The 137,627-nt window shown below is 55.8% G+C and overlaps 8 protein-coding genes and 1 pseudogene across 21 annotated transcripts; 6 read left to right on the forward strand and 3 right to left on the reverse strand.

Annotated features, from left to right (window-relative positions):
• The first annotated feature begins 17,860 nt into the window (after window positions 1–17,860).
• Window positions 17,861–33,721, forward strand: LOC103016395 (uncharacterized; annotated as a pseudogene).
• SPRN (shadow of prion protein) lies at window positions 33,297–34,917 on the forward strand. Its single transcript, XM_057531125.1, has 2 exons — window positions 33,297–33,548; window positions 34,368–34,917. The coding sequence occupies exon 2, from the start codon at window positions 34,384–34,386 to the stop codon at window positions 34,828–34,830; it is 447 nt and encodes a 148-aa protein (XP_057387108.1). The 5' UTR covers window positions 33,297–33,548; window positions 34,368–34,383; the 3' UTR covers window positions 34,831–34,917.
• A 2,614-nt stretch (window positions 34,918–37,531) lies between these two features.
• On the reverse strand, window positions 37,532–62,033 carry MTG1 (mitochondrial ribosome associated GTPase 1). 5 transcript variants are annotated; one of them, XM_057530722.1, is made up of 15 exons: window positions 61,730–62,025; window positions 60,738–61,224; window positions 59,819–60,018; window positions 57,973–58,225; window positions 57,139–57,254; window positions 50,058–50,124; window positions 47,496–47,598; window positions 45,482–45,562; window positions 44,890–44,946; window positions 44,615–44,705; window positions 43,301–43,362; window positions 42,820–42,916; window positions 42,419–42,500; window positions 38,289–38,379; window positions 37,532–38,021 (listed from the first exon to the last, which is right to left on the reverse strand). In XM_057530722.1, exons 1-15 carry the CDS (start codon window positions 61,911–61,913, stop codon window positions 37,935–37,937), a joined length of 2,058 nt encoding a protein of 685 aa, XP_057386705.1. In that variant the 5' UTR covers window positions 61,914–62,025; the 3' UTR covers window positions 37,532–37,934. The 5 variants fall into 5 exon arrangements, with proteins under 5 accessions (XP_057386705.1, XP_057386704.1, XP_057386703.1 ...); XM_057530721.1 differs by having other exon boundaries at window positions 38,267–38,379; window positions 57,139–57,251; window positions 61,730–62,022; XM_057530720.1 differs by having other exon boundaries at window positions 38,267–38,379; window positions 61,730–62,021.
• Window positions 62,034–62,149: 116 nt separating this feature from the next.
• Window positions 62,150–69,791, forward strand: LOC130705025 (uncharacterized). 8 transcript variants are annotated; one of them, XM_057530726.1, is made up of 6 exons: window positions 62,150–62,540; window positions 63,699–63,812; window positions 64,670–64,785; window positions 65,689–65,777; window positions 66,173–66,382; window positions 69,401–69,791. In XM_057530726.1, exons 1-5 carry the CDS (start codon window positions 62,271–62,273, stop codon window positions 66,232–66,234), a joined length of 651 nt encoding a protein of 216 aa, XP_057386709.1. In that variant the 5' UTR covers window positions 62,150–62,270; the 3' UTR covers window positions 66,235–66,382; window positions 69,401–69,791. The 8 variants fall into 8 exon arrangements, 5 of the variants coding, with proteins under 5 accessions (XP_057386709.1, XP_057386710.1, XP_057386708.1 ...); XM_057530727.1 differs by having other exon boundaries at window positions 65,689–65,750; XM_057530725.1 differs by having other exon boundaries at window positions 65,689–65,750; window positions 66,178–66,382.
• A 2,248-nt stretch (window positions 69,792–72,039) lies between these two features.
• Window positions 72,040–80,290, forward strand: ECHS1 (enoyl-CoA hydratase, short chain 1). Of its 2 annotated transcripts, XM_057531196.1 has the most exons (9): window positions 72,055–72,188; window positions 72,579–72,668; window positions 73,363–73,560; window positions 74,024–74,151; window positions 74,997–75,096; window positions 76,360–76,464; window positions 76,933–77,052; window positions 78,179–78,246; window positions 79,239–80,290. In XM_057531196.1, exons 1-9 carry the CDS (start codon window positions 72,101–72,103, stop codon window positions 79,302–79,304), a joined length of 963 nt encoding a protein of 320 aa, XP_057387179.1. In that variant the 5' UTR covers window positions 72,055–72,100; the 3' UTR covers window positions 79,305–80,290. The 2 variants fall into 2 exon arrangements, with proteins under 2 accessions (XP_007173388.2, XP_057387179.1); XM_007173326.2 differs by lacking the exon at window positions 72,579–72,668 and having other exon boundaries at window positions 72,040–72,188.
• Window positions 80,291–86,078: 5,788 nt separating this feature from the next.
• FUOM (fucose mutarotase) lies at window positions 86,079–93,898 on the forward strand. Its single transcript, XM_057530476.1, is given in 7 exon segments — window positions 86,079–86,119; window positions 86,121–86,158; window positions 86,759–86,827; window positions 88,227–88,297; window positions 88,496–88,594; window positions 89,183–89,256; window positions 89,535–93,898. Coding segments are annotated over 7 exon segments (468 nt in total). The 3' UTR covers window positions 89,611–93,898.
• On the reverse strand, window positions 93,786–98,442 carry PRAP1 (proline rich acidic protein 1). The gene is made up of 5 exons (XM_007173324.2): window positions 98,325–98,442; window positions 95,540–95,606; window positions 94,820–94,869; window positions 94,164–94,267; window positions 93,786–94,055 (listed from the first exon to the last, which is right to left on the reverse strand). The coding sequence occupies exons 1-5, from the start codon at window positions 98,330–98,332 to the stop codon at window positions 93,832–93,834; spliced, it is 453 nt and encodes a 150-aa protein (XP_007173386.1). The 5' UTR covers window positions 98,333–98,442; the 3' UTR covers window positions 93,786–93,831.
• Window positions 98,443–108,672: 10,230 nt separating this feature from the next.
• On the forward strand, window positions 108,673–117,910 carry CALY (calcyon neuron specific vesicular protein). Of its 2 annotated transcripts, XM_057530468.1 has the most exons (7): window positions 108,673–108,908; window positions 113,114–113,215; window positions 113,923–114,065; window positions 114,997–115,113; window positions 115,750–115,863; window positions 116,885–117,250; window positions 117,599–117,910. In XM_057530468.1, exons 3-6 carry the CDS (start codon window positions 113,943–113,945, stop codon window positions 117,215–117,217), a joined length of 687 nt encoding a protein of 228 aa, XP_057386451.1. In that variant the 5' UTR covers window positions 108,673–108,908; window positions 113,114–113,215; window positions 113,923–113,942; the 3' UTR covers window positions 117,218–117,250; window positions 117,599–117,910. The 2 variants fall into 2 exon arrangements, with proteins under 2 accessions (XP_057386451.1, XP_057386452.1); XM_057530469.1 differs by lacking the exon at window positions 113,114–113,215 and having other exon boundaries at window positions 108,820–108,908.
• Window positions 117,911–122,434: 4,524 nt separating this feature from the next.
• Window positions 122,435–126,718, reverse strand: LOC130705067 (uncharacterized). The gene is made up of 4 exons (XM_057531368.1): window positions 126,680–126,718; window positions 126,238–126,358; window positions 125,934–126,054; window positions 122,435–124,504 (listed from the first exon to the last, which is right to left on the reverse strand). The coding sequence occupies exons 1-4, from the start codon at window positions 126,716–126,718 to the stop codon at window positions 123,280–123,282; spliced, it is 1,506 nt and encodes a 501-aa protein (XP_057387351.1). The 3' UTR covers window positions 122,435–123,279.
• Window positions 126,719–137,627: the final 10,909 nt, after the last annotated feature.

A 137,627-nucleotide genomic window follows, 5' to 3' on the forward strand; every position in this document is an offset into this window, starting at 1 on the left:
ATATAAAAACACAACATATCAAAAATTGTGGGATTCTCCTAAAGCAGTACCTAGAGGGAAATTCAAAGCATCAAACACCTATGTTGGAAAAGAAGAAAGACCTTAAATCAATGATATCAGCTTCCATATTAAGAAACTAGAAATATAATAATAAACTAAGCACAAAAATAAGCAGAATAAAGGAAATAATAAAGATCAGAGCAGAAATCAGTGAACTAGAACACAGGAAAAAAAGAGAGAAAATCAATGAAACCAAAAGCTGGTTCTTTGAGAGTATCAATAAAATTGATGATACGGGGATTTGCCACTTGAACAGACACTCAGGATCGACTGGCACAGACCTTAAAGGAGATTCCTGAGATTCCTGAGGGGGCTCTCTTCTGCCCCGCCAGCTCTGGCTGCTGTGCTTCTCCCCTGGTCCTGATCAAGAGCACCTGTGTGGACCTGGAGAGGTGCTGTTGGTCTCAGGTTACTCTCAGCGAAGACCTGCTAAAGCAGACACATGAACACCTTTCAGGTAACTGCTGATTCTAAAAATATTTTCAATCTTAGAGCCCACCATTCTTTCCTTCACCACCTATGTTTGTTTTCTACGCTGAGCAACAAATCACCACAAACTTAGTGGCTCAAAACAACACACATTTGTTATCTCATGGTCTCTGTGGGCCACTGGCCTAGGTACAGCTGAGCTGGGTCCTGCTCAGGGCCCCCAAGCTGCAGTCAGGTGGGCTGAGTTCTCATCTGAGGCTTGACCAGGGCCGGACACTCAGGCAGAATTTGTCTCCCTGCAGCTGTGGGACTGAGGTCCCATTTTCTTTCTGGCTGCTCTCGGTTCCGAGAGGCCACCACAGTCCCCTGCCCTGGGGCCTTCCCACAGGCCTTCTCACAATGGCAGCTTGCTTCTTCAGGACCAGCAGGGTCAAGCTCGGACAGTGTCTTACATGACGTACTGTGGTTACAGGAGGGACAGCCCCTCACCTTTGCATGTTTACTGGTTCCCATCCACTCTCAGGTGCTTTCTGTTGTCCTCAAAATATTAGCAAAAATGGCCTGGAGATGAGCTGGGTTCACTCAACACCCTAAAGCTCCTTTGCCCAGACAGCTGTTGGCCAAATTTATACCTAAGCCCTTCCTTCCACTGCTTAACCTCATAAAATTCCCTTTTCAAAAAATATTTATGGGACTTCCCTGGTGGCACAGTGGTTAAGAATCCACCTGCCAATGCAGGGGACACGGGTTTGAGCCCTGGTCCAGGAAGATCCCACATTGCCATGGAGCAACAAAGCCCGTGCGCCACAACTACTGAGCCTGTGCTCTAGGGCCCACATGCCACAACTACTGAGCCCATGCACCTAGAGCCCGTGCTCTACAACAAGAGAAGCCAATGCAATGAGAAGCCTGTGCACTGCAATGAAGAGTAGCCCCCACTCACTGCAACTAGAGAAAGCCCACATGCAGCAATGAAGACCCAATGCAGCCAAAAAGTAATTAATTAATTTTTTTTAAATCTTTATTCAAATTACAGAGGAGGGGAATGTAAGGTGAATTTTAACAAAAGTAAACCTTGTTTATTGATAATGATGAAGCTGATGTTACCAGGAAGAAATTTCATACCATATAAGTGCAGGGTGTAATGCTTTTCCTTAAAATGTCGACTTTAAAGAACGTTCCTTGCAATACAGGCAACTAAGTCCAGACTTTATTTCTGACCATGGAGTAATTCCTGAGAAGTACTTGGAGTATATGACTCAAATAGACAGGGACTGTGTCTCCTACTGCTGTATTTACACCTAGTATGGTTCACCTAGGACAGAGCCAGGCCTCATTAAACACTTGTCAACTAGCTGGACAATAAAGACCATGCTCTGGGGGGAGGGGAAGGTTCCTACCCACTCCCAGGAATTGTGCAGCACGGGAACACAAGGCCACCCCCGGCCCCATCACCACACCACTGTCTCATTCTTCAAAATTTAGGTGCAAACACACTATTGTTAGCTATAAGCACAATGTGTTCAGGAGAGCTCCAGAACTTACCTTGCATGACAGAAACTTTATACCCATTGAAACACAACTCCCCTTTCCCCTCCCCCCAGCGCCTGGCAACCTCCATCCTGCTCTGTTTCTATGAGTTTGACTCCTGTTGATGCCTCATATACGTGGAGTCATGCAGTATTTGTCCTTCTGTGCCTGGCTTATTTCACGGAGCATAATGTCTTCCAGGTTCATCCATATTGTCACATATAGCAGGATTTCCTTCTTTTTTAAGGCTGAATAATATTCCATTGTATGCACAGCAAAGAAAACTATCAACTAAATGAAAAGACAACCTAGTGAATGGGAGAAAAATATTTGCAAATGATATTAACCACTTTGGAAAACAGTATGGAGTTTCCTCAAAAATATTAAAATTAGAACTACCATATGATTCAGAAATTCCACTCCTAAGTACATAGCCAAAGAAAGTGAAAACATCAATTCTAAAAAATACACGCACCCCAATGTTCATAGCAGCTCTATTTACAATAGCCTAGACATGGAAGCAACCTAAATGTCCATCGACAGATGAATGGATAAAGAAAATGCGGTACATATATACAATGGAATATTACTCAACCATAAAAAAGAATGAAATAATGCCATTTGCAGCAACAGGGATGGACCTAGAGATTATCATACTAAGTGAAGTAAGTTAGGCAGAGAAAGACAAATATCATATGTTATCACTTATATGTAGAATCTAAAAAAATGATACAAACGAACTTATTTACAAAACAGAAATAGACTCACAGACATAGCGAATAAACTTATAGTTACCAAAGGGGAAGCGGGGCAGAGGGATAAATTAAGAGTTTGGGATTAACAGATACACACTACTATATATAAAATAGATAAACAACAAGGACCTACTGTATAGCACAGGGAACTATATTCAATATCTTGTAATAACCTATAATGGGAAAGAATCTGAAAAGGAATATATATATATAAAGGAGCTGTTACAGTGGAGGATTACTGGACTGAATGTCAATATTATGACATAGTATGAGTGTGTTTCATGTTTGGTAATTGCAATCATTGTTGCTTTTGTTGTGGTCATCCATGTACAATGCTTGGTGTCAGTCTATTTATCTCTTGTAAAAATAAAATACAGTGTGTATGTGTGAGTGCAAAAAAAAAAGAAAATGCAGAAAAGGATACATAGAATCTGCTCTAAACTCCATTAGTTTATGACTCACATAATATGAAATTGAATAAGCAAAGGAAAATGATGGAGACAATAAAAAGATCGGTGATGGCCAAGGTCGAAAGAGAGGGATGAATAGGTGGCACACAGAGGATTTTTAGAGCAGTGACAATATTCTGTGTGATACTATAATCATGGATACGTGTCATTATATATCTGTCTAAACCGTAGAATGTACACCAGCAACAGTGAACTATTAACTATGGTCTGTGGGTGATTATGAAGTATCAATGTAGGTTCATTAATTATAACAAATGTACCACCTTGGTGGGTGATGTTGATAATGGGAGAGGGTAGGTACATACGGGGGCAGGTGGCAAATGAGAAATCTCTATAGCTTCCCTTCATTTTAATGTGAACCTAAAACTCCTTTAAATATGTCTTTTTTTAATACATAGAACATATATGCAGCATTGTTCAAATCTCTGAAGTGACAAAAAGTGGAAAAAAATAGTATTCAAGAGGAACATAGAAAAAAATCATGTAAACACACACAATAAATTTGAAGTCATCTGTATTTTCTGCACACACACACACACAAAAAAAGTGCCAGAGCAGGATTTGCACTCCTGCATCAAGGAAAAGGTTACCCAAATAAGCTACTCCTGTCTCCTCCAGATCCCTACATCATTTCATTAAGGATGGCCAGACTGGAGAGACAATGAGGACTGGAGGCCGAACAAGACCTGCATTCAAGTCCCAGCTCTGCTCTTAATTCCTTAGTTACTTCTCCAGGGGGAGGGGTGATTAGGTGTGCCCAGTCCCGAACCCTAAAGGAGTCAGTCAGTCCCCTTCCCTGGCTGTCACCACACCCAGAGTTACTTTATTCCCAACCCTCCACCCTTCCACCTCCACAACACCCCCCATCCTACAAATTCACTAATGCAACTGAAGCTCACAGGCGCCACCTCGAGGCTTCAGAATAGCACAGTCACCTCCAGAATCTGATCACCGAAGAACCTGCAGCTACACACTGCCCCTGCATGTGACACCAGCAACTTTGTGAGATGTAAAGTCAGCAGACATGCAGTAGGTTATTAAGAGTTCCTTCAAAGTGTTGCTAAGCTCACTGCCAAAGAGTAAGCATTCAAGTTCCAACTTCAGACACAAACTGTCCAGAACCATCTCCTTCCCCAAGATAACTGAGGCACTGGCATGGGGCTGGGGTTCACTTTCCTAGCAAGTGCCCCTTGGGGAGATCCCGCGTGGCCTTTCTTACACTGCTCACCACTTGGAACGATTCTAATCATCAGAGATCTTTTAATAGCAGTTAACATGAAAAGGAAAAGCATCAATCCTTGATTCCAGAAGGTTCCATATACTCCCTATACAAATGTGACTACCACCATCCCTGCAAATTTTGAATACCTCATTCCAAGGGATATGGAATAGAACCTAAGTCTCATTAGCTTCAACGCCCTTGCTTTTTCCATGGAACCTCCTGGCATAAGACCACTGAGGATTTTAAATAACCACTTCAGAAAGAGGCCCCTGATAGAGACATACCCACATGGACCTAGCACTATCAAATGACACATTCAAACTATGGCCATGACCTGCACCTCAAACAGCATGAGGACATGTAAATGTACGGAAGGTTTTCAATTCTTTTAATACATAAAATGGCAAAGGAAATTATTTTTCAGAATATACACATTAAATAGAACATTTTCAAGCAAAAAAAAAAGAGTTTGGGATTAACAGATACACACTACTATATATAAAATAGATAAACAACAAGGACCTACTGTATAGCACAGGGAACTATATTCAATATCTTGTAATAACCTATAATGGGAAAGAATCTGAAAAGGAATATATATATGTATGTATATGTATGTATAACTGAATCACTTTATTGTACACCTGAAACACAAATCAACTATACTTCACCTGAAAGAAAGCACAGCATGGTCCCCCCATTGTGGTGCCCCCTCCACCACAGGGACTTTGCATCCTGCCCGCGGCCTCACAGCGGCCAGGCTGAGTCCTTTCATTCGCGTGTGAGGAGGTGGACAGAGGTTCAGACTCTGGGTCTGCAGTGTGCTCGCCATGTGTCCATGAGCCTCTTCGGCCAAGTGGGTTCTACCCCTGCTTTGTGCTGCCAAGAGAGCACAAGTCCCCACGGCGCTACGGGGTGGGCGTGGTGGTCACACCCACTGTGCGGATGGGGACTGAGCACAGGATCTCAGAGCCACCGGGAGGAAGAGGCAGATGCCACCCCAGCTTTTGGCAAAGGCAGTGTTGCCTCAAGTGGTCCCGCTGAGCAGTGCCTGCCCAGTGGCATAAGGCACAAGCAGCTCACGGCAGCACGGCAGCCCCACCCGACATATCTTCTGCTTTGAGAGGATGTTAGCCAACCACATGCATTTCAAATGGAAAGGCTGGGGGAGCGTGTTGGAGACACGCCTTGTCCACCATCTCCAAGGTGACACTGAGCCCCGGGCAACGCTGAGCATCGGCAGGACCATCCGAGGGCCATCCGAGGGCCACTGGGAATAAACGGGTGGCCACAGAAGCTGTATTCTGCTCTCCTGCATCCCAGATCAAGGGAGATTTGACTTATATCTCAATGGCAAACAAGCAAGAAGAAATGCCCACTTCCTTAGTCATCAGGAAGACGCAAGTTGAAGCCACAATGTGACACATACCCTCTGGATGGCCAAAATGAAGACAGACAGCACTAAGTGCTGGAGAGCCCGACAGACACGCCTACACTCCTGAAGGGACAGGACAGGGCGGCACTCACTGGGGAAGACTGTTATCTGTAAAGACGGACACACAACAACCTGGAGCCCAGAAATGCCACTGCTGGATACATACCCAACAGAATTTCCCAAAATCAGTATGAGAATTATTGGAGCAGCATAATTTATAATAACCAAAATACGGAGACAACCCTCAGTGGTTGAGTGGATGAGCCGTGGTCTATTCATGCAGTGGAGGACGACCAGCAGTGAGGGTCAGTGAACACGACCACACGCAGCGCCATGGCAGAACCTCACACACGTGACGTCGAGGGAAAATGCCACGCACAAAAGAGCACATTCTGCGTGATTCCATTTATACAAAAATAAAAAACAGGTAAAGTGAATCTGCTAAGTAGTCAAGATCGTGGCCGCCCTCGGGGACCCGCAGGGGGAGGAGGCGTTGGGATCTGGGGCTCCAGCCACGTCGGGTTCTTGGTCAGGTGCATGCAGTTTATGAAACTTCATCAAATTATACACCTAAGATTTGGCCACTTTTCTATGTGTATTTTACACTTTGATAAGAAGTTTACACACCCGATGTCATGTACAACATGGTGACTATAGTTAATAACACTGCGTTGTATATTTGGAAGTTGCTAAGAGAGTAGGTCTTAAAAGTTCTCATCACAAGAAAAACAAATTCTTCAACTCTGTGTGGTGATGGATGTTAACCGGACTTACCGTGGCGGCCACTTCACTGCATAGAAAAGTGTCACATCACTATGTGACACACGTCAAACTAATACCATGTGTTCATTATATCTCAATATCAACTGATTAATTAAAATGCGAAAGACTCCCAAAGTTTTGTGTTGTTACATATTGGCTTGTAAAAAATAGCCTACTAGAAATTTGTTGAAGTTTACGTGCCAAAAGAATAAAAGCATTTAAGCCCTTTGAAATATAGATAGTGAGAGAAAGCAGGAAAGTCAACACACTACAAATGACTTGGATGCGTTCGGGTTACAGCTGGAAGCAATGTGATTTGCACACACTGGTGTCACCGTGTCTTCATCCCGGGTGCGCCCTGGGGCAGCCCGCAGACCCGCCAGAACTCGGAGAGGCAGCAAGACTCTGCCAGAAAATTCCACAGGAACCAGGAGAGCAGGCGGCTGCCGAGGCCGGGACACTCCCCACGCCTCGGCCCCCGTGGCCTGGGAGCCCAGGAGGACGAGGAGGCCTGGTCCAGGTTTCTGCTCACCCTTCCCTCCCGCAGACACCCCACTCTCAGGAGGCGCACTTGCTTGTCTGAAAGTAATTGCCTCCTCCGAACTGGACCCTGGAGGGATGTGGTATCGTTATTAATTGGGACGGCCCTCACCATCCTCAGGGTGACACGTCGGAGCGTCGCCGGGGCCTAACGAGCCCGAACCTGCTGACCCCGGGCTCTCAGCCCCCAGCAGCCCCACCTGCCTCCCTTTTAATTATGCCCCAGGGAAGGCAGCACCTCTACACCCAGCTCTAAAGACTTCTCCCGTCAATATGGGCTGGAATTTTCATCAACTGTGAGTTGATTGGGTACCAAGGGGATTACAAAGGATTCCCCAGTTGCCTGGAGAACACAAACTTTTCTCAGAAACAGAATTCAGAATAAAGACATTCCCTCAGGTGGAGCAGGTCAGGGAAGAGGCAACGGATGAGCAGACATTCCGAGCACAGCGGCACGAGCTGCTGAGCGGGGCTGGGGACAGCCTGCCCTCGGCGCTCAGCCCTTGACTGGGACGCCGCTGCCACCCTGCTGCCCAGAGATGCCTGTGGGGACGCTCTGGACACACATCTACAGAAGCTGCGGAAGCAAGGCATGAAAATCCACCATGGGCAGAGACCCAGCCGTGGCCAGGGCCCTGCTGCCAGCAAGGGGCCGGTGCCTCCTGGCCCAGCAGGTGTCCCCTCAGCAGGTGTCCCCTCAGCAGGTGTCTCCTGGCCCAGCAGGTGTGTCCCGGCTCAGCAGGTGTGTCCTCAGCAGGTGTGTCTTGGCCAGTAACCAGCTGGGGAGAAAGCTGTAGCTGAGTTCCTGCCTGTGGGCTTGAAGCCGCTTACTCCAAATCCCTCTGAGGGTGAGCACAGGAGTTCCATGTCTGTAGATGTTTCCCCCCTGCCCCCGGCCCCAGAGGAATTACTGCAATAGTCCAAAAGTCTCAAACATCTCACCCTCAACCCAGGGTGCAGGGTGTCTGGGACGCACCACGGAGTCCTCATCCAAAGGCCACTCTCACCTGATGCAAGGTCACTCCTCTTGTTCCCAAAGCGCCAAGGCTGCCCTCGTTCCTGGGCATTTCCATCAGGCGTGATGCTGTCCTCGTAGGTTTCCCCACTGCCCCTCCAGCTTCACCACTTCCTGGCGCCTCGATGGTATCAATGTGCTCTCCCTACTCACCTTCTCACAAGCCCCAGCCCCACCACCTCACCAAAGCCACTCTGTCTCTGTCGTGTGACGTGTGACCGCCGCCCCCCCCCGCCGCCGGCCAGGCTGAGGACGGGCAGCGCCGGCCACAGCACCTCCTCCTCCTGGCCCTGCTCATCCCCTCCCTGGGGGCTGCTGCCCCCGGCCTCCTGGGCTGGTGTCGCCTCGTGATCCCAGCCTCTTAGCATCAGGTCCCAGGCCTGTCATCCAAGGTCTCTTTTCTCTCCACACCCCTCCTTTGGGGTGTCAGTCAGTCCCATGGTCTTCACTGTGACATCCTCAAATGTCCCTAAAGTCCAGAGCCGTGTCCAGCTGCTCCCTCTCCACCTCCACTCAGATCACTCAGATGTCTCCTGACCTCTTGCACTTAATATGTCCAACATGGAATTCCTGAAATACCCCCAAACCTGCTCTATCTCCAGCTGTTTCCTTCTCTATAAATGGAGCCCATCCTTCTAGTTGCTCAAAATCCACATCACCCTTGGCTCTTCTTTCTCTCTCACATCCCACAGTCGGCCCAGCAGCAGTCTTGTTGGATCTACTTTCAGAAAATATCCAGAACCTGGCGGCTTCTCCCTCCACTGCCGCCATCCTGCCCTGTCCACCATTACTGCTCAATTGGATTACTGCAACAGCCTCCACCATTCAAGTGTCTTCTCAGTGCAGCTGCCGGAGGGAGATAGATAGATAGATCACATCACCCCTCCACTCACAGCCTCCACAGTCTCCCATTCCACTCAGAGCACAGCTAAGGCCTCACCACAACCTACAGGGTCTCACATAACCTGGATCCCCTCTGACCCCATCTCCTCCCACTGGCCCCCTCAGTCCCAGACACAGGCTTCAGACACAGGCTTCACAGTTGTTTCCCAAACACCCTGGAAATACTCCTACCCTGTGTGGAGATGCAAAGGGGAGAGGGGAAGGAGTCAAAAAGAAATGGAAAAAAGAAAAGGAGGGAATGATTGGCTGGGTGGATGGATGGACAGATGGATGGATGGATAATGGGATGGATGGTGGATGGGTAGATGGATGGATGGATGATTGGGCTGGTGGGTGGGTGGATGTCAGTACTGATGGATGGGACACGGATAGGTGCCACTGACCTCTGCCCTCAAGGAGCTCATAGTCTGGGGGAATCGACAGTGACAGATAAATAGTATGGCATCTTCTTGCCAGGAAGACACACTGTGTGTTGCTGCCCACCCAATAGGTGCTTGGGATAGAGTCAGGAGTCACCCAAAATTGCTTAGGGGATGGGGGATCTTAACCACAGGCTCAGAGATGGCCATCTGGACCAGATGGTCCAAACTGAAACCAAGCCCAGACACAGCCAAGTACACAAGCCAAAGTGTCCAGTTCAAGACCTAAGTCACCAACTTGCACTTGGGGGGAGGGTGTGCCTCAAAAGCCAGTGGAGTCCGGCAGCCACAGGCTATCCACTGGAGAAGCAGCAGACAGGTCATTACCATGAGTGATGCTGAGGCTCTGTGGGGGCCTCAGGTGCCCCAGGAATGGACATGGGGCTCCTGGGAGCACAGGGTGTGGAGGCAACCCAAGAGCTGAGGTTTAAAAAAGAATGTGGAGTCAGTAGAAGAGGGAAGGGTGTTCCCGAGAGTAGGAACAGCATGCTGAGGGCACAGAGAAATGAGGAAGCACAGGCCACGAAGGGCCATGACTGGGGGCAGCTGCATCATGGTACAAGTGCATGCTGGTGTGGCCAAGGTGATGAGAGATACTCAGGGCCACCCACCAGCCCCCAGACAGCAACTAGAGAGTGTCCCCACCATCAGGTCTCCTCCCCATCTCTGCAGCCACCATCTTATCACATCCCTATCTCTTCCTACCTCATTCTACAAGGCCAGCATCACCCTAATACCAAAACCAGGCAAAGACATTACAAGAAAGGAAAACTACAAGTCAATCTCTCTTGTGAACATAGATGCAAAAATCATAAACAAAATATTAGCAAAGCAAATCCAACAATGTGTTTTTAAAAAACTGTACACCACAGCCAAATGGGATTTATTCCAGGTATGCAAGGCAGGACATCTGAAAACCAACTAATGTAATCTATCTATAAAGCCTAAAGAAGAAAAATCATATTATATCAATAGATGTAAAAAAAAAAAAAAGCATTTGACAAAATCCAACACCCATTCATGATTTACAAAACTGTCTTAGCAAACTAGGAATGGAGGGGAACCTCCTCAACTTGATAAATAACATCTACAAAAAAACCTACAGTTAATGTCATACTAATTGTGAAAAACTAAATGCCTTCCATCCTGAGACTGGAAAAAACACAAAAATGTCCCATCTTACCACTTATATTCAACATCATACAGGAAGTCTTAGCTAATGTAGTAAGACAAGAAAAGGAAATAAAAGTATATTGATTGGGAAGGAAGAAATAAAACGCTTTTGCTCAAATGAAATGATTGTGTATGTAGAAAAAAAAAATTTTTAAGACAAAAAAACTTCTGTAACTAATAATTACAGCAAGGTTGCAGGATACAAGGTTAATATACAAGATCAATTGCATTTATATATGCCTATGTAACAGCAATAAACAATTAGAATTTGAAACAAAAAACAATACCATTTACATAAGCACAAAAAATGAAATACTTAGGTATAAATATAACATTATATGTACAAGAACTACATGAGGGAAAACCAGAAAACTCTGATGAGTGAAGTCAAAGAAAATATCTAAATAAATGGAGAGATAGTCTATGCTCATGGATAGGAAGACTCAAACTGTTAAGATGTCAATTCTCTCAGTTTCATTTATAAATTCAGTGTAGTTCTAATCAAAACCTCAGCGAGTTAATTTGTAGATATCAACAAACTGATTCTAAGGTTTAGCATCATAATAGCAAAGACAACAAAGTTGGAGGACTGACACTAGCCAACTTCAAGATTAACTGTAAGGCTTCAGTAATCAAGACAGTGTGGTATTATTGGTAAAGAAGAGACAAATAGATCAATGGAACAGAATAGAGAGCCCAGAAATAGATCCACGTAAATGTAGTCAACTGCTCTTTGATACAGGGGCAAAGGAAATACAGTGGAGCAAAGATAATCTCTTCAACAAATGGTCCTGGAACAACTGGACATCCACATGCAAAAAATAAAAAATAATAAAAAAAGAATCTAGATAGTGGCCTTACACCTCTCACCAAAAAATTAATTCAGAATAGATCTCAGAACTAAATGTAAAATGCAAAACTATAAAACTTCCAGATGGTAACAAGAGAAAATCAAGGTGACCTTGGGTTTGGTGGTACCTTTCTAAGATACAACACCAAAAGCACAATCCATGAAATAAAAAGGTGATATGTCAGACTTTACTAAAACTAAAAATTTCTGCTCTGCAAAAGACACAGCTAAGAAAATGAAAAGACAAGCTACAAACTAGAAAATGTTTGCAAAACATATATCTGACAAAGGACTTGTATCCGAAATACACAAAGAACACTTAAACTTCAACAGTAAGAAAACAACTCAATTTTAAAATGGGCAAGAGATCTGAACAGACACCAAAGATGTTATATAGATGGCAAGTCAGCATATGAAAAGATGCTTATTAAGGACTGCAAATTAAATCAACCACGAGGTACCACTACACACCGAGTAGAATGCCTAAAATCCAAAACATTGTCAATGCCAAATGCTGGTGAGGATGTGGCGCAACAGGAACCCTCATTCACTGCTGGTGGGAAAGCAAAATGGTACAGGCACAAAAGACATGGACAAAACGTAAATGCATATTGCTTAGAGAAAGAAGCCAATCTGAAAAGGCTATACACTGTATGATTCCAACTATATGACGTTTTGGACAAGATAAAACTATAGACTACAAATAATAAATGCTGGAGATGAAGTGGAGAAAAGGGAACCCTCTGACACTGTTGGTGGGAATGCAAGTTGGTGCAGCCACTATGGAGAACAGTACGGAGGCTCCTTAAAAAAGTAAAAATAGAGCTACCATGTGATCCAGCAATCCCACTCCTGGGCAAATATCCAAAAAAGACGAAAATTCTAACTCGAAAAGATACATGCACCGTGATGTTCATAGCAGCACTATTTACAATAGCCAAGCCATGGAAGCAATCTAAATGTCCATCAACAGATGATTGGATAAAGAAGATGTGCTATCTATATCTATATCTATATATAGATATATACACATATATATGTATATATATATAATGGAATATTACTCAGCCATAAAAAAAGAATGAAACAATGCCATTTGCAGCAACATGGATAGACCTAGAGATTATCATTCTAAGTAAAGTAAGTCAGAAAGAGAAGGACAAATATCATATGATGTCACTTATATGTAGAATCTAAAAAAAAAAAAAACTACAAATAAACTTATTTACAAAACAGACTCACAGACATAGGAAATAAACTTATGGTTACCAAAGGGGAAAGAGGCCTCTTGTCCTTATTCTAGACTCCTTGTGGGAGGGTGTCCTTATTCTAGACTCAAGAAGCCTGGGAAAGGACAGTGTCAAGTTTTCACAAATGAAACTACGTATGGCTCGATTTTTAGCATTTTCATCCAACAGAACAGATTGAGTCCTAGTGAAGCATTCCTGCCGCTGTGCGCGGTAAAGCCCCCGCACCCGACGCAGGACGACCACCTCCGAGGCAGCCGCAGGGAGCCCTGGCCGGGCCGCTGGGAAGCCAGGCGCCCGAAACGTGGGATCGCAAACAGCTGTGTCACCAACGCCCCCTCCCGGCCGGCAGCTGGAGGTCGCTGGGTGGGCGCCGGGGCTGGGGGAGGAGGCTCGAGGGGAGCCGCGCTCAGTCCCTCGGCGCCGCCCCCCTGTCTCGGAACCCGAGGGGGGGCCTCGACCCCACGGGCACGAGGCCAGAGCCCAGAACCCGCGGCCGCGGCGAGGCAGACGCGACCGGCCGGTCAAGGGCTCCTGGTCCAGCTGCTGGACGGTGCCCGGGAGCCACGGCCCCCGAGGCGGTGTTCCGCCCGCCCCCTGCACACCTCGCACACGCACCGCCCACTCGTGGGCACAGCACACACACTCACTACCTGGGCCGGCCCTCTGCCTCTGGAGCGCTCACCCCATTCCTGACGGACCTGGGGTCCCTTGGTGTGACCATTTCACGGTGTGACGGCCCTGCTCACACCGGAGTCTGGACACAGATCAGGAAGGAGCTCAGGATTCCCGCCCAAGTCCCGTTTTGCTTTTCCGGGGCACCTTTAAAATAACCGCTCGGAGTTGAGCCGCAAGGGAGGGGCCTCCGCCCCAACGGCCTTCTAACAGGTGCCGGCTGCCTGCTCTGTCTCCTGCTCCCTGGTGACCTGGACGGAGGACGGCCTTCTCCCCGCTCACTGCCCCTCATTCTGCGGTCTGTAAGCAATAAACCCTGGGCCTCTACTTCCTTTGTGTGAGGTACTGAGGCTGCGCCTTCATCAAAAAGGCACCGGGTTTTCCCGTCCCCAGGGTGAGAGCTCGGACGCTGGGGGAGCCACCTGCCAAGCCCGTGTGCCTGTGCGTCCTCAGCCAGCAGGTCATGATCTGCACACTCTTAACACACCAGCCACGGCCTCGACACACTCGGCTGTGCCCCCGTCCCCAGCCCCACAGTGTAGCCAGGGCAGCTGTCCTTAATCAGAGCCCAACAAAATGGCCCGTGTTCCAGCCACGTCCACAGACATCTGCTCGGACCGAGAGCCACGCAGTGGGCATTTAGACAAAAGCAAACCTCCAGAGGAGAATCTGCAGCAGTGCAGAAAAGGCCAGAGCCCCTGCCAGGTCCCAGGAGTGGGCCCACCATGGGCCGAGTCCTGGCAGGACAGTGCCCCCCACCCCGGCCATGACGCTGTCTCCTGAGGGTCAGAGCGTTCCTTGCAGCCGTCCCCTGGACCCCAGGTGGGCACAGACCCCTGCAGCCCGCAGGGAGCACGGTACTGCATGCAGGGGCTGCCTGTGGTGTCGGGTCCTGACCCTGGGGAATTGGGGCTATTTTCTCCCGTTTTTCTCAGCCCTGACTCCATATAAACCTCTCGTTTAGAAAAGTGTTGAAGATGATCACTGAGAGTTTGAAAGAAAGGTAAAAGACACCTTGGCAAGCCCTGCCTTGACTGGGGCTCTAAGAATCCTGCAGCTCTGAATTTCTGAACCCGTGGACGGCTACTCCCGTGCCCTGGAGGTGATGACAGCTCGCCTGCTTCCCCACGTGTGTGCGTGTGTATGTGCGTGGGTGTGTATGTGCCTGCAAGTGTGTGGGCCCATGGTGAGGACACCCAGAGCCTGCGGAATCCTCCCTGTCTTGCAAGGGTCCCCTGAGACTCAGAAGACGGGACTAAATGGGGGTCCTACCGCGAGCCCACCATGGGGGAGGGGTGGGGGAAGCCTCCCCGCAGGTCAGCTTGTGGGGACGCAGGTGTGGGGTCACTCACCTGGGGTCTGAGCAGGCTCCAGGACACACCCCCCTTGAAGCCACCTGGAGACCAGGAGGCTGAGCGCGGGACACCGAGGACCCTCCAGGTGAGGCCACGCCCCCGGGTGGGGAGCTGCGTCTGGCCGGCTGACCCTGCCTGCCTGTGAAGGTCTCCTATTGGCTGAGCCACTTGCTTTCCGCTGCCCCCTCCTCTGGAGACATGTCAAGAGGAATAGGGGTCACGGGCTGCTCTGGGTCCCCAGGGAGCAGCCAAAACATTCATGCTCCCCTTGCACGTCCATGGCGGTGGCCAGGGGGTGGATCTCGGCTGCTGGGGAAGGTGCCCTGATCCACCACCAACACTGGATCCGAGTGCTGCCCTCGGCCCACTGCCTGGGCCCCAAATCTGCAAGACTGCTCTGCTCATGCACCCCTGACTCTGGTCACTCAGGGTGACCCGCACTGGCCCAGCCCAGTGCCGACCAGCCCCAGCCTTGAAGGAAGGAAGCCAGCGGCTCCCCGGCCGTTGTCCTGCTCCTCAGGCTGCCGTCCTCGACTCAGACTGTGGCCACAGATGCCTGTCACCCCACCTCTTCCAGGGCAACATCTCCCCTGAGCCCGGCTGGCCGTCGGCTGAAGTGCTGGCCAGGAGCCCAGACATAAGGCTGCTGGCACTCCAGCTCACAGCCCAGGCAGCAAATGCACCTGATTCAGGACCCCCGGCTGCCCACCCACCAACGGTGAGAGCAGGAGGGAGAGTCCCGAGCCCAGCCCTCTCGCACTCGGGTTACTTCTGCCCTCCATCTGGCCTCCCTGGGGCTCAGGCCTGCAAGGACCCTCTTGCCAATTATGCAGCTGGCAAGAGCCTGGCCCTGGGAGCTGGGGAGGGGCCCGAGGGTGATCCCAGGCAGCACCCAGCGCCCTGAGGGGCCTCCTGCCCTTGGGCTCCACCTGGCAGCCGCTTCTCACCCGCAGCCAACTGCGTCTGCTGCAGGACCCAGCCCCTCGCAGGGCACACTGGACACTGGGTGCTCTTGGCAGGTGCTCCGTGCCTCAGTTTCCCCTCTTTAAACGGGCGATGACACCCCACAGGTTGGTAGGCAAACCACAGACAGCTCCCACCCCCACCACTGCCCAAGCCTTCCAGGAATAACTGCTCCAGCAAGAGCCCAGCTGGCGGCTGTTTCCTGCCTGATCCCCTTAGGTGGGGATCCCTTAGGGGCTGCTCCCTTAGCTGGGGACCCCCATCCCAGAATGAACAAGAGGAAGCTGTGACCGGAAGGAGGAGCAGCTGTCAGCCAGGCGGGAGGACCCACCGTCTGGGCTCCGGAGCACACGTGTGCGGTGCACCTCGGCTACATGGCGTCGGGCGCACGGCCACCACGGACGGGGCTGCGCGCTGGTGGTCACGCGAGGCTTGGGCCTTGGTGGCAAGGATGCAGCTGCCAGGGGCAGGGGTCCTGGGAGGTGGCGGGAGTGTGCCCCCACCCCCAGCCTGTTCCGTCAGCACTTGGCAGGTGGGCATCAGCCAGAGTGGGTCCTGATGGGGCCCTGGGGACAACGGGCGCCTTGGCAGCCAGGATGTGCACTGACCACCGACCCCCACAGCCACGCTCGGCCTCAAGTGTCACACTGCCCTGGGGACTCCAGCACCACCACGGGGCCACCACCACACAGGCCCCTAATTGGGAGCTCATTAAAAGTTGGTGGCAGGGCTCCCCGGGGTGGGAGCGTGGCCCACGCAGCGCTGCCACTTGTCTGGGAAAACACGAGGGCCACTTTCTGTTTGCTTCAATAAACTCTATTTTCCCAAATCTACTAACACTCTAGGAATTTGGAAGGTGCAGAAAGAAGGCTTTTCAACGCACAGATGAGTGTGAAGATGCGGCGTGTCACGTGTGCCCACTTGTCCACTTCTAGGGCTCACGTCACAGACACACAGCTGAGTCCTTGTTTCTTTTTTTGTTAATTGAGGTATATGGTTGACAAACAGGAAAGCTGTGCATGTTTAATGTACACATCTTGATGAGTTTGAAGATACCTGTCCATCCGTGAAACCATCACCATAAACTTCTCCGCTGCCTCTAAAAGTCCCCCCTCCTCTTTGTGTGATGAGAGTGTGTGACGTAAGAGGGTGCTCTTACGTAGCGTCTTCCGCCAGGCACGGTCCACGACTTCGCAAGCTCACTGAAGTTACTTCCCTCAACTGCTCCAGGTCTAACAACTGGATCTCCCATTCCTCCTATTATAACTAAAAGCCCTTGCAAACATACGTTGAGCAAAAGCTTTTTTCTGTATTTCTGATAATTTCCTTATGATAAAGAAGGGCAGTTCAAATCCGTAATTTCCCCCTGACAAGACCACTCAGGAGGTGACAAGGCCCAGAGGGTTGTTCTCAGAAAGGCCGACCCGGATGCTGAGCTGGGTACCTGAGGTCCTCTGCAGGCCTGGCCCCCCTGTGGTCTGAGGACCAGCCCCTTCTTCTCCGTGATGGGGATCCTGGTCTCTCCCAGCCGCCCCTGCCCCGGGAGTGAACGTAGGAAGTGTGGAAGATGCGGAGGACCCATAAGCATAGGGTTTTCATTCTAGTGACCTGTAATAATGGGGGGGGGGGAGTTAAGGAAGAGAGGCCAGAGGGAGAGTGTGCAGACACTCCTTTGTGGGGGGTAGGCGCCTGCCAATACAAGAGCGGCTTTGGTGGGAGCCCTGGAGTGGGGGGCAGGGAGGGTCCCGGAGCAGCCTTGAGGTGGGGGCGGGAGGGGCAGCCGCCCGAGGCTCTGCCACCCCGCGTTCACCAGGGAAGGGAGGGGGCAGCTCCTCTGGGCTAGATGCAGCCCCCGGGGCGCCAGAACCACCCGATGACATCCTGCAGATGCAGAAGGGGTCCACAGGGGAGGCTGGGAAGACCAGGAAAGGGCCGGAGGGTCGCACCCCACTGCCAGGCCCCAAAGCAAGCACAAAGCTGGCTCCCAGGGTCCCCACCCCGCCCCACACGCCCCACTTCCCTCTGGCGCCCTGAGTTGAGGAACAGGAAATCGGATCATGCACGAGTTTCCTGTGGCTGCGGAAGAAACTACCGCCAACCTAGTGGCCTACAGCAACAAAAAGTACTTCTGTGTCATAACTGGTATTTTGCAATTCCATACTACTTCATGGTCATTAGTTCCATTTTTCAAAGTGATACATAACTATATGCTCTTTTTAGGGAATTTGAACCACACAGAAGTATATAAAGAGTGAAAGTCCCGCTATACCGCCCCCCAGAAGTTACCCTTTGGTGAGAAACTTGCTCAACATTTTCCATGGATGCGTTTTGTTTTAACACCGAGGTGCTCACATCATCCTAGGCCATGCTTCCAGCCCTGCCCACCGACTTGCCTCTGTCCACATCCCCACCCAGGGGAGCGCCCCTCCACCAGGATCCCATCGGCGGGTGTTTGGGCCGCTTCCGATTTGTCTGATTGCAAACGTGATGTTCTGTATGTGTCTCCTGTGAAGCCACGTGTGACAAGGATTCCTGGGTCAAAAATAATGATGCCACCACCTGCCCTTTGAAAGTTTCTGCAACACAGCATTTCTTTCCATTGGTGACATCTTGATAAAGTGCCTCAAGAAAACCACGTATCTGTCATTCCCATCATGCCCTCCTGTTCTCACTGTCAGATCCACAGTCCTTCTCTGAAAGGAGTAACTGCTTGGTGTGCAGCAGGAGGGCAAAGCCAGATGCAGCGGGATTGGGGCCACAGGAGAGGGTGATGGTTATATGTAATAGCTGTGCCCACGTCCTGGAAATGCTCAAGAGTAGATAAAACTGGAAAGTGGCTATTAAAAAGATGCCAGAAATATTGTGCCTATTGAACATATTCCCAGATACATGAACTTTATTTTTTTTTAATATTTCTTTATTTGGCTGTGCCAGCTCTTAGTTGTGGCATGCGGTATCGTTTAGTTGCAGCATGCGAACTTAGTTGCGGCCTGTGGGATCTAGTTCCCTGACCAGGAATCGAACCCAGGCCCCCTGCGTTGGGAGTGCAGAGTCTTAGCCACTGGACCACCACTTCCTCCATGGAAATGGAGAGTCCCTGAACATTCCCTGAAGTATGCAAAATAGGGGGAACCACATGATATAAGTTTTAAACCCAAAGGGTGCTGAAACCATATGTAACTTGTTTTTAAATGTGTCTTTTAGGTTATTAGTCATTAAGAATATTGATCACTAGAGTAACTGATATGAATCTAGTGTGAGCAAATCTATCCAGATTAGTATGTTTGTGTATGCATGTGCTTCAGCTTTGGTTTAGTTTTAGGGAAATTCATTTTAAGTGAAGTAATTTACAGTGCAGACCTGCCTGTGTGTTTATAAGACTGTCTGTCAATAACTGTGTCTCGTCCAGCCCGTCCCTGACTGTGCAGATGGTGTCCGTGTGTCATAACTGTGTTTCCACGTCTGTACTTGAGTCTTGGGGTCAGATGTGTGAGTGTTTGTATGTGACAGAGAGTGTGGTGTGCATACCTTAAAGAATCAGTTCTCCCGTGATCTGCCCTCCTCCTGGCAACCCAGGGCCCTGCCAGGAAAATCCTCTGTGGTCTGGGGGGTGACGCTGTCCAGGGTGCTGGAGGCTCTGATAGCCAGTGCAGACAGAGCACCTCCCAGCCCGCCTTCAGGGCCCCCCATATCTCCCCCAGGGCCCAGGACGGCCAGGCTTCCATCTCGCCCCAGGGCACACCTGGGCTCCTGTGGCCTGGCTCACACCTGGGAACCCAGGACCATGGTCATCCCACACCCCACTTACTCCTCAGTTTCTGAGCTTGGTTCTGGCAGAACCAAACCCTGGCCCAGCCCACCTTACTCTGCTGATCTTCTGCCTGAGAACCTCAAAGAGTCTGAACCTCACTCTGTGACCTCCAGCTGCCTGAAGCCCGACGTCTCCCTCGAGATGCTTTGTGGCTGAACGAGCAACGGCTGGAGGTGAGGAGACCGGGCTTCTTCCAGGCTGGGTGGTCCTGCGTTTCCCTTCCCCAAGCCCAGTGTCTCCCCTGCGTCTTCCAGGTAGGGACGGGGAGGAAGGGACAGCGGGAGAAGGGCAGGAGGGAGGCCCATCGCCTTTGTGAACAACGGGGAATTAAAGACAAAACCTAGGGTCAGGCAGGCTCCAGCTGGTGGAGAAGATGGTGAAGAATGTCACTGAGAAACCTGAGCCTGGAAAATCACAACTTTTACAAAGAAGTGAAAGACTCAAGACAAAAACTGATTAGAATTAGTACTAAAGATATGCCTGGGCGTAAAGGGCATCCACTTCTTAAACACTTGTTCAGAAGTACAATTTTACAATGGAACTTGGGAAACACAGTCAACCATTTAGAGAATGCTGACACAGAAGAGAAGCAGCTGAGCAGATAGCAGAGAACAGAAAGCACTGTTCAAATATTGGAAAATTGATGTGGGGTGAGTGCCTACTTCAAACTATTCACAGTAATAAACTCCAGATATAAAATTTTGTGAAAGATGGAAGTCTTTGAAAATGAAAACACAACATAGAAGAAGCAGTGTGCCTAAAGGGAAATATATAGGTATAAACACCTACAGTTTTACAAGAAGAAAAATCTCAAACCAATAAAATTAAAACACAGTAAGGAACCAGAAGAAGAAGAGCAAATCTAACTCAAAGCCAGTGGAAAGGAGAAAATAATGAAACTCGAGTAGACACGTGAAATAGAGAACAGAAAACAATAGAGAGAATCAACAAAACCAAAAGTTGGTTCTTTGAGAAGATCAACAAAGTTGACAAACCTTTAGCTACACTGACTAAGGGAAAAAGAGAGATGCAACTAACTCAACCAGAAATGAAAGTGGGGACATCACTCCTGACCTTACAGAAATAAACAAGGGAGCACTATGAACAGTGGTATGCCAGATTAGAGGACCTAGATGAGAGGAACAATTTCCTAGACACACAAGTGCAAACACTGACCCAAGAAGAAATAGAAAATCTGAACAGACCTACAATAAGTAAAGAAATTGAATCAGTAATTCAATTCCTCCCAGCAGAGAAAAGCCCAGGACCAGATAGATGGCTTCACTAATTCTACCAGACAACTAAAGAAGAATCAACATCAATCCTTCTCAAAATCTTCCAAAAAACAGAAGGGGGGACACTTCCTAATGTGTTCTATGAGGCCAGCATGACCTGATAAGAAGGTCAGACAAAAACACACCACAAGAAATACACACTAACACCTACAAATACAGATGCAAAATCCTCAACAAAATACACAAGAACAAATCCAATAGCATATTAAAAGGTTATACACCATGACCAGCAGGATTTATCCCAGAAACGCAAGGGTGATTCAACATACAAAAATCAATATTTACACCACATCAATAGAATGTAAGGACACATAATCTACTCAACACAGGAAAACCATCTGACAAAATTCACCATCTTTTCATGATAAAAAATACTCAGGAAACTAGGTATCGAAAAGAACTTCGTCAACATGATAAAGAGCACTTATGAAAAACCAACGGTTGACATCATCATTGATGGTAAAACACTGCTAAGAGCAGGGCAAGGTGAGGATGCTGGCCTTCACACTGCAGTTCAGCACTGTGCTGTAAGCTCCAGCCAGAGTAAAATGGCAAGGAAATAAAGCACCCAACTTGGAAGGAAGAACTAAAAGTACCTCTGTTCCCAGATGGCATGATCCTTTATTAGAAAACCCCAAAGAATCTATACCCAAAAACTTACTAGGATTAATAAATGAATTCAGCAAAGTTTCAGAATACAAAATCAACACACAGAATCAGCTGTGTTTCTGAAATAGCAATGAACAATTCAAAATGGAAATTAAGAAAACAATTGCATTTATGATAGTATCCAAAAGAATAAAATATCTAGAAATAAATTTAACCAAGGAGGCGAAAGAAGACTGTACACTGAAGACTACAAAACAGTGTGGAAAAAAATTAATGAAAGCGTAAATAAAAGGAAAGACATCCCATGCTCATGGATTAGATGACTTAATATTGTTAACATGGCAATACTACTCCAAATGATCTACTGACTCAATGCAATCCCTATCAAAATTCTAATGGCCTTTTTTGCAAAACCGGAAAAGCTGGTTCTCAAACTAATACGGAATAGCCCCGAATAGCCAAAACAGTCTTGAAAAAGAACAAAGTCTTGTGACTCACACTTCCTGATTTCAAACCTTACAAAGCTATAGTAGCCAAAACAGTGTGGGCTCGCATAAGGATAGATGTATAGACCAACAGAATAGACTTGATAGTCAAGAAGTAAACCCATACATCTATGGTCAGTCGATTTTTGACAAGGGTACCAAGACCATTCAATGGGAAAGAATAGTCTCTTCAACAAATGGGATCTCCATCTTCAGAAGAATGGAGTCAGACCCCCACCTCTCACAAGATATAAAAATTAACTCAAAATGGATCAACAATGAAAATATGTGTTAAAACCATAAAACTCTTAAAAGAAAACATGTGAGTAAATCTTTATGACCTTGGATTTGGCAAAGGATTCTTAGATAAAACACCAAAAGTAAGAGCAACAAAAGAAAAAAAAATAGATGAATTGGAATTCATAAAAATCAAAAACTTTTGTGCATCAAAGAACACTATCAAGAAAGTGAAAACAGTCCCTCCCATCAGGAAGCTTGCACAAGCCTCTTAGATAGCCTCATCTACCAGAGGGCAGACAGCAGAAACAACAAGAACTACAATCCTGCAGCCTGTGGAATGAAAACCACATTCACAGAAAGCTAGACAAAATGAAAAGGCAGAGGACTATGTACCAGATGAAGGAAAAAGATAAAACCCCAGAAAAATAACTAAATGAAGTGGAGATAGGCAACCTTCCAGAAAAAGAATTCAGAATAATGACAGTGAAGATGATCCAGGACCTCAGAAAAAGAATGGAGGCAAAGACCGAGAAGATGCAAGAAATGTTTAACAAAGACCTAGAGGAATTAAAGAACAAACAGAGATGAACAATACAATAATTGAAATGAAAAATACACTAGAAGGAATCAATAGCAGAATAACTGAGGCAGAAGAATGATAAGTGACTTGGTGGAATTCACTGCCGCAGAATAGAATAAAGGAAAAAGAATGAAAAGAAATGAAGACAGCCTAAGATACCTCTGGGACAACATTAAACGCACCAACATTTGCATTACAGGGGTCCAAGAAGGAGAAAAGAGAGAGAAAGGACCCAAGAAAATATTGGGAGAGATTATAGTCAAAAAATTCCCTAACATGGGAAAGGAAACAGCCACCCAAGTCCAGGAAGCACAGAGAGTCCCAGGCAGGATAAACCCAAAGAGAAACACACTGAGACACATAGTAATCAAATTGATAAAAATTAAAGACAAAGAAAAATTATTAAAAGCAACAAGGGAAAAACAACAAATAACATACAAGGGAACTCCCATAAGGTTAACAGCTGATTTCTCAGCAGACACTCTACAAGCCAGAAGGGAGTGGCATGATATATTTAAAGTGATGAAAGGGAAGAATCTACAACCAAGATTACTCTACCCGGCAAGGATCTCATTCAGATTCGACAGAGAAACCAAAAGCTTCATAGACAAGCAAAAGCTAAGAGAATTCAGCACCACCAAACCAGCTCTACAATGAATGCTAAAAAGAACTTCTCTAAGTGGGAAACACAAGAGAAGGAAAGGACCTGCAAAAACAAACCCAAAAGCAGCCACATAGCACAGGGAGATCAGCTCGGTCCTTTGTGACCACCTAGAGGGGTGGGATAGGGAGGGTGGGAGGGAGACACAAGAGGGAGGAGATATGGGGATATATGTATATGTATAGCTGATTCACTTTGTTATATAGCACTAACTAACACACCATTGTAAAGCAATTATACTCCAATAAAGATGTTTAAAAAAAAAAAAAAAAGGATGAAATACCTAGGAATAAACCTACCTAAGGAGACAAAGACCTGTACTCAGAAAACTATAAGACACTGATGAAAGAAATCAAAGATGACAGAAACAGATGGAGAGATATACCATGTTCTTGGATTGGAAGAATCAATATTGTGAAAATGACTATACTACCCAAAGCAATCTACAGATTCAATGCAATCCCTATCAAATCACCAATGGCATTTTTTACAGAACTGGAACAAAAAATCTTAAAATTTGTATGGAGACAAAAAAGACCCTGAATAGCCAAAGCAATTTTGAGGGAAAAAAATGGAGCTGGAGGAATCAGACTCCCTGACTTCAGACTATACTACAAAACTATAATAATCAAGGCAATATGGTACTGGCACAAAAACAGAAATATAGATCAATGGAACAGGATAGAAAGCCCAAAGATAAACCCATGCACCTATGGTCAACTAATCTATGACAAAGGAGACAAGGATATACAATGGAGAAAAGACAGTCTCTTCAATAAGCAGTGCTGGGAAAACTGGACAGCTACATGTAAAAGAATGAAATTAGAACACTCCCTAACACCATACACAAAAATAAACTCAAAATGGATTAAAGACCTAAATGTAAGGCCAGACACTATCAAACTCTTAGAGGAAAACATAGGCAGAACACTCTATGACATAAATCACAGCAAGATCCTTTTTGACCCACCTCCTAGAGAAATGGAAATAAAAACAAAAATAAACAAAAGCCTAAAAGCTTTTGCACAGCAAAGGAAACCATAAACAAGACCAAAAGACAACCCTCAGAATGGGAGAAAATATTTGCAAATGAAGCAACTGACAAAGGATTAATCTCCAAAATTTACAAGCAGCTCATGCAGCTCAACATCAAAAAAACAAACAACCCAATCCAAAAATGGGCAGAAGACCTAAATAGACATTTCTCCAAAGAAGATATACAGATTGCCAACAAACAGATGAAAGAATGCTCAACATCTTTAATCATTAGAGAAATGCAAATCAAAACTACAATGAGATATCACCTCACACAGGTCAGAATGGCCATCATCAAAAAATCTAGAAACAATAAATGCTGGAGAGGGTGTGGAGAAAAGGGAACATTCTTGCAGTGTTGGTGGGAATGTAAATTGATACAGCCACTATGGAGAACAGTATGGAGTTTCCTTAAAAAACTAAAAATGGAACTACCAAACAACCCAGCAATCCCACTACTGGGCATATACCCTGAGAAAACCATAATTCAAAAAGAGTCATGTACCAAAATGTTCATTGCAGCTCTATTTACAATAACCAGGACATGGAAGCAACCTAAGTGTCCATCAACAGATGAATGGATAAAGAAGATGTGGCACATATATACAGTGGAATATTACTCAGCCATAAAAAGAAACGAAATTGACTTATTTGTAGTGAGGTGGATGGACCTAGAGTCTGTCATACAGAGTGAAGTAAGTTAGAAAGAGAAAAACAAATACTGTATGCTAACACATATATATGGAATCTAAGAAAGAAAAAAAAAAAAGGTCATGAAGAACCTAGGGGCAAGACGGGAATAAAGACACAGACCTACTAGAGAATAGACTTGAGGATATGGGGGGGGGGGAAGGGTAAGCTGGGACAAAGTGAGAGAGTGGCATGGACATATATACACCACCAAACGTAAAATAGATAGCTAGTGGGAAGCAGCCGCATAGCATAGGGAGATCAGCTCGGTGCTTTGTGACCACCTAGAGGGGTGGGATAGGGAGGGTGGAAGGGAGGGAGACTCAAGAGGGAAGAGATATGGGAACATATGTATATGTATAACTGATTCACTTTGTTATAAAGCAGAAACTAACACACCATTGTAAAGCAATTATACTCCAATAAAGATGTTAAAAAAAAAAAAAAAGAATTACCATACAAGCCAGCAATCCCACTACTGGGCATATACCCAGAGAAAACCATAATTCAAAAAGACACATGTGCCCCAATGCTCATTGCAGTTTGATTTACAATAGTCAGGTCATGGAAGCAACCTAAATGTCCATCAACAGATGATTGGATAAACAAGATGTGGCACATATATACAGTGGAATATTACTCAACCATAAAAAGAAACGAAACTGAGTTATTTGTAGTGAGGTGGATGGACTTAGAGCCTGTCATACAGAGTGAAGTAAGTCAGAAAGAGAAAAACAAATACCATATGCTAACACATATATATGGAATCTAAAAAAAAAAAAATGGTTCTGAAGAACCTAGGGGCAGGACAGGAATAAAGACGCAGATGTAGAGAATAGACTTGAGGACATGGGGAGGGGGAAGGGTAAACTGGGACGAAGTGAGAGAGTGGCATGGACTTATAAATACTACCAAGTGTAAAATAAATAACTAGTGGGAAGCAGCCACATAGCACAGGGAGATCAGCTTGGTCCTTTGTGACCACCTAGAGGGGTGGGATAGTGAGGGTGGGAGGGAGACGCAAGAGGGAGGACATATGGGGATATATGTATATGTATAGCTGATTCACTTTGTTATAAAGCAGAAACTAACACACCATTGTAAAGCAATTATACTCCAATAAAGGTGTTAAAAAAAAAAAACTAAGGAAATCCAACTAAAGTATGGACTTTAGTTGATAATAATGTATCAATATTGGTTCATGAATTGTAACAAACGTACCCCACACTAATGTAAGATATTAGCATTAGGGGAAATTGGGTATGGGGTGTATGGGAACTGTCTGTACTAAATTTGCAACGTTTCTGTAAATCTAAAACTGTTCTAAAATAACTGAAAAATTAAGAACTTTTGTTCATCAAAAGACATCTTAAAGGAACTGAGAAAAGCTATAAACTGGGGAAAGATATTTGCAAAACATGGTAAAAATTTAAAAACACTAATGAAGTGAATCAAAGATGAACCAAAAAATGAAGAGATAGACCATGTTCATGGATTGGAAGATTCAATATTGTAAAGATGTTCATTCTCACCAAACTGATCTAGATTCAATGCAATTCCAGTAAAAATTACAACAGAATTTTTTTCATAGAAATCAAGTAGCTGAATCTAAAATTTATGGAAAAGCTAAGGAACTAAAAGAGTCACAAAGCTACTTTGAAGAACAAGAACAGTCAGAGCACTCACATCAGCTGGTTTCAAGCCTATAAAGCTGTCGTAATCAAGGCAGTGCGGTATCAGAGAGAGGACAAACTTAGAGACAAATGGAACAGAACAGAATCCAGAAATAGACCCATGAACACAGATCACTTACCAATACAGGCCCATATTCTAGAGCATAAAATAAATCTCAAACTCTAAAAGATTCAAAATTATGCAAAGTATGCTCTCTGATTACAATGAAATTAAAATATCTGGAGAAATATCTCCAGAAAATCTCCAAATATTTGGAAATTAAATAACACTCTTCCAGACAACCATGGTCTATCTATATAATGGAACAGGCACAGACACCCTGGACATACCTCAAAAACATGCTGACAGAAGCCAGAGACAAAAGAGGGGATATTGGGTGGTTCTGTTTCTCTTACATTCTAGAAAAAAACAGAATTAATCTATGAAGAAAAGAATCAGAACAGTGGTTGCCTCGAAGTGGGGGATTGAGGGTTAACTGGGAAGGGGCATGCTTCTGGCATGAAGGAAGTTTGTATCTTGATGAGGTGCAGGTTCCATGCATGTGTGCATTCGTCAAAACTCATCAAACTTAACACTTAAGGTCTGTGCACTTCTCTGTGTAAATTACACCTCAATAAAGAAATTTAGAAAAGGATATGAAGAGAACTCCTGCAAATCAATAAGTAAAAGGTGGCACCATGGAGAGAAACGGGCAAAAGACACACACACACACACACACACACACACACACACAGAGGCATCTCACAGAAGCAGAAACACTAACTGACATTAACCGTATCAAGAGAAGCAGGGAAAGACAATTCACAGTGAGATGCTATTTTTACCCTCTAAATTGGCAAATATTAGGAAATCCACCACACCATCTGTTGGAGAGGATGTAGTTCAATGGTAGGAGTGTAATCACTACAGCCACTTTGAGGAAAGAACTTGGCATTTTCTTGCAGTTGCGTGTGAAGTTCAGCCCCAGCACTCGCATTCGTAGGGGTAGCTGCAAGAGAAACACTGGCACCCAGCTCTCAGGAGCTGTGCACAAAGAACAAATTCACGAATCATGAGGCAGACACGATAGAATGTTACTGCACAGGTGTCAGAATGAATGCAGTACAGCTACCAAAAAGAGTAAGAATCTTAGCAACAAAAAAAGCAAGACCCAGAAGACAGCATGTAGCATGACACCCTTTGTTATGACGTTTGAATACGAGCAAAACTAAGCAGTGTGTTATCTATAATTAAAATGCTTTAGGCAGCAGGGGAACCCCTGCGAGTGGCCGCTCTGAGAGGGAAGGAGGGGTGGCAGAGGGGAGGAACTAAGGTCACTTATTAGCCACTGTGTAGGTCTTGAGTGGAGAGCAGGTTTACAAGAGTCCCTTACCTTATTTTATACAAACGAATAAATAAATGCTCTGCACGGAGAAGAAATAGAACGAATGCTCTCGGGAAGCAGCCCCTCCCCTTTGGACCTCAGGGAAGGGCCTTGGGACTGGGAGCTGGTCTCAGGCGTCACCAGGGCCAGGGAACCTGGAGGGCAGGTAACAGGCCAGGCTCTATGTGTCCCATGGGGAAGGCGGGACGCCCCCCCCCCCTTACATCATATCCCTCCTCACAGTCCCGCCATGGACCCTGAGAGTCCCCCTGCGGTGAGAATTTGCAGTTAGCGTCCTCCGGAAGACAGGGCTGGGGGGCAAGGCCTCTAATGAGCCCCGTAAAAGCCACCTCCGCCCTGAGGCAGCAGGACCCAGTGAGATGCGGCACTTCCCCTAGACTCTCCCTGGAGACCTTCTGCGAGAGGAGGGGTCGGGTGGGTTGGCAGTGACCTTGGTCTTGAGGCAAAGGGCCTGGGGCTGTTACGAGGGCAGCACCTTCTGGGTGCCCCCAACACCTGCCACCAAGTTGCACAGCATAGACAGCAGGGCATGGGCTCCTGGAACCCCCAGCCCTGATGCCCTGTGTCCAAGCTGGCCCACCAACCCCGGTTCTGCAGCCCCTTCTCAGGCCCAGCCTCTTCTGCCGCATCGCTGACGGGTCTCACATCGCCAGGGATTGGGGCACAGTCCTCAGTGCCTCTGCACCCCCCACCAGCTCTGAGCCCTCCTGCAGCCCCTCCCCATGGGGCTGGGCACCGGGCGCTATCAGTGGGGGTCTCCGAGCCCCTTCGCGGTGAGCCAGGAGCAGCCGCCAGCTCAGCCCCGGCGCAGGGAAGGTAAACGTAGGAGGAACCGGCTGAGGGTCACCCAAGAAGTACACCTGCCGGCAGGAATCGCCCTCCACCTCCAGCGCGGCCCCTGGTCCTGCTGGACAGACCCCGACCTCGCAGAGTGGGGGAGGGGCTGGAGAGGAGCTGAGGCCCCAGGAGCCCCTCGCCCACCAGTGGGGAGCACTCGCCGGCTCTGCCCCAGCCCGCCACACCTCCCTGCCGCTCGCCCATCCATCAGACACCCGACTCCTGGGCGTCCTGGCACAAAAGTCCCCAACTGCGCGGCCCTTGAAAGGCTCTGAGTGGACCAAGTCCACCATCCCCCAAAGGCCACTTTGATGTTCAGAAAACACAGGATAAAGACCTCAGGCCGCTTCAGGGAGAGTCACGTGGGGACACCAAAAGTGGGGGTGAACCCTCCCGCCCCACCCCCAGCCCTGCAAACCCCTGGCCCAGGTTTTGCTCACCCCTGGGGAGCCGCTGGCCATCTGATGGAAGTGCTGTCCTTCCGGAGGCGTGAGGGGCCCCGGCCAGAGAGCAGCGTGGAGCAGCCGTCCCTGGGGGCCCACGCGGAGGAGGCCAGGGACGAGCCCAGACGCACAGCCTAAGACGGCACACCAGGCAGGCAGAACGGGTCTTCTCTCCTGCTCTGTGCACACATACACCTGCGTGTGAGTGTGTGTGCATGTACCTGGGGGGGTGTGCAGGAGTGCACCTGTGTGTGTGTGTGTGTGTGCACGGGCACACGCACTCCCACGCCTGTCCGTGTACCTGGTGCTCACACAGGGAACAGTACGCACCTGAGAGCATCCACATGAGTGTGGAGGTAAGAGGTGTGTCTGCGCGCACTGGTGTGCAGGCGCCGAGGCCCCCTTGCCAGGTGTTGGCTCGGGGCGAGGTGCGTGCTGGGCTGAGAGGGGGTCAGCGCTGCAGCAGCTTTGAGAAGGGTTACAGTGCCCCCATGCAGCTCTCACGACCCGGCCCCCTGCCCAGCACACATCACACCTGCATCTCTCCGCTGTTCAGGGTACTCAGAAGTGACGCCCCTGCCAGGGAGGGCTATGAGAGACTCCACCAACTCCACTGAGGCTTTGGTGACAGATGTCATCCTGCTGGGCTTCCCTGAGCTGTGCCACCTTCAGGAACTGCTGCTCGGGTCATTCTTCACGATCTACATGGTGACTGTCCTGGAGAACCTGGTCATCGTGGTGACCATCAGAGCCAGCCGTCCACTGCACACACCCATGTACTACTTCCTGGCCAACCTGTCGGTGCTGGAGACCCTCTACACCTCGGTCACCATCCCCAAGCTGCTGGCTGGCCTCCTGGTCTCAGCGAGGACCATCTCCTTCTCAGGCTGCCTCACCCAGCTGTTCCTCTTCCTCTCCCTTGGCTCCTCTGAGTGCTTGCTCCTGGCCACCATGGCCTGTGACCGGTACCTGGCCATCTGTCACCTGCTGCACTAGCCGGCCATCATGGACTCGAGGCTCTGCTGAGTCTGGCCCTCAGCGCCTGGCTGGGTGGCTTCCTGGTCTCCTTTGTGTCCACGGCTCTCACCTCCTGCCTCAGGCTCTGAGGCCCCAACGTCCTCAACAACTTCTTCTGTGACATCTCACCCCTGCTGCAGCTCTGCTGCTCCAGCACCGTCACCATCGAAGTGCTGGACTTCAGTTAATGAAGAATGGCCGAAAAATCACAGCCTTTGTACCCAGTGATGGTTGTTTGAACTTTATTGAGGAAAATGATGAAGTTCTGGTTGCTGGATTTGGTCGCAAAGGTCATGCTGTTGGTGACATTCCCGGAGTCGTCTTGTAGGTCGTCAAAGTAGCCAATGTCTCTCTTTTGGCCTTAATGCAAAGGTTAGAAGAAAGGACCAAGATCGTAAGTTTTGATGGTGACGGCACGATAGTAATACATTTTCACATGCAAAAAACACCCCAAAAAACAAAAAACAAAATTAAGAAATGAAATGCTTTGTCTTCTCCTTCTGAGAAAATCGTGAGCGTTCTTCTCCCTTGGTGCAGCAGTGAGTAAAGTACGTCCACGTACTCGACAATGTTGAAACCGCCTGGACCCAAGTGGTGCTGACCTGCTTTTGATGTACTGTTGGGCTCAGTGGCTAATATTTTATTTAGATTTTTCATGTTGATATTTAAACATAAAATAGTCTAAATATTTTTCTGTGCTTCCCTTATATATTTTAAGAGAACAGGTTTAGGGTCTCATAAAAGGGTTAATTAAGCCTCAACCCGTGGCTCTTCCTACGTGGTGCCCTTGGTTCTCCTTCTCTCTCCTCCGAACAACTACCTGTCAGACTCAGAGCCCAAAACTGTGCCCTTTCTCTCATAGTTGCCATCTGTTTGCTGTTCATCCGGAGAAATTTCCTTAACTTTATAATGCAATTCTCCTGGTTGCTTTTCAGAGGTTCTTTCTTAGCCTCGGCCTCTGTCACAGCATCCTGTTCTGATATAAATAGCATCCCCCCCAGCTTTTCTGAGCCTATGAATTGGAGTATTTTTTGTTTGTTTCTTAGGTTTTCTTCTAATTCCTCAAACTTCTTGAGCCTTCTTTTTTCCCCCCATTTCTTTACCTTGGTCTTTCTCTGTTGTGTTGCAGACTTTCTGTCTTCGAATGCCTGATAAACGCTGTTTGCTGTTCATACTTTAAAACGAAGCGGCGGGAAGGCTGCCTGGAAGTTCCCTGTGTTCGGCGGACCCTTGAGAATGAGGCGGCAGGGACGGGCCATCGGGCTGGGGACCCTCTAAGTGCAGGTGACGGAAAGCACTCATCCAGAGAAGGTCCACGGCGTCAGCTGTGGCGCTGCCTGACCCGGGAGGTCGAGGGGGCACAGGGCCCGCCTCACCTGCCCTCGGGCCCCATGCGAAGGCTCCACGCGGGTGACGGGTCCTCGCATGCAACGGCTCCAGGCTCAGCCTCCCGCGGAAGGAGAGCGGCCTCTCTCAGCAGCTCAGAGCACGGCCAGGAGCCCTACACTGGGAAGCAGGCCCACGTGGCCAGGAAGAGCCACAGGGCATGCCGCATCCCCTCACCAGACCAGGGGAGGGGGCAGTCACAGTCAGACCCCCATGGGCCGAGCATAAGAGAGGGCTGGCTCCCCAGGGCACACACGTGGATGCTTTGACCGGAACAGGGAAAGGACGCTGAGAGGCCAAAGCGGCAGCTGTCCCCAGCAGGCCCCACACCGCGCCGGGGCTTCCAGGCGCTTCCTGACCCCGTCAGAGAAACGCCCTTGTTTCCTTGGGGTGAGCAACACGCTGGGGGCCGTTCTGTGCCTAGGACCGGGGGAGGGGGGGCTCGACCTGAGAATGCAAACCTTGGACGAACCCCCATTGCCGTCCCCACCCCTCCCACCATCCGTCACCACAGCAGCCCGATCCCTGAGGCTGGGCGGGAGGCTCTCTCCTCGGCCGCTGCCCCTCTGGCCCAGGTGGCATTTGAAACCCACAGGCCCTGAGATTGCCCAGGAGAACGTGTGGAGCGGCGGTGCTGAGACTCCAGGGACCACGAGGGTCTGATGGAAGCTGAGAGATCGAATCACATAACAACCCTCTGAAGTTCAGGAGGTCCCTGTGCCCACCCCCAACACCATCAAGAGGGCCTGGTGTCCCCAGGTGGAGTGGCTGGGGTGAAGGCCTAGAGTCATGGGTGGAGGGGAAGAGATTCCAGAGGACAAACCAGCCTTGGAAAGCAAGACAGCACCATTTCAGACGTGGTCCCAGAGTCCAGTCCGGCCGGGACTGGGGAGGCCCGCTGGCTTGGGCAGTCGGGTTACCGATGGCGGGGCTACCTGAGGACCCCGAACAGTGGGCACTGAAGGGCGGGAGGAGGGGGGCCCACGAGGGGGTGCTCCTCTGAGACTCGGACACCATGGGGCCCTGGAGAGCCGTCCTCCCCTCTCTGTGCACCGCGGCCAGGAGCTCAGGGTCCGACGTCGCGTTCTGTGGTCCCTGTGTCTGGGACACACCCACCCCGGGAAGGATGGAAATGAGGAACCGGAGAGGGTGGGGTGGGAGAGGTTAGGGTTTGGGGCGGGTGGGGTGGGATGGAGTGTGGGAAGGTGGCGGTGTGCGCACTGGGCGCTGAAGACAGCGGGGCAGACTGTCCTGTCGACAGACAGGACGGGGTTGCGGGGGGGGGGGGGGCGGGGGGCGGGGAGAGAGGACGGGGGCCGCTAGGACGGGGTGCTGGGCAGCGAGAGGGGCTGCGCCTCCGAGCGCCTGCCTTTATCTCCTCCCTTCCGTCTCCCGGGGGATGCGCCTCGGCGTCTGCCCACCCCCAAGTCTAGGGCGGAGGCCTCACGCAAAAGCCAGGCTCCGCGGTCGGCGCTTGGCGCTCGGCGCCCCGTGCAGTCTCCGCCGCAGCTCCTTCCTTCCCGCTCGGCAGCGGTCCCTGGAGCGGCCGCCGCGGTTCCGAGCGAGGCCCGTGGCTGGTAAGGCCGGGCGGCGGAATGTGGGCGCGCACCGGGAGGCTGGGACTGGCGCCCGCCGGGCTAGAAATGAAGACGCAGCGAGGGGCCGACAGGGCCCGGGCGGAGGGTGGAGCCGCCGGCAGGTGGTCGCGTCCCGGTGCCCCGGCCCAGCAGCTGAGCCAGGCGGTGGGTGAGGGGTGGAGCGCGAGGCAGAAGCGGGCGGGAGGCGACCCTAAGCTGGGTCCGGGCCTGCGGCGGTGGGGCGGGGTCCGCACAGTGTGACCAGCCCGCGAGGCCTGAACCGGCTCTGGCCCCGCGCAGCCCTGGAAGGGGCCGGGAGGGCCGGGCCGAGTCTCACCGTTGGTCCGTTCTCCAGACCCCGATCTGCTTCCTTGGGGGCCCTCGGTCCCTGAGACCCCAGGGTGGCCTCCGGTCCTGCCGAGCCCTGGAGGCCTGAGTCGGCCCTTCCAGAGCAGCCCAGAATACGGAGCCCCCTCCCCAGGCCTGAGCGCCCCCCGCCCACCGGAGGATGCTCACCACCGCCCATTCTTTGCCCCCACTCCACCCCCCCCCCAAGTGCAGAATAACCCGCAGGTGCAGAACCCTCTCACCCCCTCCCGCCCCTTCCCAGTTACTGAGCAAGAGCCCACGCCCTCCCCAGGCCTGAGTCCCTAATCCTCCGGCATTAAAACCCCTGTCTCTCAGCCCACGCCAGCCTGGGCGGGTAGTGCTCCAAGGTGCTGGGGCCCCATGTACCACCAAATGCTGAGCCCCTGTCCCCAGGCCCCGGGCGCCCTGGGTCTCGCGGAAGCTGAGGTCCCTTCCTCCGTCCTCCCGCAGGTTTCGCTCCACGAAGATGAACTGGACTGCCGCCGCGTGCTGGGCTCTGCTGCTAGCGGCCACCTTCCTCTGCGACAGCGGCGCGGCCAAGGGCGGCCGTGGCGGGGCTCGCGGCAGCGCCCGGGGTGGGCTGCGCGGGGGCGCGCGCGGGGCCTCGAGGGTGCGCGTGAGGCCTGCGCCCCGCTACGCCGGCTCCTCGCTGCGCGTGGCCGCAGGAGCGGCGGCAGGGGCAGCGGCGGGGGCAGCCGCAGGCCTGGCGGCGGGCTCGAGCTGGAGGAGGGCCGCGGGGCCCTGGGAGCATGGCCCGGAGGACGACGAGGACGGCGCACCCGGTGGCAACGGAACGAACCGAAGCGTCTACAGCTACCGGGCGTGGACTTCGGGTGCGGGGCCCACGGGCGACCCTCACCTCTGCCTGCTGCTGGGCGGCGCCCTGGGCGCCCTGGGGCTGCTGCGGCCCTAGGCCGGGCTGGGCTCGGGGGCCAGATTTGCCCCCAGCCCACGCCCGCCCCGCGGGCCACGGCAGAGGCTGCCCAGCACTGAGCGCCCCTTGCCTCCACTGTCCAAGGCCTCTGAGCCCAGAGGAGCTGCGTGGCCAACTCCCGACAGTCCAGCAGCCTCTCCTCCTGTGACCCAGAGGCACCTCCTGTTCCCCCTCCTGCCTGATCCCCTCCCCAGCCTCCGCACCTCCCACCCTACCAGGGGCCCAGTGGCCCACCAGCTCCAGGATGCCCTGCCTGCCCCTTGGAGGTGAGGGTCCTCCGCAGCCAGAAAGGCAGGTGTCCTGAGGCTCCTGCACCGTCCTGGCCAGCTGACCCCCACTCTACAAGCTGTTCAGGCCACTCGAGCTCCCCTGACCCCACCTGGACACTTGAGCAGTGTGGACAGTGCCGACCACCAGGCAGAGAGGTGGGCCCTCAGGCTGGGCTGGCTCTCCCACAGCCCTGAGGACGTGGTGGCCTCGCCCCCAGAAACAGCCCCAGTGGACCAAAGGCCTTGAGGATTCGGGGGAGAGGAGAGGTTTCCCTCGCAGGCTGCAGTGTGCTGCCTGCCTGTCCAGAAAGGAGGGGGGCCACATCTGTGGATTAGTGAGCCCAGACGTGGCCCCGTGGTTCTCCAGATGGCTCCCAGGATACCCTCGCCCACAGGAACTGCCCACGCCTTGCCCCTGCCCTCGGGCCCAGGGCCCATGTCCCCCTCTGGGCAGACGCTTTGCGAGACCCGCCACCAGGGGCTCCCTTAAAGCCACTTTGCTCTGACTTGAAACAAGTCACATAACTCTTCTTGGACCTATTTTGGAAGAAAAAAAAAAATCTGTTTAAACTTCAAGAGCGTTCCATTCGCTCTGAGCTCCAGGTCCACGTTCCGGGATAAGAGCCCCGCCTGCACTCGGGGACGGCAGCTGTGGCAGGCAGCCCCTCGGAAGCTGAGGGCGAGGTGGACCGGAGGAGCCGGGGCTCCAGTCAGACCCACGGCCGGCATGGCCACAAGGCAGGGCCCAGCACCCAGCAAGTACCACCAGATGTGAGGGCACCTGTCCAGCAGAAGAAAGCCCAGGAGAAGCTGAGCTTCCGCCACACCCCGAGGGCTGTCACAACGAGGCCAGAGCGGCCTCTGAAGAAACCACAGGGCGCGTCCTGACAAGGGTTTGCCGCTGGCACCCAACACCCGCGCGGAAGGCCAGCCTTTCATCTCTCAGGTGCCTTTCCCTCAAGCCGCCAGCCTGCTCCGCTGGCCATGAGCTCAGCCTGGGGCCCCAGCTCTTTCACATGTCCTCTGGCTTGGATGGCCTCTTGTCCCTCAGAAGGGCGGCTCCGGGGCCTGGCTTCCGGCTCAGGCTCTCCTGCGCTCAGCAGGAGCCTACCCGGCAGGGCTGCCTCCACAATCTGCCCTCGCCCGCCCCTGGGCTGCAGGGCCTTTGGGCTCAGCTGATGGACGCCAGTGCCAAGACCAGCATCTCCCAGGAGCCGTGCCACCTCTGCTCTCCCACAGCTGGCACTCGGCTCTGGTTACAGTGAAGGTCTCCAGATTATCCGCGGGACCTGGATCAAGCACTTTCCTCCAAAGACCCAGGCGCTCCGCTGCAGGACGCAGCTCCCTGCAGCCTCCTCTGTCCACACTGCCAGCATTCTCGGGTGCGGCGCCCAGATGCCCTCCGTCCTCCCAAACGAAGCTCGATGCTCCCAAAGACCAACAGGTCATGGCCAAGCCCTGGCCGGGGCCTCAGAGGCAGCGTGACCGTTTGAAAATCTTGAACAGGGGGACCCATCCGGGCGGCCCCTTGGTTGACTCAGTTCTCCCTGATGGGCCCGGCCAGGATGTGCTCAGCCTCCGAGACCCACCCGGACCTGGACCGTGGCAGGCCCGGACCTTCACGTGCCTCTGCAGCGTGAGCCGCCAGCGCACTCGGGACGTGATGGAAACGCCACTCTCGTCAAGCTGTTCCACACACCAGCCCGACTCCAGGGGCATCTGGCGTCTGGCACAGCCGCGAGTCTCTGAATGCTTCCCACCCCTACGGGTCAGGGTTCCGGCAGGAGGCCGGTGGGTGTCTCCGGAGACTTGGCAGGTGTGCTGGGTGTGCGGCAGCCACACGGGGCGGCAGGCCCTAGAGGGGTGCCTACGGGAAGGCGGCTGCGCCACCACTGGCGACAGAAGGGCCGCGGCTGCTGACCAGGTGCAGCCTGCCCCGCCCCCACTGCCCTGCCCCCCCCCCCCCCCCCCCCGGCCTCTCCAGAGCGCAAGCTGGTGGTCATGTTCCTGCACCCCTTCCGGTGCGATCACAACAATGCTGGGCACCGCCTCCGGGAAAAAGTCCTGCTGTCTCATTAGCTGGAAGGTGCTCGGAGGCGGTGGGGAGGCCCGGGGTCTCCACTGACCACACCGGCCTGTGTGCGGCTGGGCTGTGAGCAGAGCGGCCCCAGCCACCGAGGGGACAGGTGGTCCTTGGGTTCTGCCACGGCTACTTGGGACCTCTTGTCCGCGTGTGTGCACGTTTTAGTAGTGAAATAAACACTCTGCTGCCAATGAGACTGTTTCTTATTGCAGGACCCAGGACTCCGTGTCGGGAATCTTACACAAGAGCCTTGGGTACTAAGTGGTTCACGTTCCGCTTTTCCTTGGTGAGGGGCCCAAGGGGCTGCACAGGTGCACAACGAAAGGGCCAACCACAGAAATAGGCCTTTTAATTTTAAGATTACAGTTTACACTTTCAACTCCTTCTGAGAAAACACCAGCTTCTCCTCAAGAGAATATTTAAGAGATACTGAACATGAGTGAGTTTCCTCCCCAGGCCAGGCACCCAGGGACGTCCACTGCCCTGATGTCCACACCCAGGCTCAGTCCCCTGTAACCAGGGGCTGGGCTGTGGAGCAGCAGGAGGGCACGGCCTCCTCCCTAGAGCAGAGACCGGGGAGTATACAGTGACCAGCAAGGAGCCTGTGGCCAGGGGACTCCTGGGCATCCACCCCCTGGCCGTGGAGCCAAGGGCAGGGGCGCGAGGCCCTCCCACTGGACTAGCTCAGGGCTCCGCCGCAGGGGGGCCCTGCAGGAGGTCCTGGTCCAGCATCACGGGGCCCAGCACCCCGCTGCGGAAGGCCTGCAGGAAGTCTCGGGCGGCCGCAGGGTAGTTGGGCTGGATAACATTGACGTCACCTGGGGAAGCAGGAGGGCCCAGTAAGGATGGAGCCCCACTGGGGAGCTCTAGCCCACCCACCTCAGGCCCGTTCAGGTGGGCGCCTGCGCTGCACACTCGGGAAGCTGGAGCCTCCAGAAGCCACGGGAAGAGGGGTGGGCCGCCCCGCACACCCTGCCCTGAGCCCGGACCGAGAGCCCCTCCCCCCAGAAGCTCCGCCCCAGGCCCCGCCCCCCGGGCCCGGCCTGGGGCCACCAGGTCTCACCAGTGCCCGTCAGCACCTTCACCTTCTGGGTCTTCCTCAGCTTCACAGCCACACGCTTTAGCACACTGGCGATGCCGTCGCAGGCCTCACCCAGGCCGTAGTGCTGCACGTACCTGCACATAGGGCGACAGTCAGCAGCTCCACCAATGACCCCTCGTGGGTGCGGGTGACCGCCATGCGGACCTGGGGGCCTCACCGACACCTGCCTTCCGCGTGGCCACGACCAGCTGCCCGAGACCCGCTCCCCCACCGGGGCCCTGGGCGCGGCGGCCAGAATGGCTGCAGCTCCCAGCGGTGTCATCCCCTGGCCCTGAGCTGGCCCGGGTCCCACGATGGCAGCCCGGCCACCGGCACACAGTTTGCTGCCGAGGCTGCACTGGTGCCTCCAGGCGGCTGGCCGGAGACGGACGGCGGTTTTCCCCACTGACGCGTGCTCTGGGCCGGGGGGAAGAGCCAGCACGGGACGGGCACAGCACATCAGAGGCTGAGCGGCCGAAGGAGACCAGTGTCTTCCACGGACACGTGCCTCCCTGAGCCCCGGGGCCAGGACCCCTGGACCAGCACCTGCGCTGGCCCCTCCCCCTCACCGCCCGCTGGGCAGGCAGGGCTGGGATGTGAACTGCAGCTGCAGAGTGGGGGAGGCCGGACGGGCCTCAGGCCTCACGCCGGGACCCCACGTGAGCATCGGAGCCGGTCTCGGGGACGACAATCCTGAGGAATGCGCGTCCAAAATCAAACCTCCCGGAGCAGCAGCTGCATGGGCCCCTCTGTCCCCAAGAGACCAAAGGCAAGGAAGACTCCCACCCACACACACCCAAGACCTGCCACCCGCAGGAAGTCGGCTGTCACACTTCCCAGAAACACCGAGAACAGCGGAGGTCCAAACTGAATGCCTCGAACATCAAGCAAAACATGACATTTCAAATTCTACTTCCAGGACTTCCCTGGCGGTCCACGGGTTAAGACTCCGTGTCCAGTGCAGGGGGCACGGGTTCAATCCCAGACTGGGGAACCAAGATCCCACATGCTTAGTCACGTGCAGCCAAAAAAAACCAAAAACCAAAAAACAAAAAAAACACATATGTCAAATTCCACTTCCATGCAAATGGAAGGGACTGGGTCTACTCGCCGTCTGAAATAACAAAAAAGGAAGAAACAACCAAAAATTCACAAAACAATGGTTTTCAAGGCACCAGACATCAGGCCACGAAGAGTGTAGCTATGGGAAGGAGGAGCGCAGGGAGGGGCCCCGGAGAGCCCGGAGTGGAGAGACGGCGCTGGGGACCAGGGCAGCTGCCGGCTGCACGCGAGTCAGACAGGGCAGAGCTGCCCAGGGAGAGGACTCGGGAAACTGGCAGACAGCCACCCTCAGATGGTCAGCAGAGAAAGTTTCCCAAGGCCAGAGGCCAGGAAGAACCACCCAGGAGGGCAGGAGGGTAGCAGCCAGCCTCCTCAGAGCCAGGAACAGACGGAAACCCCAAGATCCACAGGGCCTGGGGAGGGGGCGGAGCACCCTGGGAACTGTTCCAGGCCCACCTGATAAACCATAAAAGGAAGACCCGAAAGGACCAAACTGTTTTCAAATAACGGTCCCAGAACAGGAATATACCTGTCACCAAAAAGGTCAGATTCACGTGCCTGCCCCCCATCAAAAGCTGTCAGGCACACATAGCAGGAAATCAGAGCCATTACAAGGAGAAAACCAATCACCTGAAACTGCCCCAGATGTTAGAATTCACAAAGACATTGAATCGGTTATTAGAACTGTGTTCCCTGTGGTTACAAAGTTAAGAAAACACACAGAAGACAGTCAAAAAAAATGATCCAAATCGAGTATCTAGAGGAAAGCACTATGAAACACACACTCAGGGGATTATAAAGCAGATCAGATTCTGCAGAAGAGAGGGTGAGGGAACTGGAGACCCAGCACTGCTGAGCCGGCAGCACCTGCGGCCAGTGCCTGGGTAGTGGAGCCCTGGGAGAGAAGAATGGCCAGAAATCATCCGAATGTGATACAAACTACACAACCACAGATGCAAGAACTCAAGGAACTAAAAGCACAAGAAACATGAAGAAAACTACACCAGGGCCCAGCATCATAAATTGCTCAAAAACTTGATAAAGAGAAATCTTAACAGCAGCCAGAGGGTCATGTATACAGAGAACAAAGACAAACAGACAGCAGATTTCTCATCAGAAACAACAGCCGCTCTGCGGGACTGAGGAAATCCATCCATCTAGAATTCTACACGCAGGGCAAACGCCCTTCAAAAACTAAGCGTCACAGGAAATCCTCAGACAGGAAGATGGCCCCAGAAGGAGGGCAGGTCCACGCACAGACAAGGAGCCGTGACTGGCGAGGCTCAGAGTAAACTGCCAAGATCGAGTCTTCACTTTACATCTGTGTATAGACAAAGCTCGGCAGCACGTCTGCTACATAAAAGCAAAACGTGTGACAAGACCGGCCCAGAGGTGAGGATGAGGAGAGTGGAAAGGCCCTCACACCACACTCGGCATTAACACCACCAAAAAGTGTTCTGCAAACCCTAAAGCGGCCTCCGCCAAAGTTACAGGTAACAAGCTGACAAAGGGGAATCATAAAACAGGCCAGAGAGAGAGAGGAAAAAAAGAACAAAGAATAGTTGGGACAAACGGCAAGATGACAGATGTAAACCTAACACCAGTGATCACATCAGATGTAAATGGTCTAAATGCCTAAAATAAAAGCAGAAACGGTCAGACTGGGTAAAAAGCAAGGCCCAGGGCTTCCCTGGTGGCGCAGTGGCTGAGAATCCGCCTGCCAATGCAGGGGACACGGGTTCGAGCCCTGGTCTGGGAAGATCCCACATACCGCGGAGCAACTGGGCCCGTGAGCCACAATTACTGAGCCTGCGTGTCTGGAGCCTGTGCTCCACAACAAGAGAGGCCGCGACAGTGAGAGGCCCGCGCACCGCGATGAAGAGTGGCCCCCGCTTGCCACAACTAGAGAAAGCCCTCGCACAGAAACGAAGACACAACACAGCCATAAAGAAATTAATTAATAAATTAATTAATTTAAAAAAAAAAAAAAAAAGCAAGGCCCAACTATAAGCAGCCGATAAACACATTTTACAAGTAAAGACACACAAGCTCAAAGTAAAGTGACAAGAAAGATGAGCACACAGAGACTCTCTTGAAGGATAAAGGGGGTCACGTCCTCAAATCACCAGGAGAACCCAATGACCTCCTGAAGGTTTCCGCCCCCGACAACGGAGCCTGGAAACTCATGAAGCAGCTGCTGCCAGGACAGCGGGGAAGAGAGCAGCCCAGGCGGTGGTGGGAGGGCCCGTCTTGCCACGGGCAGCACAAACAGGAAGACAGTCAGGAACATGGAAACAAGGAAGGAACAGGGACCGAACAGCAATCAACCAACAGCAATCAAGACAGAAAGAGAACATAGAAAGTCAATGAAACCAAAAGCTGGTTCTTTGGGGAAGTCAATAACCTGTGACCGATGTCCTCAAGGCGATAAAGCAGCAGTCACCAACCTTTCTGGCACCAAGGACCGGTTTCGAGGAAGACAGTTTTTCCACGGACGGGGAAGGGGGGAGATGGGATGGCTCAGGCGGTAACGCAAGCGATGTGGAGCGGTGGGGAGCGGCAGATGAAGCTTCACTCGCCGCCCCCCTCCCGCTGTGTGGCCCGGTTCCTAACAGGCCACAGACCGGTACCGGGTCCCCTGGGGGTTGGGGACCCCTGTGATAAAGGACAGCTCTGGGGCCCCACGGGACACCGGCGCTCACACCGTCCTCAGCGGTGAGAACAAACCGACCAGATGTCTGCACAATGAAACCTCCTGGTGGTGACCAGTGTTAGAACACGGGCGAATCCCGAGACGACGGGGCTGAGCGGGGAGTCCGCACCATGCGGCTCCACTCGTGAGATTCTAGAAGGGGGACGGGAAGCAGATGGGGCAGGAGGGGGCGGGGAGGAGGGGCGACAAAGCAGCATACGAATTGGGGGGGTTTCTGGACTCTGGAACGGTTTCACACGTCTATCAAACTGTACACTTTAAATGACTGCAGACTGTCTGTCTACAGTACTTTAACGGTGCTGTTTTTTCAGTCACGTTTGGCTGGGATGGGAGAGGAAGGGCCGCCTTCCCACACTCACCCCAAGAGCTGGCGCCTGTTGAGGGTGTAGAGAAGGTAGTCAGCCAAGGTCTCCTCGCCCACCAGGTGGTCCAGCACGGTGCCTGGGAACAGGCAGCAAGGGTGAGCGCACACACGTGCCGCTGAGGAGGCCAAGCCGTGGCCTGACCTGCCCCCACCAGCCCCGCCCCGCCTGTCAAGCGGGAGGAGGGCGCCCCCTCCAGGGCAGGCCAGGAGGGCTGGTGGGGTCAGAGGGTGCGGAGTGTGCCACCTGTGAGCCAGGACCACACACGCTGCCCGAGACGTCCTTCACCACAGCTCTGGACATCTCTGCGGCAGCCAGGCCAAGGCTGGCACAAGGCGCCCAGCCTGGGGGCCTGGGGGCCTGGGGGTCTGGGGGCCACTTGCGGGGGGCTGGCTCACCACACAAGGCCAGCTTCAGGCCCGTCTCCACGCTCTGGATCCGAGGAGCCAGCACCCCGGGGGTGTCCAGCAGGAACATCAGTGGCCGCTCACACACCTGTGGGCACAGAGGGTGGTCGGCCCGCCGCTCGAGAAGCCTCAAACAGTCCCTCCCGCCAGGCCCTCTGCTGGGTCCCAGAGGCTTGAGGAGGCCCCAGAACCTGCCCGCCAGTGTCGTCACTGCCACCAGCTCTCAGCTACCCCACAGGATGCCACTCCCGTGTGACGTGGAGAACGAGTAAGAGCAGGAGCCCGGCAGCTGCCTTCCTCCCAGGAGGACGCGCTCCGCCCTGACCCTGTGTGCCCTCGGGCAGCTTTCCTCATCTGTGAGATGCGGTGGCACCTGTGCCCTCCCCCAGGCTTGGTGTGAGGACCCGGGCAGCGCTTGGCGGACAGAGCAGAGGGAAGGGGCGGTGGAGGCCCGGCGGCCGAGGGCCCCCACCTGAATCCTGGACATCACAGCTCTGGTGATCCCAGGCTCGCCGCCCACCCTGGTGGCTTTTCCTGCAGAATAAAAGAGGGTGTCAGTGTCTGTTAAACACACAGGCAGGTAAGCTACAGAATGAGCAACGACACACGTGGAGACCTGGAGGGCCCCTAACACCAGGAGAGAACTGCCTCCCGGCCCTGGGAGTGGCCCAGCACCTGCTGAGCGACGGCCGTGACATCTGGACCGGAGCTGCCCGCCGCCATCACCCTCCCCCCGCAAGACCGGGTCCCAAGCATCTGCCCCCGCACCGCCCAGCACAGCCTGTCGGTGGGGCCACTCCTGACCAAGAGGCCGCCTGTGCTCTGAACACTGGCTGCCCTGGGGCCCAGCTCAGGGTGTGTCCCAAGCAGACTCTGCACCCTCTGCTGAATCAACACAAGAGCAAAGGGACACGTGCATCCGTCGGCACACGGATGGATAAACGAAATGCAGTCCGTCCACACCACAGAGTATTATTCAGCCCGAAAAAGGAAGGAAATTATGAATCACACTACAACATGGATGGACCCTGTAGAGTTAGGCTCCGTGAAATAAGCCTGACACAGGTCAAATCCTGTGATACCAGTTATGTGGCACCGGAGCCGTCAAATCCACACGACAGAAAGTAGAACAGAGGTTCCCAGGAGCTCAGGAGGGCGGTTACCATTAATGTCTAGAGTTTCCGCTTGAGATGATGGAAAAATCTGGAAATAGATGGTGTGATGGTTGCACAGCACTTAATGTACTTAATGCCAATGATGTTTTTTAAAGCCACAACTAAAGAAAAATAAACAAAACAACAGCTGACTATAACAGCTCTCCAGTTGGCAGCGAAACAGCCTGAGATGACAGTCTAGCACTGTTCGGTCTTTGGGGTGGTTCCCGAAGGACATGCTCGTGCAGACTTGGTCTCAAAAGTTAAGAGGCATGGGACAAGGACACAGGCCTGGGGCTCCTCCTCCCCAGGTCCCGGCCTGACGTCTCACCCCACGTATCCTACCCACCTTGAGCACAGTGGGTCAGAGACAGATAAATAAAAGGACACGATCACCAACGTTTAGAAAAGTCATCGCATATATTAAACACTATAATCAAGCATTTAATTTTGAAGAAAGAAAGCGAATGAAGTATAAAATGTATAAGGGAATGACTGTGTCTCACCAGCTGACTGCATGCCAGGCTGTCAGCTGGGTCCTCCCGGTGGAAAAAGACCCCCTGATGAGCTGGGGTCTCAGGCTCTGAAGTGTCGTCCCAGCACGAGAACCAGCGCCTGCCCCGGGGAACTACCTTTCCTGAGGTGCTGCCTCCGCAGGGAGTTGATGAGCGACGACTTGCCCACGTTGGGGACCCCAATCACCATGATGCAGTACTCCAGGTTCTGCAGGCGCAAGAGCAGGGATCAGGGGCCCACCCAGACCCCCCAGACCCACACACGCCCAGGCCAGCTTAACAGGAAGGACAGTCGCTGCACCGGCCCTGCCCACCCACCTGCTGAGACCCGGAGGACAGGGGGCTCCCCAGCAGGAGGGACACCCCACAGCTGGCATTGGCCCACCACCAACCTCTCCTCGGTGATAGCGGTAGCTGCTCCTAACCAACTCCGTGACCATCGGGACTATCTGCAAGGAACAGACCACAGGCACTTTCCTGGGGGAACTGGCCACCCTTAGCTTCTGGAGGTGGACACTCCAGCGTCCAGCACCGGACAGCTTGGGTCCGAACACGTCAAGGTTCAGGCTGCGCTACAGCGGGCGGGGGTGGGGGTCGCCTGTGCCCCACCTCGTCCCTCCACCAGGAACCAGCAGGACAGACCCCGTGGGGTGACGGCTGTGACTGCCAGCACCTGCTAACAAGATGCACATCAGCCGGTGAAATTCTCAAATACAACTGGGAAAACAGGCACTAGACCCTCCACGGGCTCTTCCACCTTATGACCCCGGAACGTGTCTCGCAGCCTGACTCTGCTCCTTCCCACCGTCAGCCCGTCCAGGCCCACGCTGCCCTCGGCAGCGGGAGACGAGCGGACCCAGAACCCGAGCAATTACGGGTCATCTCCAACACTCTGCTTCTTACGGAAGCACAAAATTATTCGTGGCATTTCTTTAACGTATTTAAGCAGAAGCATTAGAGCACAAAACAGAAAAATAAACCCACCTGCTTGATATTTTCATCCTTCACACAGTTGGTAAAAATGACATTTTTTAGGCCTTCTCCTTCTAAGTGTTGTATAATTTTCTGAAAGAGACGAGACGTTTCCATTTTAAACACCAAATGAAGACATGGGCGGTGTCATACGCTGAAGTCCAAGATCTGCTCGCCAGCCCAGAGCCATGGCGGCCGGGGACTCAGGGAGGAGGCTGGCCCACCGGGCAGCACGCGGGGCAACGCAGCACCAGGGACAGGCTGCCTGACGAGACGTCCAAGGAGGGCAGCCTGGCCCCGGGGTGGCCCTGGGCGGCTGGCTCCATGTGAGGACACAGGGAGAGGAGGCCAAGCCAGGTTACCCCAAGTCGCTCCCAGCACTGGAATTGTCACACTGGAATTGCTGGTTTAGTCACGCCTCCACTCCCGCTCCTCCTAACGAGCTTCCGCACTACGAGCTCCACTTAAACTAAGGTTTGAACCCAATCCGATTACAAAGTACAAGGAATACTTTAAAAGCCCCAAAGTAAACTAAGGTTAATATGAACTTACTGGCCATAACATGAAGCAAAATCAGCGTATGACTCATATTTTTAAAACCAGTATTGCACTGTTTGATCAGCTACTGATTTACTTAAAGGAACAAAGAAATCATTCAATAATTCAGTTAGTTTTACTCATTTATTTTATTTGTTATGAGGACGCAGATTAAGGTCAGGCCATCACAAAGACACATGTGAAGCTGCGCTTCAAGTGTACAAATTTGCACGGGACACTGCCACCCACTCCACAGAGGCAGACACGGAGGGGCCACCCTGGGGGCTTCTCCTCTCCTCTCCTCCCCAAGTCCTTGGCCGCAGCACCTGAGAGGAGGGGCAAACACTCCAGCCGCCTCCTGCAGGTGAGACCCCACCCCCACCCCCGTGTCCCCTTGTCAGGCCACCTAATGTGCCCATCACTCCACAAAAATTAGCATTTTGGAGCAGGAGCAATTGATGGATGGTAAGACCCAAGTCTCAACTAAGAAAAGCAATTGAAAACTTGTGATCACAAGTAACTACAACTGCCCGTGCAGTGAAACCCGTGGGGTTCTGTTGTCAGAGCGCTCGGTGGGAGGGACTTCAGTGAGCAGATGCGCAGCCTGCACGGCAGGGGCAGGGTCCTGATGCGCAATGTCTCCCACTCGGGTTCTCAATGGACGAAGAACCCTGTGGCTTCAGCACCTGCATTTCCCTGGAAACCGGGTGCTACAGGCCTGTGGCAGGGGTTTAAATAACTCAAGGTACCACAGCCAACTAAGAAACCGGGAACATGTTCTTGCTGCTGCGAAAGGAAAAGCTCCACAAAAGAAAAAAACTGGCTTGATTTCAAGATTCTGACACCTACTCTTCACAAAGGATTTGATAACAGCAAGAAAACAGAGAAGAACACTTCACAAGTAACATTTCCTGAATCTTCACGTTTCTCTCACTCAGGGACAAGGGGAAACATCCCCCGGCCCGGTCACTGTATCCCCGTCCGGCAGGGCTCAGGGAAACCCCCTAGCTGCTCTGGGCCTCCCGCCTTCCAGCTTCCAGATCACTCGGTGGGCAGCAGGCAGCCCACAGGTCAGCCAGGGGTCTGGGGGGCCGTGGGGCTGGCCAGCGAGGACACCAGGGGCAAACGCAGCCACCAGGAGGCCTCCAGGCCAGCGCTGTCCAGGGGACGGACGGCCACTCACCTCATGAGGCAACAGAAACGTTAGCGAATGAAAGTGAAATAAAACGTGGACATCGGCCTCACAGCAGCAACCACGACCCACGTGCTCCCAGCCTCGCGGGGCCAGCGGCCACCACGTGGGGCGCTCGGCTCCGCCCGCTCCTCCCGGCCACCTGCTATAGGAGGCGCACGCTTCGATCACTTGGGTCATGAATTAGACAAAGGGTAGTTTGCTAAAGCCGGCGGGCCCGGGCGGACCGACACCGTGTCCACCAGTGATCCGGTCCGACTCAGGGGCCCTCACACCGAAGGCCCTGCAGGGCATTACCTGCTGCTCCTTCAGATCCGCCAGGTCCATCTTGTTGAGGACGAGCAAGTGAGGCTTAAGCCCAAGGGTCTCCTGAAACAGAGGGTTTCGGCCTGAAAGTGGGATGTGGCAAAATTAAGGCAAAATTCCTTCAAAGCTTTACCAGCCAATTAATGTACTTTGCCTTGTCTTGTTACGCAGACTGGACCCACCTTCGAAAGGAAACCTTCAGAAGGGACAGAGCGGAGGAAGCCCGGTCTGGGAGCAAGCGAGCTCGGGCCAGCCCAGCCTCCCAGCCTCCCAGCCTCCCGCCGAGACCAACCCCCAGTCTTGCCTGCCCCGCCAGTGCCACAGAGCCACTGCAGGCCCCTCGCCACTTCCTGTGGACAAGAGCCGGAGCACAGACAGGGCGGTGGCTCTCACGTGGCTTCTCAAACAGGAACAACGGTGGCAAAAACAAAAACCAAAGCTCACTGGAAGGTTTTACGACTAGACCATTGTTCAGTTGCCAAAATGATCTGATGGCTCAAAAAAAGTACCTCCCACAGAGTCCTAACTAGTATATGTCAGACCACCGCCGCCACCCACTGCCGCCACCCTCTGGAGTTCCCACAGAGACCTCCAGTGAACCTGCCTCCTTACTGCCAGGGGCAGGCCCTTCTTCCCTCAGCCAGGGGCCCTCGGCGCTCACTGTCAAGTGCCACCTCCTGTGACACGGACCCAGCAGGAGGGAGGTCTGTCTGTGTCTTCATCTCGTGAGCACTCGGCCTCTACCTGGTGCTTGTCTACTACGAGGCCAAGGCCTCAACGTGTCCTGGGTCTAGGCACCCAGTCCAGTGCTGTGTCCTCACCCACACAACAAAGGGACTTTCCGTAAACAGCCCTCTTCCCTCAGAGGTTAACCAAGCCTGGGCTAGTTCACAACGCTGAAAGCCTCCAGACTCCCTCACGGTGCCGACCCGGAGGAGAAATCAGAACGTCTAGAGACTGAAAGGAGCAGAGGTGGCCGCTCATCACAGCACGCGGAGCAGTAAGGGCAGGTTTCGTTGTTTTTCAGTAATCAGACATATAATTGCCAGTAAGCCCTTCTGACTGGCATGAGGTATTGTACGAACTGGTACATTTAGCCTACAGTAGAGAAATTCCCACAGGCCTTTGCAACAGAGAAAACAGTCCCTCGCCCTCCACCCTAGATATGGAATGATTCTCAAGCCAACACCTTCGCTGCACAAGGAGAATCTAAACACAGCTCAAATAAGTACAACAAAAGCAGGCTCTGAAAAGTATACTCATCACTGAGCAAGATGGTTACATCTTGCCAATCCACGCCTCAAGTATAGCAAGAAAAGTCTGGTTGGCAGGAACGTTTTAATGGAGGTTTCATATCCCACCTGGACTGGGTTGGAAGGCCTGGGCGTGCCAGGCAGAGGTCTGAGAGAAACGATGCCACCTGCATATCAAAGGGGAGCTTTCCAGGCCCCACACTAGAGATTCTGATTCACTGGCCTGGAAAGGGGCTCAGATATGGGTATTTTCAAAAGCCTCCTGGGGGAATTCTCGTGCGTAACGAGGATTGAGAACCACTGCTTCAAATGCCAATAACTATGACAGGTGACGCTGCTGACCACCGTGGTGCTGACTGGGCCAGAGGAGGTGACGGAAACAAGGTAACAAGCCAGGAGTGCTTCCTGCTGTCGTGAGCACTGCCTGACTCAGGAGGGTCTCCCCCGCACTACAGTTCTGCACCCAATGCCAGTGGGGTTGGGGGGCGTCCCTCACCACCAAGCAATTCTCCACCACCACCAGCTGGGTGTCCTACTATTCAACTCAATTCTGCCACTGTCTACCTGGAGATGACATCAGACCCCACAGGTTAAGGGCTCAGGACTGCTACCACCCCCCACTGATTCAGACACCAATTGCAAGTCGAGGTTGTCACCTGGTGACAACCAACAGGCTGTCTGACCAACGGGCTATGGAAGGAGGGTTCCCACGACCCCCTCCTTGGGTTCTAGCAATATGAGTCTGCTAGACTGGCTCAAGGAATTAAGAGAAACATTTTACTTACTAGATCAGACTTATTATAAGAAGACATAACTCTGGAATAGCCAAATGGAAGACATGTATAGGGCGAGGGATGGGGAAGGGACCCAGAGCTTCCATTCCCTCTATATGCCACTATGCCTGCATCTCCACACACTCACCAACCCAGAAGCTGTCCCCAGCCCACCCCTCAACCGTTTGGGTTTTTACAGCAGCTTCATTACACAGGCAGGACAGAATGAACCATTGGCCTTGGGTGACTGAACTCAATCTCCAGCCCCTCTCCTTTCCGTAAGGTCAGAGGTAGGACTGAAAGTTCTAAGGCTCCCATGTCAAGGTTGGTTCCCCCAGCAACCCGCTCCCCACCTTAGGTGACTTAGGGTCTTTTCCAAAATCACCTCATTAACATAACAAAAGACACCTTAACAAGCACCTCACTTAGGAAATTCCAAGACTTTCAGGAGCTCTGTGCCAGAACCAGGACAAAGACCAAATATGTATTGCTTATTATAAGTCACAATGTCACAACCACCAAAGGATATCCGGGCATCATGGACCTCGATGATACAGTCCACCAGCTTTAGGCTGCTCTGCATCTTCTTCAGCCCTGGAAAACAGAAGAAGGACGCTTAAGGGAAGAAAGGGGTCCATGGCCGTTTAAGAGAGGTAGAAGATTTAAGTTGAACTGTCAAGAATGACACACCATCATAAACAACCTAAAATGAATACATCTGAGTGCAGTCCTCTATTAAACAATAGCTGTGTCTCCTTCAAATTCAACCCTGGTGGCTAAGGAGAGAAAAGCTCAGGTCCCTGCCTGAGGGACACCTGCACATCATAGGGTGAGGTCAGAGCCCATCCGTCTACACCACTTCCACAAGTGGGCGACTCTAGGTGGAATATTTAACCTCTATGGGTATTGATCTATAAAGCAGAGAAACACTGACTAACTGACTCATGGGGCCCTCAATACTGTGTGATGACGATGGTGTAGGTACCAACCTCAGCCACTCACCCTGGACGACGCACACACAAGGCACTGAACTCACCCCGAACTAGGAACACCACACACAACAAAAGCAACAATGCTCCTCTTCCTGCAGCTCAGCAGTGACACCGCCCCTCAGCCTCCCCTCCCACAGCCAAGCCCTGTCATTTACGCACATCCTCAGACATCTCACCTCACCCCACATGCCGCCCCCCGCGGGCGCCCCGTCCCTCCTGAGCACCGACGCGCGGAGCACCCGTCACCGAGCCCGGCAGAGCAGGCGCCCAAGGGGGCGGGAGCAGGGGGAGCGTGGCAATCCGTCACACGGGGAAGGGCTGGACCCGTCCTACATGTCTTCTTGGGGCCAAACTTTGACAAATAAACAGTAAGAAACTCCCAGAGAGGTTTAGGCAGAAGACAGCAAACTCGATCTACGTCTCAAAGGTTTTGAGGTGACTGAATAGCTGAATACAACTTGGAAAGTGCTTTCCTACCCCTACTTCATCTAGTCTCCAAAGTAACGTCAGGAATTTATCTTTTCCAAAGCAGATGCATAAACTGAGGCTTCGGGAGCCGAGTGGCAGAAGGGCCTTGCGACCCCCGCCCTCCCCGCTCGCGGGGGACCCGCGAAGAGCCGGGTAAACAGCGCGGCCCCGTCGCGTCCCGCCGGACCTCACCCTTGGCCATGTGGCCCGGGAACCAGCGCGCCACGTCGCGACCGTCTAGGGGGAAGCTCTCCCGCCAGGCGGCCCGGGCGGCGCCGCACAGCGCGCGCGCAGTGAGCCTCATGGCGCCGCGTCCCGAGCGCCGCGCAGCGCCGCGGACCGCTCCATCAACGGACTTCTCCGCCGGGCCCGCGACCCGCACAAGGGTTCCGCCACTCCAAGCTTCCGCAGCGCGGCCCGCGCGTGCGCGCACGACTCTGCCTCTGGCGGCGGACCCCGAGAGGGGGCGGGGGGCTCGAGGGCGGGGCTGTGGGCGGGGCTATGAACCAGGGGCGTGGCTCCGAGGCAGGGGCGGACCCACGCAGTCCCGGGAGTTATCGGGGTCCAGAGTTTAGTAATTCATTAAATTAAAAAATCCTGGTTCTTCCTAAGCGTATCCTGAGCATAAGTAACAAAATCTAGCAGTTCGCTTTCAGTTTGGTGCCTTTTTACAAACTTGGTCAAAATTTTTCAGATATTTAAAATTTAACTTACAAGTGTAACATCCTTTTCTAAGTACTCTGCATTTTAATGTAACAAACCAACCCTTTGCAAAAACTGACTGCAGTTCTGCTAAATTAAACCTATTAGTACAAAGAGCCTCAAAATTCCCTTCACTGTTCCAATACTCTGTATAAATGTAGTCAGATTTTAACTTTTTTTTTTTTTTTTGGCCGCGCCACATGTCTTGCAGGATCTGAGTTGTGCAACCAGGGGTTGAACCTGGGTCATGGCAGTGGAAGCCCAGAGTCCTAACCACTAGGCCACCAGATTTTAACTTTATATCGCAAGTCTGAGCAACTACTCACTGCACTTCGAGTTACAAGAGTATGACGCTAATGGAATTTTTTTTTTTTTTTTCTGCGTTGGGTCTTCGTTGCTGCACGTGGGCTTGCTCTAGTTGCGGCTAGCGGGGGCTACTCTTCATTGTGGTGCACGGGCCTCTCATTGCAGTGGCTTCTCTTGTTGTGGAGCACGGGCTCTAGGCATGTGGGCTTCAGTAGTTGTGGCACATGGGCTTCAGTAGTTGTGGCTCGCGGGCTCTAGAGCGCAGGCTCAATAGTTGTGGCACACAGGCTCAGCTGCTCTGTGGCATGTGGGATCTTCCCGGACCAGGGCTCAAACCCGCGTCCCCAGCATTGGCAGGCAGATTCTTAACCACTGCGCCACCAGGGAAGCCCTAATGGAATTTTTTAAACAAGCTCCTAAAACTCCAAAGATGCTCAGATTCTCAGCACAAAGATATCATTACTGTCATCTTGATGGCCTTAAACCTCCTAATACTCAGGGCTAATGGTTCCTGGGGCTGAGACAAGCCCTCCAGGTGGCTGACTGAGACCACCTGGGCCTCCTGACAGGCCTCCCAGCACCCCTCCTGAGCCAGCCCAGACAGCCTGAGTCCTGCACCCAGACTCATGAAACCTGAGACGTCAACAACACAGAACTCTGTGCCTGATGCACGCTGTGTTCTTCCATGGCCCTAGGACCAAAGAACGAAAATAAAAACCTTCCTGAAGCCCAGATTTCTCTCACAGCTGTCTGACAGGCAGGTGCCCCAAGTGAGACAACTCCAGGGACACAAAGCATTGGACACACAGACAGACCTCTGGGGGCAGAGGGAAGGTCCCTGGGAGGGCGATTTGACCCAAGGTGAGAAGTCGATGAGAAGCTGCCAGGCTGGAGGGCGGAGGGCCACTTGGGGCTGAAGAGAAGCCCAGAGGCAGCTCTCCAGGCACGCATATGCTTCTCCAGGGAGCCAGGGCCCCAACCCGAAGCAGGACACACCCTGCAGCCCAAGGTCTGAGGAGGGTCAGCAGCCACTGACCTCGAGCTGGGCGCCAGGCCGGTGGGCCCCATGCCTGCCACGTGGAGTCCCGGCCTCTGCAGCTCCTGCGCCTCCCTCCCTCCACAGGCTAGCCTCCAGCTGCACCGCCTCCCCGGGACGGTCCTGGAAAGATGCCCAAGCTCTGCCGTGGCAGCCGTGAGACTGGCCATTGCCACCCTCACCTGAGGCTTCTATCCTTTCCTCAGCTGTGAGATGGGGGCCGTGCAGCCCATTCCCTGGGACTCTGAGGATGCAGCGAGGGAAGATGGGAGAAGCTGAGCACAGCACCCAGGCCCCCTACACGCTCCCCACATTTATCCCATCACTGCCCAGGATACCCTGACATGCTCACCCCAGCGCCGCCCAGGGCACCCTCACACGCTCACCGCAATGCCGCCCAGGGCACCCACTCCTCTGCACCCTTCAGGCCTCACTGTACACCTCCTCCAGAAAGCCCTGGGCCCTCGGGTCAGAACAGGGCACCCCCTCCCCCGCGCCCTCCTTTCTCACACTCGCTGGCCCTCGCCCAGACCGTAGGGCAGCCAGTGCCTGAACAATGGGGAGGTCCACTGGCTCTGCTGCCACCAGCAACGAGAATTCAGGGACCCGTGAACACACCCAGGGTCCAGGGTGGCCGGGGTAGGCGGGCCACGTGCTGGGGGCACAGGGCCCTGCAGTGACCGGAGCCCGGGGCACGACGAGGACAGAGCAACCCACGCCACAGCTCCGAGGCGTAAGGACGACTCTGGACAAAGGACGCTTTTACACACTTTATGTTCTTCCAACCGCATCAGCGGCATCCTGCATCTCCCTTCTCCAGGAAGACTTCGCGCTCAGCTCAAGCTCAGCCCTGGCCGGACTCCGGCCACTTGGGAAAGGAGGGAGCTGACCCCAGTGACATTAACATCCCAAATCCCAAGCCCGACTGAACCTTGCCCATCAAAGGAAAGGGTGGGGCCAGCCTCCTGGGGACCCGGGAACCCGGGGAGCAGAGCCGAGCTCAGAGCCGGGCTCAGGCCGCTGTGCCTGCGAATCCCACAGAGCAATGAGCCGGTCAGCCTCCCTCCAGCCGGACAGCAGAGCCCCGTGCGTGGTGGAGTAAAACGTCCGGTGTGTGGCTTCCCCTGCAAACAGGACCTGGAGCTGCAAAGAAGGCTGGGCTTAGGGTAGGTGCCAGGGGTCAGCCACAAGCCCCACACGCTCCTCCCCAAACACAGAGCGGAAAAACCAAAAAGACGGAAATCAGCAGGAAAAAGATAAGAAAATTCAAGGGCCAACTCAGAAGCCCACCATCCAACCAGAAATCCAGAAAAAGAAAAAGGAAAAAAAAAAACATGATGAGATAATTGAAGAGCATCCCAGACGAGTGAATATGCGCCAGAGGGCAGCGCCGCTGGGCTCCGAGTGGGCCCGTGAGGGTGGGGCTTCTTGCTCGTTCAGGCTTCCTCAGAGATTTGAAAACCAGGTGACACAGGGAAGAAAGGCATCAGAACGGCCTCAGGCTTCCAGCAGCAACACTGGAGAACGTCTTCAAAACCCTAAGGGACGTGGCTCTCCAAATGGCATTTACACCCAACGTGAGGCTTTCACACGGCTGTGAATCCTTGGACGCTCCTCCTGTAGGAAGTGCGGTCTGTGCCCCGCCCCTTGAGTCTGGGCGGGCTCCTGACCACTTTGTCCAGCAGGTGTGGCAGGAGTGGTGCTTCCTGGCTTCCCAGCTCGGTCACTGGAGCAATGCAGCTGCCCCTCCCCGGAAGGCCTGCGCTGGAGCCCCAGGCGGCCACAAGGCAGCGTGACAGCCACCGCTCTGTGAGGAAGCCCAAGCCCCATGGAGAGGCCTGGGGCGGGTGCTCCAGTCAGCGTCCCAGCCATGCTCAGGGCAGACGTGAGAGAAGCAGCCTCAGATGACCCCAGCCCCAGCCCTGAGTCACCCCAAGCCCGTCATCTTCCCAGCTGAGACCCCAGATGTCATGGGGCAGAAACAACCGTCCCACGGTGCCCACCTACAGAACCCATCGGCCCAGAGAAGTGGTTGTTTCCACCGCTGGAAAAGAAACCAAGGTACCCTCGCCAGCTCAGGTGTGGAGAGTGCCCACGGCAAACAGGATGTGTGAACAGTGAGTAGCAGTCTTAGCAAAATTACTGCATCACACCTTGGAGGGTGGGGAGAGGTCTGAGGGCTGGGTGGGCAGATGAGTGCAAGAAAGCTAAAACTTTATGTGCCATGGTCAGAATTCAATCAGTAATTCTTAAAACTGAAAAATCAAAGAGCGCTTAGAGGGACTTCCCTGGCGGTCCGGTGGTTAAGACTCCGCGCTTCCAGTGCAGGCGGCGCAGGTTCGATCCCTGGTCGGGGAACTAAGATCCCACGTGCCTCGAGGCGTGGCCAAAGAAAAAAAAGGCACTTAGAAAACTGAACACAGAATGTTGGATGATGTGGAGCAATTATTGTGAATTTTTAAGTGTGATAACAGTGCTGTGTCCTTGATCTTTTAGAGACGCAACACTAAAATATCTGCAAATAAAAGGACATCACCTGTGGGACATGCCTAGTAACAGGCATGGGTGAGGCCGGGGCAGTGAGACACCAGGAACAGACAGCTGTGAAGCTGGAGACAGGAACCCAAAGGTTCTGCCAACCTTTGTAACATTTAAAGTTTTACACAATTAGATGTTTTGTAAACAGTGGTAGCACTATAATGGAAAAGAACCTGAGAAAAAAATACGTGTGTGTGTGTGTGTGTGTGTGTGTATCTGACTCACTTTGCTGTACACCTGAAACTAACACAACATTGTAAATCAACTATACTTCGATTTTATAAAATGGCTTTAAAACAGTGGTAGCATAAGCCTGTTATTTAGAGATCAGAATCAGCCTGAAGAACAGTCTGGGAAGGGGCAACGGCATGCCCCCAACCAGAGTGCTGTATTTTGTTTTTATTTTAATTTGTTAGCCAGCACCATAGAATCCTCTGACGCTTTAAGCCACATGTATGTATAATTCTGATCAAAATAACACATTTTTAAATTACTGTTAGTTTCAAAAAGAAAATGGACTCTGAGTCTCGGGGTCCCAGCCCCCCACTTGATCGCATCCAGCAGCCCTGGCCTTCGTGGGGCCTGTCCCGGGCCCTGGGCCTTCAGTGGGACCCCGGTGCCCTCACCAGGCAGCTGCGTCCTACCTGGGCACCCCTGCCGTCCGCAGGGAGGGGCTGGGCCAGCAGGTCCAGGTCGTCCCCGGAGCTGCCCACGGCCACGTAGCTGTAGGAGCCCCGGGTGTACGGGGCACTGTGCCAGCGGGACCTCAGCACACTCCTGGGCGCGGGGAGCCGGGGGTTCCCTAGACCAAGAGACACTCGCATTAACAAGGAGCCTCTGGGACTTCACTGGTGGCGCAGTGGTTAAGAATCCGCCTGCCAATGCAGGGGACACGGGTTCGAGCCCTGGTCCAGGAAGATCCCACATGCCGCGAGCAACTAAGCCCGTGCGCCACAACTACTGAGCCTGAGCTCTAGAGCCCACGAGCCACAACTACTGAAGCCCACGTGCCTAGAGCCCGTGCTCCGCATCAAGAGAAGCCACTGCAATGAGAAGCCCGCACACCGCAATGAAGAGTAGTCCCAGCTCGCTGCAACTAGAGAAAGCCCGTGCAGCAACGAAGACCCAACGCAGCCAAAAGTAAATTAATTGATTAATTAAAAAAAAAAAAAAAAAAACCAAGGAGCCTCTCACCTTCAGGACTTAGCAGCTGAAAGTGAGAGACGCCGCCCGGGAGAAAACCAAGGCCCAGAGGGTGTTAGTAAGGGGCTGCCCTCAGGAGGCCCTGGAAGCAGAGCCCCCGACAGGCACCGCCGCCTTTCCCAAGCCTCAGCGTCTTGTCTGTGAAGCTCTGATTAGGGACAACTGCGTTCATCTTGGTGGCAGATTTTAGAAAAGAGAAGTGGGAAGTGTCCCTCAGAGACAAGAGCTCTTAGTGACGCACTAACAGGAAGGACGGTCCCCGGACACTCAGGGCTGAACCCAGTTCCTCTCTGGTGAGAGGCTTGGTTCCTGTCAGAGACCAGCCACCAGGGCAGGAGGCAGCATGGCCCCTGCAGTCAGTACCTGTCACCCTGCGGAGCACCTGTGTCAGAGACAGGAGCACGTCCTCGTCCGACAGCGTCTCCATGAACTCAGACTCGAGCCCCGCAATGAAGCCGCAGAGCACCTGGCTGGCCCTGCTGGAGAGAAGCAGCGCTGGGACCGGACCCGCGACACCCAGACGGCCTCCACCAGGGCCAGTGGCTCCGCCAGTGTGGCCGCGAACTCCCAGGGCCCCTCGACACGGGGTCTGCAAGGTCAGAGCTCTCGGGGCACTAAGACGGTTCCTTCTGTCTCCACCACTGAGCGCCGGTGGGGACGGCCACCCCCAGCACAGTCGGGGACTCAACAGAACCTATGAGCAGAGCCGGTGGCTTCCCTGCCGCCCACACGCACTGGGAAACGCCCCACCACTGCAGTGTCCCGTGAGGCAGCGAGTCACTAACTGTATCAAGTCCTGACCCTCGGGTGCGTGTCTTTCTAGCACCCCGTGTGACGGGCCGGAGGGGGCGGGGCACGCCACGCGGACCCTGGCTCGGCTGCCGGGGCGCTCGGGCCTGGGTGTCGGGCAGACACTTTCTCGTAAATGAGCAAAGTGTGTCTCTTACGAGGAAAACAACTTCTCGTATTTATGGCACGTTCCAGGTCCCAAGAGATGCTGGCAAGCGGCACCCAGCGGGTCTCCATCTGTCCCTGCAAGGGGTGGGCCCAGGGTGTCTGTCTCACCATTTTAGGTGCCCTCGGGATCCCTACCCATTCAAACTCTCCAGAAACAACGCACAGAGAATCGACATCGCGCTGGACCCCACGCAGAGCTCACACCAGGCTTCCCCGGAGAAACCCGGGCAGAGCACGTACCCGAAGGAAGGCAGGACCCAAAAGCCAATAAGCTTCTTGAACCAGGCATCTTGCAACTTGGGGGCGGCGTCCTCCAGGGGCGACGTGTCCCTCCACACCACCTGGATGTGCTGGCAGTCTGGCTGCCAGAAAGGCTCCTCAAACTCCAGGAAGATTTTATTGTTGGTCCCAAAGCCTATTTTCCTGATCGCTTCCGCCTTCTCGGTGGGCAGTGGCGGCTCAAAGAAGGTGTCCAGACGTTCTTTAAGAAAACCTGGAATTCATACGTAGACTCGGTTTACACCACGTCAATCGCTTAAACCAGAACTGACAGCCACGGGAAGGCACCCTGACCCCGTCACAGGACTCAGAGAAAGAGGCGTCTGGGACCCACACCGGCTGGCCATCGGGAATCCTGGCCAGCACCTCAGTGGAGGGACACAACAGGCCCCATGAACACCTGGCCAGGCAGGAACGGGTCGCATGGCCCCCAGACTCCTCTGTGGGGACAGTTCTCCCTCCTGAGCCTTCTGCCTCTCAGTCTGCCCAGAGTTAGCCTGGAGGGGCAGCGAAACATACTGGCTTTACCCAGAAGCCACCTGAAAATTAAGCAGGTTCAGCCCAAAGTCAAACCGCAAAGAGATGAAACATTCGCAGCACGAGCCAACCTCACAGGTCTGCAAGAAAAGGATGAACAACCCCACAGGAAACAAGGCACCAGCCGTGAGCCTCCACAGAGGGGACCGTCCCTCCACGGCCGCCCTCTCGGTGCAGAGCTTCAACTCAGCAGTTCCTGCTACTGGAATTGATCCTACACATATGTGCCACGAGTGTTTTTAAACACACATGTGTACAACACTGTGTGCAACAGAACAAGTGAAAACCATCTAAATTTGCATCAATATCAAGTAACGACACCTACATACGAGAAAACACAGTGTGGCTGTAAAGAACAAACGGGACAGGTGCCTGGCCCCCTGTGAACAGCGACCGCACAGCCGTAGTGACGCACCTCCCGACTGCAGCAGCTTCAGTGACCACGCGCCGCAGCTGTGCGTGAACAAGGCCGTCCATGTAAAAGAAAAAACACCGTGAGAGACCTGTCTGTGCTGATTCGGAAACGAAGGAGCGGCGGAACACTGTGCTAACATGTCTGGCGTGATTCCATCGCGGGAAAAAGGAGCCGGGCACTGAGCAAGCTTATCCACACCCAACTCTCTGCGCAGCGACAGGCGGGACATGCGGCCACCGCCCTTGGGGTGGGCATGGGGGTGGGGGTGGCGGGGGGGAGATTCTTGCCCTTCATCTTCCATCCACTCTGGCACCTGCTAGCTTTGTGAACTTGGGCAATTAAGTGACTTATCTCTGTTTGCATTTGTCAAATGGGGATGGGGCAGATGTGTCCCCGGCTGCCACAGGAGTAAATGAGATGAGCAGGCACGGACTTGCGTTCACCATCTCCACCTTTTACCCAACTGCCCGCTCCTACTCCAAGACTTGCGTCTAAAGCATCGGATCTGGAATTAAATAGGAGTATACGCACGACTCCTTCCTCGATTACCACCGGGACCTAAACTCGAGACCCGGCTTTCACGCCCTCTCCACCGCTACGGAAGCAGTTTGGTGAACCTCCCAACCTTTCCATAAATTACCTCTAAAAGGAGCAAGACACTTGCTGCCCTGCGTTTTCTCTTCCTGTGAAACTTTATTCCAAAGCACTCGACTGCTGCAAAGCACAACCGAGTAACTCTATCCCAAACTCAGAATGAAAACGTGAGCTTAGCAGCCAACAAACGCCCCAGAGCCAATGAGGCTGAAGAAAGCCAGAGGCCAGGGGCCCCTGGGATGGGAACTGGAGGGGCTTTACCTAATGGCACGGTGACGACCACGTGATGCGCTGGGAAGCAGCTTCCATCCTCACATTCCACCAGCACCGGAAACGTCTCCCCAGGAGCGGAAGCTTCCTCAAAGGACCCATTCCAGTGAATGGTCTTCACTGGCTTGTTAAAAACCATCACGTCCTTGGGCAAGGAGGCCATGATGCGGTCTGTGAGTCCTTGGTAGCCCCTGGGAGAGACAGAGGTGTCCTGTGGTTAGGACCAGGCCCTGGAGGTGAGTCTCTGAAACAAGCCCTCCAAGCTCACACCAGATCAAGGAGCTGCAAGGGGCTGTGGTCTTGGCCTGGGGGCCTGGCTCAGCCAGGGAGGAAAGCAGGGAGGGAGGGGGTGTCATGGGAGGATTAAATGAGCAAAGGGATGTAAAGCTCCCCAGGTAATCGTGGAGAGCAGGTCCCTCCTCACCAAGCCCAGGGCTCTTGTTCTGGGCATCTGCCTGGTCACAGTGCCCTCCCTGTGCAGGGCAGTCCTGGAGAGTCTTGTGAGTGCCCCATGGGGGAACGGCCACACCGACACAGAGGAGGGCCTGTCTGCCCATCTCTGAGGTCGAAGCCCCCGCACAGTGCTTACAAGCAGGAGGCCTCCTAAACGTGGGAGGAACAAAGCATTACAAGATGCATTTCCTTCTTTTAATCACTTGTTTTTGAGAACAATTCTTTTCTTTTTCATAAGTGAGCAAAACTAGGGAAATAAATGACCAGTCTCCCTAAAACAGGGAAGACAAACAGCCCTGTCTCTCCCACCCATCCCCTGCCTGCCAGAGGCCTGAGGTACAGGTAGGGACCCCTGGGGTGCATGGAGGGTACTTGGGGTGCATGGGGGGACCCCTGGGAGGCACGGAGGGGTCTGGGTACATGGAGGACTGCCTGGGTGGGTGGGGCACGCACATACCCAGGAAAGGTGCAGTCCAACCCTGGCAGCACCGTGTACTCCCCGAAAGGTGCGAGGGCCACCAGGTCCATGCTGTGGGTGCCACTCACACAGCACTCCACGTTGAACAAGTTGTTCAGGATGGCCAGCTTGAGCCTCTTGGTCTCCTCCTCTTCCGTCCAGCCGGCCATGTGCTGGCGGATCTCCTTCTTGAGGTACTCCCCGACGCTGGGTGCGGGGGTCTCAGCCGCGTGCAGGAACTCCCTGGTCTGGTCTATGAGACTGTAGAACAGTCTGGCCATCTCCGCCACCAGCTCAAGGCTCACACTTCCCCCGGAGCTGGCATAGGACACAGAGGGCAGGCCCACGTGACCCCCGGTCTCGATCAGCTGGTTCTCCTCCGACAATGCCTTCTCCCCCAGCAGCCCGTACTTGGCAGCCAGCTGGAAGATGGGGTTGCCCTGCGAGGGCCCATGGATCCAGTGAGCGCCCACCTCCACCACACCACCTGGGAGGGAGCAGGAGAGGCCATCTTGAGGCTCCCTCCCCTGGGCCCTTCTTCTGTACACCGAGCCCCGCCCTTCCCATGTATGCTCTGAAAATCAGCCAGAGGCCCGCACGGTCCCTGAGGACCACAGACTCTCCCGGCAGGGCCCATCAGACCCATCAGACCTAGTTTAAGGGGAGCACCCGGGAGGGGCGACCTGGAGGCTGGAGGGGGAGCTACCTGCGGGGCCAGGACCGGGGGCAACTGTGCAGAGCCACGGGTTCCCCACGCACGGCAGGGGCCGGCCCTGCTCATGCGGGCAGCTGGGTTTCGGGGACCAGTGAACTTCGGTTAATTAACTGAAGCAGTGCGAGGATTCACTCAAGGGGCCAGATAAGGGTTCCGGGTCGCTTAACCCCGGACGCAGGCCGAGCCAGGACACGACAGAGCTCTGGCGGCACGGATTGGGCTCTGGGAAGGGGTTCCGCGAAGGAGTTCCGGGAAGGAGTTCCGGGAGGGCTGTTACCGAAGCTGCGCTCCGAGCGGATGCGGCCACCGGCGCGGGCCGTGGCCTCCAGAACCCGCAGGTGCGGGAAGGCCGGGTGGCAGCAGAGCCTCTGCGCCGCGCCCAGCCCCGCGATGCCGCCGCCCACCACCAGCACCCGGGGGCCGCGGCCCGGGGTCTCCGCCTGACGGCCACTCGACTGCATCGCGCCGTCCCGGGCAGTTCCCGCGCGTCCCCGCCGCTCGGAGGTTCGGAAAGCCGGGAAGAGACACGAAGTTGGCCCGGGACGCGGGGCGGGGCCGGAGTTTGAAGGGGGGCTCGGGGCGCGGGGCGGGGCAGAAGGCGGGGCCAGAGGTGGACGGGGTCTTGGGGCGCGGGGCGGGGACGCGGGGCGGGGCCGGAGGTGGATGGGGCCGCGGGGTGGGGCCAGAGGAGGAAGGGGGCCCGGGGCGGGGCGGAAGGCGGGACCGGAGGTGGAGCAAGGGGCGTGGGGCAAGGCCGTCCCCCGCGTGGGCCCCCTTGGCTCCGCGCGCCCCTCTGGGTTGGGCCTGGGGCTGCCCCTATGGGTCTGGCCCACGCCCTAGGATGGTGGCGGAGGGCCGCCGGGGAGGGCGACGGCGAGTGCGGAAGGGTCCGTGAGTATCCCCCGGTGCCGGTGTGGGCAAGCGTCCCCACCGAGGGAGAATCGGGGCGGCCGGCTGGCCAGTCGGGTTGTGTCCCCTTCCTAAGGAGACGTGGGGACGGCGACCAGAAGGCGGAGGAGGCGCCTCCTTCTAGCTTCAGACGCGGAGGCGAGCGCCGTCACCTCCCGACCCGGTGGAGCGCGTGGACGGTGAGTGCTGAGATGTCAGGGCGGGACGGGGAGAAAGCCTCCAGGCGACGACACTTCTGTGTGTGTGTGTGTGTGTGTATACACAGTCACAAGTCTACAAACACAGGATGCAACACACATAAAGTACAAAGTTCAAGATAAACAGTAAAGGGAAAAACAAGTCTTACGTCCCTCCCTCCCCCTCCGGCCCCAGGAGAGGAAGACATATTCAAGCCTGCAGGCATTTCTGGAGAATTCCTCTAGTTCCGGCAGGTCTCCCCTACTGCCTTGCAGGTATTAGAAAGCGCCTGCCTTCTGCTAAAAGGGTCCTCAGGCTTCCCTGTAAACCCAGTTAGGGCACGTCATTCCTTCTCAGCCACACTTGGGTCCTGCTGCTCCAAACCACGGCGCACCCGTGCCTCCGTGGACTTTCCGTGGCCACCTGTTCCCTGTGGGTGAGGGTAGTCAGGGAGGGGAATTAGCTCCAGTCTGGGCAGGTAGTCTTTCGGTTTGGGGTGTTCCTCCTTCTCCAGGAGGAGCCCTTCTCTCTCCCTGTGTTGCCCTCCTCAGCCATATACTCTTGTTCTTGGATTCACTTTCCTGTTTTGGTGAAGCTGAAAAGAGGTGTCTGGGAGATCATTTTTTTTAAAGATACTGCAAAGCTGAAAATGTCTTCATTTTGCCCTCATACTTGATTTGTAGTTTGGCTGGACATAGAATTCTAGGTCAGAATCCTCTTCCTTCAAACTCTGAAGGCATTGCTCCCTTTCTCCTCCCTCCTAGGAGTGTTGTGAAGAAATCCACAGCCATTCTAATTTCTAATCCTTTACAAGCAGTGGGGACATTTTCCTCCCTGGAAGTTTTTAAGATCGTCTCCTGAAGTTTCACAACGTGGTGCTTCCATGTGCCTCGATTGTTACTTACTGTGTTGGGCACTCAAAGGGCCCTCAGTCTAGAAACTCCTGTCCTTCAATCCTGGTAAATGATGTCATTGATTATTTCACTAATCAATTGTTTCTACTGATGACTCATCCCTAAGCAAACTCTTGAGGGTTTACTCTTACCTCTTTCTAAAGTCCTTAATTTAGGCTGTCAGACTTCGAGCCTGGCCCTTGAATGCTCACATATGTTCTCTCCTGCTTTCCATCTTTATGTTTGTGCTCTCCTTTTGTTAGGTAGTTAGACATTAGCAGCAAGAAGGTGACAGTGGCGAGAAAGACAAGCAGAAGCAATCGAGTCACACCCAACCATCTGGAGACCCTCCCTGACATTAGCAGCAAGAAGGTGACAGTGGTGAGAAAGACCAGAAGGAGCAATCAAGTCACACCCAACCATCTGGGGACTCTCCCCTGACCCCACCCAGAACAGTTGAAACTATGGTCATATGGTGGGCAGCTTATCCTGTTAAAGAGGGGCACAGTAACACAAGGGAACTTCCCTGGGCTGCGCATGCCCAGACCAGACAGGTGTATAACCTATAGTAAACCCAAACTCATTATACCATCATTATAATAAAATCTATGTATGGTTTTGCCCCCCGCCCCCGTGGGCATTTCTTAGCGATTGAAGGATGAGAGCCTGCGCAGCAGTAAACTTGTTACATAGCTCGGGACTGTCGATCAAATAATGATCCCCTGTCACTCGCCCCCGCCTCCCTGCAAAATGCTCCTTAAAAGCACCCTTAAGCCTGTATGGGAATGCTGCTTTCAATTCACAGAAACAGCCCACTCTCTCTCTGAGAGTGTACCTTTGCTTTGATAAACTTTGCTTTGGTCTTGCTTCACTTCGCTGAAACAGCCCGCTCTCAGAAACAGCCCGCTTTCTCTCTCTCTCTCTCTCTCCCTCTCTGAGAGTGTACCTATGCTTAAATAAACTCTGCTTTATGCTTAAGCTTAAAGCTGTAGTTTGCTAGTCTTTGCTTACTATCGCGGAACCAAGATTGCTGGTCCGTTGACCAGCAATTGCTTCCGTTGACCTCCTCGGTTGGAGCTATTTTGTTATAACGCACGTCAACCCAGTGACACTCTGTGTGATTTCTTCCATTGAGGCTTTCGTTTCTGCTGTCATAGTGTTCATTTCCAGGAGCCCTTTCTTCTGTACAAATGTTTCTTTTTAGAAAGGGGAGGGTCTCTTCTTGCCTCATCTTCCAGGGGGATCGTCCTCGCTGGTCTGCAGACGCGAAGTGCTATGCTCCTGCTCGGTCGCTGTGCTCTGGGTTCTTCCTGTTTCTTTTGGCTCTGTCTTCCAGGAAGAAGCTCTCTAAGAGGTCAGGTTATGTGTGTCTGCTGGTGACGAGGAATGGTAGGCCAGATGGATGTTTGTGAGTGGGGCTCGTCAGATTTGAGCTTGATTCTGGGGAGGCTGTTATTTGGGGAACCTCCATCCATATCCCTAGGTCTTTCCTCTTGGGTTGGTCATGCTCCCTGGGAAGAGTCTTCCAGTCTCCTGCCTGGAGCATATAGACCTGGCTGCCAATATTTTGGGAGCCAAGGATGGACAGGAGTGGGGAGGGTCAGCTTACTGGATGCAGTAGACCCACCTCCAACTGTGCCAGCTGTCCCCTTCCTGGAATCCCTGTTTGCAGAGAATAGCCTCCCAGGATGCTGCCAGTCACCCAGTGCCACTTCCTGGAATGTGAAAAGGGGTTTAGGAATCTAATTGCTTCTTAAGCAATAAGGCAGTACCTATGCAAATAATCAAGCTGTGAAGACTCACCCCTGAGTAGCAGGGACAGAATCCCAGCCCTCATGGAGCTCAGTGAGTGGAGACAGAAAATAGTCGCATAAATATGTGATCGTTTCTCCAATGAAATGTGCATGCAAGGGATGCCTGCCCTTTAAAAGAAAGGCTTGGGACAATTGCTGAGCCCGCGCATCTGGAGCCTGTGCTCCGCAGGAGAGGCCGCGATAGTGAGGCCCGCGCACCGCGATGAAGAGTGGCCCCCGCTTGCCACAACTAGAGAAAGCCCTCGCACAGAAAACGAAGACCCAACACAACCAAAAATAAATAAAAATAAATTTTAAAAAAAAAAAAAGACAATAGCAGTAGAAACAAGGTGATTAGAAGTATGTTTTAAAAAAAATAAAAAATAAAAAATAAAAGAAAGGCTTGGGGAGAGGTGTTGCCATGGACCTGAAGCAGTCTCTGAAAACTCTCCCGTTGTGCCCAGACTGCAGGCTGACCGGCTCCTGATCCTGAGCAGTTTCGGTGGCTGGTCTTGCCACCAAGCAGGTCAAGGCGCCCGCGGCATGACTGCTAGTAATGGCCCGCTGCCCGGGGAACGGCAGCGGCGGAGGGTGGCTCGCGTGCTGCTTGCTGCATGTTTGCTGCATGTTTGCTGCTTGCTGGGCCCGTGGCCCTGGGCTCTTCACTCTCCACTCCCCACCCCCGCACCCCCCAACCCGCGGAGCACCCCCTGCCCATCCCCCGTCTCTGAGTCCCGCCTCCCCAAGCTCCTCTGCGTCCCCGCACCCCTCCCCCACCGCGGCCCGCGAGAGATGGCTGGTGACCACCCCCCCACCCCGCCCCGTGCGCTTCACGCTGGTCGCGGTCCCCCCCCCCCCCCCCCCCCGCCAAGGAAAGAGCCAGGATGAAGCGCCCCGCTCGCAGCGTGCCCGTCCCAGGCGGGGGCTCACCTCGTCCGGTCCCCGCAGGGCAGGAGAGGCACGAAGCCCGGCAGGGAGCCCGAGAGTCGCGCCTTCGGCGATGGCGGTGACCACTGGACCCAGAGGCGGCGCGGGGTCAGCAGCGCCAACTCCTGGCTAAAACGCTGGGCCTGGGACCAGCCATAACGCTGAGCCAGACACTGGCCTTGTCGCTCAGCCTGACATCCCGCGACTGATGAGGAAACGCCAGGCGACCTGGTAATTCCAATGAAACAGCCCATCTGCCTGCAGCCACCCTGACCCGGTGTCCCTGTTTGCAGGGGGAAACTTTACCCCCCATTCTGCCGCCTGAAGCAAAGTCCCCAGCTCAGTGTAGCTCCCTCCTGCGAGGTTCCCCCAAGGGTCAGCTAAGCTGAAGCCCAGCAGGGTCACTGGGCTGCTGCCAACGTCCCAGTGGTCTGGTCTACCCTGGGGACACTTCAGCCTGCAGACTTTGGGTCCCAGCTCCACAGACAAACACACCACTGGTCTCTGGGTCCCTCACAGGTACGCCCACAGGGAGGTCCCTGGTGTAACCCCTGAAATCAAGCTACTGGTGCAGCCTCGTGGGGCTGTGAGAAACACATCTGTGTGCTCGTCCTGCAGTGCAGGAAGCCTCCTTGCTGGGCCTGGGCCACTCCAGGCACACTGGGGCCTCTCTCTGGGCTGCCAGTGGGGCCCAATGGCTGCCGCCACATTCTCAGGTTGCAGCCCCACTGTCCTTGTCCCATCAGCTGACTTTGTCACCTTTGAAACTACCCTGTGTCCTGTGTTTGGCTTTCCCATCCCTTCACAGTTGCCACTGGCCATGCAGCAAGGGCCCTAGTCAAGGCCCTAGTCAAAGGCGAGCAGGGGCTACTCTTCGTTGCAGTGTGCAGGCTTCTCATTGCGGTGGCTTATCTTGTTGAGGAGCACGGGCCCTAGGCACATGGGCTTCAGTAGTTGTGGCACGCGGGCTCAGTAGTTGTGGTGCACGGGCTTAGTTGCTCCACAGCATGTGGGATCTTCCTGGACCAGGGCTCGAACCCATGTCCCCTGCATTGGCAGGCGGATTCTTACCCACTGTGCCACGGTATTGCCAGGAGGTGGGACAGCCTCAAAGATTTCCACTCTGCCCTTCTCACCTCCTCCCTCCTCTCTGCCAGCCAACCTTTCCCTAGTAAAGGTCAGGATGATAAGGGATTACGTAGGCCTGTTTAGAAAGTTCGAGATTCTGCTCTGACCATCCCTCAGTGGGAATGGCCAAAACGGGGTCTGGGGGCTTAAACTTAATTCTAGCTCAGCCCCCTGGAGCCTCTTGTTGATTGGCAGGACTCTACACCACGAAGGCAGGGACCACGTGGCTGAGTGCCCTCATGGTGGCCATCGCAGGCCAAGGTGTAAAAATGCCCTGATCCCACTCACACCTGACCTCACCTGGATGGAAGGCCTGGGTGATCGGAGGAAAGGCAAAGTCACAGAAATGTGACGCACTGACTTTATGGTCAGGGATACAGGGCAGCGCTCTGACTCTGGGGGAGGGAGCACCTTAGACCCCAGGAGTTGTGGGGCGCGGGGTGGGCCAGGCACTCTGCTTTTTGTCCCCTCTGTGTAGTACCGCTTGAATCCAACAGCGGGGACAGCCGGCGCTCTGACCTGCAGCTGGTCCGTCATCACCATCCCACATGCTCATGCGGCTGTGGGCAGGTGCTGGACTCTCCTGCTGGGTCTCAGGCCACCAGCAGCAGCTCCAACACACACACACCTCATTTCAGTCGGACTGCTACAAAGTCTTGGGCTTCTCCTGATGCCCAAGGGCCACCTATGGCAATAGAAGCTGCAACTACCCAGTGACATCACCTGTGGTACCCAGTGACATCACCTGTGATTTAACCAAATCAGGCAGTTCATTTCTATAAACAGCTTTATTGATTAGAATTCACATGCCATACACTTCACCCATTTAAAGTGTACAATTCATTGGTTTACAATATATTTTCAGAGTTGTGCAACCAACACATCAAGTTTAGAACATTTTCATCACCCCATAAAGAAACCCCCTACCCTTTAGCAGTACCCACTACCCCCTTCTGCAGGCCCTGGCAACCACTAATCTACTTTCTGCCTCTATGGATTTGCCTATTCTGGACATTTCATATAAATAGAATCATGCACTGTGTGATCTTTTGGGTCTGGCTTCTTCCAGCATCACGTTTTCAAGGTTCATACGTGTTGTAGCACATATCAGTACACTTCACTGCTTTTTATTGCCAAATAATATTCCACTGTATATTCTCATAAATTCTAATGTATCCACTGTATTGAGCTATCACATTTTGTTTACCCATTCATGAGTTGGTGGGCATTTGGGTGTTTTCTCACTTCTTGGCTATTAAGAATAATGCTGCTCTAAACAATCATGTACAAGTTTTTGTGTAGACACGTTTTCACGTCTCTTGGGCATATACCTAGGAGTGGAATTGCTGGGTCATATGGTTACTCTATGTTTAACCTTTTGAAGAACTGCCAGACTTTCCAAAGTGACCGCATCATTTTACATTCCCACCAGCACTGTATGAGGGTTCCAATTTCTCCACATCCTCACAACATTTACCTATCTTTTTTGACTATAGCCATCCTAGTAGGTGTGAAGTGGTATCTCATGATACAACTGATTTGCGTTTCCCTAGTGACTAACGATGTTGAGCATCTTTTTGTGTGCTTATCAGCCATTTGTATATCTTCATTGTAGAAATGTCCGTTCATCCTCTGCTCATTTTCTAATTGTCTTATTACTGAGTTTGTGAAAATTAATAAAGGGAAACCTCATTTAAAATGGAGTTGGGAGGCCAGCAGAGGGAGCTCTCAGGCAGGTACCTTTTTTTATTTTTATTTTATTTATTTTTGGCTGCGTTGGGTCTTCGCTGCTGTGCGTGGGTTTTCTCTAGTTGTGGCGAGCAGGGGCTACTCTTCGTTGTGGTGCACGGGCTTCTCATTGCGGTGGCTTCTCTTGTTGCGGAGCACGGGCTTCAGTAGTTGTGGCACACGGGCTCAGTAGTTGTGGTGCATGGGCATAGTTGCTCCACAGCATGTGGGATCTTCCCAGACCAGGGCTCGAACCCGTGTCCCCTGCGTTGGCAGGCAGATTCTTAACCACTGCGCCACCAGGGAAGCCCAGGCAGGTATCTCTTGACTGTCAATTACAGACCTAAGGAGAAGGATCACCAACAGCAAAGAGATTCACTGCATCTCTTACAGGAAAGTGACGGCCCCAGCTGCCAGGCCAACGAGAACCTGTCATCACCCTGAACTCTCATTTTCCTCCAATTGACTTTTCTTCAAAACAACCCCTCCCAACTTCCTCCCTTTTCTCTATAGAGAAAAATGGTAAAATAACTGGCTGTTTTATTTTTTAGGTTAGCAAGTTGAAAGTATTCTTTATATATTCTAGACACAAGACCCTTATCAGATCTATGATTTGCGAGATTTTTTCTCTCATTCTGTGGGGTGGCTTTTCACTTTCTTCAATGTATCCTCTGAAACATAAAAGTTTTTAATTTTGGTGAAGTCCAATTTATATATTTTTTTCTTTTGTCACGTGTGCTTTCGTCCCTAAATTACTTCATGAAGGATAGCAGCCACCTGACCTCAACACCAGCCCTGGGGGGTTAGGAAAAAACTTCCTTTACGTTGGAGCCATTTCCCTTTGGGTACCTGTCACAGTACTGCAGCCCATACTAAGACAGAGGCTCCTTTGGTAAAGAGTTTTGGTAATCTGTTTCTCTTTGCATGAAAATGTCTTTAGTCTTTCCTCAGCCCTGAAATAAAGTTTTGCTAAGTAGTCAATTCTGATTTGGATTTTATTATTTACCTGAAAATATCCGTTTTGCTCTTCATTTGTAGATGACTTCTTTTTTTTTTTTTTTGGCCACCCCACGCAGCTTGTGGGATCTTAGTTCCCTGATCAAGGATGGAACCCCGGGCCCCAGCAGTGAAAGCATCCTAACCACTGGACCTCCAGGGAATTCCCATGTAGGTGATCTTTTTATCTCCACCCTTGAATTTGCAGAACTTGGGCACGAATACAAACGGAGGCCAATAATATGTGCCTAAACATTTGAAATTTATAAATCAAAGTAATTTAAATAAATGATTTCACTGTTAAAGTTTAATTACATCTTATTTTATACAAATAAAACTACTCACAGTCTAGTGTTCAATAGATATACCAAGTTACCAATGTAAAGAGTGTTATGCTGCACTCGTGTTATATCTAGACCTATAAATACATACATTTCAGAGTGATATGAATTGTTTAATGTTGCAAAATGTTCCTCAGCCACCTCGTGCAGCTGCTATGAATAATACTGCACACACTTCATGAGCACCGGGACCACGAAATGGGACAGGAAGAGAAATAAGAAGGTAGATGTTTGCCACAGTGCTTGGCAATGAAAAAATCAGTTACCTGATGCCTCTAAAAGGAAGCATTTTGTTAATAACTTATCTTTTCCTTGTCTAAGCACTTACTTCTGCCTCTCAACTCCTTCCCACACTGCTTAGCAGTATTATCTCTGATTTCTCCGTGCTATTGAAACCAAGGCCCCCTAAAACCGAGTTCCCTTACTGAGTTCATGATTCATCTCTCCACCCAAAACTTTATTCCCTTTTTTGTTCCCTCTGACCTCAATCCTGTGCTAACTGAACACTAATCAACCAGAGTCAGGTGACTAAGATGGCTGCTGTTGATAACATCGCTAATGTACTAAAATTGCCTTGTAGACATCATGGTTAATGTACAAACTCAGGTTGTTTCTCCAGGGCAAGATGAGCTCACAGACTGCCCCACCCCCCCAGCCATGGACTGCCAGGCCTGAGAATGTAAACCAGAGACAGCCTGACTCCTGAAACTAGATTCAGAAATGTCACAGAAATGTCACAAAACGATGACGAATCCCAGCCTCTTTCTTTGTTCCCCATTTTAAAAAATCCCCTAACTCAAAGACCAAGTTGGTCGGAGGCTTATCTGAGCTGGTCTGAGTGGATCTGAGGCTTGTCTCCCACTCCTTTGCTTGGTGTCCTATAAACACCCGCTGTCAGAGTCTGGCTTTCTGCGCGGGTTACAACTGCACGTTGCCCTGAGGGCTGACTTCAGGTCACAGGTGTATCCGCCCAGCTCTAGCGAGCTCCAGTCTACCCGTCCTCAGCACGTTTGACTTTACATGCCCCACAGCCACTGCCTCCAGCTGCGAGTCCGGGACCCAGCTGTGGCTCGAGGCGCAGTCACCCGGGTGCGGGGACGACCCGCTTGCCCCGCACCCAGACACACGCCGTTTCCCGGAAACGGCGGGAAGAGCCAAAGGCCAAGGGCACTGCCGGGGCCTAAAGAACAGAGGCGGCGCAGGCCGGCGGACAGCTCCGCCAGGAGCCCGGCGGGCCAGCACCCCGGGCCTGCGCACTCGAGAGGCCTCCCGGCGGTCCCTCCCGACCACGAGGGCGTCCCGGCCGACCCCGAGCGGTCACACCCCGGGCTCGGGCTGCGGCGCGCGGTCCCCGCGTGTTTCCACCCCCACGGCTCGGCCGGCCCGGAGGGTTTGCTCTCAGGTCTTCAGGGCTACTTCCTACGACTTGGGGTCCGCCAAAAGGCGGCGCGGACCAGGGGACGGACCTGAACCTGAACCTCCACCCCTCGTCCCCGCCCCGGCCCCTCCTCCTGGACACCGGTCCCCCTCCCCCCGCACCCTAACCCTTGTCCCCATACCCTGACCTTCGCTCCTAAACCTTAGGCCCGTCGCCCGGCCACTTCCGCCGCCCGGCTGATCTCGCGAGACCTGCGAGTTCTCGCGATGCTGGCCCGTAGGCGGGGCGGGCCCTGACTGGCGCGGCCAGGGGGCGGCTCCGGGGGCCGGCTCTGCGGGAGGGGGGGCGGCCGGAGCGACGTGTCGTCACGCAAGAGCCATGGCCGCCCTGCGCGTCCTGCAGCCCAGCGTCCGCGCCCTGCTGGGCACTTGGCCCGGCTGCCCCGCGCCGCGCTCCTTCGCCTCGAGTGAGTCCGGGGCCGAGGGGGGGGGCGGGCCCGCGGTGGGGGTCCTCCGGGCCCTCATCCCAGGGCCGGACCCCTCCCAGCACCTGCTGCCTGAGCTCGCGGAGCCCTGGGGTCACTAGGGTCTCAACTCCGGGGACTCGGGACGGAGTGCCAAGACCTCTGGCCATTTCAGCTTTCGGTGTGAAAGTCCTCAGACTTTAAGAGAACGTGCGGTTAGCGCCTCTGCAATTGGAAAGGGTCGCACGTGCTGTCCTGCAGTGCCTCCTGCCCCGGCCTCCCCATGTCCACTGCTTCTCCCCGGGTGTGTCCTTCAGGTTCTGCCCCACCCCAGCCAGCGGGGCGCCCCTCCTCTCTCCTGAGCGCACTCGCCACCCCCCCCGCATTTTGCAGGAACTCTTGGCCATGTCGATGTCGCTGGGAAAGAATCTCTGCGGCCTCTTCCTTCACCTGTGTGTCCACTTGACCTAGCTACCAAGTCGTGTGGGTTTTACCTGAGTTCTCTTTGACCACCCGCTTCTGCATCCTGGCCTGTACCCAGCCATCATTCCTGGTCTTGTATGTGACAGGCATGCTGCCTTTACACGTGTGATTTCAGACACTTACCCACAAGCGCATGGGATAGGTACCGTGATCCCTGATTCCCCATTCAAGGAAGCCACCACCTTGGCTAACCTTCTTCTCCAGGTCATTGCTGGCCCCAGCTCTGAGCGGGCTGCCCCCCCCCCCAGGCCCTGGCAGTTGCCCTTTGCCTGTGTGCCTCCCACCAGACTGTCCACCCAGCAGGGCTGGAACTCTGTTCTGTTTGCAGCTTAATTGCCCTCACCTAGTTGGCGTTTGTTTAAAGAAGGCGTTTCCTCATCCCTTGTTTCTACAGGATCCCAGGCTGTCTCTAGTGCGCATTCTGGGAAGGGCCGACCAAGGCATTCAGGAGAAGGAAGGCTGCTCTTCATTGCTGGGGTTTTTTTAACTTAAGGAAGTGTTTCAGCATCCGCAAAAGCAGAGAGCACTGTAAAAGCCAATAATAATTGGCTGCACGCAAGCTGCATGATGCAGCCACCCGGGACTGAGCAGGGGCCCTCAGGGGTCCTGTCAGGGTCACTCTGTCCACTGACGGGTGCATCTCCCCGGCTTGGTGCCTCCGTGAGCGGAAATCCCCTTTTCCCCCTCCCCCCAGGCGCAGCCTTTGAATACATCATCACAGCCAAGAAGGGGAAGAACAGCAACGTGGGGTTGGTCCAGCTGAACCGCCCCAAGGCACTCAACGCGCTCTGCGATGGCCTGATGGAGGAGCTCAACCAGGCGCTGCAGGCCTTCGAGGAGGACCCGGCTGTGGGGGCCATCGTCCTCACGGGCGGGGAGAAGGCGTTTGCAGGTGAGGTGGGCAGTGTGGTGGCAGGCTGCCCAGGTGTGCGGTTGCACCTGTGGCGTGAGGCAGGCAGCCTTACATCTCCGTGAATGCATCAGGAAGATTCTGCGACTTGGGGGTTTATTTACGTAAAGCGGACCAAACCCCAGGCTGCTTGGAGGGGCCCCTCTGACGTTTAACATTGAGTGTGCTCCGCCAGCAAAACCAGTCTGTTCAGGGGCAGTCACGTCTCGGGTGCGAGTGACTAGTGAGGAGCCCCGCGTCTTCTGAGTCCCCCTCCGCTCTGTTTCCTGTCCGCATCCCTCTGCATCACCTCGTATCACAGTGTGTTGCACTGTCCCCCCTGCCCAGCTGTGTGTCCACGTGGCCGTCCCCTGCAACCCTTGATGCCTGCTGGCAGGGCACACTCAGTAGCTACCTGTTGGTGTGCGGTCTTGCTCTGGTAACTGGGACCTCATTTCCACCCCAGCTGGAGCCGACATCAAGGAAATGCAGAATCTAACGTTCCAGGACTGTTACTCCAGCAAGTTCTTGAGCCACTGGGACCGACTCACTTGGGTCAAGAAGCCAGTCATAGCTGCTGTCAATGGCTACGCCGTGAGTGTCCGCCCATGCCCCCTCCTTGCACTCAGAACACCTGAAGGAATTGTACTGTGTGTGTGCAGCAGAACTGATTTTTATCTGGGGGAGACCTGAGTCTCGTTCCCAGGCTCGCAGGCCTTTTCTGAGCAGTGATGCTGAAGAGCCCGGAACTGTAGACAGAGGACGTGTTTCAGCATCTGCTGTGTCAGTGGGGATTCAGCTGCTGGGCTTCGGATGCCTTTGTTAGTAAAGTCCCCCCAGTCCTGAGGCTCCCCGGGAGTGCTCTTCCCACGCTGCAACGTTCAGGGCACACGTGTTGGCTCTCTGTGCAGTTTTGATGACTTTCCAACCTGCACTGCCCTGTAAACTAACCTCTTTCACTACTGTTGAAAGCTCTGTGTCCCTTGTTTGGTCCATCGGGGTCTCCTATAGGCGCCTGGACAGCTCAGAGGTGCTGGGACTGGTTGTGGCCTGTAGAGAAGCCAGGAGGGCGTTTGAACTCACAATTCCTTAGTAAAGCTCCCTTGGGGTGAGCGGGTCAGCGGGCAGAGTTTATGGCTGTCGGTTCCCCCCTCCTGGCTGCCTTCGAGCCCCCACGGCAGAGAGTGGAGTGGCCACGACAGACACTGTAGGACCTGCAAAGCCACAAGCATTTGCTGTCTGGTCCTTTACAGAAAGTTTGCTGGCATCAACTGTGTAGGTAATTTGTGGGAACAGTTGGGAACAGTTAACTAACTTTGCATCTCTGTGTTAATCTTTGCTGTACCCTAGACTGTGTTTCACTTCAATAGAAAATTCAAATAAGCAAATAGAGTGATTTTTGACTGGGTTCCTCCGTGGTACCTCGTGTTGTCTTGCAGCTCGGTGGTGGCTGTGAACTTGCTATGATGTGTGACATCATTTATGCTGGAGAGAAAGCCCAGTTTGGGCAGCCAGAGATCCTCATAGGAACCATCCCAGGTAAAGACTGATGGTAGCTTTGGCATCGGTTCTTCAAGTCATCGTCCACCGTCTGCCCACGTCTTGGGGGCATTTGGGCTGTTCCAGTGTCAGACAGAAGCACATGGGGCTGTCGTGTGAGCCTGGACGGTGGCTTCCTGTCTGCACACTAAGGCCACGTGGGCACAGCAGCGCTGAGAGCAACCTGGGGGCCTCGGAGCTGTGCCGGCTCCTCTGGGGTGGCCGCGTCCCTTGCCCGACACGAATAGGAAAGGCTGGCCGCACGGTGCGTTCTAACCGCAGTGAGTCTTGCTTGTGAGCCACATCTGCGCTGGATCTTTATCGGTCAGCAGCTCAGAGAAAAGAACACGGGGACCACGGGCCAACACTGAGAGCTCACGTATCGGTGGCCAGAGTGAGTCCCGTGGGCTCACCCAGGTTCAGAGCAGGGAATCAGGTCCCCCGTGGGCAGGGCGACAGGAACAGTGGGCCAACAGTGACGCCTCTGCCCTTCAGTCCACCTGACGAGGACTCCGGGCTGTGTCCCCCCAGGGTCTCTGCCCTGGGTGTAGAGCCTGGAGCCCAGGGCCTCTCCCGAGCCAGCTGGGCTGGGCAGGGAGCAGCCGTGGGGTCAGGAGAGGGTGTCTGGGGTCAGCTGAGGGTGACCACCAGGGTCTTCCCATCCCAGTGCCTGAGGTCTCCACTGCATTGAGGCAGTGTCCGAGTCTGCTGGACTGTGGGTGCCCCCCTCAGGTGGCTCCTTGGCTCGCTCTGGCAGCCCTGGGGTTCACCATGGGCGGATGACCGGGCAGACCACTCTCTTTCCAGCTGGAGGCCATGGAGTGAGCAGGAGGGGGCGGGCAGCAGGGCCCGGGGAGGCGGGAGCCCGGAAGAGAGGGGCACGTTCAGAGCCCTGGGACGGGGGGGCCTTGCATCGTCCCACACCTGGAGCGGAGCAAGCTGTGCTCGGAGGCCACCCCCAGCTGCCCTCTGGGTTGGGTTGGGTCGGGTCAGGGTCTGGGGCCCTGGGCCGCGAGCTCCGTGTGTCTGTCCGTAGTCTGACTCCTGCATGAGAGGTACTGGTGCAGGGGACCCAGGGCACCAGGCAGGGGGGCCCGAGTGTGGAAGGGAGCCTCCCCCAGCTTCCCCACCTGCTGGACGCCTGGGTTCTGCCCACCCACCCCACCCAAGGGGCCCATCTTCAGCCCTGGGGCACTTGGGGACAGCACGTCTGTGCATCCTGGCCGCAGAGCCAGCCGTGCCCAGCAGCCCTCTGCCCCGCAGGTGCAGGGGGCACGCAGAGACTGACCCGTGCCGTCGGAAAGTCACTGGCCATGGAGATGGTCCTCACTGGTGACCGGATCTCAGCCCAGGATGCCAAGCAAGCAGGTACGGGCCACAGCCGCCCGTGGAGCTGCCCCCTCAGGAAGCTGAGTGGAGGGGGGAGGGCTGCGTCCAGGGGCTCCCACCGGTGATCAGCACAGAGCTTTCCCGTGTCCTGGGATCCCAGGAGACTCACTGCCTTTGTTTTCTTATTTGAAATACCACATGCTCAAAGGAGTGACTGAGGCATGCATGCAGGTTAAAGAGCAATAGTGAAACCGCCCCGCTTCCCAGAGCCAGCGTGAGCAACAGGGTCTCCGAGACCCTCCGCAGGCATGCCCTCTCCTGGACCCGCAGTGACCTGTGACTGTAAGAGCCCAGTGACGGCAGCAGCCAAGGGTGGCGGCCCTACCAGGGGGCACCGTGGGCCTTTCCTGTGTCCCTGCTGCCTTGTCGGCCCCCAGAGGCCCGTGCTGTGGCTTAGAGAACGAGAACCAGCTGCTTCCACGTGTTGTTTACCTTTTCGTGTTTTAGGTCTTGTAAGCAAAGTTCTTCCTGTTGAGACACTGGTGGAAGAAGCTGTAAAGTGTGCAGAAAAGATTGCCAGCAACTCTAAAATTGTAACAGCGATGGCCAAAGAATCAGTGAATGCAGGTAGGGAGGAGAGTGGAGAAGGCCGCACAGTAGTTGTGAGGCTTGACAATTTGGGGTCAGAATTATGCGTCTTAACCGGTCTGGACAAAAATTGTTAGGGTTCTTGGTATTTCAATTTTGGCTCTTCGTAGAGTTCTAGTTTCTAGTTGCTCGCTCACAAACTCTGTTGAAATGGCCTGAGCTCCCCTTGGAAGCAGGACCCGAGAACAGGGCCAGCCTGGGGGACAGGCGGCAGGGGGCTGGCACTGGCGTGCAGGGGAAGCCCGGGAAGGGTCGCCTGGGGAACCTGGGAGGAAGAGGCTCCTCTCGGCCAGCAGCTCCGCCCATCTGTCGGGATGAGCTGGGGGCAGAGAGCGTGTCCCGGCTGTCGCCGTGGACTGGACGTCCTCTCTCTGCCGGCGGGGCAGCTCTGACCGGCCCTCCTCAGAATCACTTGACTGTTAACATGGCGATTTGTTCTCAGCATTGGAGTGAGGCTGTCCCTTTGCTCCATGTTGCCTGTCAAGAGGACGGTGAGCTGGGACAGCCGTGTGTGCCCGCGGCGAGCCGCTCTGCCCCCCGTCTCTGCTCACCGGCCTCCCGGGCCCCCAGCCTCGGCCAGAGCGTTCACACAGGCACGAGCGTGTGGGGCATGCAGCAGGGGAGGGGACGTGCCGCAAGGCCCAAGGCACCTGTCACCTTGGCTGGGCGCTGGCCGCGGGGACCCAGCTACAGGTGCCGCCAAGGAAACGCTTCCGTGAGCCTCGCACCTGAATCACCTCCACTGCAAAGGTGGCCCGGGACTCACTCTGTTCTGCACAGAGTTCTGTTTTCTGGGTGTTGTCCTTAATTATTTGTCGTGCTTTTTGAGTTCAGTGTCGTGGGCTTCCTCAGCCCTCTCGTGACTTGACAGAGTTTGCCGTCCCACCTTCCATCCAGGTCCCCGTGCAGGACACTGGGAGGCCGGGAGCAGTATTCACTGGGCGTCTCGGCTGGGGTGGTGCATTTGAGCAGGGAGGCTGTACTTTAAACGTCGGTGAAGTCAAAGTCCACATCAGTCCCCGAGGGTGTTTCCTGTCTCCACAAAAATGTTCTGCGTTCCCACATCTGAAATCTCAGCTCCTAACTTCTGGGTTTTCTTTTTCAGCTTTTGAAATGACATTAACAGAGGGCATTAAGTTGGAGAAGAAACTCTTCTATTCAACTTTTGCTACCGTAAGTAAGCCTCATGCACGCGGAGAATCACACACGGTCCAGCCATACGCGTTCCTGGCATTTCCTTATAGGTTTTATCACTAAATACCATTTCTCTTTGGTCAGAACTCTTAGCTTCCCCTGTAGCTGGATCACATGTGTTCTATCACTGAGCATTGATTTTTTTTCAAATAAGTACATTGTGTGGAAGTTCAAAAGTACAGAAACTTACACAGGGTTATTTCCTGTTGCAAAAGATCTTATAAATTGCACCCTTAAACAGCAACTCCTGTATTTAAAATGCAATCCATTTACTCATAATTTTCCTAGATTGTTCCAGTTACTTGGAATGGGGCTCGAATGTATTATAATACTGAAATCTGAAGCCTTGGAGCATTATTTTCTAGGATATCTGCCAGTAACTCAAACGAAATCATTCTCTTAGTAGTCATTAAAACTGATCTTTTATTATCAGAAAGTCATATCTAGGTGTTTTATAAAAGAAAGATTAAAAATGGCTTTAGCTCTTGAGGAAGTGCGGGTGCGTGTGTGCACATGTGTGTGATTGCATGCATGTGTGCATATGTGCACACAGCGGAAGGTATGCAGAGGTAGAGCTTGGATTCTCGTGTCCTGCTTCCTGACCCTCAGGACACCGCTGACCTAGAGCACGACTAAATCCAGGTCATGATTTGGTGAATGACCCAAGTACATGCCTCTGAGGTTCTCTGTAGATGGGAGTTTATTCGACTCATAGGTTAGTGGTTCCTGAATGACCATCACAAAGGCGGGGCGGGGGTGTTTAGTGGAAAAATACCCATTCCCAAGCCAGCCCTGGGAATTGGGATCATTCACAGTTTTCGAGGTGATCCCGCCGCAGAACCCGGTGAGTGGACGGCCGAGGGCAGGGAGGAGCCCGGCAGGCAGTGAGCAGCCCTGACACAGGCAGAGCCTCGCACCCGGACCCCATGCAGAGTGACCGTCCACCTCTGCCTTTCCCCTTCTCTCGCCAGGAAGACCGGAAAGAAGGGATGTCCGCGTTTGTGGAGAAGAGAAAGGCCAACTTCAAAGACCAGTGAGAGCTGCCTGCCTCTGCCTCAGCCCTTCGAGTTAAAGAGGAAAAACACGGCCTGTCAGCTTCACAAGCAAATAAATCCTTCGCTTGCAAACGCAGTGACAGTGACACACAGCTTCTCTCCAGCTGTGAGGGGCCCTGGGGGGCTGTGTGGGCTCTCGCCCCACCGAGTAGCAGGTGGCCTTCACCCGGCTCTCACGAGGACCCCCAGCTTGGTCGCGGTATCGTTTGCAGCCGGTGGACGTGGCCGCTCAGGGGGATGGCCTCGCTGCTGGGCCTTTAAAGAGATGTGCTCTTGACTAAATGACAAACTTCAGGTCACATCATGCCTTTCTTTTAGTTACCGCTCGATTTGAATGTTCTGTCACTTTTTCAAAACTTTTGTTTGTCATTCTCAGTAACAACATTCAAACAGAACAAGGTTCTTAAAGTAAGGCACCCACATCCCACTCCGAGGGCGACCACTGTTCACAGGTTCGTGGCTTTCAAGATGTCTTTCTGTGCCCACGTGCGTGAACACATGCTCCCGTGTGAAATTCAGTTTTCTTTGTACAAAAATGGTTCTGCGTATACACATTTCTGCAGGGTGCACCGATCACCTTCTGCTTCTGTCACACAAGTGCACCCTATTCTTTTGTTTGACTAGCATTTTTTTTCATTTTACCCATTTTTAAATGTACATTTTAGCAGCATTCAGTGTATTCACAGTGTTCTTCATCTCCAGACTGTTTCATCACCCCAGACAGAAACCTTACCCCTTCAACACTAGCTCCCTACTCCAGCCCCCAGCCCTGGGGACCTCTATTCCACTTTCTTTCTGTCGCTGGATTTAATATAATATTTCCAGGGTCCATCAGGTTGTAGCACTAACAGTTTCATTTCGTTTCATGGCTGATTACTATTCCTACTAGCATTCTTTTCAGTGGCCTTGAAATATTTCATGACGTGTGTATGTTGTGATCTGCTTATTCGCATGGTGTTGATTGTTTAGACCGTGTCCAGGTTCTTGTTTCAGAGCCGTCGTGGCGACGGTGCAGCGAACGTTCCCTGCACAAATCCTTGCATTTCAGCTCGAGTGCGTCTGGAAGGGAAGGGCTGCACTGAGGGGCTGGGCTACTGGGGGCCGAGGCTCCCAGATTGGTGTGAGGACTGCTTGTGTCGGAATACCTGGGGCATCGGTTTAAAATGCATGTTCCCAGACCTGGCGCAGGATTAGTGCCCTTTGCTGTGGGAGGACGTAGAGTTTACACACCAAGGTTCCTCTGGCGGCCTCATCCCCGGGAGGGCCAGCTGCGTCCCCCGGGTCACTGTGCAGTGTCAGGCACCTCGCAGGACCCTGGGTGAATGAGTGACCGAGGTACCGGGAAACACCTCTGCCCCGACCAGACGTCTGCTGTTTAATCCGCAGCTCACAGCCCAGCTCGGAACTCTAAACCCTCCATTTTACACCAGCTTCTCGAGCAGGTGTCCAGGGGGAGAGTCGTATGAGTCCTGGGGCACGGGATGAAGGCCCTTGTCCTCCTGCTGCATGGGAGGGCTGCATGGGTGAAGGGGGCAGTCGCTGGCCTGGGTCAGGGCCCCCCAGCCTCAGAATGTCCTCAGACTCTCCAAGGTGAGGTCAGAACAGCTGCACCTCTGGGAGCGGACGCCAGCACTGTGAGGATCCCCCTGGCTCTTGGTGCGGCGCCCACGGCAACGCAGCTGCAGGTGAACAGACGGCCAGGTGAGGGGTGAGCTCTGCTGGCTTCGTTGTGCCCCCACCCCCACCCCATCAGTCTTGCTGTGCAGAGAGAGCCTCACCTGTCGGGCATGATGGGTGCCGCTCAGAACCCAGGGCAGAGCTCTGCCTAAGCAAGAGCTCCACGGTGAGACGTGCACCTGCCTGTCCCGGGAATCGGGCCTCAGAGCCCTCCTCTGGGAGCCGCCACCCGGCGAAGGCCTGAGTACGTGGTACAGGCGTTTCCTCCACCTTGTCCTGCAGCCAGACGTGGGCAGGTAGCCTGTTGGCCAGCCTGCCCAGCGGAGGTTTCTGCATGTGGGATTGCAGTTGTGGCCTTGGGCAGGGCTGGGCCCAGAGTGTGTACCCTCCCCCTACCCAGGACCCATGCTGAACACCCAAGAGAGACCCACCTGCATTTGAGGAAGAGCTGAGATGGCTGGTGGAGCTCTGGCCGCCCAGCACCTTCGATGACTCGCCCTTATGCCCTGGTCATATTTGCACAGCTGGGGGCGGGGGCCCAAAAAGAATTGCTCTGCTGATGGTCTGCCCCGGGGGATTACCTCTGCAGTCTCCGCCCAGGCCCTGTCATTCTGCTGTGTGTGCCGTGGTCAGGAGTTTGAGAAGGGTGCAGTGGTTCTATTATGTGACAAGACCCTCCCCAGACAGCAGACACTGAGTTCTGATGGAGTCGCCCTTGAACGGTGGGCAAGGGAGTAGGTACAAGGGGACCATGAGATCAGGCTCTCCCCTGGGGTCAGGAAGGCCGGGCCCAGCCGGGCGGTCTTCATGGCAGGAGAGGTGGGAACCCCATTTATTAAAGCTGTGTAACTGGGGTTTGCACTAGTGACATACCATCTAGAATGAACAAGCAGAGGTATGTGCAGGAGGAAACCTTAAAGTTGAGAAAGTCCGTGCATTAGTTTAATTTTTCACACGCGTTGGGCGGTGACCTTCATAATTGATTCCGAGCAACGGAGCCCCGAGTGCTGGGGGGCCAGTTGTGAGCGGCCCGTCCGAGACTCGCGGGTACCCTTGTCTCAGCGGCTCAGCCGGAAGCCGAGAAAGGGCTCGACATGGAACCTGCACATGAGAGTGTGTGTGTCTCAAAGGTCTGCACCCACAGGGTCGTTTGGGTTCCAGCACGTGGCAGGGACGGGGCCCCACCCCCGGGCCCAGGGAACAGGATCTTGTCTTCAGGCTGTGTGCTGGCCCCGGGCTTGGGGGAGACGGGACCGTGCAGTGGTGTGACTGTGTGCTTTGCTGTGGGTGACGGGGTTGAAGACGAACCCCAGCGGGACTTCGAGGACCACAAGCCCCAGGGAGCCCTCCACTCTCTCTTGAGTTAATTGACCTCCGGGGTTTTGATTTGTTTTTGAAGCTGAGACCTTTCATTCTCATCTCTCTGTATAAAATTGGCTTTTCCCTCTTATATTCCTACTAAAGAGATAAGCTTCAGGGAATGTTGACTTCAAGTCTCTGCACTCAGGTTTTGGAGTAGAAACGGCTCACACTGGGTGGGATTGATCACTGTGGGCGGCCTGAGTGTGGGCCCTGCTCACCACCTCCCTGGGCAGCTTCCTTGACCAGCGAGGCTCCCCAGGACCGGGCAGTGGACGTGGGTTGTCTGTTGACTTCAGGTTCTCTGCCATCTTTCACGTACAGAACTTCCGCAGGAGCTGCCAGGCCTCCGGGCATGTCACCGCAGGGCTGAGGGTCCATTTGGGAATGAGGTGGGAGGGGGCGGGCTCCGAGGGGAGAGAGCCTGGCCTGTCCCGGCTCCGGGTTGGGCTGTTTCCTGCGGCACAGGCAGCAGTAAATACTCGGGTGGCTGGCAGGCAAACCGGGCAGCCCTGTAAGGAGGGCCAGAGCATGGAGGGCTGAGAGCCAGCTGGCCTGAGCGAGACCCCGTTTGCAGGCTGGGCAGTGAAGTTAGGTTTTGGGTTCTTAAGTGGGGGTATGATCGGGCCGGTGCAGGCACGGGCATCTGCACTGGGGTCTGCACTCAAGCCTGCATGTGTGGAGCGGGGTAGAGAGAGAGCAGACACAGGATTGAAGGCCAAGGGCAATGTCAGCAGGGCTTTTGGTGACATCTCGGCAGGGCACAGGAGCCACCTGCATTAGTCAGCTACCGCTGCATAATAAATTATCCCTAAACTCGGTGGCTTTAAGGAGCAATCATCAGTTCTCCTTTCTCAGTTTGTATGGGTCAGGAATCCAGACAGGCCACCATGGGTCAGCTTGTCTCCGCTGCACAGAGCCTGGGGCCTCGGCTGGAGCCCCGCCCGAGCACTCGCTCCCCGGCCTGGTGGTTGATGGAGCATCACTGGGTGAGCTGTGGGCCGCACGCCCCCTGGAGGGCTCGCCACGTTCATTCCCTCGGCTTCCTGCCAGTACTGTGTCTGCGTTCCCAGTGTCAGAAGTTCATAAAGAACAGAAGTAAAACCAACAAAGTGCTTAGGTAGAGATGAGTGAAAGTGTGCTGTGCACACTCCAGACAGACAGTCTGCAAACCGGGAGGCGCTCAGACCAGGACATGGAAGGAGGCTGGGAGGATGTTGTTACAGAGCGGCGTGTAGAGCGTGAGGGCAGTGAACAAACCAGGAGCGCTCAGACCAGAACATGGAAGGAGGCTGGGAGGACGTTGTTACAGAGCGGCGTCCATAGCGTGAGGGCAGTGATTCTTACAGCGATTGGTTACAAGGTTCGAAGTTTCTTAAATGAAAGAGAGTTGGCTAGTGGTTACCTCATGCCAACTGGGGGAACTATTTAAGTTTTGCTTATGATTTTCAGAGGCATAAGCAAGAACTGTCCCAGGTCAAGTTGACCTTTCTTGTCCTGCAAAATAAGCTAAATTAAATTGTGCTTGTCTAACTGGTTTTGTCTCCTCGGGGGATTTTTCTCAGTTGCATTTGATTTTAACACCAGGGCACGTGTTCTGAAGAGAGAATCAGGAGGAAGCCATACTGCCTTTTTTTTTTGGCTGTGGTGGGTCTTCGTTGCTGTGCGCGGGCTTTCTCTAGTTGCGGTGAGCGGGGGCTACTCTTCATTGCAGTGCCTGGGCTTCTCATTGCAGCTGCTTCTCTTGTTGCGGAGCACAGGCTCTAGGCGGGCGGGCTTAGTTGCTCCGCGGCATGTGGGATCTTCCTGGACCAGGGCTCGAACCCGTGTCCCCTGCATTGGCAGGAGGATTCGTAACCACTGCGCCACCAGGGAAGCCCCACCATACTGCCTTTCATGACCTGCCCCCAGAAGCCAGGCAGCAGCACGTCCAGCATTCTATTGGAGGCAGTGACAAAGGTCCACCTGGTTCAAGGAAGGGGACAAACCCACCTCAGGGGAGGCGTGTCACTCACTGTGGCGTGTCAGATACAACATGGCGGCGGTGCTGCCATTTTGGAAAAACACAATCATACCTGTCGACTGAAATAAATGCACAACCTAAAAGTTGAGAATTATGCTTTATTCGGCGGACTTGCTGAGGACTTAAGCCCAGGATACAGCCTCTCAGCTCTCAGGGACTGTTCCGAAGAGGTAAGGGAGTGTAAGCAGACAGGGCAGGGGGTCCCTGGAGACAGAGAACCAGGAATGGCTTTCTGGACGTACGAGAACCCGTTTTGGCCTATGCCATTTTGTGATCTGAGCCTGGCCCCCGTGCTTGCCCTTGAACAGGTCTCAGTAATCAGTGATGTTAAGCGAACAGAGGAACACAGGGACAGAGAAAAGGCAGTGATAAAGCAGAGTCCTAGTTCCTCCTCAAGGGATAAACATAATAATATACCTTGAGTTGTGCAGGAACTAAGGTCCCTACCCAGGTGGAGGGTGGAATGGTGATGTTGACCATCCTGACTTAAGTCAACGAAGACTTGACTCTGCCGACCTGACCTTTGCCCCAATTTTATGCTAAATTCTCTGCTCAAGCCCCTTCCTGAATATGCATGTGCCCTTAGCTTAAAACTTCCCCAGTTTTGCTGGTGGGGAGACACTGCTTTGGGAAAGATCCCCGGTGTTCTCCTTACTTGCTGTGATAAATTCTTCCTTCTCCCGATCTTTATTGGCTTGGTTGTGTCTTTCGGCTCAACACCTACCCAGCGGTGAACCCAGTTTTCGGGTAACAGGAGGAGCCAGTGTGTACAGGAGTTTTTGCAAACAAAACAAGACAAAAAAACAGGTAGTCTGAACAGCAAAAGATTACTGCTAATTAAAGAAAACCAGACATCTCAAGTTAATGAATTTAGTGCTTTCCTATGTATGGGAAGATGCAAGATGTTTGGGCTCCTTGAAATCATTCCTTTTATATGCACCTCAGCTGGCCAGCTGAAGGTGATCTCTCCCCCCCCAAAATCAAGACACCTAGTGTTGGGGGGCGTGGGGGCGGGGATGGGGGGTCCTGTGGAGCCCAGGCTGCTGGGGCCCCTACGGGCAGTCAGAGCACTGCTTCCCTGGGCAGGGGTGTGGCACCCTAGCCAGGTACCTGAGGGGTCTCAGCAGGCTGACGCCTGGAAGGCAGCGTAGGGGTGCTCTCAGCACACCGTCTTGGCCCAGAGCTCGCACCCACCTGCCCTCAGGGTCCTTCCAGTGTGAACAGTGTTGGGTGAAGGAGTAAGTCCTCCCCGTGCCGCCACCCAGCCCTCCCCACCCCAGGCCACCGCGGACCCTGTGGGCTGGAGGGGGTGGGGGACGAGTCCCCAGGGCCTGCGGGCGGAATGGGGGCTGGAGAGGAGGCCTTCACGCATGTAGGGCGCTGGGGAGCTCCAACACAAACACACGTGGGTGCCCGGGTCCTGGACCTGGCGGGGAAAGCGAGGCCTCGAAAGGCGGCGCCTGCGGGGCTGGGCTGGGGTCGACCCCGCCCCGAGGCGGCCCACGCAACCCCAAGTCCTCTGCACTCCGCTGGGGACCCTCCTTTCAGGCCACGCCCATCTCCCACCGGGCCCCGCCCCTATATGCCACCCGCCCCCTCTGGCCCCTCGCCTCCCCTCCAGGATCCGCCCCACGCGCGGCCCCGCCCTCCCCGGCCCCACCCCTCGTGGCCGCCCCGCCCCCTCAGGCCCAGCCAGTATGGTGGTGCTGAAGGGCGTCCCCGCGCTGCTGTCCCCCGAGCTACGCCCTGGCGCGGATGGGGCACGGAGATGAGATCGGTGAGCGCGGCGGGGGCAGAGCTTCGGGGAGATCCACCCCCCGGGGGCAGAAGTCGGGCGGGGCCCCTGGTCCTGGGTGGGGGCATTGCTTTGGCCGCCCTCGCTCCCTTAAGGAAACTGAGGCCTGCCTGGGCGGTCACGAGGACGATGGCCCTTGGTCCGAGAGGGGCTGTGTCCGGCACATCCGGTTCCTCCCCCAGCCCGGGTGTGCGCGGCCCCGGGCGGCCAAGTCCCCGCCCCGCCTCAGGCCCCGTGTGCCGCTCCTACTCCAGCCCCCTCCCCACACGGCCCCCAAGGGGCCACCACCGCCTGCGCCTGGGCTGTCCCCTAACGTTTGCAGCGGTTTCTCTTTTCCTGAGTCTGTGGGCCTGGACCGGGCTGCGCGGCCGGACGCTGGGCGGGACTCCGGGCAGCCTTCGGGTGACACCTGCAGTTCCTCCTACGTCTGGGGCTCCCTCGCCTCCCCTCTCGGACGGGAAGGGAGGGGTAGTGGGCGCGTCCTAACGCGTCTGACCGGCGACCCTGGGTCTGCGCCCAAGCCCAAGCCCGCGGCGGGCTGCGCGGACCCGCCGCGGATGTCTAACCGTGCTGGCTGCTCAGTTCTTGCGGACATGAACTTCCCCACCGCCTCCATCTGCAGGTGTGGCCCAGAGGAGATCCGTGCCGACGGTGAGCCCCATCTTCTGCAGGCCGGGGTGGGGAGGGTGGGCTGACATCCGGCCTCTGGGCTGCCCAGGTGCTCAGTAGCAGCTCTGCTCCTACCCCCACCAATTCCTCAATAACCCACAAGTGACCCAGGAAATCTCAGTGCCAGGACCCTCAAGATTCTCCCTGCAGCCCCCAGCCCCCAGAAGTGAGCCTGGGCCTCCTGCTCCATCTCACACACCACTTGGTGTCTTCTTACAAATGGGGGAACTAAGGCCTGGCACCTTCTTGGCTGGCTGAGCAGCGGTTCCTGGCCCAGGTCCGGTGTTCAGCCTTTACTCTGCTCTAGAATCCCAGCACTCGTGACCTGGCCCCAAAGGTTCCAGGTGTCCGCACACTCCGTCTCTTAAGACCCTCTCATCCCCACAGGGGCCAGTGGGAGGTGAGGCTGGGAGGGGCCTGGAGCCAGGTCCAGGAGGTAACAGTAAGAGAGGGGTTAGCAGTCCTGAGGGTAACGGGGGCCGTGGGCTGGGCTCGGGCTGTGCCTGGACGCCCCCACCCCCAGCAACGTTGTGAGGCAGGAACACGACTCTCCCTGCAGAGTTCAGGCCACTAAAGGCACAGAGAGATGAAATGTGGGGTAAACGCAGCCCCCTGGACGGGGCGCTCCCGACCTGGTGGCCCCGGCTTCCACCCCTGCTCGGGGAGCTGAGCCCCCTGTGCCTCGGTTTACACCTTGGGCCAGGTAACCCGAGGTGCTCGCCTCCCTTTCCGCAGGGTGGGCCATGGAAAGGCCCAAATGGTGGAAGAGAAGGAGGGCATAAGTAAATCACGGTGCAGCCCCCAGAAGTGACACACACACCCTGGCAAACAAGCAGTTAGCTTTCAGCGTCCAATATGCAGAAAAGTCTAACCTTGTTGAAACGAGGGAAAAAAGGCAGAAGGAAATGCACTCCGACAGTAGCAGGGTTTCCTTTGCGTAGTAAGATTACAGCCGGTTCTTCTTCTTCGTGGGCTTCTGTATTTCCTGGTTTTGTACAATGAGCACACATTAGTTTAATAATCAGAAACCAACTTTCGGGAGAGCAGGGGCCCTTGGAGCCAAGTGGGGCAGGTCTGGGGGCGGCCTGGGGCAAGAGGGGCCTCCTTCCAGACCCCACTGTCCTCGTCACAAGGAGGTCATCTCCAGGGCCTTCTGGGTTCAAGGAGGTGGCCCAGGTGCCCCTCCTGGTGGACGAGTGTTTGAGGGTCACCACCAACAACCCGTGTGGTAGAGTGAAGGGGGATGGGCAGGGCCAAGACAGTGACAGGTGCCGTGGCCAGGGCGGGGAGACACCAATGTGACCTCAATAAGTGTCACCCTACGGGCAGCAGGTGGCCGGGCGGGAGAGGGCGGCGTCTGAGGCCGGCACTCTGCCCTCAGGCCTGGGCATCCCTCAGCGCCTGAAGGCTGTGCTGCAGCCGCTACCACTGGACAACTACGCGGAGGGGCCGGTGAGGCTGCTCTGGGCCTCAGTTTACCCTTTGCCGGAACTCAGGGGCGCCACTTGCCTTGGGTAGGGGGGAGGACCCGTGTCCCCAAAGACCCCTGAGCCTGATCAGAGGAACCCTGAACTGTCACCCAACAAGGGGTCCTGGAGGCACCCCGGGCAGGGGTCAGTGGGCCACAGAGCGGACCCCCTCTGTCTCCAGACTGTGGCCATGGAGCTGGTGCCCAGCGACATGGAGAGGGGCCTTCAGACCCCAGTGTGGACAAGCTACCAGCCCATCCTCTCCAGGGCCGGTTGTGCGGTGAGCCTGAGACCCCCACCAAGAAAGGGGTCAGGGATCCTCTGTGCCTCCTTGGGGTCCCAAGAGAAGTGAAAGACGGGCCCTCCCGAACCCTGCACCATGGTCGTGCGGGCTCCTACCCAGGGGTATGGCCACCCCTTGCCCCGGCCTCCCTGCTCCCTTCCAGGACCCTGACCTACCTCTGCCTGGGGGTCCTCACCCACCCCAGCCTGTCCGAGCGGAGCCAGGGGAAAACGGGGAACCCCTGGCCCCCGTCTGTGGTCAGAGGCCTGGCCCGATGCTGCCTGTCACCCCCCACCCTTCAAGGGGCCGGGCCTGTCCTCCCGGGACCACCCACCAGCAGGTCTTGGGCAGGACCTTCCTGAAGAGAGGATCCGGGGTTCCTGTCCTTGACAGCAGCCCCACTCCGACCCCCAGGGCAGCTCAGACGATTCAAGGGCCCCAGGCAGGTGGCCACCACAGCCCCTGTGCCCCTATCCGCCCAGCCCTCGCAGGTCAGGAGCCCAGCATCCTGGGGACCCCAGCCTGGAGAATCGGCTGATGCCCCACTGGGCCTGGGGCCCTCAATGGTCCCCCCTTGCCTTCCAGAGCCCCCTGGCCACGATAGAGAGATTTGAGTTTTATGAGCGGACCAGAAGGGCTTTTGCTGTTGTGACAACTGGGTGAGCTCTGGCTGGACACGGTGGGTCCACTGGGTCCTCCTGGGTCTGGCTGGGTCCGGCTGGGCTGCATCTGGGCCGAGCCTGGGCCCTACCCCTTCCCACTGCAGAGCCCTCCCCACCCTCTGCTCAGCCCCTGCCCCGGTGGAGACTAGATGCCCCACGGGGAATGGGAGAGCCGAGGGATTTGCTGAAAGTGCGCAGGGTGGGTGGCAGAGCAGGGCTCTGGGCACCCCGGTCCTCTCCATCCCAGCTCGGCTCTCAGCCTGCTCCTTATGCAGGGAGGCGGCCCTCTACGGAAACCTCATCCTCAAGAAGGGGGTGCTGGCCCGTGATGCCCTGTTCCAGGCCTGTTGAAGACCACCCGCCCAGAGAGGGATCTGGAACCCTGAGCCCTATGCCGCCACCAGCAGGCGTGTCCAGCGGCAGATGAACTGGCCTGGCCCTGCCTGGCAGCGCTCAGAGCTCACCCAGCCAGGGGCTCCGGGGGCCCAGCAGGTCCTGGGTGGGCCTCTGCTGACCAGGGCTGGCGTTATCCCAGTTCAGAAAAATGATGGAAAAGTGTAGTGACTTGCCAACATACAGTCCAAAGGTTTAAACAGGAGCTCCATCTTCACTCACAAAGGCCTGTTTGGTGCTGAGTGCAATGGCAGCTGTGGGCTCCCTGGAGGGCAGACCCCACCCACTCTCGGTGAACCCTCAGGTGGGAAGTAAGGCCTCCCTCCTCCCGATAGGTTTGGGTCACCTGACTTGGCAAGTCCCTGGGTTTGGGATGAGAGTTCACACAGGTCGAGACCCTCGCGTGGGGAGATCGCACAGAGGGCCTGGGCAGGGACCTGGGTGATGCACACACGGCAGGGGGCCTGGAGGTGGGTGCATCAGCTACCCAGGCAGCCCTGAGTGGGCTGCAGTCACTAAGGTGGCCCTTGAAGAGGGGGCCAGGGCTGTTCCTTCAGCTCCAGAGGCAGGAGGGCAGGTGGCAGAGGCTGGTCTGGAGCCTCCGGGGGCTGACCACACCGTCAGCTGGGGTGGGGGGCACTGGGCCCTGTGCCTGTGTTCCCTCGCTCTGGTGGTTGAGCGCCTACTGAATACGCATGAGCCCGAGTGGGCCTGGGGATGGCCGGGGCGGCAGGTAGAGGACAGGAGGACGCGAGGCTCCCAGGCAAAGGGGCCTGCCAGGTTGCGACGGCTTCCCGGCACGTTCTCAAACTGGGTCTCCCGGGGTGGGCGGGGTTCCCACTGGCCATTGCACAGGATCCCTCCCTGAGGGCCCTCTCCCTGCTCCTCCAGACCTTCTCACAGCACGTGGGCGTGGGAGCTGGGATGACCAGGGATCCCCAGGGCTCGGGGGAGGCTCCCATGGTCAGGACCAGGGGCTGGTGGGCCTGGAAGGCAGACAGGTCCACTGGGCGGACGTCTGGGGCTCAGCCTGGGGAAGGGACCACGTTCTGGGCCCGCCACTGCCAGGGCTAATCTCTGATCCCTGACCCCACAGCCAGCCACTTCCAGCGACACACGGGCCTCTCCTGAAACAGCTTTATCGAGGTTGAATTGACACACAGTAAGTAAGCTGTTCACGTTTAAAGCATTCAGTTAAATTCGTTTGGGTGTTGGACCAGCACCTCCATCCCCCCCTCTCTTCCCTGCCCCCACTGGTCCGCCCCCCTCCCTGCTGGTCAGTGTGCATTTTGCAGAACTCCGTGTAAGTGGAAGGCCGTGCATGCCGTCTGCGTGCTCGCGGTGGGGTGGGGTGTAGAGCGGGATTTTGCTGTGCACGAGCGGGATTTTGCGCAGAGCGGGATTCTGCTGTGCACGCACTGCTGTGTTCCATCCAGGCAGCTCTTGGGGGGGGCGCTGGGTTGCTTTCAGCTCTTGGCTATTGCAGATAAGCTTGCCGCACAAGTCTGCATGGACACGAGCCTTCATTTCTGGAGTAAACACCTCTGGTCAAGGCTCGGCCGTAGGGCATGTGTATGTGTGACTTTGTAAGAAACTCCCAAACCGTTTCCAAAGCAGCTGAGCTGGTTTACATCCCCAGCCCTGGGAATGTGCATTCCAACCCCTGGTCCTCATCCTGGCTGCTGGTCTCTCCCGTGAGCCGCTCCAAGGGGACTGTAGTGGTGAGTTCTCTGAGCGTTAATGATGTTGAACATCTTCTCATGGGTGTGTGTGCCTTCTATTTTCTTTGGTGACATGAATGGTCAATCTCTTGCCCATTTTGGCACTGGGGCGTTTAATGATTCCGGTCACCAGTTCCACTGTGTGCGGGGGGGGGAGGGGCAGGGGGCTGCCCCCTCCGCCAGGCAGCCCCTCAGCACCAGCCGGTGTCCTGCAGTCCGCTTGGTTCTGACACCCCCTGCCCGGGGACGCATCAGATCCCGCAGGTTCAGGGCTCAGTCCCACAGGACTGCCCCCCACGATACCCCCACTCCAGATGCCAGTCCCAAGTCCAGGTGGGCACCCGGGCTTCTGACCGACCGGCTGTAGATAGAGGGTTCCCATGACCCCTCCTCAGGCTCAGTTAGTTTTCTAGAGCGGCTCACAGAACTCAGGGAAACATTCACTCCCTAGATCACCACTTATCCTAAAAGGATAGGACTCAGGACCAGCCAGGTGGACGAGGTACGGGGAGGGGCTTCCGCGCCCTCTCCAGCACCCCTCTCCCCGCACCTCCACATGCTCACCAGCCCGAAGCTCTCCAGACCCATCCTTCTGGGTTTCTGTGGAGGCTTCACTGCACAGGCTGTTTGATTCAGTCGCTGGCCACTGGCGATTGATCCAACCCCCAGCCCCTCTCCCCGCCCTGAGGTCTGGGCGTGGGGCTGGAGGTTCCAACCCTCAATTCCTGGTCGGTTCCCTGCAACTGGCCCCATCCTTAGGGACCTTCCCAGAGTCACCTCAGTCACACAGCAAAGGACAACTTTATCACGCCCCTCACTCAGGAAATTCCGAGGGTTTTAGGAGCTCTGTGCCAGGATCAGGGATGAAGATCACGCACATTTCTGACTATAAGTCACAGTGTCACAGTACTTTTCACTTAGTCCACTTGCTGGGGAGCCCCAGTGCCCACCAGAAGGGCCTTGGGTTCAACCAAAGGCTCAGACTCAGGGAAGAGCACAGACCACCCTTGCCAGCCGTCCACTGAGGAAGAACGTCCCACAGGTGCAGTGGGTCACAGCTGCTCTGTGGCTCAGGGCAGCTCAGGTGTGTGGGGATGAGGGTCGCTGGGCACCGCCTGGCCAAGAGCCTGCGCCCCCAGACGCAGGTGCAGCGTCCAGGGTCCCCGGCAGGACCACTGCCTCAGGGAAGCCAGGGCTGCGGCTCCCAGGAATGACCTCAGTTGTCTCGTTCCCTGCCTGGATGCCTCACGCACCAGCGTCACTGCAGAAGCAGTGCTGCCTCGTGACCCCGGGGGGCAGGGGCAGGCGGCCCACGCTCCCAGGGCTTGGCACCCTCTGTAGAAGGCGGAGCAGTGGAGTGCGCCTGGGAGTGGGGGGCGGGGGCCACGGGGGCTAAGGGGGCTGAGCCGGCCTGTGGCCTCTGCCAGTGTCTCCTGCTCACCCCCAAGTCCCCTGCTCCTGCTGGGTCTCCGGCTGTGCCCTCGGGGCAGGCAGTGCCCACTGGGGACCTGGCTCCAGCAGGGCTGGAGAGAGACTTGGCCATAAACACCACCCTGGGCTGCCCAGGGCCGTGGCCACCATCGACCTCGGGTCTGAGCAGCTCACTGCCGGGGCCTCGGTCTCCTCGTTGGTACTGGGGGCAACAGAGCTTCTGTCTGTGGGGCCGCGAAGCCGGGAGGCATGCACGCCTCTGAGCAGCGCATCTGGGGGTGAGGCTGCCATTTGAGGCCCCCAGGAGCTTGGGGCTCGTGGGGTGACATAGGAGCTCTAGGGCACGTGAGGTCCCAGGACAGACCCACGGTCTCTGGAGCAGCCGGGCGCCTCGTTCTGTCTTAGCCCCCAGCAGGCTCAGTCTGGGCGGCGGGGAAGTTTCAGGCCCCAAGTGCTTCCCTCTCGATGCCGGAGCACGATTGCCACACAGAAACCCCGCCTGCACTTGCACACACCCCAGCACACGTACAACTTGTGGAAAATTCCAGTGACCCTATACCTGCGTCTGCGACATCAGGCCTGCTGAGCCAGGCCGTGCCAGAGGACTGGTCACCTCAGAGAGCGCCAGCAACTGCCCAGAAAATGAGAACAGAATGGCTGGGCCCAAGTCCAGCCCCAGTCACCTGTGCCCCTGCCTGCCGTCCCCCCGAGCACCTGCCCGCTTGTCCCCCTGTCCCCCTGAGCAGTCAGCGACTGGGCTCCCTGTTTCCATTCTCCGGTCCTGTCCGCGGGGAGCCCGGAGAAGCTCCGTCCGCACCCCAGCACGTGAGGAGGCCTGGGGGAAGCAGATGGTTCCCAGAGCATGGGCGCTGGGTGCAGGAGCCAAGCGTCAGCCTGGGGCTGCCCGGGGGCCAGCCTGTGGCCCCCCTTCTCCCAGACAGAGCAGGCGGGGCCCACAATCACTGTTCTTGAAGACACATGTGGCCTCTGCCTCTTTGCAGGGTTTATTTTTTCCAACTGGGGGGGGTCAAGGCTCCCAGGAGTCTTCCTTGGGGTGGTAGATGTGGTCTCGGTCCTCCTCTGGCCCTTGAAGCACTTGCTGAGGTGGCAGCACCTGAGCCCAGGGCCTTGCCTCCCCCTGGGCCTCCTCGGGCCAGTTGTGGTACAGGCTGTCATGGTCAGGCTCAGGGCCCCACCTGGGGCTTGGGACACGGCCCAGGGTGTCCTTGGTCTCTGCCAGGGCCTCGGCACCTAGGGACAGACAGACGGAAGTGTGGCCTCAGTTTCCCTCCCGAGGCTTCATTCGTCCACGTCAGCCCCTTGCGAGCCCCCTCCCCAGGGGGCAGCGCCTGCCCTGACCTGGCCGCTTCTCCCCGGTGGTGGCCAAGAGCTTTGGCGCCATGAACAGCCCCATGAGCTGGCTGTCCTTCTCCGGAGGCTCCACCGCTCGGGCGCCCCAGGCCCTGTGGGCAAGAGCGTCTGGGTCAGGTCACCGTGCGCAGCGGGAGACCCCAGGACAGCACCCCTGCCCCGCCCCCAACCCAGACCCGCGCGCCAGGCGTCCCCACGACGCCCCTCATGTGCGTGGGGCCCGGGAAGGTCCCCGAGGGTGAGGCCTTGAGAAGGCCCCGTGGGCTTGGCCGGGGCCCCTCCTGTGCAGAGGTCAGCAGAGCCCAGTCTGCAGGCGATGCCGCGTCCTCCCGCCTGGCTGGCCGTCTCACGTGGGTGCAGGAAGCGGGCACGGCTGGCTCAGTCTGCTGCCTCGGCCACCCCAGGAGGGAGCCACCCTGGAGGCTACAGGGGAGCAGGGGAGCTGGGCGGGGCAGGAGGAGGGGACTGGATCCTCCAGGCCCTGCACTCTGCTCGGTCGCTCACGGATCTCAGGGGCTCCGGTGCCTCCCCTCCCCAAAGCTGCTGGACAGGACCCCCCCTCCATCCACGAAGGCCCCCAGCTCAGGGAAGGCCCAAAGGGGGCACAGCGGGGGAAGGCGCGAGAGGCTGCCGGGGGCACTCACTCCTCTGTGCCCTGCTCAGCCCCGACTTTGCCTTTGGTCTGGACGAGGACCTGGGAGAGAGAGGTCGCAGGTGAGGCACAGTGCGGTCCTCCAAGGGTCCTCCTCTGGGGACTGGCTGGAGGCCGTGTGGTTTCTGGGGAGACTTGGGGACAGCATGGGGTCTATACTTGCACCACCTGTCCCCTGGTGGCCTGAGGAAGGGGGGCCAGCTCCTCTGCCCGTACTTCCTTGCGGGGCCAGTGGGGACAGGGGAGCAAATGAAACGGGTGACCCAGCCCAGTGACCAGTGCCCGGCAGCTGTGGGACAGCTGTGCTGGTCTTCCTGTGTCTCCCCCTTCACCTGGCACTCCCGGGGAGTAGGGCTGAGTGGCCCGGACCCAGGGCTGGTGAAGAACACGGCCCCAGCACGGTCCTGGCCCCTGGGCAGCCCGGCACGTGGAGGTGCCCTGGGCTTCGCAGCACAGGTGAGTGTCATCAGGCCCCCTCCTCCACCTGGCTCACCTGGGGTCGTTGAGACCTGTCCATCAGACCCCGCAGAGGGGCCGCTCCCCTCCTCCTGAGGGTCCCCCAGTGCCCACGGGCCTGCCCGGTGCGCAGGACCTGCAGTCCCATGGGTGCCACGCCTTCCCTGCCCTAGGCCGGCCGGTGCCTTTCTCCACCCGCTGCTGGTGGGGCTGAGGGCGGAAGCCAAGGGGTGGCTGGGCGAGGAGCTGCACATACCTGGGGGCTCCGTGCTGAGCCCGCCTCCAGCAGAAACGCAGCCCCCAGGCTGGTGATCAGGAGGAGCCTGGGGGACCAGGGGGGAGAGTGAGAGACGGCGAGGCTCCGCCTCTGCCCCGCGACCTCCAGACATGACGCCTGGCGTGGCCGGCGATGGTCCAGCCAGGGTGGCCAAGGGCCGGGTGGTGATCAGGTCCACAGGTGGTTTGCTGTCCCCCACGTCGCAGAGCAGGCCACGCAGGCACAGAGATGGGGCCTCCACAGGCCCACACCTGCTCCCGGGCCCTCGGACCCCACCCTGCAGGCCCGGGTTACCGCGTGTATCTGGTGGTCCCAGCGTTGCCTCTGGCTCCACGGCCTGTGCCGGCCGCACCGTCGGGGCCTGGCGCAGTGGGGCTGTGGCACTGATGGGGCACGGGCTTGGGGCTCAGCTGGCAGGCACTCAAGCCCGCAGCGCCCCTGAGGCTGTGCCCGTGGCTCCTCAGAGGCAGGTGGCACTCCGCCCTGTCCCAGAGCCGTGGGTGGACCGTGGGTGGGCCGTGGGTGGGCCGTGGGTGGACCGTGGGTGGGCCGTGGGTGGACCGTGGGTGGACCGTGGGTGGGCCGTGGGTGGGCCGTGGGTGGACCGTGGGTGGGCCGTGGGTGGACCGTGGGTGGACCGTGGGTGGGCCGTGGGTGGACCGTGGGTGGGCCGTGGGTGGGCCGTGGGTGGACCGTGGGTGGGCCGTGGGTGGACCGTGGGTGGGCCGTGGGTGGGCCGTGGGTGGGCCGTGGGTGGACCGTGGGTGGGCCGTGGGTGGACCGTGGGTGGGCCGTGGGTGGGCCGTGGGTGGACCGTGGGTGGACCGTGGGTGGGCCGTGGGTGGACCGTGGGTGGGCCGTGGGTGGACCGTGGGTGGACCGTGGGTGGGCCGTGGGTGGGCCGTGGGTGGACCGTGGGTGGACCGTGGGTGGGCCGTGGGTGGACCGTGGGTGGGCCGTGGGTGGGCCGTGGGTGGACGCCGGGGCCGCCACTGGGCAGGAAGCCCGATGGGGTGCTCCGCCGGGGCACGTCCAGCCTGACCTCAGGGAGGTCGAGGACCCAGCCCAAGCAGGGGGTCCGAGGAGCAATGGCCGAAGGCAGGAGATGTGGAGGGATACACAGGACAGAAGGTGACCAAGGGACTCAGCAGTGAGGAGGCCTCACCCAAGACAAGCCGGGTCGGGAGAGCAGAGGACGGCCGGGGCTGACTGCAGCGGGGACGCGTTGTGTGGGGTTAGGGTGCCCGCGTGTGCATTGCCGTGTGTGTGGTGTGGGTGTGCGTAGCGTGTGCGTGTGTGGTGTGCATGTGCCCGGTGTCTTTTGCGTTATTAAAATACAAGACAACAGGCCCCCAGCGGAGTTGCTGAGTTGAGCTTTCATCACCAAACTGAGACCTCAGTACAGGGTGGGGTGGGGTGGGTGGGCCCAGGCCCTCCCCTCCCAGGGATGGAATCCTGAGCCAGACAATCCGGAACCTCCAGGCGGCACTCGCGGCCCTGCCTTCCCCTGAAGGAAGGTGACCCGACCACAACCAGCGCCCTTCGCCCTTCGCTTACAGGAACTTCCTTGTTCACCGCCCCCCCCCCCCCACCCGGCCTGTAGAAGTCTTTCACTCTGTACAGCTCCCTGGGGCTCCTTTCTATCTGCTAGATTGGATGCCGCCTGATTTGAATTGAGTTTTGCTTAAATAAACTCGGAATGTTTGACACGCCTCAGTGCATCTATCTCTGGGCAGCGGCAGCCCTTGGGCAGGAAGGTTTCTGCGCCGCAGGTGGGCGGGGCCGGGAGCACGTGGCTTGGGGGGAGGGGGAGGGGCGGCCCATCAAGGCTTTCTGCCTGATGCCCCGATTCCAGCCCCACAAAGACCTTCGCTCCTCTGGGTTACTCAGCACTTTGGGGTGGAGGTTCCCCTGCACTCCAAGGGGGCAAAGGGCGGGGGCCTGCCCTGGACTGCAGGGCACCGGCCCAGTCTGGTCAGCTACCCTGCCTCTCCTGGGCACCGATCCTAGACAGAGGCTCTGGACACCAAGAGGTCCCCACGTCACTGATCAGCCCGCCTCTGGTCCACGCTGGGGTCCCTAGGAGAACCCCCCAGGACAGGAGGGCCGGGGAGAGCTCTGGCTTAGAGGGGGAGGGGCCCCCCACCCCTGCCACAGGTGGAGGGGGAGGAGGGAGACCCCCTCAGGGGAAATGGCCTCTGACCTCAGGGTCCTGGAGGAGCCCCAGTGCTTCCCCGGGCCTCACACCCCAGCTCCCGGGGTGACGACCCCTTGGGCTCCAGCTGCCCCGCCCACATCGCCCCCCAGCCTCCAGCCCCGTCTCAGCGTCTTGACCCCCACTTTCATTTCGTCAGTCACAGACCTGCCTTCTTTGGCCCTGGTGCCTCCCACCCGCTTCCAGGGGCTCCCGGGTGACTCTCCACAGGGTCAAGGGACCCCAAGGGACAGTGCTGTCTCTCAGGAGCCACAGGGGTGGCCTTTGGAGCGGGAGCCCGGGGGACACAATCATTCTGGAGGACGCGGGAGGGAGAGCTGTGTCCCCAAGCCGCTAACACCCGGGAGGAGACGGCACTCCTGGGGACCAGCCAGACACTGGTTTGCAGACAGAGCCCCGACCCCCACCTGAAACCGGGCTGGGCTGGGGACCCAGGTGCCCCAGGGGCTGGCCCCTGGGTCCAGGGCTCCTGGACCCAAGTGACCACACAGCAAAGCTGTGAGTGGGGTGTCTGGGTGGGGACCCAGGTTTGCAGGCGCTGGGCATTACCTCCTCATGCTGGGGTCCCCTCCTCAGTGTAGACGGCGCTCTGGGGGACCTGCAGCTGCAGACCCAGCTCGCCAGCGGCCCAGGGATCCAGACGTCTGGTCCTCCTCCTCCCCGCCCTCTCTCGAGGTTTTATGGCCCCCGTGTGGGCGTGTCTGGACAGAGGTCAGGGCCAGGGATCCTGCCTGGGCTGCCGAGGTGACTGAGTGCACCGGGCCGGCCCCCACTCCACCTGTCTGTCACATGCATGACCCTCCCCAGGACCTGACTTCTGCCCGCTCCAGCCACCTGACACAGCCCTACCTGCCCCCACCTCTCCACACGCTGGAACTCGCACAGCCTCCGCCCCACCCAGGCCCTGGGCTCTGTCACCCGGGGGCATGGGACCCCAAGCGGGGCTGACTGCTTGGATGGAAGCCGGAGGGCGACCCAGCCCACCCTGCCCGCTGGGTCCTCAGCCGCAGCTGCTGGACTCCTCCGAAATATCACAGGTTCCCCAAACTTTTTAATGATCCAGTACCGAACCCAGGCAACATCTGACTCTCTATTCAATATTTTCATACGATTAGCATACACAATAGCTTTTACAGTAAAAACACCCCTCTACGTGTTACACCTCTGACTGCAGGGCGGGTGTAGGAAGCCCCGACGCCGGGATCTACGGTTCCTGCAGCCGCAGCACTCAAACTCCCAAACCCCTTAAAGCCACAGAGCAGATCCAATCCTTACATCATCCTAATGAGGAATAATTATAACAGCTCAACCCACGTGCGCCAAACAGATGGAAAGTCACTCACCGCTGCTCCCCCACGGGCCACACTGGCAGCGTAGCTGCTCTTACCCGGACACCGTGATGTCGCAGGGGCTTAGAACTGCTCATGGCCTCACATCATCTATACTATTTTGCTTGGCACACTCAAATCACAAACGTATTCACAGCTGTACCAGAATTTTAGCCCATGGCCTAAACATTTCTTCCACTAATGGCAATGTCGACTATTAGCAAGGCTTACAAACATAGCCCTGCCCCCAACAATCAGCTTAATTAGAGAATTATTTGTAGTAGTGACACCAAGTCCCCCTAAAACCGAGTTCCCTTACTGAGTTCATGATTCATCTCTCCACCCAAAACTTTATTCCCTTTCTTGTTCCCTCTGACCTCAATCCTGTGCTAACTGAACACTAATCAACCAGAGTCAGGTGACTAAGATGGCTGCTGTTGATAACATCGCTAATGTACTAAAATTGCCTTGTAGACATCATGGTTAATGTACAAACTCAGGTTGTTTCTCCAGGGCAAGATGAGCTCACAGACCACCCCCCCCCAGCCATGGACCGCCTGGCCTGAGAATGTAAACCAGAGACAGCCTGACTCCTGAAACTAGATTCAGAAATGTCACAGAAATGTCACAAAACGATGACGAATCCCAGCCTCTTTCTTTGTTCCCTATTTTTAAAAATCCCCTAACTCAAAGACCAAGTTGGGCGGAGGCTTAGCTGAGCTGGTCTGAGTGGATCTGAGGCTTGTCTCTCATGCCCTTGTTTAAAGCCTGCAAATAAACCCTTTCCTTGCTGCAAACTCCTGCTGTCCAGAGTTGCTTTCTGCTCCGAGGGGACAAGCGCCCTTGCTCGGGTGCAGTAACGCCACCGTTCTCAGGATCCAGCATCACCATCATCCTGATAGGGGTCAATACATTCACCACTGCCTCAGAGCGCATACCCCTCTCAAGTCAACTAGGCCTCATAGTAGTGACTACTGACAGCAGAAACCCTGCCTAGCACGCCTCCATGCCTTCACACGTGCGTTCTTCAAAGCCACGCTCTGTATATGCTTCCAAAGCTATTATTGACAGCCTACGGCAAACACGTATAGGCCCAGTCAAATTACATTTGCTCTCCTTCCTCGTTACACTTAAGTAAAACCCTATTTAATGTCCATGGGTAATCTCCATCATAACCAGAACACCAATAAGCAGTGACCAACCCGTAACAATCACCAGTCAAACACCGTAACTATACCACACAGCTGTTCCTGTAGCTTCCTCACTAAAAATTCGGAATCTCCTGTAGCATAAATTATTCAATTCCCATCCCATTAAACTTAAACACAATCCCTGCTCCTCATCTTTTTAAGCAAAAGGATCACTGCAAGCCCCATTATCAACCCCAAAAGAAATAGCCCTAAGACAGTTTTGTTAGACACACAAACCTCAGGCTACTGCTCCGTAGGCACAGCTGTTGTATAACCAAAAACTAACAACAGTCCCCCTAAATAAACTTAAAAACCATTAAGCTCAAAGATGACCCACCAAAACTTATTACAATACCACAACGAATTCAACCACTCACAATCAACCCAAGCCCACCATAAGTAAGTGAAGCTTTTGAAGGAAAACCTTCAAAACTAACTACCAAAATGTACTTAAAATAAATACAACGTATGTCATGATTATTCTTATGTGGAATGTAACCATGGCCAATGCCATGAAAATCATCGTCTTTCAACTATATAAACACTAATGACCGGGGCTTCTCTGGTGGTACAGTGGGTAAGAATCTGCCTGCCAGTGCAGGCAACATGGGTTCGAGCCCTGCTCCAGGAAGATCCCACATGCCACAGAGCAACTAAGCCCGTGCGCCACAACAACTGAGCCTGCGTGCTACAACCACGGAAGCCCGCGTGCCTACAGCCTGTGCTCCGCAACAAGAGAAGCCACCGCAATGAGAAGCCCGCGCACCACAATGAAGAGTAGCCCCCGCTCGCCACAACTAAAGCCCACGCACAGCAACAAAGACCCAATGAAGCCAAAAATAAATAAATAAATTTATTTAAAAAACCCCACTAATGACCAACATTAGAAAAACCTACCCATTAATCAAAACTGTTAACGATTCATTTATTGATCTACCAGCTCCATCAAATATCTCATCATGATAAAATTTGGTTCCCTGCTTGCTATTTGTTTAATTTTACATATCTTAACAGGGTTATTCCTAGCAATACATTATCATGTATCATGTATCAATAACTGCCTTCTTGTCCATAGCCCATATCTACCAAGATGGAGACTATGAATGAATTATCCGATACTTAATGGAAATGGAGCTTCCATATTCTTTGTTTGCTTATTTACCCATGTTGGGAGAGGTCTGTATTATGGATCTTACACCTTCCTAGAAACATGAGACACTGGAATCATCCTGCTATTTAAACTAATAGCCACAGCATTTACAGGTTACGTCTTATCATGAGGCTAAATAGCTTTTTTTAAAAAATATATTTATTTATTTATTTATTTATTTATTTATTTATTTATTTATTTATTTTTGGCTGTGTTGGGTCTTCGTTGCTGTCACAGGCTTTCTCTAGTTGCGGTGAGTTACATTACATTACAAATCTCCTTCCAGCAATTCCTTACATTGGCACTAACCTTGTCAAATGCAGCTGAGGAGGATTCTCAGCGGATAAAGCCACCCTTTCCCCTGTTCTTCACCTTCCACTTTATCCTCCCATTCATTGATTACTGCAGCTTTAGTAGCTCTTCACCCATTACTCCTCATGAAACAGGCTCTAATAATCCAACAAGGATCTCATCTGATATGAACAAAATCCCGTTTCATCCACACTACACAATTAAAGATATCTGGTATGACTTGTTCCTATTTCTAATCTCACTAACGCTGGTAGTAGTCTCATCTGAACTTCTAGGGGACCCAGACCATTATACTCCTCCTAACCCCCTCAACACAGCCCCCCACATCAAGCCAGAATGATACTCCTTATTTGCAAACACAATTGTATGATCCATTCACAACAAACAGGGAGCATACTGTCCTTCATCTTCTCAATCCTATTTTTATCAATTGTCCCAATACTTCATACAACAAAACAACGATGTATAACATTCCGACCCCTTAGCCAATGTTTATCTGAGTACTTGTAGGGCACCTACTGACACTAATATGAAACAGAGGACAACCCTTTGATCACCCATTTATTGTCACTGGACACATAGGATCTAGTCTGTATTTTTTTCTAGTTCTGGTCCTTGTACCACTAACAAGTATCATTGAAAATAACGTCCTAAGAGGAAGGGTCTTTGTCGTTTATCTATTACCCTGGCAGAGAGAGATCAGTGCCACACACCACAAGGAAACAGTCCTCAGATTTAGTCCAGGAAATTGCTAAACAGCTAACCACTACCCTCAGGGGAAAATATCATAATCCATAGTTGTTTCAAAATATAATCTAAGACATCTAGTTTTTTTGGTTAATAGACTTTTTTAAAAATATTTATTTATCTATTTGTCTGTGTCAGGTCTTAGTTGCGGCACATGGGATATTTGTTGCAGCACGTGGCATCTGCCATTGTGGTGCGCGGGCTCTAGAGCGCCTGGACCTAGTTGCCCCGCGGCACGTGGGATCTTAGTTCTCCAATCAGGGATCGAACCCATGTCACCTGCCTTGGAAGGCAGATTCTTAACCACTGGGCCACCAGGGAAGTCCCCTGATAGACTTTATTTTTAAGCAATTTCAGGGTTAGAGAAAAATTAAGCAGAAAATCAGAGTTCCCATAATACCCTCTCCCATCCCCATTTCCCCTCCTATTAGCTGACATTGGTTAGTATATTTGTTACAAATGATGAGCCAATTAAAACATGTATTTTTCAATCAAAAATTACAAGACAGGCAAAGAAACAGGAAAACTGTGACCAATATTCAGGAGAAAAGCAGGTAATAGAAACTATTCTTAGTGGACCCAGGTATTGGACTTAGAGAACAAAAAATTAATGGAAGCCATGTGTAGAGTTAAAGGAAAATATGATGAAAGTGATTTAAATAAATAAATCTCAATAAACAGCATTTTTAAAAGAATCAAATGGAAACCCTGGAATTGAAAAACAATAACTAAAATAAAAAATTTACTAGAGGGCTTAATAGAAGACATATTTAAGTATATACCTTTAAGTTAGATCAATGCTTAAAGGCATAAATAGAAATTATCCAACCTGAAGGAAGAGAAAAAGCAGAAAAATGAAAAGCATCCCAAGGACTTCCCTGGTGGCCCAGAGGCCTGTGAGACAACAACACACACATGCATGCACACCACACACACACACCACACACGTGCACACACACAGGCACACACCATACACACACATACATGGAGTCCCAGAAGTAGAGGAAAGAGAGGGACAGAAAAAATATTTCAATAAATAATGGCAAAAACCATTCCAAATTTGATGAAAAGCATTTATCTACAGACCCCAATAAGCTCAATGAGCCCCAAATAGGATAAAAACAAAGATGTATCACAGTTAAACTTAATTTTTTTTAATTAATTTATTTTATTTATTTATTTTTGGCTGTGTTGGGTCTTCGTTGCTGCGAGCCGAGTTTCTCTAGTTGCGGCGAGCGGGGGCTACTCTTCGATGCTGTGTGCGAGCTTCTCATTGCGGTGGCTTCTCTTTGTTGCTGAGCACAGGCTCTAGGCGCGCGGGCTTCAGTAGTTGTGGCACGTGGGCTCAGTAGTTGTGGCTCGAGGGCTCTAGAGCACGGGCTCAGTAGTTGTGGCACATGGGCTAAGTTGCTCAGTGGCATGTGGGATCTTCCCAGACCAGGGCTTGAAACCGCATCCCCTGCATTGGCAAGCAGATTCTTAACCACTGTGCCACCAGGGAAGCCCACAGTTAAACTTTAAAACCCAAAGATAAAGAGGAAATCTTGAAAGTAGCGAGAGAAAAACTACTCCTTCTGTGCAGAGAACCAGCAACACGATTAAAGCTGACTTCTTATCAGAAACACCAGAGGCCTGCAGACAATGCTTGAGAAGGAGTAACAGCAAAAATAACCTTTCACAACCTGTAGAGGAGGTGAGAGCACCTCCTGACTCCAAAGGTAGACAAAGACATTACAGGGGAAAGAAAGCTATATACAGACCAACATTCCTCCTGAACATAGACACAAAAATCCTTAATAAAAAATACCAGCGAGGTCTTCCCTGGTGGCACAGTGGTTGGGAGTCCGCCTGCCAATGCAGGGGACAAGGGTTCAAGCCCTGGTCTGGGAGGTTCCCGCATGCCGCAGAGCGGCGGAGCCCCTGCGCCACAACTACTGAGCCTGCGCTCTGGAGCCCGCAGGCCACAGTTACGGGGGCCGCGTGCCTGGAGCCCGTGCTCCACAACAAGAAAAGCCACCGCGATGAGAAGCCCACGCACGGCAACGAAGAGTAACCCCCGCTTGCTGCAACTAGAGAAAGCACGCACGCAGCAAGGAAGACCCAGTGCGGCCAAAAATAAATAAATAAATAAAATTTAAAAAATCATATTAAAAAGCTATTAATGAGATTTTAAAAAATACCAGAGAAATCCAGCAACACATAAAAAAGAATTTATCCCAGGAATGCAATGTTGGTTTAATATTCAAAAAGATAATTAATGTACTATACTATATAGATAACATGAAAGACAAAGAAATGATCATTTTAATAGACACAAAAAGAGAATCTGCAATTCTTTTTCAGGAAGCCAATATCCATTGATGATTTAAAAAAAAAACTTTCAAAAAAGTAGAAGTAGAAGGGAACTTTCTAAACCTGGTAAAAGGGCATGTACAGAAAAACCTACAGTGGTGATCATATTCAGTAGTGAAAGACCACCAACTCTCACCTTCAGATGGGGAGGAGACTTCACCGTCCACACTCACCCTGCTGTTCAACATTGTGCTGGAGAGTCCAGCCTGCACAACAAGGCAGGACAAAGAAAAAATCATGCTTGAATTGGAATGGAAAAATAGCTGTCTTTATTTACAGATGATAGGATCCCATACTTAGAAAGAGTTTAGTAAGATCTCAGAATATAAGATCAATATACAAAAATCAATTGTTTTTATATACTAGAAATGAACAGTTTGAAATGAAATTAGGAAGAATTTTTCATTCGTAGTAGTATTGAAAGTAATAAAATACTTAGGAATAAATTTAACAAAAGAAGCACAAGACTTGGGCTGAGGAAGATCACAGATCTAAATAAATGGAGAGATATTCTTTCTTCATGGATTAGAAGACTCAAGTCTTCGTCAAGATGGTGATTCTCCCAGAATTAATCTATAGATTTGATGCAATTCCTATCAAATTTCTAGCAGAACTCTGTAGAAATAGACAAGTTGATCCTAAAGTTTATATGAAAATGCGAAGGACTCAGAAGAGCTAAAATAATTTCTAAAAGGACAAAATTAGAACAGATACACTACGTCACTTCAAAACTTGCTACAAAGCCCCAGTGGTAAAAGATATACTGTAGGCATAAGGATTGAGACACACATCAGTGAAACAGAATTAAGCGTCCAGAAATAAACCCACATATGTATGGACAACTGGTTTTTGACAAAGATGTCAAGACAACTTAACATGAAAAGATTAGTGATTTTAACAAAAGGTGCTGAGACAACTGGATATCCATATGCAAAAAATAATAATAACTTAGACCTATAACTTACATCGTACACACAAGCTACCTCAAAATGCATCATAGGCTTAAATGTAAAAGTTAAAATTACAAAACCACTGGAAGAAAAAATGAGAAAATATTCATGGCCTTGGGTCAGTTCTTAACACAACACCAAAAGCACGACACATAAAAGAGAAAATTGATTCCTTGGACTTCATCAAAACTACAGACTTTTGCACTTCAAAAGAGACTATCAAGAAAGTGAAAAGACAAGTCACAGATTGGGGGAGACTATTTGCAAATCTTCTACCTGCTGAAGGACTTGTATCCAGAATATATGAAGAGTTTTAACAACTCAGTAACAACAAGACAAACAACCCAACTGAAAGATGTTCAGAACGTTTAAACAAACATTTCACCAAAGATATACAGGTGGCTAAGAAACCCACGAAGAGATGTATAGTTAATGATGGAATAAAATGTATGTTTTTAAGACAAGACAAGAAAATTTAAGCAGACCATACTCCCTGCCCTGGGCCCTCCTCAAGAGCAAGAATGTCTGCCTCACCAAAAAGATCATTTTTTTTTTCCTCCTTCCTTCTTTTCCTAGTTCTGTTAGGGTCGTGGTGACCTGCACTCAATTCATACATGTAGAGCTGGAGTGTGTATTTTCGGTGAACTTTACATAAAATGTCAGGGTCATTTTGATGAATAATCCTTTGTCTTGAAAATGTATAGAGCTGTGCCTTCAACTTCTAGCAAGCTGAACAGTCCTCAGAGTTTTCTGAGTTATAATCCTCAGGTTGCCTTGAATAAAATTCTCTATTTCTTCTTTAGATGGACTACTGATTAATTTTTGTTGACATTAGCATCATTAGTTATTAGGGATGCAGATTCAAAGCACAGTGAGATATCACTCATCCTACTGGTGGGTATGAGGTCAGCGTTATGAGCAGAATTGTTTCCTCCCAAAATTCATACGTACAAGCCCAAATCCTCAGGACCTCAGCATGTGACAGTATGTGGAAATATGGTCTTTAAAGAGATAATTAAGTTAAAATGAAGTCATATGGGTGGCCTTAATCCATTCTGACTAGTGTCCTTATAAGAAAAGGAGATTAGGGACTTTCCTGGTGGCGCAGTGGTTAAGAATCTGCCTGCCAATGCAGGGGACATGGGTTCGAGCCCTGGTCTGGGAAGATCCCACATGCTGCAGAGCAGCTAACCCTGTGCTCCACAACTACTGAGCCTGTGCTCTAGAGCCCACGAGCCACAACTACTGAAGCCCATGTGCCTAGAGCCCGTGCTCCACAGCGAAGAGTAGCCCCGGCTTGCCGCAACTAGAGAAAGCCCGCACACAGCAACAAAGACCCAACACAGCCAATAATTAATTAATTAATTATTTATTTATTTTTTAAAAGCTTTTAAAAAAAAAAGGAAAAGGAGATTAGGACACAGATACACACAGAGGAAAGGCCATCTGAAGACACAGGGAGAAGCCGGCCTCTATAAGGCAAGGAGAGGGGCCCAGAGGAAACCAACCCTGCCGACACCTTGATGTCTGACTTCCAGCCTCCAGAATCACATGGAAATAATTCCTGTTGTTTAAGCCACCCGGTCTGTGGTACTTAGTTATGGCAGCCCTAGCGAGCGAATACAGACGGCTGCAGTAAAAAGGAGAGACAGTAACACACGTCCGGGGCGGGGGCGGGGGCGAAGCCAAGCCCCTCTGCACCGCTGGTGGGGATATGAAATGCTGCAGCCACTTTGGAAAAAAGTTAAAACATTTTCTTTAAAAACTACGTGTAGGGCTTCCCTGGTGGCGCAGCGGTTGAGAATCTGCTTGCCAATGCAGGGGACACGGGTTCGAGCCCTGGTCTGGGAAGATCCCACATGCCGCAGAGCAACTAGGCCCGTGAGCCACAATTACTGAGCCTGCGCATCTGGAGCTTGTGCTCCGCAACAAGAGAGGCCACGACAGTGAGAGGCCCGCGCACCGCGATGAAGAGTGGCCCCCGCTTGCTGCAACTAGAGAAAGCCCTCGCACAGAAACGAAGACCCAACACAGCCAAAAATAAAAATATAAATAAATTAAAATTAAAAAAAAAAAAGCTTTAAAAAAAAAAAAAAAAAAACTACGTGTAAACTACCATACGACCCAGCAATTCCACTCCTAGGTACCTGCCCAAGAGAAATGAAAGCCCTGTGTCCACACAAACGCTAGTCCAAGAACGTTGGCAGCAATGCTGTCAACAGTAGACACACCTGGGACAAACAGTCCAGAGCCTGGCGACTGAATAGATCAAACGGGACACATCCGCACCACGGGGCACTAGTCAACAGCAAAAAGGCGTGACACAGCCGCGCCATCGCTCCTCGGCCAGCTGTGAGCCCAGGTGTGGAGCCCTGACCCTGCTGGGCTGAGCCCCGGGGTCCTGAGACCACGGCCCCCGCTCACCTGCTCGCTCGGACCACGCGACTGCGCGGCGGCTGTTCTGTGCCCGGCGCTGTGCAGGCCCTGGGCCACAGCGGCTACCGGGAGCCACGGGCTTGTCCTCGGAAAGCGGACAGTCGGGGCTTTGGACGCCGAGACGCGAGGAGGAGGCCCTCTGGGCGGGTGGGGGCCCAACCCAGCTGTGCCTGAACCAAGCGGCCCAAAGGGGGCAAGAGGGCAAGTCTGCGCGCCCGACAAGGTGGTGCCTGGGAGCCTGGACATCCCTGGGGGAGGATGCTGGCCAGGGTGTCCGTCCCCTCCCCCCCCCGCCCCGCCCCGCCTGCAGTGCGGTGGTGTGAGCGTGTGAGGTGTATGTACATGTGTGTGCAGCGTGTGAATGGTGTGTGTGTGTGATGTGTGTGTGAGATGTGTGCCGTGGGTGGATGTGGTGTGCGTGTCTAAGCCAGTGACAGGTTGGGGGGGGCAGCGCAGCGCCTACGGGCACGCGTGGGAGGGGGGCAGCGGCGGCAGACGCAGTGCTCCCCTCCTCCAGCCTGCGTCTCCCTGGCAACAAGGGCAGCCTCGGTCTCGGGCTCGGCCCCTCCCCCGCCGCGCCCCAGCTGAGAAGCGTCTGGAACCGCATCCTTCCTCCGCATCCTTGTCCTGCGACCGCATCCTGCTGCAGCTGCCCGTCGGAGCCGCCTGTGAGCCATTTCCACATTTGTCCTTGCGGAGCGGGGCTGGGGGGAGGGTGTGCGCGTGCGTTGCGCGGGTGTGCGTGGTGGGTGTGCGGGGGTCGCAGGTATACTGGTGTGTGTGCACGGATGTGCGAGGGGCGTGTGCAGGGGTGGGAGAGTGGCGGGCGGGGGGAACTGCGGCTGACCCGTTGGCGGCCGGCCGGGCAGGGGTCCTCCCCGGGGGTCTCTGCTGACCCGAGCGCAGGAGGTTGTCCTCAGGCCCCTCCGAGGGGCGGCTCGGGTGGGGGCGGGACTGCTGGACCTCAGCTCCCCCCGTCCCGTGGTGACTGCAGCCCCCTCCCCGAGAGCCAGCTCCACCTCTGCAGGTCTGAGAGAGCCAGTGGGAGCTGGGCGTCCCGAGGTGGGGAAGGGGTGCCAGTTCCAGGACTGGTTCAGCGCTACCTGAGGGGGTGGGGGAGGCAGAAGGGGCTTCCGACGGACCAGATCACGAAGCGCTGCCGGCAACGGCACGGTGGTGGCGGAGGGGAGTGAGGCTGCGTGGCGGGCGGGACGTGGCCAAGAAGCGGGGAGCGGGCATTTGTCAGAACCGCCCGCCGCGGGCTCTCGGTGCAGAGCCACAGGTGGCTGGTACTTGGGACGCTGAGGCGGGGGGCAGACCTGCGCCTCCCCCACCTGCCCCGCTCGCCTGGGCCTCTCAGGGCTGGGCTGGCGCCTGCAGTCCAGCTGCCCTTGAACCGGCAGTCAAACCACCCATTGGCCTGCAGGGCAACGGGTGGGAGCGCACCTGGGTGGGCGTTTTGGCTGGGCCTGGAAGGGGCGGCGCGGGGACGGGGGCCTCGCGGGGTTCGGCAAAGCGCGCAGGCCCCCCGCGCTCCGTTGTCACACGCACGCCCGATGCGCACAGGACGCTCGTGCCCGCCCGCACATGCAGGCGCCGGTGCGTACCTCCTAGTGACGCAGCATCGCAGGGTGGCGTATGTGTGAAAGCGAGTCTGTGACGCGACCTGCAGCCGCGCTTCCTGAAGGCTTTCAGCTGAGGGTCCGTGCCCTCCCGTCCAGCCACGCATCGCAGCCTCAGGACCGCCTCACTGCTCAACCTGTGCCCCCTCCCCAGGCCTCGTAGAGGAGACGTACACAGCCCCACACCCCAGCCCAGCAGCCTGCGGCGAGCGGGGAGCAGCTGATCCGCTGTCGAAGGCACAATTACAGCGCAGGGTGGAGGGAGGGGGCCGGTGGGAGGAGTAGGGAAGACCCCTTCCATTCCACGGAGCTATGTGTCTGTCGTGTGAATGAACCCAGCCAGCCTGCCCAGAGGGTCTGCATGACTCAGGCAGGGAAAGGAATTTTGCGGGGGCGGGGGTTGCCAGATGCAGCCCAGCCCCTACCCCAGCATTCTGCCTGGAGCAAGGCGCCTGGAGCCAGACGCAGAGGGTCCGTTGGGCCCCCAGGTCTTCTTTTCTTCAAGAAGACGTGTCATTGCCTGCCTGTCTCTGTTGCCATGGAAACCGAAGATGATGTAACGTGGACGTCATGCAGAGGCAGAGGAGTTGGAACTTACGTTTGGCTAAAAGGGAACCCAGAGGCGGAGCTCGTATGGGTAGGGGCCTCCTGCGGGGGAGGAGGGGGAGACCTCGGCCTTCCGCCTTCCAGGGCGCGCGGCCACCAAGCTGAGATTGACAGGTTTGCGGGGGTGGGGGCTGCGCCCCCTCTGCCCCTCCCGGCTCCTGTCTGTAAACCGCAGGTTGGGTTTGAGAGTCGCGGGGCGTCTGCTGCGTGAAGGCCCCCAGGCCCCTGCCCCTGGATGCCACCCTCCCCAACCCCTCGCCAGGCTCCCCTCAAGGCCGGGGCGCTTGCTGTCCCCACCTCGCACAGCCCTCCCCTGCAGTCCCCGGTCGTTCCCCCCGCCCCCTCTGCGGCCCCCTCTCGGCGGCGGCTTTCATCTCTATTTTCTTCTTCGCACTGGATCGCCTGACCTTTTTTTATTTATATGTTGATGGCTCCTTGCCCATCTCTGCCTCGTGGAGCGTGCACGTCATATAAGCGCTGTACAAGCGGAGAATGACAGATGGCCCGCCCGTCTGAGGCAGGTGCCCAGGTGCCCGGACGTCATCTACAGGCCCGAGCCCCGGCCAGGCCTCGACCCGCCTCAGGAAGAGCACACCGCCCCAGCCTGGGGTGGGTGGGGAGTGGGGACGCTTTGCCGGTCTGTACGGCCCGGGCAAGGCGCGCACATCCAGGGAAGGGCGCCGGCTCAAGACCCTAAGAGAACCCTCCTCCGCGGGCGCCTGGGGAGTGAGTCCACGATGGGGCGGCCCCTCTCCCAGCCTGGGCCGGGGGCTTCCTGCCCTCCCCACAGTGGCCGCCCCGAGCCTCCCTGCCCAGCGCCTCCCACACGTCCTGCAGGTCTGTCTGGCTCTGCCGCTGGCAGGGGCTCCCCCTCTGCGTTCCCACCTGGCCTGCCCGCACCGGAACCCACAGCAGGGCCTGGCTGCCGGGGTTTGAGTGAGGGCCTGGCAAGCACCGGCGGTGGTGGAGCTGATGCCCAGAAGGGATCAACTAAGCCCATGTGCTGCAACTACTGAGCCCATGTGCCACAACTACTGAAGCCCGCGTGCCTAGAGCCTGTACTCCACAACAAGAGAAGCCACCGGAACGGGAAGCCCATGCACTGCAATGAGAATAGCCCCCACTCGCTGCAACTAGAGAAAGCCCGCGTGCAGCAACAAAGACCCAATGCAGCCAAAAATAAATAAAATAAAATAAAATAAATAAATTTATTTTAAAAATACATAACTATTGATATATTTTTTAAAAATTCACACAAAAAATTCACCTTGGAATTTTGATTGGGATTTATTGATTCTATAGCTACACTTTGAAGGGAAATGACGTTTTTAAACATAGAAACTTCCAAAATCCATGACCATATCTTTCCGCATTTATTTAAGGAATTTAGGAGTTATTTGGTCTCAGTCAATAATGTCTTTTTTAAAAAAATATTTATTTAGGCTGCACAGGGTCTTAGTTGTGGCATGCAGGCTTCTTAGTTGTGGCAGGCATGCGGGATCTAGTTCCCTAACCAGGGATCAAACCTGGGCCCCCTGCATTGGGAGCATGGAGCCTTACCCATGGGACCACCAGGGAAGTCCCAGTCAATAATGTCTTGACAGAAGTTTTCTCTGTTTTTCCACAGGGAGGTCCTTCTAATCTCTTCTTAGACCTGCTCCTGAGCATTCGATATTTCTGATACTGTTTAAGTAGAATCTCTCAACAAATTGTTTTAATTTTTTGTCACTGATACATAGAAACAGGATTGATTCCTGAATACCTTAAACCCATCAACTCTGCTGAACTCACTTTCCAATCCGTATAATTTATATGCAGATTCTTTTAGATTTTCTACACACACAAGATGCTTTCTCTGTGAATAATGAGAGTCTTACCTAATCTCATTCAGGCTTTGTACCTCTTATTTCTTTTTCCTGCCCTATGGCTTGGCTAGGACCTCTATAAATCACCATCATTTATAGAACTGATAATAAAGGGCCTTGTATCTCCCTCCCAATTTTATTTTATTTATTATTTTTTTGGCTGTGCCGCGCAGCTTGTGGGATCTTAGTTCCCAGACCAGGGATTGAACTGGGCCCTCGACAGTGAAAGCGTGAAGTCCTAACCACTGGACCACCAGGGAATTCCAATAGATTTTTTTAAAGTAGTAAACAAATGTTGAATCTTACCAGATACTTTTTCAGCTACTATTGAAATTGATCAGATCATTTTTCTTCTTTATTCTGTTCACATGGTGAAAATAATGATTGCTTTTCAGATGTGAAATTTCCAGAATACAGCCAGCCTTTTAATATCTTGCTGGATTCCACACGCTTGCACTTTATCTGGGGCCTTGGCACTGGTGTTGGTGGGCAGCATGGCCTGCGAGGTCTGTCTCGTTGTCCTTGCCGAGTTCTGAGACAGAGGTCGTGCTGCCTTCACAAGCTGGGGTGTGCTCCCTTGTTCTTTCCTCTGGATGAGTTTTGTATGAAATTTGCATTATTTCCTCCTTAAGTGATTGGTAGAATCCAGGGGTGATTCTGCCTGGGCCTGGAGTTCTTTGTTGGAAGATTTTAACAACAGATTTAATTTCTTAGTGGACATGGGACCATTTCTTTCTCCTTTTGATTGACTGAGTATATTTTGTGGTTCTGTTTTTTCAGTTTCAAGTCATTTGCTGTGTTCCTTTTCTCTTATCGGTCAGCCTAGAAGTGAAACCATCTTGACCTCCCCCGGGAAGCTTTGCGCTCCTCCAAGCCATGCAGGTCCCTCCCCCCTCCTCCCTGCCCCCCACTCCTGTTCTTGTCGGGGTGTCCAGCTCCCCACATGGTCCCGTCCACGTACACCATTACTGCCATGTTCTGTGCAGTTCGCTCTTGGATTCGTTCACCAGCATCCTCTTTCTGTAGCTCTTTGTTACTTCCTGCATCTCCAGTAGGGTTGCCAGATAAAACGTAGGACACCCAGTTAAATTTGAATTTCAGATAGACAATACTTTTTAGTATAAGTATGTCCCTGTATTGCATATTACATGGATATATCATAAAAAGCAAAAGCATCTGTTGCTTATCTGAAATTCAGATTTAACCTGGCGTACTGTACTTTTATTTGCTAAGTCTGGCCACCCTACTCTCCAGGCTTCTATCTGGGATTGTTTTCTGTTGGTTGCTGCCCTTAGAATGTCTCCTGGAGCAGGTGGGCCAGTGGAAGACTCTGCCAGGCAGTCACCAGTCAGAGGCACTATCGCCTGCATGGCTGTGGGGGCCAAAGGGAGTCCAGTGGGCAGCAAGGGACTAGAATCCTGTGGCTGGACTCACCCGGTTTGTCCTGGGGAGGTTGGCCTGGCCGCCCACGGCCCGACCCACCTCTGGCGTGAGGAGCATCAGGGCCAGCCTGGGGCCCTCTCACTCCAGAGCCAGCTGGGGTGGACATCTGTTCGGTGGCCAGTGACCCTGTGTCTGCCTCTGGACAGGACAAGGACTGCCATCCACCATGGTGAAGCTGAACTGCAGCTTCTCGGGGAAGACAGGCTCCGGGGACGCGGCTACCATGGACAGCGTCCCTCTCATCAGCCCCCTGGACGTCAGCCAGCTACAGCCTGCATTCTCCGACCAGGTGAGGGGCCTGGGCCAGCGTGGAGGTCTGTCTCATCCTGCCCTGGAAACACATGGGCGTTAGCGAGGTGGCTTTAGGTGTGGCCTCCTCTAAGGGGCAGCTGAGCAAGCGGAGGAAGGGCCAGGCTGAGGCTGCTGTGTGACCCGGTCGGCTCCCCCCGCCACCCAGAACTGCCCTTTCCTCATCTGCAAACCAGGGTAAAACTGGCCACGGGTGGTGGTGAGGATTCACATGCTCTCACAGACAGTGCCCAGCTTGCCTGCTGTCCAGCAGGGGCTCAGCCGCAAAAACTACCCCCCTTCCTCTGCTGGGCGTGCTCTTTCTTGGACTGCGGCCTGAGATGAGGTCCTTGAGCAAGGGGTGGGTGGAGGGGGAGCTCTCAGGAGGAACCTGTAAGAAGCAGAGCTCAGCTCAGGCACAGCCCTGCCTGACCCCACCGGAGCTCTGGAGAGTGAACGGCACGGAGAGTTGTCCCAGCCTGAGGCCCCTGTCAGTCAGCCGTTGACGAGGGCAGGGGGCACTTCCCAGCATTGCTCCCATGAGTCGAGGGCAGTTCTCCAGCGATCTGTGTGGGCTTCGACCATGCCTGCTATCGTTCTGGACCTGGTTCCCAAAGGGAAGGCTCAGTGGTGGGCTTCCTGGAGGAGGGGGCCAAGCTGTGGTGCCATCGAAGAGGAAGCTTCTGGCAGGGACAGCTAGTGTCCTCAGAGCTGAAGGCAACCAGCAGACAAAGGGGCTCTTTCCATCATCTGGCCAGGCCCTGGGCTGCCACGGCCCTGGCCGACTTCCAGTGTCCCATTCCCTTGGTGTCAGCTTGTAGCTACTAGAGCCCTGCCACTAGCACCCACACCACTGCGGGCAGCTGACCCCTGCCCCCTTTCCCTCCCAGCCCTCCTAGTTCAGGGTCCTCCTGCATTATTTCTTCCCACAGGTTGTCATTAAGACACAGACGGAATACCAGCTGTCCTCCGGGGACCAGCCGACAAAGTTCTCCGACCTGGAGGCCCAGAAGCTGGGCGGTGGCCACCCGGAGGATGCACGTGGCAGGGTAACCCAACCCTCCCCGCCAGTTCCGTGGGGAGTCAGGGCAGGGGAGGTGGAGAGGCAGCTGCAAGCTATGGGAACCCAGGCTTTGGGCTGGGTGGACCGGGGGGCCCTCGGTCAGGGTCCTGCTCTCAGTAGAGCTGGACAGGGAATCACCCCATCAGAGGTAGGGGTCGGGCCTGGGCAGCACCGGGCTCCTGCCAGCCTCCCCGCTGCTGCGATAACATGGGGTGAGGGCAGCCGCTGCCCTCAGAGGCGCTCCTGGCGGGAGATGCAGTGCCTGCTCGCGCCCTGCACCCTTTCCCGAGTGGGTCGTTTGTCTCTTCCTCGGTGACTGCGGGATTCCCGTATACGATGGAGACTCACTTTTCCTGCTGCGTCTCTGGCAAATGTGTTTTCCCTTCCTCTTCTAGCTCTTCAGCTTACTAATGGAGGCTTTTTGATAACTTTTGGTGTACCATTTCTAAAGCCTTTCATTTCTCAGTAGTAACTCTGCCCCTTTCCCCTTTCCCCATCCTTTCTGAGAGGCCGGTGAGCCCTGGGCTGTGTGCGCGATGGGCGCCGGCCCTGAGGTTCGCGGCCCGGGCCCTGCGCAGCCTCACCCCCCCACCTCTCCTCTCCGCACCTGCCCACCCCCCAGATGCCCACAGGGCGGATGATCGCCTTCACCATGGCGCTCATGGGCTGCCTCCTGATCATGTACAAGGCCATCTGGTACGACCAGTTCAGCTGCCCCGACGGCTTCCTGCTTCGGGTAAGGCCGGTGGATTGGGCACCGGGGCTGGGAAGGGCAGTCGTGCCCTGCAGACAGAGTGCCAGGGAGGGTCCCGGGGGGTGTCCTGTGGAAGGACGGGGTGCCTCCCCTCCTCTCCCCCAAGCTACCCCCAGGAGGGTTGGTCTGGGGCGTTCCCAGCTCTGCGGGAACGTGACCTGCAAAGGCCCTCAAGCCCCATCACCTCCCAGGTATATTCAAGTCCTATCTTTAGAAAAATTAAAAGAAAAGGTGTTTTAGCGAGAGGTTTTCTCTTCCTGTAATTTAAAAAGTAAAGCGTAAGGAAGGAGGTCCAGGTGAAGGGAAGTCTCCCTCACTTGCATGTGGCGTGTTTCTATGTCACAGGATGTTAAGGTTTTCTCTATGCTTGGAAAGTGTTTCCCATCCTTGTTTCTTTTCTCTCAGCTTTGCTTATGGTGACTTTTACCATTTTCAGTGTATTTTTTCAAGACTCTTAAGTTTTCAGTAGATAAATCCTCCCCCTTTTCCCATGATTTCCGAGAGGGAAGCGCTCCCCCCACAGAGGCCACAAGCCCTCACTGTACTTCCAGGGGTGCACCGGGCTGCTACCGCCCCCTCACTCACTGGGATCCCCTCGGGGGCCCGCGGGGTGGGGGCGGGCCGCGGGCCACTCGCCGAGCCCCCTCCCCTTCCCTTGGTAGGAGGCCACGGCCACCGGTGCGTTCCGAGAAGGGCTGGCTCTCTGGGGAGCCTCCAGTTCTTAATTGGAGGCCGACCCCTGATGGCTTGAAATTACGGCAGAAATCAGTGTATTTAGGGGCACTGTCTACAGTATGACCGAACTGCTCAAAAGCAGAAGGGACGGGAAGGGATAGGAAGGCCCAGAGGTGACCGCCCGCCCGCGGGTGGCCCACGGACGCGGCTCCCGCATCGCAGCTGATGCCACTGAGAAAAAACGCACCCCGCTTTGCACACCCGAGCCCAGGGGCGCGGCCACCACACCTCTCCCCCCCCCCCGCCCCTGACCGGCCCCCTTCCGCAGCACAAGATCTGCACCCCGCTGACCCTGGAGATGTACTACACCGAGCTGGACCCCGAGCACCACCGCAGCCTCCTGGCGGCCATCGGGGCCTACCCAGTGGGCCGCAAGCACGGCACGGAGACCCCGTGGCTGTCCGCGAGCTACCACGCCTTCAAGGAGGCGCCCAAGGCGCACAAGACGCCTGCCCGCGCGGCCATGGCGGCGGTCACCGAGCCCTCGCGGAAGCCCTCGGGGAAGCCCTCGGGGAAGCCCTCCGGGGAGGCCTCGGCGCCTGGCGAGAAGGAGATGGCGCAGAAGGTGGAGGGGAGCGCGCCGCCCCCAGCCCCCCAGTGATGGCCTCCGGCCTCCGGGCCGCAGCCCGTCCGGGTAGGTGGGACCCTCCTCCCTATCCGCCCCCCCACCCCGGGGGGGAGGGGCGCCGGCCGGTCTGCCGGAGGCTTACTCAGGGCTGCTGTCCGCCCTGGCGACCCCTGTGACCGCGTGAGGGTCTCGGGCAGGCAGCAGGGACGAGGGCGTGGGCAGGGCAGGATGGGGGATGGGGGGCGTGGGCAAGGCGCGGGGGTCGGGGACCGGAGTGTGGGCGGGGCGGGGTCAGGTGGACTGGAGGCGGGAGGACGGAGTTCAGCCTCCGTTCTTCGCACGCAGGTGGGCGGGGTGGTCGTGCGCCCCCCCCAACTTGCCCGGCCTCACCCCTGCTCCCCTCTGTCTTTGCAGCGTCCCACGCCGGCACCTGTGACCGCCCTCGGCCCACGCTCCCCGCTCTGTGGTCGCTGTGGTCGCCGTGGTCGCGCCCCTGCTCCCAGGCCCCCTCGCTGACGCCCCCCGCCCCGTGAGCCTCTGGCTCTGTCGCTTTTCTCTGAGTAAAGATTCACCTCCACCTGGATCTCGCGCTTCCCTGAGCATCCTCGGTTCTCCGGCCTTTTTCCTGACCCCCCAACCCCATTCGGGCGAGGGCCCGAATTCTGTCCCCCGTTGTCCAGCGTTTCTCAAGCTTTAAAGCTCAATTTAAAAGCATTTATTAACCTAGTAACCTTTGTATATGTCTTCACTTATTCTTTAATTAATACGCCATTAATTTATACATTTAATACATTGAATCTCTCTAAACTTTTAAAGACATTTCCCAGAAGTGACAAACTTCTTTAATTAGATTCCCTGTGGGTCTCATACCCCAGGAGCCCCCTGAGCATCTAACAGCGCGGACCCCACCCGCCTGACACCGCGAGGTCGGAGTTAGTCAGATCTTAAACTGAAATTCTCTCACCTCCTGGAACTAAAACCCAGGATTGCTGAGATGAAATTTAAGCCATTTCAAGTTAAAATGAGCTGCCTGTGCTACATCCTCTTAAGACTTTCCCGGGTTTTCAGCAGCAAACAGGAACTGACGCTGCTCGCACCACTTCTGGGCGAACCTGAGCCAAGAGGGGCAGCGAGAGCAGGGTTCCACCCTCCCCGCGCCGTCTGCGGGGTCCCGCGGCCCACCTCGCCGCACCAGGACAGGCTCCTGGGATGGACCCGGGCCAAGAGGGCCGTGGGTTCTGGCCAGTGTCAGGGTGTGGGCTGGGTGGCCTGCCCGGCCCGCTGCAGTAGCCCCGGCCGCGCAGTGTGGCCCGCAGAGGTAGCAGCTGTCCTGGGTGTTGAACTGGGGTGGGGGCTCTTGGCTTGTGTTTTGAGTGGACTCCCGTCAAAACCGGCCTCCGGAACCCGCCTGGCTGTGGCTGTGTCCCCGGGTGGGACGTCCCGCCTCAGGGTTCCTGCCATTCACCTAGCAACTGGGGATCGGAGGGCGGGGTCCTCGGCCAGAGAAGAGAGTAAGCCGCAACCCTGCCACGGGCGCTGCACAGTCTCTTGGGGCCAGACCCCTGAAAACTCAGTTTCCTCGTCTGTAAAATGGGGACCCAGGCAAGCTGGCGCCTGTGGGGTTGCTGGGACAGGGCCCCTCTCACGAATGTGGGTTCCCTCGCTCTGGAACAAGGCTCTCTGTGCCCCTGGGGTCACCCAGGCTCCGCTGGGCAGCGCCAACATCAACCCGCTCCCAGGGTACCTTCTGCAACCCGCCCCACCAAAGGCATCCTGCTGAGGGACCCCTCCCCCCACTGCTGCCACCCTCATGGCCAACCCCGTCACCTGCGTGGACCCCTTGCAGCAACACGCAGCTCCGCCGTCTCCTTGGCCAAAGTGACTCTCAACTACCCTGGACCCCAAGACCTGTGGAGACGCTTCTCAGCGAGGCGGTTAGGACCTGCCCTCACACTCCGTCCCAGCTGGGCCTGGTGCCCCCCGGCCCTGCCCAGGTCTCCCCTCTAGGGAGGACCTCTGGGGAGAGCGCCTGGCTCATGGCCTCGACCCAGTGCTCAGAATGCGCGGAGCAGGTACAGGACAGCCCTCTGCTGTCAGGACCCCCACCCTGTCCCCTTGGGGGAGGATCCTGGCTAGGGCAGCTCCGGCCCATCCCCACCGTCCATGGTAAGGTTCACCTGACCCACAGGGCAGAGCCCAGCCGGGTGGAGGGTCAGTGGAGGGGCCTAGGAAGTCTTGGGGATGTCAGGAGGTCCTAAAAGGCCCTGGAGGGTCGTATGGGGCCCTGGGGACAGTCCATTCAGAGCTTCAGGTCACCCCTGCTGAATCCAGGCCTGAGCTGGGACGGGGGTCACCAGGGTGTGGCAGCCTCATCCTGGAGGCCTTCCTCTCCTGTCTCATGGGAAACCGCGGGGCTGAAGGGGGGGCTGCTGCAGAGGCCCCGTGGGGTGGCTGCCGGCGGGTGGCGTGCCAGGACGCAGGGCCGGCCTCGGACAGCTGCGGGAGCACCTGGTGACCAGCAGCCTTGTGAGGGGGGTCCCAGCACTGGTTAGGGCCTCAGCCCCTCCCTGGGGCTCGCAGGCCCCAGCCCGCCTGAGGTCACCCCACTGAGAGCCAGTCCAGGACCCAGCAGAGGAGCTTCCTGGGGCGTCTGCAGGGAAGGCAGCAGGAGCCCCCACTGTTCCGAGGCTCCTTCGTGCGCACAGGTAGGCCTCCGCCTACATGTGGGCGTGTGCCGGTTACATGTGGGTACGTGTGCATACATGTGGGCATGTGCGGAGACATGTGGGTGCGTGCGCACGGGTAGGCCTCCGCCCCAGGTCCACGGAGCCTGCACCTGCATCCTCACCTGCCCGGGGTGGTGAGTTGGGGGTTCATACTGGGGCAGACAGCGGAGGTTGGGCACTCAGGGGCCTCTCCTCCTGCCTCCACCGTGAAAGCCCTGCTCCTGGGTGACCCCAACCACCGACCACTGGAGCGGGTGGCAAGGCCGAGGGGTCAGAGCAAGCAGTGTGACCCTGGGCAGCCCTGAGTCCAGGCTGCGGGGAGGTGGGCAGGCGTCCTGGCATTCTGGAGTGGCAGGCCTGGGTCCCACGGCTCTGGAGTGGGTGCTGGGGGCTGGTCAGCCTGGGGCCCCCCAGACCCAGGTCCCCGGTGGGCACTCTGGGGGGATCACTTCTCCAGGTCTAGCGCCGCCACTGCCTGGAGCTACCTGGCCCCAGTGCGGGGATCTGTGCCGTACTGCGGGTGGCCAGGCCCCGAGAACTGGAGCAGGGCTGGCTGAGGCAGGGCCTGCCTGCCCTGGGCACAGTCCAGAAGAGGCTTGGATTTCCCACAGCCCACGTTACAGATAATGGTCCCATAGAAAGGCTTGTTTAAACGTTTCCCCTCTCTTGTTGCACAAATGTGCTATTTCATGACAAAAAAGTCCGGCCTTTTGAAGTGACAGACTGCCCTTGTTTTTGTCCGTCTGCCCATCTCTCAGCTGCACGGCTTGGTGCTACTGGGCAGGAATGCCAATGTCATCAGTGGTGTGCCCGAGGAGCCAAGGGGCCATGCATTTGCATACGTGTGGGTGTGTGGGCATACATGTGGGTGCATGCAGATACATGTGGGTGCGTGTGGATACATGTGGGTGCATGCGGATACATGTGGGTGCATGTGGGCATACATGTGGGCATGTGCGGATACATGTGGGTGTGTGGGGGCCTACACGTGGGCTGTGCAGGTTACATGTGGGTACGTGTGCATACATGTGGGCATGTGTGGATGCATGTGGGTGGGTGTGCATATATGTGGGTGCATGTGGATACATGTGGGTACGTGTGCATACATGTGGGCATGTGCGGATACATGTGGGTGCGTGCACACAGGTAGGCCTCCGCCCCCGGTCCCAGGCACTGCCTCCCAGGGCTCCCTGTGCTGCCCCCAGGAGTCTGGTCCCTAAAGGCTGCCTAGCTGCCCAGCTCTGTGCCCAGGGCTCCTGTGCTCTCTGGCACAGATGCATTCTGGGCACTGAGTGGACCCTCGGCCTGGGCAGGCGTGGCCAGTGTGGCCTGGGGTCGGCCTCTCTGTAACTGTGGGTGCCACCTGTGCAGTCCGAGAGGCAGTTTTGGCCTGGAGCAGGGGTGGATGGGCCCATGCTGAGGCTCTGCTGGGGATGGAGGACCCAGTGGGGTCTGGGGGGGGTTGCTGGAAGGCAGCAGGAGCCCCCACTGTTCCGAGGCTCCTTCTCCACGTGAGGCCCAGACGGTGCCCTCCTTGGGCATCTCAGAGGCCAGGTGCTGGGACCCTCGGGGTGGGTCTTGCTGCTAAGCACCGTCCCCTAGAACGTTCCGGCGCCCAAGCCACCCAGCAGGCTCTGGGGCTCACAGGACACTCCCCCCTTTGGCTGTGCCCATCACCACGTCCTGGCCATGCTGCTTCCCCATCAGCCCCCAACCCTTAAATTTGCAGGGGGGCCAGGCCCCACGGGCCACGGAGAGGCTGTGTCAGGGCCCACCTCTGGGGCCCCCGAGGTCCGGCTCCTGCCTGGCGCCTTTGCTCATGCTGCCCCCCTACCCAGAGCCTCCTCTTCTCTGTCTCTCACACTGCTGGTCAGTCTCCTCTGGAGCGGGAGCCTCTCTGTGCGATCCTGGCCCCAGGATGGAGGTGACCAGTACAGCCTCTGTGCCAGCCTCCAGCAAGACACTCATGTTATGATTTCGTTCAATTAACCCTTGTTAAGTGGAGCACAGGGTGCTGGATGGTGAGGCAGGTTCAACAACAGACCACAAGAGACAATGAAACAGGCGAGTTTATTGCTCGCAGGGGAGGTCAGGCAGGCAGGCGGGACCAGAGCACGGGCTTGCATCAGGGGCCACGGGGGCAGTGCTTTGGGGTCCCTGGGCTGGGCCGGATTGGTCAATTCAAACCAAAAGAGTGGGGTTTTGGGGCTTCCCTGGTGGCGCAGTGGTTGGGAGTCTGCCTGCCAGTGTGGGGGACACGGGTTCGGGCCCTGGTCTGGGAGGATCCCGCGTGCCGCGGAGCGGCTGGGCCCGTGAGCCACGGCTACTGGGCCTGCGCGTCTGGAGCCTGTGCTCCGCGGCGGGAGGGGCCGTGGCGGTGAGAGGCCCGCGCACCGCGATGAGGAGCGGCCCCCGCTCGCCGCAATTGGAGAAAGCCCTCGCACAGAGACGAAGACCCAACACAGCCAAAAATAAATAAACAAATAAATTAAAAAAAAAAAAAAAAAAAAGAGTGGGGTTTTGGTCTACCCTGGGGGTCTCATCTAAGGGGCGCCAGGGGAAGGCAGGCCAGGGAGGGAGGGCACTGTGGCTCACGGGGCTGCTGGGAAGGCCCCTCAGGAGCCTGCACTGGCCTGTGGCTCTGGGGCTGCTGTCCGCGCCTGCACTTGCTGATTGCAAGGCTGCCGGCCAAACGAAGTGGCTCTGGGGCCACGATACCACGTAGGGGCTCAGCTAAGCTCTCGCCAGCACAGCACCTGGCCGCGGGCCGGGGCTCCCCGAGGAGGGCCAGGAACTTCTGCCAGCTGCTCATCTACAGATCGGTTAACTGAGGCCCAGGACAGAGCCCCAGGGCCACTGTGCACCTCCAACGTCCGGCCCTGGTGCGTAGGGACCTCTGGGGACCCCGGCCAGAGTCCTGCTCCCCTGGGGGCACAGAGCGATGGGAGCCACGCCGCTCAGCCAGGACTCTCAGGTTGCCCGGCTATCCCCACACCCAGAACCAGTTCGCGCTCCAAGGCTGCTCTCTCGGGGATGAACAGCGTCAGCAGAAGCGGAGCCAGCCTTCAGGGGCAGCGCCGGTGGATGGACCGCCCCCTGCTGCAGGGGGCGTCGCTGCAGCCCCAAGCACGCCCTCCACCCAAAGGGGAAGGAGAAGCAGAAGCCACCAGGTCTGCAGTTAGGAGCTGGGGCGGAGCTGGAGGGGAGGCCACGGGCAGAAAGGGCGCCCGGTCCGCAGTCAGTCCTGCTCTGGCCTGGCAGGACGCAGGGGCCTGAGGGCCACCACACTCGGCACAGGGGACCAAGGGGAGAGGCCTGCGTGCACCAGCCAGGGCTCAGCGCAGCCCCGTCCGCAGGGCCCTCCAGCCGTCACACGGGTTTAACCCCGAGCCCGCCGAGTCTCTTCAGCTGCAGAGAGACGAACTGGCAGAAGCACAGGCCCAGCTCCACGTGGCCCGGGGCCCCCGCGGCGTCCTCGCGGTGGGGGCGGCGTGCGTGGGCCAGGCAGCAGGTGTAGCTGGGCGAGAACGGCAGCAGGGCCTCCTGGAACAGGGCCTCGCCCTCGGGGGCGCCCAGGAGGGCCCGCCTGCAGTCCCCCAGCAGCACGTACACGAAGCAGGGTCTGTTCCTGGTCTCGCAGCCCGTCAGCGCCGAGTGCGGCGCCAGCAGCAGGCTGGCCTCCCCAGCTCTGCGGACCAGCTCCCGCGTCTTCCTCTTGGAAAACCTTCGGAACCAGCACAGGGCGTTAACACTGAAGACCATGAGGAAGGGGCAGAAGAATGCATTGGCGGTGATCAGGAGGAACCGCTGAGCTGGGTGGCGTTCCCTGAGCCCTAAAAGCAAGGGGAGGAACAGCGATGCCGAGGAGAGAAGAATCAGGACGATGCCAAGTGTGATCCTGCAGCCCCGGTACCGCAGGCAGGACGCGGGCGACCGAGCTCCGCTCACGGTGCCCACGGCGTGCTTGTACACCTCGGGGTCCTCCAGCACCTCCTTCAAGGGGTCCGGGACACCCAGGGTGCTGAAGGTGCCCACCTTCCACGAGGGCAGGTTGCCCCTGTTGACGCAGTCCAGGGTCAGCAGGTGTCCCCGCTGTAGAGCGTGGGGGCCGAGCGCAGGGCCGGGGCACGCCACACATTGGCTGGGGAGGCACAGGAGCTGCGCCTCCTTCGGGTAGAAGCGGCTGTCCGCAGCCTCCAGGCAGGTCAGGCTGAGGTGCAGCGGGACCCGGCAGGCCCTCCGTACGACCGGGATGACCGGCTTCCCCTCCAGGCAGGAGCCCAAGAGGGACAGTCGGCCTCCAGCAGCCACCGCCGGCTCTGCACGAAGCCCCCACTCTGCTGGATGCAGTCTGCCACGTTCTCCAGCGCGTTCCTGCCCGGCGTGGAGTCCCGCTCGTGCAGGCAGACCCTCAGCCCCGCGTGGTCCGCCTCCAAGGGACTGAAGAGCCCGCGGGTCCACGTGGCGTCCACGCCTCTGTAACTCACAAACAGGTGGGACTTCTCGCTTGGCCTCAGTGGGGGGATGGCCAGGGCCACGCCTTCCTCCCTGGGACTGGAACCCGTGGGCGCTGCCCCGAATCTGCCTCTGGTCCCTGCGGAGAAAACTGCCCTTAGGCTGAAAGAGACCAAGACAGGCAGGCTGACTGTGCAGACAGACTACGGCCGACCATCAATAGAGGTGGAGCCGCAGTCACGACCAGCCGCTACCAGCCCGGGAAGCCGCAAACCACCCAAACCCACCAGGACATGGCCAACGACTGTCACTCTTCCCCCTTCCAACTCGGGACCCACCAGAGAGAGTCGCAACGCTCCCCTAACTAACCTCCTGGACCCAGCCTCCCGGGGGGCAGCCTGAGCCCCCTTCCCACTAGGAAGCCTCCTACTCCCCGCCCTGCCAAACCCCAGTGACCTGGACCCCACTCCAGCGCGCCCTGGGCAGCCAGCCTCTGCCGTGCCCACCTGGGGGTCTCTGGAGATGTCCACAGGACATCTAGCTCCAAAAGGGTTGGGGTTTACAGTGGCCACACCTTCTAGTCACCTGTGACTCATGTGTCAGTGGTCATGGGAGGTTGAATGTCTGTGTCCCCTCCCAGACTTCTTGTGTTGAGATCCTAACCCCCAAGGTGATGGTCTAAGGAGGCGGGGCCTTTGGGAAGTGACGAGGTCACCAGGTGGAACCCCCATGATGGGGTCAGTGTCCTTATAAAAAAGACCCCAGAGGGCTCCCCCAGCCCACGAGAGGACCCAGCGTCTAGGAGCCAGCAAGCGGGCCTCAGGGAACCACACCACGCAGCCCCTGGTCTGCGGGGCCGCCAGCCTCTGGAGCGGTGGGACGTGACCGTGTGTTGTGTAAGCACCTCCCGCGGTGTGGTGCAGTGCAGCTGAGTGGACTGGGCCGGGTCCCACCCCACAGCATGCCCAGGAAGGGCGGCCACGCTGTCCAGGGCACTAGACCTCCTCTGCTCTGCACACACCCTCCCGTCGAGATGCCGCTGCTCCAATTCAGTGAGCGGAGGGCTGAGCTTGAACTGCCCTTACTTGGGTCTGTCTGCTTGTCTCTAAGGGTGCCACCTCCCCAGGACTCAATCGTGGGAGCTTTTGCACGTGCCCACGGCCAGCCGTGGTGACCCCAGCAAGCGGCCCTCCTGCTGGAGCCCTGCAAACCCGCAGGCGCGAGGTGGGTTGTGACCTCCCTGCAGCCGGGGGCCCCCAGCTGAGAACCCTCCCTACCTGGGTGGGCAGGGTGGGGTCACGAGGGCTGGGCCAGCCCTGCAAGGCCCGTGTGGTCTAGCCAGCAGCTCCGGGAAACTGTCTCCCCACTCCCCCTTCCACAGGGACCCCTGACGCCGCCTGCCCTGTGGCAGGAAGGCACCACACCTTCCTGGCTAGCAAGCCCTCGTGCCGCGGCCGTCCCCTCCTGGAGGTGGCAGCTGAGCGTCAGGGCAGGAGGCTCTGAGGGACACGGTGGGAGAGCCTGGCGCTCAGGGTCGTGTCCCCCGCACGCCCCCCGGGTCCTCTCACCTGCACCCCCAAGTGGGGAAGGGCGCTCCCTCCACAGCGTCCAGGCGTCCAGGAGGCGGAGGCCACCGCCGTGCTGTCCTGGGCACCAGCGGTCTGAATATTGCACTCACGCTGCCCGCTCCTCACCCCAGTCCTCCGAGGAGGCCTGGGGGCAGCCGGGGATGCTCCCCCAGACAGAAGGAAGCCTTCAGCCAACACTTTCTGAAGGCATCTCTGCTAAAGCTAACAAACAGCGAGAAAATGAAAGAAGGGAGCAGGTGAAGGAAGGAGGGGTTGAGGTGCTGGGAAGAGGCACGGGCTGGACCCGGACACCTGGGAGGCAGGATGGCCAGGGTGCTCCCGAAATCCGTCTGATGGTGGTACCAGGTGATCAGGGCGCCCTGGCAGAGCCCCGTGCTTTCCCAGGGCTGGGCCACGCCCTCCAGCTGGAAGCAGTGACGGGAAGGGCTGGGGTGACCGGTTTCAGGGGGGCAGGCCTGGCGGGGTTCAGGGGTGGGAGTGCACCCTCGCTGCCCTGGGGCTGACTGCCCCTCTGAGGGGAGATCCCAGCTGCTGGGTGACCCTCCCCACACAGCCGCACTCTCCTCCAGTAACTTCCCCGGCCCCTGGGGCCCAGGGCAGCGGGCAGCCGCACCCTCCTGTGGCTTCCGGAAGCCCACCTGGCCCCTTCAGCAGTTCTGCTAAGTAACCCGGGCAGTGGCCATCGCTGTCCCTCGGGGCCCTGCCCCTCGATGACTCCCTCCCACCTGGGGAAGTTGGCCCTCAAAGGCTCCCATCAGGCCCATGTGATCACTTAAAAAATAGCTATTCAACCTCATACCTGACGAAGAAACACACGTTAAATCAGTGTGGTACTTACTCTTTTATTCCCATAAAACCACCAAATCCAGAACTGATGAAGTAGCCCAGTGCCGGTCGGCTGCGGTGGCCAGACCTGTCCCCTCTGATTTGGAACAGAACCGGTACTGTGTTCCAGGAGGCCTGGAGAGAGGGCTCTGCCCTTTGAGGACCAAATTCCGCAGGAGCTGTAACTGAGGCTGACTTGACTGTGCCTGGACTATGGGATCTCGAGGGACCTACATTTCCAGCGTCGTCACCTTTCGAAGGATGAAAACGACTTTCACTACTTGTCCCTCCCTGGGGGTCCTGCTCCGCTCCGCCGACTCAGGTGGACTCTTCCAAAGCAAGGGGGACCGGCCACCTGAGGTGCCTGCGCCCAAGGCGGGGAGGGGTCGGTCTCCTCGTCAGCTGGCTAGCAGGCCGGAAGGAGCAGGGCAGGGGTGGGGACTCAGCCACTCCGTTACCTGTGCAGAGGGTGGGGTCCCCGGGGCAGAACTCCCAGGCGCCCAGGGCGGGGGCAGTGTCCTTGGCCGGGGCAGTCCTCCAGGAAAGGTTGTGTGGGAGCCCCCTGACGCCCCAACACCCGCAGCTTCAGGGGCACCCAAGCCCCGGGGTCTGGGTGGGTCAATCTGCCAACCAGAGCCCTCCTGGCTGCACAGCCCCACTGGGCTCTGGGCTGAAGCACGTGGAAACCCCAGCTTCCTCCACCTCCCCCACCCCGTATACCTCCCCACCTCCCCAAACCTCCCACGCCTCTGCCCGGCTTTCACACTCACCAGGTCCACGGGGGTGGGGCTGGGGGTGAAGGATGGAGTGAGGGATAGAGGGTGGGGATGGGGTGAGGAGAGTGAGGCCGGAAGCTGACGACCGCCCCCCCTCGTCTTAACTCTGCTTGGCAGGTCACTGATCTCCGACTTCCAGCTTGGGGCCGGGTTGGGGGCGTGGTCAGAGTATGGTGTAACCTGAAAAGAAACATCCACGCAACAGTTAAGGCTTGTAACAGCGAGGTGACCCTGGGGGCGGCCCCAGGCTTTGGGAGCTTGGGGGCCAGGCCACTTGTCCCTGCCGTCCTTGCCCACCTGGGACTGGCTCTGGATTCCTGGGGGCTCGCCTGGGACTCGGAGCCGCAGCCTGAGCCCAGTGCCCTCAGCCCATTCACAGCGCCCCCCCCAGCCCGACCGGCCTCCCACGGTCACCCAGGAAGTGCCCAGTGGTCCTCAGGAGCTTGCCGGCGGGGACTCTGGGCTCCCCCAGTGCCTGCTTTGCCGCCGGCCTTTGGTGGGTTCCCTCGGGGGCCCAGGAGGGGCATCACCTCTGGGCCCCATGATGCAGGGGGTGGGGCTGGAGCTGCCGGGGCCCCCAGGCTCTCCCCAGCTCAGGTGCCCCCACCCCCGTGGCTCATCTTTAACTGTATTCGTTGAAAACCTGCCTCTCGATAGCTTCAGTGCCATGAATAAAAATTTCGTTTTCTTTTAAAAAACAGCTGCCTGTGGGTCTCAGGGCCCATGTCCCACCGGAGACACGTCCAACTGCTAATGGCCTTGGAGAGAAGACCCCCTCTCCAACAGTGCAGCGGAAGGTTCCAGGGAGGGAGGAAACCCACAGGCCTGCGAGGTGCCTGGAGTGGAAGTAAGGCAAAATTAATCGTGTACTCACGGACGAAACCAGCACCAGGCTCGGTCACAGGAGAAAAGGCCTCCAGGCCCCAGAACTGCCCGCTGAGCTTATCTGCTGGCTGGACTTAGGCCCGGATGGCCCCCTCAGGCTCTTTTTCCCTGAGAAGAACAAAAGGAGCTTCAGAGGAGGGGAAAGGACGTGGCCCATCTGCTCTGCATGAAGGGGAGGGTCCAGGGCCGAGTGGGGGCTGGTGGGACACGGGGGTGGGAGGGGGGGAACATGCGCCAGCCCTGTCCCAGTCAGCCCCCTCCTGACAGCCCCACCTGCCTGCCAGCCCACTCCCACCCAGAGGGAGGGCACCCCACTTTCTGCTCCTCCCTGCCTCTGGGGTCCCGGCTCTGGTGCTTTCTTGCTGCAGGACATTAGCAAGCACTGCTCCTCTGGAAGGCCCCTCTCCTCCCAGGCAGCACAGGGGCAGGCAGTTCAGGGCCTGTTGCCCTCCCAGCCAGGCCTAGCTCTGGGCCTCCCAAGAGGACTCCCAGGGCCACCGGCCTTGTGCACCCTGACCCCTGTGCCACCCCTTTGGGGCCACAGCCTCTCCCAGCCGGGCGGGTGGACAGGCCCAGTGCCCAGCTGTGGACTGCTTCTCAGCAAGGCTCAGGGCTGCAGGTGAGACAAGCTGGGACCTGGGACCGTTTGCAGCAGTGCTGCAGTGCTTGCACCTGGACACACATCTCCTGGAGCAACAAAATACAAAGAAACCGCGTGGGACTAAAAAGAACTGCGTGCATGGCAGTTGGGACAAATTCTGGACAAAAGATACAGAGACCACAAAAACACAACTGCCACTTTTGAAGAACCTGGAGCAAAAGCGGGGAGTCGGGAGCAAAAGCTGAGTACTGCACATGCCCTGCACACACCACCACCTAAGGGGTGGGCAAACCACCTAAGCCACACCTCCGGCCCGACCCCCTGGACACACCCCTACCCTCCCCCCACATAAGGAGCTCGTCCCCTCTCTTCCCCGCCCCGCCAGGGAGCGAGCAAGCAAGGGGGACTGTTGTTTGTCCTCACTCCCCCTTGCTGCAGCAGGGGCCCCAATACAGCCTTGCCTGAATTTCTTTTTTTTTTTTAATTATTTCTATTTTTGTTTAATTGATTTATTTTATTTATTTATTTTTGGGTGCATTGAGTCTTCGTTGCTGCGCTCAGGCTTTCTCTAGTTGTGGCGAGCAGGGGTTACTCTTCGTTGCGGTGCGTGGGCTTCTCATTACTGTGGCTTCTCTTGTTGCAGAGCACGGGCTCTAGGTATACGGGCTTCAGTAGTTGTGGCACACGGGCTCAGTAGTTGTGGCTCGCGGGCTGTAGAGCGCAGGCTCAGTAGTTGTGGTGCACGGGCTTAGTTGCTCTGCAGCATATGGGATTTTCCCAGACCAGGGCTCGAACCCGTGTCCCCTGCATTGGCAGGCAGATTCTTAACCACTGTTCCAGAATTAGATCATTGTAATGGCTGCATAACTTTGTGAATACAATGAAAACCACTAAAGTGTATACTTTAAAACGGAAGATTTTGTGGTATGTGTATTATATCTCCATTTAAAAAACCAAGATGGCGGGCTTCCCTGGTGGCACAGTGGTTGAGAATCTGCCTGCCAATGCAGGGGACACGGGTTCGAGCCCTGGTCTGGGAAGATCCCACATGCCGTGGAGCAACTGGGCCCGTGAGCCACAACTACTGAGCCTGCGCGTCTGGAGCCTGTGCTCCGCAACAAGAGAGGCCGCGATAGTGAGAGGCCCGTGCACCGTGATGAAGAGTGGCCTCCACTTGCCACAAGTAGAGAAAGCCCTCGCACAGAAACAAAGACCCAACACAGCCATAAATAAATAAACCCAAAAAAAAGTTTAAAAAAAAAAAAAACCTCTTTTAAAAAAAAAAAACAAAAAAACAAAAAACAAAAAACCAAGATGGCATATGGGCAAGATAGAGTTAAAGGAAGCTCACTGGTAACCAGAGCACTCAAAACACAGCAACGGGGCCTACAAGCTGTGGACTCGCTTGGACGGCCCCAGTGGCAGTTCCACGTGACCACGGCTGTGACAAGATGCTGACCATGCAGGGAGGAACTGCTTCCTGCCGGAGCCCGGCACGCTGCTGCCCTATGGGGCTTGGCGTGTTTCCTTAGAGCAGAGCCCAGAGGGCTCCCGCCTCAACCGGGCTGGGGTTGTATTCTGCTCTTACCCCACCCCCTCAATGTGGAAAAACAGGGAGTGGCCAACACCCCTGTCCCCTCTCGTGCTCCATCCTGTCCTCGCGCCCTGCTTGACCACACCCCCTGAGGCGGGCCTTTGCTCTCCTGGGACGTGGGAGGGCTGCCCCCCCCTTTCCCTCGCATCAAGGCTGGACTGGATGACCTCGGCCCGCTGCTGTCTGAGCCTCTGAACGGTGTCTGGACAGCCACGGGTGCTGCCTGGGGGGAGCGGGGCCTGCTGGCCTGCGGGGTCCCCAGATCTGCTCTCCCCGAGCTCCCTTGGCCCCTTACCCTCCAAGCCCCTCAGTCCCAGCGCTCCGGCCACACCAAGCCTCCGTCCCCTCTGCCAGTCACGCTTTCCCTCTTTGCTTCCAGACCTCAGGTGGCGCCTCTGAGTCAGGCCCCCACGGAGTCGCACCCCTCCCAGCAGCCCCCAGCACAGGCGCTGCGTCTGGGCTCACTGGCCCCACCTGGCAGGGCTCCAGGAGGTGGACACGGCGGGCATCTCTGTGTCCGGGCTGCCAAGCAGCAGATGTATTTGGGAAGGGAGGGAGGGAGGGAGAACCGAGCTCCACACATGTCACTCCACACGTGATGGGCCCCTCTGCCATGGGTCAGCTGTGTCCACACCAGGATCACGCCCAACCCCAGGTGCAGCTCCAGGCTCAGGGATCGCCCCTGGCCAGGGCCTGCCCCACGACTCCAGAAGGGGTCCTGGGCTTCAAAGGCCTCGAGGTGGGATGGCAGGAGAGCCCTGGGCCCTGCGAAGCCCACGCCAGGCGAGGGCAGGTGGAGAGGGGCCCCTGACCAGGGTCGGAGATGGTGCTGCGGGCCCGGCTCCCTGCTGACATGTGCCTGGAGCACAGAGAGCCTCGCGCAGGCCGGGCCCCTCCCAGACCCCAGAGGCAGGGAAGGCCCCCAACTCCGCACAGCAGGCTGCAGGGGGGCATGTGCCCCCCCAGGAGGAGCCCTACCTCCCACGTGCCAGACCCTGAGAGCCCTCGCTGCGGGCGGGCAGGTGGGCAGACACTCACATCCTCTCTGTTTTCAAGGCCACAGCAGGACGCTGGCCCAGCCCCTCACCCATCTGGCATTTCCTGTTGGGCAGCCAGTGGCCAGTCCTCACAGTGTCAGCTTTCTACCAAGTCGGTGCGCTGAGGTCCTTTGGCACCTCGGGCGGGTGACAGGGCAGGAACACCACAGGTCAAGGTGGAGGCTGGATGCCAGAGACAAAGGGCTAAGGCCTCGGTAGCCCTGTCTGGACCGAGCTGCTGCGGGCCGCAGCTCCTCTTGGGCAGAGCAGTTCCACGGAGGTGTCCACTGCAGACAGACTGAGAGCCCAGCCGGTCAGTGCCCTCTGTGAGGCCCAGTGTCCACTGCCCTGTGGTGGTCCTGCCTTCCCCAACGCCAGCCACAGGGGACACAGCCACTTCCTACGCAGCTGAACCCAGCCTGGGGCAGCACCCCCTTCCCCGGGACAGCACCCTTCAGGGAAAACACACCCCAGGGACAACACACCCCAGGGACAGCCCCCCCCAGGGACATCACTCCTCAGGGACAGCACCCCCCCAGGGACAGCAGCCCCCAGGGACATCACCCCTCAGGGACAGCCCACCCCAGGGACAACACACCCCAGGGACAGCACCCCCCAGGGACATCACTCCTCAGGGACAGCACCCCCCCAGGGACAGCAGCCCCCAGGGACAGCACCCCTCAGGGACAACACACCCCAGGGACAGCACCCCCCAGGGACAGCCCCCCCAGGGACAGCACCCCCTCAGGGACAGCCCCCCCCAGGGACAGCCCCCCCCAGGGACAACACCCCCCAGGGACAGCACCCCCTCAGGGACAGGCCCCCTCAGGGACAACACCCCCCAGGGACAGCACCCCCCAGGGACAGCACCCTCAGGGACAGCCCACCCCAGGGACAGCACCCCTCAGGGACAGCACCCCCCAGGGACAGCACCCTCAGGGACAGCCCACCCCAGGGACAGCACCCCTCAGGGACAGCCCCCCCAGGGACAGCACCCCCCCAGGGACATCACTCCTCAGGGACAGCACCCCGCAGGGACAGCACCCCCCAGGGACAGCACCCCTCAGGGACAGCACCCCCCCAGGGACAGCACCCCCCAGGGACATCACTCCTCAGGGACAACACCCCCCAGGGACAGCCCCCCTCAGAGACAGCCCCCCTCAGGGACAGCACCCTCAGGGACAGCCCACCCCAGGGACAGCCCCCCTCAGGGACAACACACCCCAGGGACAGCCCCCCTCAGGGACAGCCCCCCTCAGGGACAACACACCCCAGGGACAGCCCCCCCAGGGACAGCCCTCCTCAGGGACAGCACCCCTCAGGGACAACACACCCCAGGGACAGCCCCCCCTCAGGGACAGCACCCCTCAGGGACAGCACCCCCTCAGGGACAGTAGCCCCCAGGGACAGCCCCACTCAGGGACAGCCTCATCAACTCCTCAACCACCCTGCAGAGTTCCACCACACCAGGCCACTGCCTTGCACCCCAGCCCATGTTTAGTCTGACCCCCACCATGTACCTCACTCTTAAAGGTTGGGGAGACTCTGAAGTCTGGGGAAGCTGGGCCCTACCCCCACTCTGGCTTGGCTGGCTGGCCGTGTCCCCACAGCTCAGTGTCCCCAGAAGGGGGCGAGACCCCTGACTCCTGACCTGCAGCAAGACTGAGACCCCCCAGCCGCATGCCCGCCGTCCCGGTGAGAAAGGGACCGAGCGCGGTGGCCCCTGGGCAGCCCAGAGCTCCGCGGAGGACCAACCTGATACAGGCTGCAGCCCCCGGCAGCAGGGTGCATGGCCTTCCGACGGGAGCAGGACTTGCAGGGGCGCGTGTCTGTGCACAGACAGGGCTGACCCCGAGCCTGGGGTGGACCCCGAGAGTCCAGCCACGCTGTGCTGCAGGCACCCAGCATTGTAAACCTCGCAGCCTTTGTAACGTTATTAATGTAACAGGCTACTGCCACCGATACTTTAAATAGATGTGCAGGAAATTGACTCTCACTTGAGCGAACGTGGACATTACAGGGTTGTCCACGTGGGCCGGTTGAGGCTGCGTCTACGGGGACATCTGGTAGCACCGGAGTGGCCACCGGGCGTTGGCGTGATGCCTCCACCCCCCCAGGCAGGCTCTGCTAGACGGGCGTCGCTGCACCCACAGCCCCTCCCAGCAGGCTCTGAAGCCTGGAGGGCTCCCCTAAAACAGCATGTCCAGTCTCTGAGCAGGGAAGGTCTCAGGGCCGGGGCAAGACACCACAGGGCCCCCAGCCCAGCCCTTCCAGGGGCCACTGCCAGCAGAGCCCCCAGCGGGGGAGGGACCTGACCCAGGACCCCAGGAGCCCCTGAGCCCTCCCCGTCTGAGGTCAGGAGGCCTCAGTGATGGTCTGCTGCACTCCAGACCCTGGGCCTGGTGGGAGCAGGCCGGGCCTGGTCACAAAGCCCCCCCAACTGCTGCCCGGCCCTAACCTGGGGGAGGGGAGACTCCGTGGAAGGAAGGGCCTCATGGGGCGGGTCAGCATCGGGGGCATGGTGAGAAACAGCCAGGGGTGGCCAGGCAGCTGCCATGTGGCCCCTGAGGGAGAACAGAAGAGGGGTGGCGGGGTTGGCCCCCCACCGTACCCATGAGCACCCATGGAGACAGCTGTCAGCCGCCCACCAGCCCAGTGACCACCACAGCGGGCTGGGAGGGGCACGGGGTGTGAAGGGGCTCGGAGCAGGCCACCCCAAAATACGCCAAGGTGGCATATTGACTCTTTTGAATTAAAATTACTTGAGAAACAGTCAGTAGGCAAAGGGCATTCTGACCCTCCTTTGTCTCCCTGAAAGCAGGAAACAAACTCCCACGAGAAACATCCCCACAGGCAGGGGGATGGAGGGCATTCTCTGGGCCGGAGACAGGGAACTCAAGGCCAAGTTGCTGTATAATCAAACTTTGTTACTTCTTCATTAATTTGCCACCCCAAGCAAAAATCCCTTTGTTTTGTCAAATCTTCACAAAGAATTGATTCTTTGTCTAAAAAGATATATAAACAGTCTGTTTTGATCACAGACTTAGGTCCATATGGAACCTCCCATGTACAAAATCAAATTTGTTTGTTTTTCTCCTGTTTATCTGCCTTATGCCTATTTGATTATTAGACCAGCCAAAAGAACCTAGAAGGGTAGAGGAACGTTTCTCTCCCCCAACAGGAGGCAGTGCCCGGGCAGCAGCCGATCACACCACCTCCAAGAGAGGCTGGGGCGGGGGTGTCCCTGGGGACGGGCACCTGCGTCCTCTACCCCGTGGCTTCCCGGGGGTCTGGACAGGGAGCAGACACCCCAAGCCCAGCCTGCTCTGGGCACCCTCTGCCTACAACAAATTCAACAAATCTGTTCACCAACAGATGTTCACAGAGCACTTTCCAGATCCATTCATAGGACTCCCCCTGAGCACATGAATGTCCCCTGTGGCAGGGAGGTGGGGAAAAGGAGAGGCATCATTCGACTAGTGGTCTTAAGGGCTGGGAAGGACGGGTGTGGCCACCAGGGCTGGTGGTCCGGGGAGACCTCACTGGGAAGGGAACACGGGGCAGGCTGTGCCCATGACAGGGCCCAGGAGGTACTGTGAGGGCTGTAGGGGGAAAGGGGAGCCCCTGGTTCTGGGTGTGGGCTTGGCATGTGAGGCAGGGGTGGTCCTGCTTCCCAGGGGTGCTGCCACGGAGGTGGGGGAGCCGGGAACCTGAGAACCACAGTCCCACCTGAGGGGGGCAAGCACCCGTGGGGGACAAGGGTGACGGTCAGCACTCGGCCTGGCCACAGCTGTCCCGCACCTTCATCTGGTCAGCCTGAGGTTCACCCACCGAGGCCCGTGGCCAGGTAATGTCTCTGCATTCACGGTCCCAGATTTAGAAGAAGGCCCTCCTGGTCCGGTGCCTGGGACCCCTCACAAGGCAGAGGCTGCCACGAGACCCGAGGGCCACAGCCTGAGGGGCACCTCCTGGGGGTCCTGTGTGGGGGCCACCAGGCTGAGCGCTCCTACCTACCCTGCACTGCAGGCTCCTCGGGCTCTGGGAGCTGCAGGTGTGCGGGCGGCTCTGTGTGTATCTGTGCGTGTGTGTCTCTGCGTGCACGAGGGTGCGTGGTGTGTGTGGAGGGGAAGCCCTGCCCAAGACGCCTTCCCAGTGACCTGAAATGGTGTCTGTGACGCTCAGCTGAAGGAGAGGGAGAGGAACGAGCAAGGCCCGGCGGGGGGGGGGAACAGGAGGTGGGAGACGGTGCTCCTGCAGGAGGGGACCGAGGCTTGTGTGTGGGCGCCGTGGCAGGCGCCAGGCCCGGGGAGGGGGCTGCACTCCGCAGGGCACCTCAGGAGCCCCCCGCCCCCTGCCCAGCTCAGGGAGAGAAGAAGCAGGGGTAGCTTGGCCCGGGGTTCAGAGGCTGCAGGGAGGAGAGCAGGAAAGTGGGCCGGGGCGGGGCAGGGAGGGATTCCGACTGGCCTGGGGGCACCCTCATTCTTTGAGCTGACAACAGGCGGCCATCTCCTGGGCCGGGAGCAGACGTGCTCCCTGCGTAATTCTGGTGGGCTATAGGCCTGGGGCCCGGACCCCACCCAGTACTGCCTGCACAGCTGGTCCCGGGTGCCACCCCCGCAGGGCCACACAGCCTGGATGTGCTCCTGGGCAAGGGACCTGGCCAGCAAGGACAGCGTCCCCTGTGCCTGTCTGTAGCCGCCCTGCCCAGGGGAAGGGGAGCAAGGTGGCGGGTGAGGATGGGACCCCACTAGGCTGAGGCCTGAGTCCAAGCAGCCAACTCTACCATTCTCTTCTCGCAGCCACACCTGTTAAGTCCTGCCCCACACCTGGGCGCCTCCAGGGACAGCCAGACCAGGCCTGCAGCCATCTCTGCCGACGGCAGTTCCCACCCCTCCCCTACCTTGAGCCACCAGCCGGCTCCTGTGACAAGCAGGACCCTTGCTTCCTGAGGCCTCAGGGCAGCGGGACCCCTCAGGGTCACCTCCCATGTTGACCCATCTCCTCCCTGCAGGGAAGCCAAACTTCCAGAGTGTGAACAAATACATTTATCTTTACATGCAACCTTCGCAGGTGTGGGGTGTAGGGGAATCCAGGGAACCCTCTAAAACACCTTTGCAATATCCTGTGTATCTAAAACTACCCCCCAAACAAACGTTTTGTATAAACATCACACTTCGCAGTTTGCCAACAAACCAGTGTCATGTTTTGTCTTATACGGAAAGCTCAGGGGATGCACTTCGGACAAGTGGCCGCTGGGCTTGCACCTGCCTTCTGAACCGCCCACTCAGGCCTCGACCCGGGCCAGGAGGTGTCCAGCCCCGGGACAGTGGCGCCCGATCTCCAAGAGCCCCTGGGAACTAACCCCCAACCCCACACCCCAAGGCCTTAAAACCCCGTATGCAGTCTGGGGCTGGGGGGAGGCGGGGCGCGACCTGGGGAGGCGTGGCCTGAGACTGGGGGCGAGTCCTGCGCTGGGGGCAGGGCCCCAAAGGGTTCTTCTCCAGAGTCATTTCCTGCTTCCCAAGGGCCACGGACGAGTCGGTCCCTCCCAGGGCTGCATTCCAGGGCCCGGCCACACCCAGGGCTGCATTCCAGGGCCCGGCCACACCCGGCAGAAACCCCACAGGTGTTTGTTCAATGAATGAATGAGTGAATAAATGAAGTGATTTTACACCACACGTTCTGCGCCCCTGCATGAAGAGCTGATCTGTTCCAGGTGGAGAACAGACTTCCCAGGAACACGCCCAAACAGCAGGTGCCCCCCTCCAAGTCCCCACCCCCCATGTCTGCTGGCCAGGCCCTCACCCCTGAGGGCAGTTCTGGGGCTGGGGGGAACAGGAGCTGAACCCCAAGGACACTGCCCCCCCGCTCCAGCCACCAGCTCGAGCTCCCAGGGGCAGGACCTATGGGGTCCTTCACACCCACCCGCTCCAGGTAGGCCCAGCACAATCTCTG

This window comes from Balaenoptera acutorostrata, chromosome 16, assembly GCF_949987535.1.
Source record: "Balaenoptera acutorostrata chromosome 16, mBalAcu1.1, whole genome shotgun sequence".
Lineage (NCBI taxonomy): Eukaryota > Metazoa > Chordata > Mammalia > Artiodactyla > Balaenopteridae > Balaenoptera > Balaenoptera acutorostrata.

What these genes read in the sequence shown, in the direction of transcription:
- SPRN (XM_057531125.1), top strand. Translation starts at nt 34,384, where the DNA reads ATGAACTGGACTGCCGCCGCGTGCTGGGCTCTGCTGCTAGCGGCCACC.
- MTG1 (XM_057530720.1), bottom strand. Translation starts at nt 61,913, where the DNA reads ATGCAGTCGAGTGGCCGTCAGGCGGAGACCCCGGGCCGCGGCCCCCGG. An exon ending in TTGGACTGCACCTTTCCTGG is followed by an intron (nt 60,019 to 60,737) that starts GTATGTGCGTGC and finishes TGTCTCTCCCAG; the next exon opens with GGGCTACCAAGGACTCACAG. An exon ending in CGGATCTGAAGGAGCAGCAG is followed by an intron (nt 45,563 to 47,495) that starts GTAATGCCCTGC and finishes CGTCTCTTTCAG; the next exon opens with AAAATTATACAACACTTAGA.
- LOC130705025 (XM_057530725.1), top strand. Translation starts at nt 62,271, where the DNA reads ATGGGTCTGGCCCACGCCCTAGGATGGTGGCGGAGGGCCGCCGGGGAG. An exon ending in GCAGCAAGAAGGTGACAGTG is followed by an intron (nt 63,813 to 64,669) that starts GTGAGAAAGACC and finishes CTCATCTTCCAG; the next exon opens with GGGGATCGTCCTCGCTGGTC. An exon ending in AGGAAGAAGCTCTCTAAGAG is followed by an intron (nt 64,786 to 65,688) that starts GTCAGGTTATGT and finishes CGTTGTGCCCAG; the next exon opens with ACTGCAGGCTGACCGGCTCC.
- ECHS1 (XM_057531196.1), top strand. Translation starts at nt 72,101, where the DNA reads ATGGCCGCCCTGCGCGTCCTGCAGCCCAGCGTCCGCGCCCTGCTGGGC. An exon ending in CGGGGAGAAGGCGTTTGCAG is followed by an intron (nt 73,561 to 74,023) that starts GTGAGGTGGGCA and finishes TTTCCACCCCAG; the next exon opens with CTGGAGCCGACATCAAGGAA. An exon ending in CTGCTGTCAATGGCTACGCC is followed by an intron (nt 74,152 to 74,996) that starts GTGAGTGTCCGC and finishes GTTGTCTTGCAG; the next exon opens with CTCGGTGGTGGCTGTGAACT.
- PRAP1 (XM_007173324.2), bottom strand. An exon ending in GCTGAGCAGGGCACAGAGGA is followed by an intron (nt 94,268 to 94,819) that starts GTGAGTGCCCCC and finishes TCTTGCCCACAG; the next exon opens with GGCCTGGGGCGCCCGAGCGG. An exon ending in CACCGGGGAGAAGCGGCCAG is followed by an intron (nt 94,056 to 94,163) that starts GTCAGGGCAGGC and finishes GTCTGTCCCTAG; the next exon opens with GTGCCGAGGCCCTGGCAGAG.
- CALY (XM_057530468.1), top strand. Translation starts at nt 113,943, where the DNA reads ATGGTGAAGCTGAACTGCAGCTTCTCGGGGAAGACAGGCTCCGGGGAC. An exon ending in AGCCTGCATTCTCCGACCAG is followed by an intron (nt 114,066 to 114,996) that starts GTGAGGGGCCTG and finishes TTCTTCCCACAG; the next exon opens with GTTGTCATTAAGACACAGAC. An exon ending in CGGAGGATGCACGTGGCAGG is followed by an intron (nt 115,114 to 115,749) that starts GTAACCCAACCC and finishes CCCACCCCCCAG; the next exon opens with ATGCCCACAGGGCGGATGAT.
- LOC130705067 (XM_057531368.1), bottom strand. Translation starts at nt 126,718, where the DNA reads ATGGGCCTGATGGGAGCCTTTGAGGGCCAACTTCCCCAG. An exon ending in TTGAGGGCCAACTTCCCCAG is followed by an intron (nt 126,359 to 126,679) that starts GTGGGAGGGAGT and finishes CACTGCTTCCAG; the next exon opens with CTGGAGGGCGTGGCCCAGCC. An exon ending in CCTGCCTCCCAGGTGTCCGG is followed by an intron (nt 126,055 to 126,237) that starts GTCCAGCCCGTG and finishes GACTGGGGTGAG; the next exon opens with GAGCGGGCAGCGTGAGTGCA.